A 144,179-nucleotide genomic window follows, 5' to 3' on the forward strand; every position below is an offset into this window, starting at 1 on the left:
CAGAAGAGAGCAGGGGCTTCCCTGGTGGCGCAGTGGTTGAGAGTCCGCCTGCCGATGCAGGGGACGCGGGTTCGTGACCTGGTCTGGGAAGATCCCACATACCGCAGAGCGGCTGGGCCTGTGAGCCATGGCCGCTGAGCCTGCGCGTCTGGAGCCTGTGCTCCGCAACGGGAGAGGCCACAACAGTGAGAGGTCCGCGTACCGCAAAAAAAAAAAAAGCAGCATCTCAGAAGAGAGCAGATGTTCTCTGCTCTCTTCCAGGGTCATCCAATGATTCTGGAGATGCTCATTTGGAAACTGAAAGCCTTTGATGTCTACAGGGTTGAAAGGATGATGCTCCAAGTGGGGACTAACCAGTGATCCCACCCGTTCCTTTTAGAAGCTTCAGAGGTCTATGGGACATATTGGGGGCTGCCTCTTATCTCCCCACTCTTGTCTCCTCAATTTACTCCTTTGGATCTTGCCAGAAACCATCTTTGGCAGTTCCGAAACAAAGGCCGTCTAGTGACCATAAAACAAAAACACTTTGAAATGATCATTTTACAGAAAGCCTTTCGACGTTACTGGAAAGCCTCCATGATTCATGGTTTTCCCCAAACGGCAACAATGAAAACAGCTAACCTGGAGCACATGCTCTTTCCAGCAGTGTTTCAATATCACCAACTGAATTTCCTTTATGTCAGTTCTTAGAGCGGGAACACAATGTGCTATGGGGAAGGCCCAGTGAAGAAACAGGGACACAGGGTCGAGGAAGCAACCAGGGTTATTCGTGTCTTCATCCTCCCGGTACCTGATCCTGAGTGGGAGCCCAGGGAGCACGTGCCCATTTGATTTCCCAGCTTATTCAGTCCTAGAACCCGCAGATGTTTACCTTTCCTGGGGTACTTGTACGGAGCAGTCACCCTTTTCACGTGCTCCTGGAGCTCCTGGGTTAGTTTCTCTGGATCATGCGAGGAATAGGCCGGAGAAAGGACTATAAATGCCTTTACCACCTCTTGGAAAAAACAAAAACGAACAAACAAACAAAAAACAAAGAATCAGGCCTCATGTAACAACTTTTTTCTCCCTAACCTAGCCTTGTGAATAAGTGCTCACATTTACCAGCCCAACGTGAAAGTTCTACCAGTGACTTGGACTCAGCCAGCAAATTGGATACCAATTTTTTTCTGTTGCCTGCCTTTCCAGGATCAACTATTGGGAGGTATGGCTTTTATGGAGCGATTTTAGAATCCTAGTTTCCAAACTCTTCCCCATACCTGAAATGACACTGTTAGAAGCCAACATGCTTCCCTTAAGATGCCAATACTTTGGAGAGAGGAGATTCACAAACTCCTTAGGGTTCATTACATATGGGTTTTCCTGACTAGGAAGGCAGCTAGGTACAGGTTTGGACAGGCAGGATTGGGGGAAAGTGTTTACCACTTGCAAGGGGGAGTGGGTCTTTCTGAGACTGCATGTATGAGTGTTTGCAATCAGCAAGGATTTTGCTGCACAGGTGTTTCAGGCATCCTGACAGACGTTCTGCACCTTGGCTCTCTCTGCCCACATCTTTCTTGTAGGTTGCCTCCTGCCAAGGAAGAGAAATAGTCCCAACCTCAGGTACAACAGAACATGGTTTCTGACAGGAATGGAAGAGTTCAAAGGCCAGCATACAACTCTGTCAGCAACACCTAAGTGGTGGTTCATTGTCTTTGCATACTTCCCAGTGGTGGGCGTCTCACTACCATTTCATGTTCAGATAGATCTGGTTTTTAGGAAGGGCTTTCTCTTACTGCTAAAACTACCAAGCATTTATCGAACACTTTCTACGTGCCAGGCTCTGTCCTGAGCATTATACTTGGCTTAACTTTCAGCACACAGCCATTTGTCATAGCCCCAGTTAATGTGAGGCACGCAGGACTAGGCATACTTTTCCAGGCACAATTTCTTTCCCCCATAGATGGGATTCTCACCCCGCTCACTCTATATTAGTGGCCTCAAATTTAGTGGGCGTTGGAATCACTTGGCTAGGGGCTTCTGGTCAAAGTGAAGATTCCTTAAGGCTGCATTCCCAGTCCCTTTGATTCAGCAAGTCTCACTTTAGGTCTAGAAATCTATATTTTAAACAAAAATCCCAGAAGATGCAGCTGTGAGCAGTCCAGGGCTCAGACTTTGCAAATCACTCCTCTGCCCTGAGGCTTCTGAAAATGCAGCTTGATCTTGCACTAACTTTCATAAGGTAACTATGTTATACTTCAGGATTATGTTGGATTTACAGCCAGTGAAAAGTTCATAGGTCTGCCTATGAGCTTATTTCTCTCATACTGTCTGTTCTTCTGGGACCCACGGGAAGGAATTTGCATTTCTCCTGAGAAAAGCCATCTTATTAAATTTTGTCCTTGTTTCTGACATATCAAGGTCACTTTAGATACTTATTTTGCCATCCCTCAAGTTAGTTATCCCTCCCAGGTTAGAGCCATCAGCAGCCATGTTTGGTGTGCTCACAATATCTTTATCTGCAAATGGAAAAGGACATTTTATTGGACAGGATGGATGACAAAGCCAGCACCTGCCACTAACATCTCCCACCTAATAGCCCCTCTTGGACACAGTTCCATGTCCACTTGACACCAAAGTGTTGATATCTTCTCATGGTGTCCCTCTAGAGCATATTTGTATCTCTAAAGATGTGAGGGCAATGCTTAACCAAAAGAAATGTGTGTCTGTCTGATGGTGGCATTTCAGACTTAGCGGTACCTGGATGGGGTGAGATATGGGGGAATCTGGGCCTTCCAGCTTACTCTGCTGGGTGCTAATAGGCACCCAGGTGCCTATTAAAACACACAGGTGGGGGCTTTCCTGGTGGCGCAGTGGTTGAGAGTCCGCCTGCCGATGCAGGGGACACGGGTTCCTGCCCCGGTCCGGGAAGATCCCACATGCCACGGAGCGGCTGGGCCCGTAGGCCATGGCCACTGAGCCTGCGCGTCCGGAGCCTGTGCTCCGCAGTGGGAGAGGCCACAACAGTGAGAGGCCCGCGTACAGCAAGAAAAACAAAAAACAAACAAACAAAAAAAACACACAGGTGTTTTCCCTCTCTTAACTGGAAAGAAGCTGCCAGGAAATGATTAAGGATAGCAGCCCACTGCCATCCGTAGAAGGGTCTAGGCAGCATACTTGCATGCAGGGGGGTGGGCACAAGGCTATTGGCTTTGTTTCTTAGGATAAAAGAGCACACTGATACTCTTTGTGCTCAGCAATCACTGAAGATAGAAAGGGAGTGGTTGGCCAAGAGCAAGGGTAGGGGAAAGAGCTACAACACCAAACTCTGATTCTCAAAGCTTTAAGTAAAGCTACTGCTCAGTAAGAAAAAGAAACAAATTACTGGCACAGGCAGCAACACACATGAATCTCAAGAATGTTACACTGAGTAAAAGAAAGCAGACACAAACAAATTAATACTTTGATTCCATTTACATGAAGTTCTTTTTTTAACAAAAGGAAAAATTAATCTTCAGTGACAACAAATAATTTAGCAATTGCCTGAGGCCTAGGGATTGACTGCAAAGGGGCACAAGGGAAGTTTTTGGGGGTGATAAAAGTTGTTCTATAACTTGATGTGGTGATGGTTACACAGGTATATACATTTGTCAAAAGTCATTGACCTGTACATTTAACATAAGGGCATTTCATTGCATGTAAATTATACTTTAATTTTAAAAACGCATTCTGAAAAATAAAGAAAAAAGCTAAGCTGTCAATACCTAAAAATAAATCTAACACAAAATCTGTAAGAAGCATACATAGAAAATGTAAAACTCTACAGCACATTAAAGAAGATATACATAAGTGAAAAGATACACTTAATATCATAAAGATGTTAATTTTCCCCAAATTGATCTATAAACAATGTATCTCCAACTAAAATGCTAACAGTTCCACAGAACTTGACAAATTGATTCTAAAGTGTATATGAAAGAACAGAGGACCAAGAATAGGTAAAACATTTCTAAAGAAGTTGAGTAAGAAGGAGAGACTTGCTCTACTAGATATTGAGACTTATGATAGTGTTTTTGTGGATAAGGCTCTAACTTTCTCAGGGTAATGACACTTGTTGTCAGGCTGGGCACTGGGAGATGTATTCAAAGTGCCCCCAGCAGAGCCAAGGCCCTCAGAAGGGAATGTGCTACACAAAGCTTAATAACCATATTCACCCCCAAATTGGGGGAACTCTAAGCAGCCGTAGAAAATGAATTTTTCTCAAAATGCTTAGTGCCACAAAAAAGACACATGACATAACTTAATGTTAAAAAGTGCATAGTACAAAGTTGTGGTGTGGTGCCAATTATGTATGAAACTATACTATACCTGAGGACCCTTTGCTTGCATAGATTTCATTTAAAAAATGTATCATTTCTGTATTATACAATTATATATCTCTTATAGAATAAATAGAAAATAAAGATAAGGATGACAAAAGATCAGTCTCACTACTCAGATAATCTGATTTGATCTGTGTATGGGATCTTTTCATGGCTTATCTGTGACTTTATGCATATACACATTTGTGTGAATACAAAATATTCTATACATGTATTTCAACAGTCCAATTTTACTTCAGTTAACAATCATGAACAATCATGAACATCTCCTCACAAGAATAAAAAAGTGTAATGAAATATAAAATATTTGCATAATATTACCCTGTGTGGCTATAATATTATTTATTTAAACACTTTCATGTTATTAGAAATTTGGATTCTTTTTCTTTTTAGTCCTTTCCCTTTCCTTTTCTTTTCTTTTCTTTTTCTCTCTTTCTCTCTCTTCTTTTTTTTTAATATACAATGCTGTAATATCATTTATATAACTAATTTCCCACTGTTAGAAATTCAGAGAGTACCTCCACCTTTTTCATCTGTTATAAACAACACTGTAATGAACATCTGTGCATTTGACAGTTTGTTTCCATAGGAAAATAAGTAGATTCCTTATACTGGGTATAAAGTTGAAATAGGCACATTACTTTAATTGACGTGTGCAATCTCAGCTATATGGAATGTATATGCTAATGAGGGGGGAATGAGCTTACCTGGTCAGTCTTACTGACCACTCAGCATTCACAGAGCAACTGTGGCCTGACAATCTCTATAATTTTCAATGTTCCATGATTCTCATGAAGAGATTTAATAGTTTTTTCTTAGTTAAAAATGACCCAGAAAGAAAACTAACAGCTGGTACTAGTGATGAAAAGAAAAAGTTGAAGGAAACAAAGGTTCTTTTTAGCAAATAACTTTACAACTTGACTCTCTCAATGGAATGATCACAGACCAGAGAGGTCCTGTATTTAAGCTCTATGAGGACAAGGGTCTTATCTTTCCTGTCCAGTGCTGTATACTTAGTGGCATGAAGTAGGCACTCAGTGAATAAGGAATAAATTCTTCAGGAAAGTCAAGGATTTACTTTCACCTACAAAAGTGATTAGAAGAAAATACATTTAAATTTTCACATTATCTCTGCTTGATGGAATTTCTATGTTGTTACTGTCATTGTTTTGTAGGTAAATTTCTATGACTTTCAATAAAATACCATGAAAGATTATTTCTGTTGTAATCACTGAAAAGCCACAAAATACATATACAGCATTTCAAAAACAAATGGACTGATTTTTATCTGCTCCTTCCAATATTGTTGCTGATTGATGGCTTAGTATATACAGCAGATGGAGTTTCTATAAAGCTCGGCTGCACGTTTGAATCACCTGGCGACCTGACACACATTCTCAGAAAGTTGGCTCTCACTGATGTGGAACTTGAGTATCAGGAATGTTTGAAGCTTCCAAGGTGCTACTAATGAGCATCCAGGACTGAGAACCATGTCAGCAGAGTTTTTATTTATTTATTTATTTATTTTGCAGTACGCGGGCCTCTCACTGTTGTGGCCTCTCCCGTTGCGGAGCACAGGCTCTGGACGCGCAGGTTCAGCGGCCATAGCTCACGGGCCCAGCCACTCCGTGGCATGTGGGATCTTCCCGGACCGGGGCACGAACCCGTGTCCCCTGCGTCGGCAGGCGGACTCTCAACCACTGTGCCACCAGGGAAGTCCAGGGCACTTTATTTACTTGATCAACATTTATTCAGCACTTATCGTTAGGGATATAGAAACAAATGATTAGTCTTGCTTGGAGGGGCTTATAGTTTAGTTAAGTATAAACATAAATTTGGCATCATCCTCGACTCTTTATCTCTCACCTCTCACCAAATCTTATTAGGTCTGCATTCAAAATACATTCAGCATCTCATCTCTTCTCACTCCTTCCACTGCTATTCCCCCAGGCAAGCCTCCACCCTTGCCTCTTAATGCACTGGTCTCTTAAGTGGTCCACTGCTTCATCCTTGCCTCCTACAGTTTATTCTCAACCCAATATTCTGAGTTATCCTTTAAAAAAAAATCAGATCATGTCACTCCTCTGCTCAGAATACTCCAATGTTCCTCAAAAAATTATGTAGAATCACCATATTATCCAGCAATTCTACTTCTGGTTACATACCCAGAAGAATTAAAAGCAGGGTCTTGAACAGATATTTGTACACCCACGTTCAATAGTAACATTACTGACAAGAGTCAAAAGGTGGTAGCAACCCAGGTGTCCATCAATGGATGAATGGATGAGCAAAATTGGTAGAGACACAATGGAATATTATTCAGTCCTAAAAAGGAAGGGAATTCTTACACAGGCTACAACATGGATGAACCTTGAAGGCATTATGCTAAGTAAAATAAACCAGACACAAAAGGAAAAATACTGTACAATTCTACTTGTATGAGGTTCCCAGAGTAGTCAAATTCATCAAGACAGAAACTAGAATGGCTATTATCAGGGCTGTGGGTAGGAGGCAATAGGGAGTCTTTGTATAATGGGTACAGAGTTTCTGAGTTGCAAGATGAAAAAGTTCTGCAGATGGATGGTGGGGACAACTGCACAACAATGTGAATGTACCTAATGACACTGAACTATACACTTTAAAATGGTAAATTTAATGGTATGTATAGTTTACCACACTTAAAATAACAACAACAACAACAAAAAAACCCCAAACCTCCAATGGCTTCTCACCTCACTTAGAGTAAAGCCCAAAGCCTTCAGATCCTAACATGATTTACCCCCTTGTTAGCTCTTAACTTCAAATCCTGCCACTTTCACCCTTACCCACACTCCTCCACCTCACCTACCTACTTTCTGTTCCTTGGACCCACTAGATGAGCTGTCCCCTGGTACCTTCCACTAGCCACAAAACTCAGTCCATAGTTGGCCTTGCCGTGCTCGACCATCTTGGGGCCCCAGTCGTGCCGCTTATGAAGTAGATGGCCGGTGGGTCTTGACTCCTGGTCCTCGCATAGTTGTGCTCTGTGGACACCTCCCTGTAAAATACAAAAATGGGTACTGCTAATAGTGAAGACACTCATAGTCACAGTAATATCTGTAACAACAATACTGGGTACATTTGGTAAATACCAAGTGTGAGGCACCTGCTGGAAGCTCCAGCCTGAGTCATCTCTAACCCCTACAATCACCTCACAGGGTAGGTATTATCATTATAACCCTTTGAAGATAAGGAAATTGAGGCTCAAAATGGTTAAATGACTCACTGCTGTCCGACACAAGCAGCTTGGCTGGGAGGGAGGGGCTGCTGGCCCTAATGGCATCCACCCGTGGAGCCAGGGAGTCACTGATGATAATGGACTTGGCCCTGGATGTCTGCAGCCAGAATTTGAGGTCCTTCTCTGTCAGCTGAGAGATGCCAGGAATCATGACGGCCCCTGATACCACACAGAGAGGGGATGTTGACTGGGCAACAGGGAAGACCCTTGTGAACAGGTCCAGACCAGATATCCCCAGATAGGAGCAAGAAGGGGCTGGAGAGAGTTGGAATGCTTGAACTGGAAAAGGCATTATTAATGACAAAATATTGAAATTCAGAAAATATTTCCTGAGCATTTACATGAGCTGAGAATTTTACATGCATTATTTCATTTAATTCTTACAATCCTGGAAAGTAGATGCTATTATTAATCCCACTTTGCAGATTCAAAAAAACTAAGACCTAGACCTTTGTGCCTTAAATAAATTAATAACTTGCCCAAGATCACAGAGCTAATATGTTGTAGAGCTGGAATTGTGAACTGAGGCAGGGGTAACCTTAAGAGTCCATGATCTTGAACATTTTATTATATTGCCCTAGAGATTACCTAGTTCAGTGGTTTTCCTTGCCTTTCAAACAAAAGGCTACAATGAATCTTAGTGTTGGGTGTGGGTCCCTTGGGGCAGGGGAGTGGGTATAGCAGCGGGAGCTCCAGGACCCCATATTACTTCAACCAAAGCCACTCTGAGGTAGCTGAGTTCATCTGCTCCCAAGGGGAAGCGATAAGGAAGCAGAAAGCAGGGACAAATTTTAATGACACTTGAAAAACCACTTCAGTATCTCAGAATGCAGGCTGTAAACACTCCACACTCCACTGAGTCCAGCATTCTCATTTCACAGGTGAGAAGAAAGAGATTCTAAAATAATCAGTCATCCAGCCACAGCCCAGCCACTCAGTTAGGACAGAAGACAGAGGAAAGAGCCAATCCCTGTGTGTCTGTTTCTTTTCCTCAGAGCTGGATACACTATAAGGGTGCTCACTTTTATATATTGTGCAAAATATGTAAAAATAAATGAACGTTTCTGCCTCCTTTTTGGAGAGACAATCTATTAACAAAATGGTCAGATTAAGCTTGTTCATACAGAAAGATTAATTTTCTGATGTGAGTGTGTATCCCTCTGTTTTGCAAACATTATTTGTGAAAACAAATTTCAGGTAGATTGTTCTACAGACACGACTGGAAGGGAGTGGACAACATTCTAACTGGTGCAAAGTTCCCAGGGGATGGAGAAACCAGCACTCCACCAAAAGTAGTTGTCTTGGTTTTTTTTTTTTTTTCTTCTGCGGTACACGGGCTTCTCACTGTTGTGGCCTCTCCCGTTGTGGAGCACAGGCTCTGGACACGCAGGCTCAGCGGCCATGGCCCATGGGCCCAGCCGCTCCGCGGCATGTGGGATCTTCCTGGACCGGGGCATGAACCCGTGTCCTCTGCATCAGCAGGCAGACTCTCAACCACTGTGCCACCAGGGAAGCCCTAGCGAACACGTTTTGTTTGTTTTTGTTTGTGTGTTTTATTTAGTTTATTTATTTTATTTAACACTTTCTTGTTTCTGTTTTGTTTTTGTTTTTAACTGTGTCACTCTGTGTGAAGTGGTGTCTCATTGTGGTTAGAATTTTATTCCCCTAATGAATAAAGACGTCGAGCATTTTGCCATGTGTATATTGGCCATTTGTTTATATTCTTTAGAGAAGTGCCTATTTGAATCCTTAGCCAATATTTTAATTGGGTTATTTATCTTTTTATTGTTGAGTTTGAATTCTTTATATATTGCAGATATGTGCAACATATATATAGGTGTGTACATATATATGATCTATATATGTATATCAGATATGTGATTTTCAAATATTTTCTCCCATTCTGTGGGCTATCTTTTCACTTTGATCTACAAATACTAGAAATTTTCATGAAGTTTGATTTATTTATTGTCTTTCATTGCTTATGCTTTAGAAACCATTACTTAATTCAGGATATGCACTTATATTTTCTTCTAAGAATTTTATAGTTTTTCCTCCTTCATTTAGGTCATTGATCCATTTTTGAGTTAATTCTTGTATGTGGTGTGAGGTAGGGACCACATTCATTTTTTGCATGTGAATATCCAGTTGTGCCAGAACCATTAATTGGAAGGACAATTCTTTCCCCATTGAATTTTCTTGGTACCTTTGTTGAAAACTGATTGACCATAGATTTATGGGTATATTTCTGAATTCTTAAGTCTATCCCATTCATCCATGCCAATCTTTATGCCAGTACCACATTGCCTTTTTTTTTCCCCACACAGTCTTGATTACTGTAACTTTGTAGTAGGTTTTGAAATGAAGAAATGTGTATACACCAGTTTTGTGTTCCTTTTTCAAGACTGTTTTGGTTATTATGGGTCCCTTGCATTTCCACATGACTCTATGGACAAGACTGTCTATTCTGCAAAGAAGTCTACTGGAATTTTTGTAAAGCTTACATTGAGTATGTAGATCACTTTGGGATTATTGTCATTTTGGGGCAACTTTATAATTTCTGCCTTAATGGCAATTAAGTTTTTAAAAGTGCAGTTCAACTTATTCATATTATTCCTTTATAAAAGGCAGACTTCAGTTAAGCTTTTAAATGCATGCATAATGTAGAGGCTATTATTTTCTGGCAGGTCTTTTTTCCTGAAAGGTAAACATCAGATGTGTTTTAAACTTTTGTCAGAATAGTCATGAAGGATATGTTATTTTTACATAATAAGGTAATATCTCAGGGGTGTGCTCACTGAGATACACCAAAATCGTAACAAGTTTTTCTTTAATAAATATTTCCTGGATTACTCTAGCCTTTGGCTAGTTTCTAGAGTTCTGAAAAGTTGATTATGACCACTTTTCTAAGGTTTTTGTTGCTGCTATTATGGAGAAAAAAATTTTAGAAAGTCCTTATTCCATCATTTTTTCTGACTTAACCCTATTTGTTTGATTTTTTCATTAGGAGAAGTCTTCTAAGGATGAGCCTAGTGTAAGCTCACTCTGCTTACACTCTGTAGACAGGAAAGGAGCACCCTGACTCCATCTCTTATTTCTCATTTAATTCACACAGCTCCAAGTGGCATATGAGTCCCTTTTTATAGGTTAGAAAACTGAGATCCAAGGAGCCTAGGGATTTGCTTATGGTCACACTTCAAGCAGATGAACCACATCTATTTGACAGCAAAGCTTGCGTTTACAACTCAGTCATTCTCACACCACCTCCATAAATTTTACCATATCCACTAACAGTAGACTGCTATTACATCTACTCACAGTAGTACTTGTCTCATCTTTTTTTTAAAATAAGCTCTTCTTAAAATTAACATAAATAAATTTCTTTGAGATAAAGTTTATATTCTCCTACTACAAATAAAAAGTACATTTAACATAGAATTCAGAGACAGGCACAACAGACACATAAGGAAGGGAAAATGAAGAAGGAAGCAAATGCACAGAGACACCCAAAGAAATAGAGATCATCTGAATTCAATTTTATGTATCTGCTGTGATCCGTGAAAAGTTTTGAGCCTGAGCCAAGCTCTCTCCTTATTTAAAAGGGATGTGCACGACGTGAGGAAGATACTAAAAACAGACTAAGAGTAATACAAAACTTTCTCCTTCACTTGCTCAGAATGATCGGAAGGGAATCAAAAGGGGCGTAACTCTCTCCCTGTGTGATTTGGGCTCAGGAATGTGAGACACACTAGAGACGGCAAGGGTGTCTAAGGCTCAAAGACTTGGTTGTAATTGTTTTTCTAAGGTTAAATGCTAACAGTTTAAATTTTAGGACTTGAGAAACTCCCAAGTCAAAATGTCCACGTCTTGTAGCCCTGAGTCTCACTGGGGTGCCCAAGGGCAGACGGAATCTGATGCTCAAGATGGACCCTGGGACACAGTGAGCTTCACCCTTTCCAGCTGACTCCACACGTCCAGCACACCATGGGCAAAATTGAAGTACTCAGGCACTGGCTGCCTGCCCAGGCTGATGACTTCCCAGGTGGCCACAATCTTCTGAGGGACAGGTAGAGGCGGCAGCTGCCCATGAGACGCACAGATGCCCCAGGCATTTCTCAGAGCCTGGAGGACCAGTCCTCTTAGCCATATCACCAAAGAGGAGAGAGAGCATCGTCATGAATTCTGGGCTTCAGGGACACTCTGAGGTTGGAGAGAAACCTGTGGTCAGCCTTAGGGTGGGCACAGCACATATGGCCTTGTAGAACAGAGTCCTGGGCTTTAGTCTGAGTTCCATGGTGTGATTTTGATCATTTCTCCTCCCTGGACATGAGGTCTAGCCCTTCCACCTCTCACTGTCCATGGATCTCTGTGGATCTGAGTGCAGGAACTCAGAGCCTGCTTCCCAAGGCTCAGTCCTTCAAAGCGAATCCCTCAAAAAGCCTTTGGCAAATCCTGAACTGGCCTGACAATGAGAAAGAAAACTCCAGGGCAGCACTCTCGGATAGAAATGTGATGTGAACCACACATACTCGTGTAATACACAATTCTCTAGTAGTTTCATTCAAAAAAGTAAAAAGAAACAGGTGAAACTGACTATAATACATTTTATTTAACTAGCTATATCCTGTAATTTCAACAGGTAATCAATATCAGAAATTATTAGAGAGATATTTTACATTTTTTTTTGTTGTTGTTCTTAATTCTTTGAAATCCAATGTGCATTTTACACTTCCAGGCACACTTCAGTTTAGACTAGCCACATTCAAATGCTCAAGAGCTACACGTGGCTAGTGGCTACTGTATTGGACAGAGAAGTTTTAGTGCCTGGCTATTCAGAGTGTGGCCTATGGACTAAGGACATCAGCATCACCTGGGAGCAGGTTACAAAGGCAGAACTTTAGACCCCACCCTCGACCTGTGGAATTAGAATCTGCATTTTAACAGGAAACCCAGGTGAGTCAAGCACATTAAAGTTTGAGAAGTGAAGCAGTGGCCTCAGGACTGTATCCCCAGTTTCTTTCTGCCAAGTTCCTCTTGGTAATAATAATAATAATAGAATATGGGAATAATAACTGCCATAGACTAAATGTGTTCCCCCCAAATTCATATGTTAAATCCTAACCCCCAATGCAATAGTGTGAGGAGGCTGGGCTGCTGGTGGGGGATTAGGTCATGAGGGTGGAATCCTTATAAAAGAGACCCCAGAGAGCTCCCTTTTCCTTTGCTTGCTGAGGATACAGCTATGAACCAGGAAGCAGGCCCTCACCAGACACCAATCTGCCCATGCTGCCTTGATCTGGCACTTCCCAGCCTCTAGAACTGTGAGAAACAAATGTTGTTTAAACCACCCAGTATACGGTATTTTTGTTATAGCAGCCCAAATGGACTAAGACAATAATCAACAATAATGATGTGTCATGGTAACAGAAAAAGCAATAATAACTGTCATCTACTGAAGGCTTACTGTGTATTAAGCGTTTGAAAAGTGCTTTATATTTCCTTAAATCTTCATAACAACTGTATGATGTGTTATATTCTCTATTTTACAGAAAAAAAAGTGAGGCTTGGAGGGGAAAAGTGACTTCCAGGTCTCACCTCCCAGAAAGTTAGACCCCAGCTTCTGCTGTGGCCACCAGCCTTGCAACAGAGGTCGGCTTGTGAGGCAGGACTTCCTTTCCCTCACCTCCCTCCCCAACCCCTCACCTCTCCTGAACTCTGCCCCAAGCCCTTTCCTCTGCCTTTCACTCCTGGATTCCGGGGACCCCTTGACAGCAGAATCCCAGGCCTCCTTCCCAAGTGCACAATGCCATTTCAGGCCCTGCCCTCTTTAGGCTTAATCAGTAAAGGCCTCAGGGGCAGCTGACACCCCCTGCTGAAGGATTTCTCTCCACAGTGCCTTGTTCTTGAACCCAGGAAGTGAGAAGACTTCTAGGTTTTGCTTCAGCTGAATGCAGGCCTTAATGCCTGTAAACATTCGGGTTCCTGGGAACGCCGGTAAAGACAATTTGCTGACTCAGCCTCCCTCGGGAACTTTGGCCCCAAACGCAGGCAAGAGAAGGCAGAGCCCGAAGCCAGCAGGGGACATGTGGCTTCAGCTGGTCAGCACACTTGAATCAGTGGGCACGGCCCCGCCATCTTTTCTCACAGCTGGGAGATGGTACTCCAGCCCCAGTGCCTGCTGGGTGTCTGGACCTAGGGGATATTTTCCCTGAAAATTCAGGTCATCATCTAATCCAAAAAGAGAACAGGAACTTTATTATATTGTAGCAGAAAGGAGACAACAGTGACAATAATATAAATCAAATCACGTCCCTTTTCTGCGCAAACCCCTCTAGAGACAGGAAGTAGATTAGCGGTTGCCTGGAGCAAATGGGCACAGGGATCTCTTTGTTGGAAATGTTCTAAATTTGGACTGTGGTCAGAGCTGCACAACTCTGTAAACTTACTAAAAGAAATTGATAGGGATACAAATAATTCCACACTTGAAATGAGTGAATTTTTGGTATGTAAATTATACTTAAATAAAGCTACTAAAAAGAACAAAGTCTCCTCTGGCTCCTGTGTCGCTCAAAGGCAAAGTCTGGAAAACAGCTCTCACCTGGCTCGCTGGACTTCAGCCACAGCAGTCTCCCTGTGGCTTTGAAGTCCTGGCTTGAGGTGGGGTTGTTGGTAAAGTGCCTCTCTGAGAACAAAAACTGCACAAGTGACTTGTAGTGTTTGCCAGTATCTATGGTTAAAAATTCCCACCATGGCCAGTTTTGATTCCCACCAGTTTCAACTTATCAAAGTTTAACAGCCGGCCTGCAAAGTTTCTGAATATTAAGAGGCTCCCAGGTGGCCCTGCAGGCCGACTGCAGCCAGCACTGATTCAGGCCTTCTTGCGGGCTCTTCCGCCAGGACGCTCCATCCACATGGCTCACTGCCTTGCCACCCACAGGGCTCAGCTCATGGACCTTCAACCAACTGCCTCATCGAAAGTGGAACCCTCCCCCATCTGACACTTCCTGACTGCCATTCTCTGCTTGATCTTCCTCCCCAGGATTTATTACTTTCTAACAGTCAGTATATTTTATTTTATTTTTTATAAATTTATTTTATTTGTTTATTTTGGCTGCGTGGGGTCTTCGCGTGGCTTTCTCCAGTTGCGGCGAGTGGGGACTACTCTTCCTCGTGGTGCGTGGGCTTCTCATTGCGGTGGCTTCTCTTGTTGCGGAGCACGGGCTCTAGGTGCATGGGCTTCAGTAGCTGTGGCTCGCGGGCTCTAGAGAGCAGGCTCAGTAGTTGTGGCGCGTGGGCTTAGTTGCTCCATGGCATGTGGAATCTGCCCGGACCAGGGCTCGAACCCATGTCCCCTACATTGGCAGGTAGATTCTTAACCACTGTGCCACCGGGGAAGCCCTCAGTATATTTTAAAATATGTTTTTATTTTTTCCAGCTTTATTGAGTGATGACTGACAAATGAAATTGTATATACTTAAGGTGTACGTTGTGCTGGTTTGATACATGTGTACATGGTGTAAATGATTACTGGGACAGGGCTTCCTGCCTTACAGGTACTATGCTGCTCACTTTGCCTGTATCATCTCATCTAACAATCCTCCTAGGTGTTGTATGCCATTTTACTGGTGAGGAAAATGAGCCTTAGAAAGCATAAGTGACATGCCTGAGACCACACAGCTGCTTAGGAACAGAGATGGCATCCAAATTCCAATCTATAGGCACCTTTGATGCCACACCCAGTACCCCATAGTGTGTTTTGTTTCTGGCCCTTCTTGTGACCTCCAGCCCTCCTCCCCCAACTCAGCATGGGCAGGGCAAGGCCCCCCCTTACTCAACAATGGCCTATTCTTCTCCAGGGCCAGAACCCCAGAACTCAGAACATTGCTGCTGAGGATGTTCTGGCCTCAGTGTGTTCAGGAAGGGACACCACTTCTCCCTCTGGATTTACACCCAGCTGCCTTCGGGTCCTGCTCTGGTCACAAAGGGAAGCCAGGAGCCTGCTCTTCAGGTGTGAACTTCCCTCCTAAAGGGCCACAGAGTGTGCTGCCCCGGCCAAGGCTTGGCCCCAGTGGGCCTGAGAAAAACCAGGCTTCCTGCAGGTATGAGCTTGAGTGAAAATGGCAATTCTGACTGAAGCGCCCTGCCCTGGCAGCCTTCCTTCGGCCAAGAAGGTTATAAATTTAAGTGTGAATTTCAGCATAAATGGCTACACATTAGGATCACCAAGGGGGCTTAAAAAAAAAAAAAAAAAAAAAAAGATGCCCAGACTCACCCGACCCCAGATCAATGAAATTGAATCCAATGTGTTTTGAGTTCAAGTTCTTTTTAAGCACCCGGGGAGATTGAAATGCACAATCATGATTGAGAACCACTGAAACAGACCATGGGGTTTGTGTGACAATTAAATTAGGTTATTTGTTCATTCATTAATTCGACATACATTGAGTTCCAGATCTGGGCCGGACACCATTCTAGGAGGATGGGAAACAGCTGTGAACAAAGGCCCTTATATTTAAAAGTTAAAGATATAAACAAGTGCACTCAGAAATAATAATACAAAATTTGAAGCAAGCAGGGGTAATGTGACTGAGAGTGCTCAAAGCTGAGGTTGGGGAGACAGAGTGGCCTGGAGAGACCCCTCTGAGTTGCTGGTGTTTGTACCAGGACACTTCAGAAAAGGCTGAATGAAGATGAGGGTAAGGGGCTCCAGGCAGAGGCAAAGGCCCTGAGGCAGGATGTGCTTGAGGAGAGGAAAGGAGACCAGCATGCCTGGTGCCCTGTGACTGGGGGGAGAGAATGGAGTGCCAGCGTCAGAGGGGAAAAGGGTTATGGAGGCCAGAGCTGGCCAGAGGGGCCTGAGAGAACAGACGCAGGGCTGGGTTGTCTGAGACGACAAGCCATGGACCTTTTAGTAAGACAGCAATGCGATCTACATTATGTTTAAAAGAAAATTGCTAACTGCTCTGTGGGGACTGGATTGGGGAAGCAAAGAGAATAAGCAGAGAGATCAGAAAGGAGGCCACTGCTCCAGCTGGGCGAGGGCCGGCGGTGCTGGGACAGGGGCCCTCTCTATGGAACGCTGGTGGAGACAGCACACACTCAGTGGTCAGTGTACTGGCTGGCGGGTAGGAAGCCCCTCCGTGTTAGCTCTTCTTCTTTTATTATTTTTTTTTTTTTGCAGTACGCGGGCCTCTCACTGTTGTGGCCTCTCCCGTTGCGGAGCGCAGGCTCCGGATGCACAGGCTCAGCAGCCATGGCTCACGGGCCCAGCCACTCCGCGGCATGTGGGATCTTCCCAGACCGGGGCACGAACCCATGTCCCCTGCATCGGCAGGCGGACTCTCAACCACTGTGCCACCAGGGAAGCCACCGTGTTAGCTCTTCTTATTCTCAGTCTTATTAATAAAAGTTTCCCATCACAGCACTCCCCTGGAGTATGTGGTGGGGGGAGGATGCTGGAATCTGTGGGACTGGGGCAGATGGTGCCTGAGGAGACACAGAGGGGCAGCAAGGGATGCCCGGCCAGAAGGGCAGGTACAGGGAGAACTGAGGTCCACAGGCCCAGAGAACAGAGGGGCCCAGGTGGGGCTGAGGGAACAGTGCCAGGGGGTGAGCCAGAACGTGGTCCAGAGTTTGACGGGAGCCCTGGGATGAGGTAGGACGGCGCTGTGGCCACAGTCAGTTTCAGGAGCGAGTGCAAGAGGGAGAGAGAGAGAGACAGAGACAGAGACAGAGAGATTACTCTCCCTGCCACCCCCCATATACAACCTGCTCCCAGAAAGGCAAATAGTTTACTTCTTTGCTTCCTTTAGTAAAATGTCAGCTTCTGAGTGAAGCTTTCTATGTGACCCTATTTAAAATGTCAATACCCCCTCACCTTATCCCTTTCAAATCTTCTCTGATTTACTTTTTCTCCTTAGCACTTACCAGCATGTGACATACTCGGTATTCTTTCTATCTCATTCACTTGTTCCGTCTTCTAGAATATAAGCTCCATGAATGCAGGAACTATTGTCTATTTTGTTCACTTCTGTACCTAGAATGGTACTTAGCCCACATGGAGACCTTAAAAAATATTTGATGAATGAACAAACAAATGAATGAGTGATTGAGTGGATGAATGAATGATCAGGAGTTGGGAAGACTGAAGTGGGCAAAGTCTGATGGTGGAGGTCTTTCTGCACAGCTCAAGGGGCTCAAGCTCCATCCCGTGAGACCTGGGGCTCTGAAAGCGTTTCCAGCCGGCAGGAAACCTGGCTCTTCCCTCTCGGGCGTCTCCCACCTCTCCCTCCCCATGAATTGACCAGGAGTCCCCGGGAATCCTGTGTCAAAGACCTGTGAGGGGAGAGCGTAGTAGGGCAGCCTCCACTGCCTCGGCTGCTCTCAGATGCTGGGTCACCCGCTGGGTTGTGCGGAGGGCACGGCAGCACAGGTCTCCCGAGTCCTGGTGCGGAGGTGAGGCCACAGGCCCAGGCTTCCCTTCCCTCTGACAAGTGTTACCCAGATCTCTCAGAGAGGGTCTAACAACCTCAAGTCTTGAGGTTTCTTTCCGGAAGGCCTGTTGGCACTTTTGCAAAACCCTCCCGCCCCTGCCAAACAAGAGATTCTGTGTGCCAAGGGGTTTGGAAGGGGTCGCCAATAGTCAGTTGCAGGAAGGTTCTGGGTGGCCCTCACTGCCTTATGTTTACATAACTGAGAAGTGGTTATTCTAGTGATTTTCTGTAAAATAAAATTAACTCTCTAGTACTTTGATGTCTCCATCTAGGCAAAGAACTGTTAGATGATACTTTCTTTTGCAAGTAAATGATTCAATGAACAAATAAGCAAACAGGTGCCAACTAGAGAATGATGCTCGCCACCCAGTTCCACAAGAATTACGTCATTAGTCACTGCAGTGGGGCGACCTTAAACTCACCCTGAAAGGAGTTCAGGGCAGAGATGAGGAATGAGGCACTCTGTGGTCTGGGCAGACTGGCAGAACAGGCCTTCAGATAGTTAGATATTTTCAGGAGAAATTTTTATGAACACAATTTCTTGCATCTTCCCATACTTAGAAAAGCACTAAAACCAATAACTAGGGCTTTGGTTCCTTGCTGAGATGTGTGTTTGATTGCACGTACTTCTTCACCAAAATTACGTATAGACTGACCTCCCCCCTTACATCTTCTGAGCAGTTTCTCAGAGCCATCTGAGAGGCTGTCTCCCTAGGCTATAGTCCTCAACTAGACACTGAATAAGCTCAACTCACAACTCTTATGCTGTGCGTTTTCTCCCAAGTCAACAAAGGTGAATTAATACTAGAAACAAAAGTTCCATCTAATAGTCATCAAACTGTACCAGATTACCCAGGGCTAATAAGTGTCATGTTACCTGGTGGGCCGTGGGACTCAGCAGTAGTGAGCCCTTTGGCTGAAATGCAGAGGTGAATCATATGCACCACTCGCCTTTCCAGAAACCCAGGCTCTCCACCGTGACTTCATCCTTATCTCAACTCTCTCTGTATTGATTTTATCTGACCATATGATTCTCAGCCTACAGGCTGCAGGACAGAACTACCTGGAAGGCTTAAGAGACATGACGATCAATGATAATACATGGATCTCAGTTGGATTCTGATTTAAACAAACTTAAAACTTATGAAATAATCAGAGTAGTTTACTGTCTGGATATTTGATGATATAGGAAATTGTAGTTAATTTTGTTAAGTGTGATAATGCTGTTGTGGTTATGTTTTATTATAAAATCTTCATCTTTTAGAGACTCATAATGAAATATTGATGGATGAAATAATATGATGCCTGGGACTGGCTTCAAAAATAATCCAGGGCAGGGAGTCGATGGGAGTATAAAAGAAATAAGATTGGTGATGACAGTAACAGAGGTTGAGTGATGAGCTACCTTGGGGGTATGTTATACCACACCATTCTATTTTTGTGTATGTTCAAAATTTTCCAAATAGAAAGTTAAAAAAAAAGAATCATCTGGAGAGCTTTAAAAACATACAGATAGGGCTTCCCTGGTGGCACAGTGGTTGAGAGTCTGCCTGCCGATGCAGGGGACACGGGTTCGTGCCCCAGTCCGGGAGGATCCCACGTGCCGTGGAGCGGCTGGGCCCGTGAGCCATGGCCGCTGAGCCTGCACGTCCAGAGCCTGTGCTCCGCAACGGGAGAGGCCACAACAGTGAGAGGCCCATGTACCGCAAAATAAATAAATAAATAAATAAATAAAATACAGATATCTAGACCCCACCTTGAGCAATTTTTAAAAAATAGATCTTTGTTAGAGTATAACTGCTTCACAATACTGCGTTAGTTTCTGTTGTACAACAAAGTGAATCAGCCATATGCACACACATGTCCCCGTATCCCCTCCCTCTTGAGCCTCCCTCCCACCCTCCCTATCTCACCCCTCTAGGTCATGGCAAAGCACGGAGCTGATCTCCTTGTGCTATGTGCTGCTTCCCACTAGCTATCTATTTTACATTCGGTAGTGTATATATGTCGATGCTACTCTCACTTTGCCCCAGTTTCCCCCTCCCACCATGTGTCCTTAAGTCCATTCTCTATGTCTATGTCTTTATTCCTGCCCTGCCACTAGGTTCATATATGTGTTAGCATACGGTATTTATTTTTCTCTTTCTGACTTACTTCACTCTTTATGACAGACTCTAGGTCCATCCACCTCACTACAAATAACTCAATTTTGTTTCTTTTTATGGCTGAGTAATATTCCATTGTATATATGTACCACATCTTCTTTATCCATTCATCTGTCAATGGACACTTAGGTTGATTCCATGTCTTGGCTATAGTAAATAGAGCTGCAATGAACATTGTGGTACATGACTCTTTTTGAATTATGGTTTTCTAAGGGTGTATGCCCAGTAGTGGGATACCGCTTGCTGGGTCATATGGTAATTCTATTTTTCACTTTTTAAGGAACCTCCATACTGTTCTCCATAGTGGCTGTATCAATTTACATTTCCACCAACAGTGCAGGAGGGTTCCCTTTTCACCACACCCTCTCCAGCATTTATTGTTGCTAGATTTTTTGATAATGGCCATTCTGACCAGTGTGATACCTCACTGTAGTTTTGATTTACATTTCTCTAATAATTAGTGATGTTGAGTGTCTTTTCATGTGCCTCTTGGCCATCTGTATGTCTTCTTTAATTTTGAATTAATAGTCTAGGGTGAGAGGAGCATCAGTATTGCCTTAAAATCTCCCCAGAGAATTTTAATGTGAATCCAAGTTAAAGAAGTGCTAATCAAGCACAAGTTCTTTATGAATCCTCACAGCTACTCTGGGATACAGGACTACTCACCCATTCTGCAGAGGGAAGTGCTGTGCTCTGATAGTAGACTTTGCCAATCTGAGGATCTGTGACCACTTCCAAAGTCCAGAATATGAGGTATGGGCATGAGGGCAGTGTGCTATTGTGATTTAGACCTGAGGGTAGCAAACTTCTCCTGCAGAGGGCCAGATAATACATATTTTTGGCTTTGCTGGCCACACAGGGTCTCTGCTGCAACTACTTCACCCAGCAGTTGTGGTAAATGCAGCCATAGACGATAGTGACAGAACGGGCGTGGCTGTGACCCTCTAACACTGTATTTATAAGAAGCAGCAGGCCATAGTTTGAGACCCCTGGTTTAGACCCATAGGCATGGGGCTCAGATATACCTGAGCTCAAGTCTCGCTCCTTCTTCTTGGATGGGTCTCCACCTTGTAAGGTGGGCATCATAATTGTACCTACCTCACAGACGTGCTGTGAGGGTTAATGAGGTGATGAGTGTAAAGCTCAAATACTAGCTTACTACGTAGTGATTGATTTATTACTGTGGGTGGGCATGGGACTGGGGACTGGGTCTGCAGTGGTGCGCAGAAAGACACAGGGTTGGGGTTTCAGCACAGAGAAGGCACAGAAGGTAGGACCCCTTTCTCAGGACCCCGGAAGCATCAAAGCTCTTGCCCCTCTTCCCCATTCTCCTCCCTCCTGTTAGGAAGGCACACTTTTATCTCCTTTGGGGAAGGTAACTGTTCCTTCTGTCAACATGTTCTTCCAAACCTAGAGTTTATAGCATAAACCTTTGAGTAGTCAAAAACCCTTTCCTTTCTGAAAAGCCCAGTTCTTGCAATTGGAGCTCTGGCTTGCAAGTGTCTTGTCCCTGCTGAGTTTCAGAGGCCTGTTTTGCAGCCCTAAACCAAAAATTCGATTCTGTTCTCTGTTGCCAGCCTCAGTCCTCCCCTCTGAGACAGGGTGTGATTGAATGGTGGATACCAGGGGTGGTGGTTGGGCAGAAGCCTCAGTTAGTGTCTCAAAACACTGTTCACTACATCAGTTTTGCAGGGGGACACTAGAGGGGCAGTACATTATGGTGGTTAAGGGAATGGATTCTGTAGCTGGATTGCCTTGTTTAAAATCCTGACTCTGGGGCTTCCCTGGTGGCACAGTGGTTGAGAGTCCGCCTGCCGATGCAGGGGACACGGGTTCGTGCCCTGGTCCGGGAAGATCCCACATGCCGCGGAGCGGCTGGGCCCGTGGGCCATGGCCGCTGGGCCTGCGCGTCCGGAGCCTGTGCTCCGCAACGGGAGAGGCCACAACAGTGAGAGGCCTGCGTACCGCAAAAAAAAAAAAAAAAAAAACCCTGACTCTGTCACTTATTAGCTGTGTGGCCTTGGGCAAATCACTTAACCTCTATGTGCCTCATTTTATACTCATTAAATGGGGATTATAGTACTATACTTACCTTATAGAGTCGTCATAAGAGAGGTGATGACATGGAATGCATTAAAACAGCACCTGGTACATGACAAGTATGTTTAGCTACAGGTATTTATAAAATTTAGCACTTGAGAATTGGTCACAATTCTTTATATATTAGACCAAAAAATTACATCAGAGGGTCTACTTTAAAAAAATCCTCAGATAGTGTGCCAAACATATTTCCCAGGGAAATATCAAGTATCTATTCATTCACGCTCATTTTCCTATCATAAATGCCAGGCGCTAGGAATACAGCACTCAACGAAGGAATTCAGGTCCTTATACGTTTAATCTGAACTTGCTATATGTCTTCTTATTTAAAACACTTGGGTAGTCTGTATGCTACACAGGAAAATGGCTCTATGCTTGTGGAGAACATGCAAAGATCTGTGACAGTGATCCTATGCTTTAAATTATTAGGGAAAACCTATGTTATCAGGGAGAGTGGAACTTACAGAGAGGCAGCTGCTGACCCAAACCATTCTAACAGATGAGAATTGTAAAAAAAGATAAATAAATAAAAATAGAAAAGAATAAGAAAAAAAGAGGAAAGGAAATCATGTCATAGATCTAATATGTACTCTTATCAGAAGGTATCTGGGGTATATTTCATCTCATTGAGTAAGACAATCAGAACAATGAACAGTATACATATCTAATTCCATTTATTTTTACATATGTACATTCAAATATACATTCATATGGGCATTTTCAACATCAGTAAAGATTCATTCCAAACTGTTAAGAGGCACTTTCTCAGGGGTGGTGTTATGGGAGAAATTTCTATTTTCTATTTAACATTTTTTTATTGTATTGCTTGGAATTTTTACAAGTGTGCATTATGGTGATTACTTTTTTTTTGCGATACGCGGGCCTCCCACCGTTGTGGCCTCTCCCATTGCGGAGCACAGGCTCCGGACGTGCAGGCTCAGTGGCCATGGCTCACGGGCCCAGCCGCTCCGCGGCATGTGGGATCCTCCCGGACCGGGGCACGAACCCGTGTCCCCTGCATCGGCAGGGGGACTCTCAACCACTGCGTGACCAGGGAAGTCCCTATGGTGATTACTTTTAAAAGAAATATTTACACTTGAGAAAATTTGCTCAAAAATCAAATGGGGTACACTGTCAAGTAGTGAGCTGCCCATCAAAAGAGGTATTCAAGCAGGAGCTGGAGGAGCATGAAGCAGAGGCTGTGATAGGGATTGGACCAGTCATCTCTGAGACCCAGAGGCTCACCCTGGGATTCTGGACTGGGTTTCATATCCGAAAAATTCTCACCTAGTGTCTGGGGAGCCAGTGGGCTTGAGTGGCTGGCATGTGATTTGGCTTTCTGCTGCTCCAAGTGGGACCGTGCTCCTCTGAACTAACCCTGCACCGTTTCCATGGGCCCTGAGGTTAGCATAACGCTTTGTCTCTCCTTTGCCAGCTTGCTTTGCTGAGCTGTGGGCACTGCTAGGGGGGCAGTGGGACATGCTCAGGCCATGTTCTCCACATCAGGACTGACCTGGCAGGGAAGGAGATGGGGAGGGAGTGATGACATGGGGTCCCACCACCTGTGTTGATAAGGGTTCTTGTTCTTGTTTCTGCACCTGCAGGACAGCAATGGAGCTGCTCTGGATGTCTCTGCTGCTGGTGGCCTCTTGTGTCGGCACTGTCCAGGGCTCACCAGAGGTGGATGTCAAGGAAGCCAGCATCAACATGTCCCAGCCCTTGCACATCCTGGTGGAGAAAAACTTGATGGTGCTAACACCTGCTGGCCTGACCCAGATGCTGAATGAGACCCGCTTCCTGATGGTGCTCTTCCGTGAGTGTCCCTCACTCCTGGGCAGTGGGTGATGGGTGGGCTGAGACCTGCCCCCTTTCTCCTGGCAGCGAGAGGAGTTTTATTTATTTATTTATTTTAAAATAAATTTATTTATTTATTTTATTTTTGGCTGCACTAGGTCTTCGTTGCTGTGCACGGACTTTAGTTGCGGCAAGCAGGGGCTACTCTTCGTTGTGGTGCGTGGGCTTCTCATTGTGGTGGCTTCTCATGTTGTGGAGCACGGGCTCTAGGCGCACGGGCTTCCGTCATTGTGGCACGTGGGCTCAGTAGTTGTGGCTCGGGGGCTCTAGAGCGCAGGCTCAGTAGTTGTGGCACACGGGCTTAGTTGCTCCAAGGCAGGTGGGATCTTCCCGGACCAGGGCTCGAACCCCTGTCCCCTGCACTGGCAGGCAGATTCTTAACCACTGTGCCACCAGGGAAGTCCCCAGAGGAGTTTTAAATATTGGTAAACACATGAGAACACATTTTAATAATAATTAAAAAAATAATATATATAACGTCATCCTCAATTTACAGATGAGAATACTGAGGTCCAGGGAAATTAAGCAACTTGCAAGATACTATGTTGCCACTCTTGTCTTGATTTGTATCTGGCTCCTCTGTCCCACTGAAGGCAAGAAGCCAGGATTTACCCTCAGGTGTCTTTACCATTCTGAACCTCAGTTTTCTCCTCTGTAAAATGGGCATGAACATAAGGGCCACACTGGATTATTGTGAAGACTAAATAAGATCGCGTGTTAAGTTGCTGCGACACAGTTATGGGCACGCTCTTGAGAAAGATTTTTAGATCATCACCTTTACTGTCTGAATTTTGCTTGCCCACGTTTATTCTTTAGGCTTTGCATCAGACCGCATTTTGATAGAGAGAACAGACTTCTTTTTCCTGAGACGTTGGCACAGACCTGTCTGTGCCTGGGGACAGGGTAGAAGGGATTTTCCTAACAGTCACATAGTGAGCACTTACTGTGGGCCAGGCACTGTCCCTATAGCCCAGTAAATGTCATATAATCCTCACAATGACCCAGTGTGGTGCCACTATTTGTCTCCCTATTTTGGGACATTTCACAATTGAAATTGAATTTACATCTGCTCTTGAAAAAACAAAAGTTCTGGAAGCACTGGTTTACATTCCTGCAATGTGATAGTTGGCTGGAGCTGAATAACGATTCCCCGTTTTGATCAGAAAACATACTTGTCAGTTTACCACATCCCTATCCAGCCAATCCCACACAGTCACACCCCTGCCTCACCCTTCTAGTATCTGAGTTTGTGTTCCCTGCCTGAAATTCAGGCCTCCCAGCTCCTTCCGCAATTTTTGTCTCTTCTCATTTGATACATTCTCTCTGAGTGATGCCCCTTCAGTGGGGGAGTGTCGGGTAAGTGACAGTATCAGCAGCTCAGTTACCATGGATCCCAGTGCTTCCTCAGCTGGCTTGTGCAGCTATTTCATAGCAACATAGAACAAAAACATTCTTTTTGTGCCCTTAACCTTGGTAGTTCACAGAAGGGAAAATCTAATTGGGTCATTTTGCCTCTATCCAATGTGGAGCATGGCTATTGTGTAAAGTTCCATCAAAATAGTTCCAAGCCTCTGACTTCCATCCAGCTCAGTCTGTTGATGGTTTGTTTCCTTCAAAGTGTCAGGATGCATGCCTAATTTTACTTCAAGCCCATGGAGCAAGACCTAGGAGAGATCCAGTTTGGGCCATTTTCTTTACATGAGCCTGTGAGCAGGACATGATTTCCACTTTGCTGAACTACTCCTCCAGCTGGTTCCCTGCATCCCTCATTCACACCAAGACTTGGGCCACTACTTGAACATTTGTTTTATGGCTCCTTTCTCAGAAGAACTGTGAACTCTGCAGCTGCTCTACCTGCTGTGGATTATGAGTTAATGGTTTGCACAGGTCAGACATCTAAGCCATCTTCTCTTTTTTGCTGCAGCCTTAAAAACCCTGAATCCTAGACCCTCAGTGGAGACATTGAAGGATTTAGAGCCACATACTTTGCATGACACAACACACATTGCGACACTCATTTACCCTTCCAGAATTGCACAGCAGGTAGCCAAGCCTGGATAACCTATCCTGTCTGTGTGAGAATGCAAGCTCTGTCCATGACTACTCTGTTTATTTTTAATGAACTTATTTATTTGTTTTTATTTTTGGCTGTGTTGGGTCTTCATTGCTGCACGTGGGCTTTCTCTAGTTGCGGTGAGCGGGGGCTACTCTTCATTGCGGGGTGCGGGCCTCTTACTATCGCGGCCTCTCTTGTTGCAGAGCACAGGCTCCAGACGCGCAGGCTCAGTAGTTGTGGCTCACGGGCTTAGATGCTCCGTGGCATGTGGGATCTTCCCAGACCAGGGCTCAAACCCGTGTCGCCTGCAATGGCAGGCGGATTCTTAACCACTCTTCAACCAGGGAAGCCCCTGATCATAGGTTTTTATCCTTCAGTTTGTTAATATGGTGTATCTCATTGATGGATTTGCATATATTGAAGAATTCTTGCATTCATCACAGTTTCACTTTCAGTGCTTGTGACTGGTCTGTTCATATTTTCTATTTCTTCCTGGTTCAGTCTTGGAAGGTTGTACTTTTCTAAGAATTTGTCCATTTCTTCCAGATTGTCCATTTTATTGGCATATAGTTGCTTGTTGTAATCTCTTATGATCCTTTGTATTTCTGCAGTGTCAGTTGTTACTTCTCCTTTTTCATTTCTAATTCTGTTGATCTGAGTCTTCTCCCTTTTTTTTTCTGGCTAATGGTTTATCAATTTTGTTTATCTTCTCAAAGAACCAGCTTTTAGTTTTATTGATCTTTACTATTGTTTTCTTCATTTCTTTTTCATTTCTTTCTGATCTGATCTTTATGATTTCTTTCCTTCTGCTAACTTTGGGGTTTTTTTGTTCTTTCTCTAATTGCTTTAGGTGTAAGTTTAGGTTGTTTATTTGAGATTTTTCTTGTTTCTTGAGGTAGGATTTTATTGCTGTAAAGTTCCCTCTTAGAACTGCTTTTGCTACATCCCATAGGTTTTGGGACATTGTGTTTTCATTGTCATTTGATCAGGTTCCAATGAATGTACAGCTGAATTGTCTCCATGCCTCATGAGACAGGCACCAAGACCTGAGGGGTGTATGCATCCATTTCACCTTTACACACTCAGGATTCAAGGCTCCAAAGCCCTAAAGACAAATTTTAAAAAGACAGAAACTAGTAAATAGGACTGTAAATTATAAAGGGTGGGTTTGGCTCTCCAGAGTCTATCTGCTTTGACTAGAACCACTCAGAGCAGGGGAGATGGGAAACCCACCCCTCCAGGAAAAAGGAACATTTTTCAGACCAGCTTACCTATAAGGTCAGTTAGAGCATGGGTCTTGGAGTCAGTCAGCCATGGAGCTGAACTCAGCCTAATGCTTACTAGCTGTGAAACCTCTGGGCTTCTGTTTCCTTGTCTAACATTCCTCACCTGTAATAGCAGATGACTCATAGGGTTGTTCTGAGGATTCACCAAGATAATGCGTGTAACACTTAGCAAAGCACTTGGCATAGTAAGTGTTCAATAAATGTTGTTATCTTGTTATCATTACTACCATCATCATCACCAGCATCATCACTATCATCATCCTTCTGGTTGCTCAGGTCAAAATGTCAGAGTCATCCTTGATTTCTTTCATTTACACTCCACCCCCAATCCATCAGTAAATCCTGTCAACTCTTCCAAGATCCCTCTAGGCTCTGACCATTTCTCACCGCTCGCCTGGTTCAAGCCATTACTATCTCTCACTTGGATTATTACAGTGGCTCCAGCTAGTCTCCTTTTTTCTCTTTGGTCTAATCTCCATATAACATTCAGAACAATCCAGTAAAAGAGGAAGTCATCACATCTAACTCTGCTCCAAACCCTCCAGTACATTTCCATAACCCTCGGAGGAAAGGCCAGTTTATTCAGTGGTCTACACGGCCTGTGTCACCTGACCTCACCCCAGCTCACTCTGTTCCAGACCCAGTGGATTTCTTGTCATCCCTCAAACATGTTGCATGTGCTCCCACCTCAGGGCCTTTGCATGTATGGCTCCTTTGTCTGGAACTCTCTCCCTCCTGTGAGCAAGCACACAGCTTGCTCCCTTATCTTCTTCGGTCTTTATTAAAATGTTCCTTCTCAGTGAGGCCTCCTTTCGCCTCTCTACTTAAACTCCATTCCCCTGACCCTCCCAACTTCCACCTCTGCTTCTTTTTCCTCCATACCACTTAGCATCTAACATAGAATATAGTCTGCTTCTTTATTTTGTTTATTTTCTGCCTTCTCCAGCGAGAGCAGTGATTTTTATCAATCTGTTTGTTGTTAAGTCCCCAGTACCTAAAACATTTCCTGGCACATGGAAGATTCTAAAAAAGGTTTGTCAGATGAATGAGTGAATGAATCCCATTACTGTTACTGTTAGGTCCCATCCATCCAGCTCTCAGAACCTAGCTGTCACAAGCTCTTCCTCTCACTTCCATTTTGGACACTGAAGAGCCCTGGGCTGTGTGTGGCACCTCAAAAACTCCACTGTTTAGACAAGTGTTTCTCTTGCCCCAAGTTCGTATCCTTAGAAACTCTGATTTGGATGCTATGTCAATTAGCAGCCCTGAGCCAGGCACTGCCGAATCCACGAGGGAGGCAGAGGAGAAGCCTGCAGGCCAGAGTGGCTGGCAGCAGGCCAGCACCTGCTGGTGGTGATTGATGGGGGTATCGAAGGCGATGATGGTGACAAAGCAGGCAGTGGAAAGGCATCGATCTACAAGAGACGCAAAAATTCCCACGTCCTGTCCACTGATTGGGAGTTTAATGAAAACGATCATTCACTTTCGGGTTCCATCACTGGAGCAGGTGTGCTAACTGGCAACAGGGCGTGTGCCAGTTGTCCCAGGCCTAGCCTTCTGGGTTTTGCTTTACAAAAGCCCTCTCTGTTGGACTTGGAACTTGCCCGTAGCGTTGGAAGGGATTTGCACTTTTTCCAAATGCTCCAGATGGACAAGGGAGTTTGAAAAAGATAAACTGTTCCGGCTTGAAAGGGAATTAATGACCCCCTGCCCTGGCTCGGCCCACCTGCTGCAGAGACACCAGTCGGTGAGGGACAAGTAAGGGGCCTGCAGTTTCACAATCCTCTCAGGAGGAAGGGAGGCAAAACTGCCTGCCTTTTAGCCACCCTCTCATTTAGACCAGAAAGACCTCTCCTGCTGCTGGGATCCCATGCCAGGCCCCTGAGGCTCTTTCCAGAAAAGGGCTCCTCACTCCAAATGCCACCCCGCTGCCCGGCAATATGATAGTGTCGGGTCTCTTCAACACCCCAGACCAAGGGGATGGGCTAAGAGATCGTCATGACCTCCCTCCATCCTTACCTTCCCACATCTGGCCTTGTTTCCATGAGAGAGTCCCCTGCCATATTACATGCAGATACAGAGCAACTGGAGGGGCCCAACTTGGCCTGTTAGGTCCAGGAATTTCCACCAGATGGCATCCTCTCTCCTCTCTCTCTCTCTCTCTCTCTCTCTCTCTCTCTCTCTCTCTCTCCTCTCTCTCTCTCTCTCTCTGCCCCTTCCTCTGTCCCTCCCTCCTTCTCCCTCCCTCCCTCCCTCCCTTCCTCATTCCCTCCCTCTTTCTCTCTCTCTCTTTCTCTCCTCTCACCTCCCTTCCTCCCTCTTTCTCTCCCCCTCACTATAATTTCTGATAGAAATTTTACAATAATAATGGTGCTAGTAAGAATGCATTACGTACTGACCAAGTTCTAGGCATTGTGCTAAGGGTTGGACACGCCCAGTGGAGGTTAGAGAGCAAGCACTCTGGAGCCAGAGTGAGTGAGTCCCATCCTGCTATACCTCCTGCTGCCACGTGGCCTTGGGCCAGCAGGTGTCATTTCAATTGTGCAACAGTTTCCTCATCTGTAACAGTGAGATAATAATAGCAGTACGTGTCCCATAGGGTACTAGGAGGATTAAATGGCTTAATCCATGTAAAACTCTTAGAAAGTAATAAGCACAATACAACTGATTGTAAAATAAATCTTTTGACAACTTCACAAGGTAGCCACTCTTTCCCCACTTTATCGATGAGGAAATTGGAGCTTCAAGAGATGAAGTTGCCCAAGGTTGTATTGTTTCCAGTGTTACCGAACCCAAAGAAACCTGATGTGTGTCTCCCAAACTGACCAGTTTCATGAACTGTGTGTCTCACATCCTGTCACATTTCTGAATCTACCCACTAGCAGTGGAGCACCAGAAAAGCCCAGGAGCTAAGCAGGCCAGACAAAACCTCCTCCTTGGGAGACAGGGATGGAGGAAAAGCTCTAGTGAGTTCTGTCTTCATACTGCCTCTTTCAGATGACCCATCCTCAAAACAATCCAGGAACTTAGCTGAGGAGCTGGGCAAAGCCGTGGAGATCATGGGCAAAGGGAAGAACGGGATTGGCTTTGGCAAAGTGGACATCATGATTGAGAAGGAACTTCGGAAGGAGTTTGACGTCAAGAAGGCCCCAGAGTTGAAGCTGTTTTTTGAGGGTAATAGATCGGAGCCCATCAGCTGCAAAGGTAATGGTACTTCTGTGTCAATCAAGGTAATGCTAACTATGGAAACACAAACATCTGCATTTCAGTGGCTTAGCAGATTCATTTCTTGCTTGCACTGAGCCCAGTGAGCAGCCAGAAGGTGGAGATGAGGGGACTCTGTTCCCCACAGTCTTTCAAGGACCCAGGCCCCTTCCGGCCTGTGACTTTGTCCTCCCCTAGGACCCCCGAGCTTCCTGCTCTTCCCTCTGTATCTGGCCAGCCATTGGTGCCGAGAGGCAAAGGGGCGCCACCGGTGGTATCCGTGGCCCAGGCCTGGAGATGGCGAATATCACTTCTATTCTCATCCCATTGGCCGGAATTCTGTCAGGTCGCTCCGCCCAACAGAAAGGCTGGGAAATATGGCCCTGCTCTATGTCTATAAGGAAATAAAAGATTTCGGTGGACATGTAGCTGCCTCCACCACAGCTTGCATCTCAGCTGGTGGGCTCTGGAGGCACCATGAGGTGGGATAGTGATGCACATGGTTTATAAACTATAAAGACCAGAGAGTGAGTTCCCCACTCACCTATCTCCCCACTCCCACCGCACTCTTCCACTTTAGAATGATTTTGACAGGGTCCCAGGCCGAGGAAGCACTGGTTGTTCAAAACGGAGACTGGGAGTTGCTAGAACAAGACGGGTTTGAGACAGGGTGACGACCAAACCCTTTCGTTTCTATCATCCTCCATTTAGTTAACTCATTCATCTACTTATTCTACACCCTTTTATTTAGAACCTACCATGTGTCAAGACCTATCCTGATGTTGTGGAAATTTGAAGAATTTTGTGCTTCAGTGTGGCACATAGCAGGTCCTAAGTTTAAAGAGTGTTAAATATATGGTTGCATAAATGTATGCACAATGGATGGATAGATGGATGGATGGAATAAAACTAATGAACACGGAAGTGCCCAGCACAGCCCTTACTGTGTTAGTAGAATGTTCGCATTGTGTATGTTGAATGATTGAATCTCAGAGCACTGAGTTTGTATTTTTCAGGGCCTGGCGTTTAGCAGGTTTGCAATAAGCCTGTTTGAGAGTTGTTACAAGAACCAAAGGGGCAGGGGGGAGAGGGCCACCATGTGCAGGGGCTGCAGGATGCCTTGCAGTTCTCAGAATGGACACAAAGGGGGTGTGAGACACACAGGCCAGACTTGCTGAAGAGCCAGCCTCAGGGCAGGTTGCATAAAAGACTTGGAGCCTTGAGGCTCCCAGCTGGTTTGTATGAGGCTGGTGTGTGCAAGGGGAAGAGAAAGAGATGGGGAGAGAGGGCAGGAGTGAGAGAAGGGACAAAGACTGCTGCTCCCTATGCACCGAGTGACAACCCTCAATGGCCACCCACTGACCCTAATCGAGGAGCCCTTTGTGATGTGTTGGTTTGGGGGAGGGCTGTGAAGAAACCAGAAGCCCCAGGTTACTTTGTCAAAGTCCATATCTCCTCATGGAGTGGCTCAGGCTCTGGGAGGCCTTCGCCTCCTGAAGGACAGGTGAGGTCCAACTCCACTTAGAGGTAAGAAGGTGACAGCGTAGCGACTTGCAGACTGTCTGAGCCCCCTTTTGTGCTGGGAGCCAGGCCTGGAACCTCCTCTGCCATTCAGGAAGCTTCACTATCACCTCCTCCAGGAAGTCTCCCCTGACTGCCTGGGTCGGGGTGCCTGCCCCGTTTCTGTGGTCCCACAGCACCTGTGCTTCCCCCACAAAGATCTCATCTCACAGAATTGTATCTCTTCCTCACTGTCTACTCAACTGAGAGCACAGGGCAGAGGCCAATCTCACCTCATTTTCTGGGGTCTCCTAAAAGGCTTCCAGAGCTGGTGGACACCTCGGCTTCAAATCCTCACTACATACCTGGGGAACAATCACTTCCTCCTGTTGAATTCTGATCTCCTCATCTGTAAAGTAGGGATGGTAAAGGCGTCTACCTCCAAGGGTTCCTAGGAAGAAAAAATAAGTCTGCACATGTCTGAAGCATTTACTGTGTTCCAGGCACTGTTCTAGTCCCTTCTCAGATGTCACAACACAGTATAGGAGGTGCTTTTACAGATGGGGAGACTGAGGTGCAGAGAGTGCAATAACTCTCAAGGCTCCCCAGCTAATTAGCAGTGGGATCCACAAACATTTTCTCTAAAGGACCAGAAAGTAAATATTTGAGGCCTGACAAGCCAATCTCTGTTGAAACTATTTAACTCTACTGATGCCAGGAGAAAGGAGCCATACACAAATAAATGGGCAAGGCTGTGTCCCTATAAAACTTTATTTATAAAATTAGTTGGCAGATCAGATTTGGCCCATGGGCTACAGTTGACTGATCCCTGCTGTACACTGTGCTGTCCTCTAAGTAAACGGCAGATGTGGTTATTATTATCCTCAAACTATTAGTTTCCTGACCCTAGTCTAGTGCCTGGAACACTTAGGTTTTTAATGCATATGTTGGGTTTGAATGGGGTGGAATTGCAAGGAGCCAGCCCATATTTGTACTGGGCTTGACCATCCCCTTCGTCCTCAGTATTACCCCCAACCATGGAAAGAGGCGGTGGGATGCTGGGATGGAGCCAGAGCCCAGAGTTTAGGACGAGAACTAGCTGTGAGAACTTGGAGCAGCCTCTATTTCTCACTTCCTAAAAAGAATGACTAGAGCCAATTCTGCCACTTGACAGGGCTTCCCTGAGCTAAGGGGGCGACGGTACGTTACTGGCCTCCTGCACTGTGACTTTTATGAAAACTTCCCTCAGAGGCAGGTGGGGTTTAGTCTTTGTTGTTTCAAGTCCAGGTTCTCCTCTGGCCTCCAAGGACTGAAGGTGGGAGACTTGGCCTTGGCCGTCTCCCTGGAGGGAGGGGGACTCAGGCTGCCTCCAGGCCTTCAATTAATGCTGCATTCACAGCTTGTGCCTGGAAATATGCAGCGGAGCTCTGGCCCCAGTCAATCATTGACACGGCATTCATACCTCGGTTGTCACTGTGCCCTCTGGCTCAGAGCCGAGCACCAGGAGAGGCACCTGCCTAGTGGGGACAGTGCCCGATTGGCAGGCACTCAGAAACAAACTGTTTGCCAAGTTCAGAGCTATCTCGGTCCTATGGGGTCCAGAAGGGCAAACGGAGCTCATCCATCCCAGAGAAGAGGGTCCAAGATCAAGTTCCCTCAAACCGAGTTATCTAATGATTCATTCACCTCATCCATTCATCCCATAATTATTTCCTGAGCACCTACTATGAGCCAGACACTATAGGATGTAGGGGAGGAAAATTTTTCCTTTCTGCCCTTCTAGGTTCTTTGGCTGGTCTAATAATTAAATTGACATAAGAATGAGTAAAAGAAGAAAAACAAATTTAATTTCATACGTACAGGAGTCCCAAAGATATGAGGCTCAAAAAAGTGACCAAAACAGGCAGCTTTTATACCTTTTAGACAAAGAAACAATAAAGTTGTGAAGAATTGACAAGGCAAAGGGGTTTGGGCTTGGGGTAGCAAATTAGTGAGGAAGTAACAAGGTTTTTTTATACAGCCTTCTTGACCTTAAATCCCTATGTCTGGTGATAAGGATGTAGTCTACCGTCCTGGTAAAGGGAGGCTACCTCTACATGGGAGATTTATTTCCTGCTTTCGAAGGACAAAGGAGAGTCAGACATCCTTCTTGCACAGGCTATTTCTCAAGTAACTTTAATTCAAAATAATATGCCAAAGTAGTAGAATTTAAGGTGGCATATTCTGTTCCCCCTCAGGAGCTACTGAGAAAGTTAGGAAAAAATCATGGCTTTGGAAACAGACTCAATGAAGAAAATACAACAGGTCATAAAATAGAGAATGATTGAGGGGAGAGTAAGAAAAGACCAAATTGAGAATTAAATAAGCAGCGTGAGATGCCCTTGAGAGCTGAGAGGCAAGGACAGCCCAGGCAGAGGGACTGGTGGATGCCAAGCCCAGTGTGCTGGATGATAAGGATATGGCTGGAGTGTGGACAGAGGGAGAGAGTTGCACAAAGGGAAATCAGAGCAATGGTTCTGAGGACCTGAAATTCAAACCCATTTGGAAGGGTTTTATTCACCTTTATTTTGGTATTTTCAGAATTTCTAAACCAATTCCTTTCAGGTCACTTAAGACATAATTTTTTCAGGCAAAGCCTTTAGGAGAAAGAGTTTGTTTTCATGATATGTGCCTCTTTCTTCCTAAAAGATGGCTTGGACCACTGTGAAAATAGAAACTCAGCCTTGGGGCTGGTGTCCAGGAGGAGGGGGTTACTTCAGTGGGTGGAGAGCCATGGTCTGAGGGTGGCATGAAGCCTCCCCGACCCCTTCTGTCCCTTGAGACCACCACACCATCCTCTTATGAACTTTTAGAGGCCTGATTCACTGTGGCTTTTTAAATGGTCTAATCTGTATCTACTAAAGCTGGACACAGCGTCCCCATGACCAGAAATTCTTCTCCTGGGCATGTACCCAACAGAAGTGCATACAATGTGCCCCTAGAGACATGCACAAGAATTAATTCTTAATAGCTCCAAACTATAAACAAACCAAATGCCCATTAACAGGGAATGGATAAATAAGTTGTGGAATATTCACACAATGGAATGCTACACAGCAGTGGGAACGAATCTACAGGTGCAACATGGAGGAATCTCACACGTATAGTGAAGCCAGATCCTAAACACATATTGTATGACTCTATATAAACTTCAAGAGCAGGTTGTTAGAAGTTAGGATAATGGTTACCTATAGGTGAGGGTTGGGTAGTGGCTGGGAGGGGGCACAATGGAAATTTCCGAGGGGCTGATAATGTTCTATTTCTTTATCTGGGTGATATTTATACATGTGTGTTAATTTTATGAAAATTCATCAAACTATACATTATAATTTGTATACCTTTATGCATGTAAACATACTGCATTATAAATTTTTAAAAGGCCTAATATTCTTAGAAAAAGTAAGCAAAGACACTGAAAATAGTGTCATTTCCAGTCGATTTAGCAACTCAGTGTGCATTCCTCAAGCCCCAGGCAGCAATTTGTCCTGCCACAGGGCTTTTGCACAGGCTGTTTTCTCTGCCTTTCCTTTTCCAGTTGCTTCCTGTTAACTCCTATGTATCCTTCAGTTTTCAGCTCATAAGTGATTTCCTCCAGGAAGCTCTCCTTGACTTCACAGTCTAGGTCATGTATCTTTTATACAGGTTCATAGAACTTTGCTTTTGAATACTTACTTTGGGTGTGATTATACACTTGTTTGTGCAGTTATTTGATAGTTGTCCTCCTCAACAGAATGAGAGCTGCATAGTCTTGTTTCTGCTCACCATTTTATCCCCAGGACCAAACACAGCATTCAGTAATGTAATAGGCACCCAATGCATATTTATCAAATGAATGAAGGAGTGAAGGAGTGAAGAATAAAGGCCTTTGTATTGGCCTTTTTGGCCAACCCAATATGTTGTCCAAAGCTACTCACAACAAACATTGCTTTAGCTCATAAACTCATTTTAAACGATCCATTGTATTCTATAGCAGGCCTTGACAGAAAATAATATTTTACATTACCTGCCACCATATGAAACTGATGATCCTAACAAACACAAGTCCATTTGTAGCCTTGAGTACATTCTGGCACACCATTATGTCTCCCCAGATATGGTAGATGTGTCCCAATTTTAGATGCTTTTTGTGTGCTTGGCACTTCCCATATGATAGCTGAGAAATGGAAGCCAGGGTATATGACCTCAGTGGACATCTAGGTCTCAGCTAAGGAACTGGAGACACAGGGAGATAATGGAATTCTCCCAAGGGTGCAGAGCTAGCTGGCCTTTTTATTTACATTTAAAAATTTTATGTTTTAAAAAAATAAATCCATCTTCCTGTCACTTTGAAGGGTGAATAAGAAAACACAGCTGGGCATGCTTCCTCCCGGGTTTGATTCCCAGCTTCACTAGCGGAGTGGCCAATGGCAAAGTTGAACCTCAATTTCCTCATCTGCAAGATTGGGAGAATATGTATCCCATAGGGTTATTGTGGGGATGTAATACATGCAAAATGCTCAGCCCAGTGCCTGGTCCTTGGTAAGTGCTCAGTCAAGTTTAGCTGCTGTTGTTAATGTTCACGTTTTGGGGCTCAGGTGGGGAGGAGAGGAGAAACTGACCTTGGTCTTCAAGGGGTGGGAATCCAAGACAAGAGGTTTCTACTCATTTAACTTGCGGAAGACAGGACTTGCTCCAGTTCAAGAGGAAACTTCTGTGGGATCCATTTAATTGTATGTCTCTCTCCAGGAGTGGTTGAATCTACTGCCTTGGTTGTTTGGTTGAGAAGACAAATTAGCCAGAAAGCATTTTTGTTCTCTGACACCAATGAGATAGCAGAGTTTGTGAATCCCAGGCCCTTGGTCATCATTGGCTTCTTCCAGGTACTGCATTCAAGAGGTGGGAGGTGGCTTCTCCACTGATGAGGAGTCCTGTGTCTGGGAGGGTGGGTAGGGTGAGGAGAGGTCTCCCATTTAGGTTAATTCCATGCCCATTCTTCCTTTTTCAATGAACTGGTTTTCTGGGGGAACTACAGGATTAAAAAATAAAGAAAAAACGGAAGCTGAAATGGTAAGAGAAGCTAACTACAAAGATGGACAGTAATGGGGAGAGAGGAGAGGAGATTGACATATATTGAACTGGTTTTGATAGTATAACTGATCTTTTTGGGGGTCCATTTAGAATATCACTGAATGATAAATGATTTGCAAATTGTTCTTGCTTTTGGAGAATGAGTTTCTTATACATCTTAACTCATTTCCTATAACTTTGATGACTCCTCCCCTTCTCTGAGTAGAAGTCAGACCTTTGGGATTATATTTATACAAGGGGAGAGTTTGTACCTTTTTCTCTCCCATCCTACATTTTGACACCGTTTTTGGTCCCAATTTTCTTTCAAGCTAAAGAAGAAGGTTGAAACTACAACCATATCGTGATATCAAGTTCATATTTGGTACCACATGTGGTCAAATCAATGGCCTCTTCTGAAAGCAATTAAGGAATAAATGTTAAAAAGTCTTCACATCTGTGTTAGAACAGCCTTCACTCTAATACTTGGGAAAGGTCAAGTTTATCAATTCTCTCCATTCATCTCTGTGGATTTGCCTATTTTGCCTTAGTCATAGCCATAGAAGTATTCTGGGTATGAAACATCCATGAAAGTGGATTTAGGTGGCCCAGCAAAACCACAGAACTTGGAAAGGTGAAGAGATGAATTAGTCACTATTTTCACCCTGTCCTTAAAAAATCCAGGCATTTTGCTTCCTACCAAAGCCTCATAAGACATCTCTCCCCAAACAGGATTTAGAGGAAGAAGTAGCAGAGTTGTTCTATGATGTGATCAAAGACTTCCCAGAACTAACGTTTGGAGTGATTTTGATTAGAAATGCCATTGGGCGTTTCCACGTCACCCTTGACAGTGTTCTGGTGTTCAGAAAGGTAGGACTTTGGTCTTATTGCTAGTGAGGGGGCTCTAGTTCAAAATAATGAACTATGTGTGTATGTATGGGTTTTGGGTATAAATTCTGGTTCTGCACTTGTGAACTAAGGGGCATTGGACTAGTCGGTTTCTGGGAAATCAGAGTCTCCTGTTGTCTCTCTGGCCTTTCTAGCCATTTTCCATTGGGAGTTCCTCCTTTCCTTAACCAGTAAATGACATTAATTAAGGCTCAACCTTCTGCCTCGAGTTTTCCTCTGGTCCATCTCCCTTTCCCCATCACCCATGACTTACAAATCTCCATCTCCAGCCAGACTTCTCTAATCTCCAGACCTTTATATCCGTCACTAGATGTCTCAACATGGCCATGCCTAAAGTCATAATCTCCCCTCCAGATCCTCTTCTAGTGTTTTTTTCTCTCAATGAATGGTGTCACCATCTATCCCAGCTCCTCTGTAAGCAAAGCCAGAACACCTAGGCATCATTCTAACACCTCCCTCTTCTCCATCCTTCAAAACCAATCCATCAGCCCAATCCCACTGATTTCTAAATCCAAAATATCCTGTGAATCTATCCATTTCTTTCTACTGCTACCATCCTAGATCAAGTGACCATTCATATTCCATAGCCTAATACAACATACATCCAACTGGTCTACCACATTTTATCTTGTCCTCTAAAGAAAAATCTTTCCAAAATTAAAATCTGATGGTCGCTTTCCTCCTTCCAATCGAAAGCCCTTTAACTGATTCCTATAAATTTTAGGATAAAGATAAGTCCCTGATGAGGCCCGCAAAGCCTTCCACAGTCTAACCTCTATTACAAACCTTCCTCCTCTCTCCCTCTGGGATCTAGATCTGAGCTGTCCAATATGGCAGCCACTAGTCACATGTGACTGTTTACATTAAAATTAAATTAAAATTTTAGTTCTTCAATCAAGCTAGCTATTAGTGGATTGTGGCTACTGTATTCAATAGCATTGATTTACAGAGCGTTTCCATCATCACAGAAAATTCTATTGAACGGTGTTACTCTAGACACTGTGGTCTGGTTCCTGGAACATGCATTACTCCCTCCCCACACAAAGCTAAATCCTTACAATAACCATGTTGCTTATAGACATGGCTCAGAGAGGTTAGGTTACTTGCCTAAGGCCACACAGGAAGTAGGTGGAGTGATATCCAGATGCTGGTTGACTCTCAGAGAGAAGTCTTCTCATAGAGAAGACTGTGAGCCATTGTGTTTTACTTAGGCCCATGGAAGTCATTGAAAGATTATAAGTTGGAGAATAAAATAAGCTGATTTGTGCTTTGAATGAACATAGAGTCCAGAAATAGATCCAAATGCATATGGAAATTTAGTATATGATAAAGATGATATTCTAGACCAGTAGGGAAAATAGCATATAATATGCTAGTCATGTTATTCAATGACTAGCATTGGGTAGCCATTTGAAAAAAGAAAACTAAAGCTAAATCTATATATCACTCCTTCCACCAAATTAAATTCCAGATTGATCCCTGATTTTAAAATATAACAATAAAACTGTAGAAAGACCAGAAGATGCCATGGGAGAGTCTGCTTTCTAACCTTGGAGGGAGGGGGAAAGCCCCTTTATAAAGCATGACAGAAACCCCAGAAAGTATGAAAAGAAATATTGATAAATTTGGATCATACAAAAATTTTAAAATTATGCAGAATAAACCCAATCACAAAATCAAAAACCAAATAACAAACTTGGAAATGCATTTAGGAGAGATTTGGTCTCTGTTAATGGTTAAGAACATGGGCACTAGAGTCAGATTGCCCGGCTTGGAATCTTGGCTCCACCTCTTACTACCTTAGCAACCCTGGGCAAGTCACTTCACTTCTCTGTGCCTCAATTTCCTCAACTGTAAAATGGGCAAAATAATAGTATATAGCACAATGAGATGTTATGAAGATTAAATGAGTTAATACATATAACATATTTAGAACTGTGGCTGGTACAACATGAGCTCTCCATAAGTCTAATTAGGATTATTAAACTATTGTTATGGCCAGGAAAGAGTATAGGCTTTATCTAGGGGACAATAGGGCCTATGAAGTGTTTAAGCAAGAGTTGCATTTTAACATCACTCTGGCTGAAGTGTGAGAGATAGATGGAAGGGAAGCAGGGGGATACATTGGAAGACCATTAGGAGACTTTTGCAGGAGTCCAAGGAATAGGTTTGGACTAGAGGGTGGGATTGGCATAGGTGAAGAGAAGGAGATGGAGTAGAGAGAAATAAGGAGATAGCTGCTTCTCTCTCCTTCCCCCACAGACTTTGATCCTGGGCTACAGAGAATTATGTCCTTTCCTGTGTTAATCCAGGTCCTTCTGAGAAGCAGTCATCAGGCAGGATTAATCATGCAAAAGATTAGGGGAAATGCCTTTGAAGGAAAATAGAGAGGGAGCTCGGGGGAAACTTATCAGGCCATGATGTATCAATAGATCTTTGGAAGGAAGGAAGGTGGGATGGAAGAGCCCTTGACTGCAGCGTAGTTCTAAGAAAGTTCATCAAAGTCCCCTATAAGAGAAGCCCTGTATCTCCCAGAAATGGGCTTGCCTTAGTATCCCTGACAAATTCATTGGTTAGGAGCAGCGTGTGAGAAACTGCTCAGCATCAGCACAAATATGTTGATGGATTTCAGAGCAAGGCAGCTGGTGCTGTCCGTCAAGTATACTCCCTGTGTCTGTAGGCTGGAGGTTTTCATGGCTTCCACATACCCATATTCCACCCTCAGGCTAATCTGCCCAACCACCCATATTTATTAAATAACTAGATTATGTATTACACCTGTTACCATGGTGTTTTCCTTTTATCCAAGGGGAAAATTGTGCTATTGTATTTATTAAGTGCCTACATCATGGATGCTACTTCCCTCTAATGTTTTTCTTCGTTTGTCCAAGGGAAAAATCGTGAACCGCCAGGAGCTTATCGATGACAGTACCAACAAACATATCCTCAATCAACTCATAAAACAGCACCTCACAGATTTTGTTATTGAATACAACACTGAGGTCAGTGAGCAAACGGTCCCCGGAGAAGGGTAGCTGGGGCAGCTGTGTGCAAGGAATGACCTGTTTTCCTTTTAATTTCAGAATAAGGATCTGATTTATGAATTGAACATCCTGAATCACATGTTGCTCTTCGTCTCCAAAAGCTCCAAGTCATTTCGTATGATAATGCAGCAGTATAAATTGGCATCGAAGAAATTCCAAAACAAGGTTTGTGGAAGTTGCCACTGCTCCTTAGGGCTCTTTATTTAGGAATCCAAGACCTGTAGACCCTTATGCGATCCATCTGCCTTACCGATTATAAATTAATCCAGGAAGGATTGGTGTATACATTTGCATACCAATCTCCTGATTTGCATTCTTCTGCCTGCCCAGTGTCTCTTTCTTTCTCACCTAACCTTTGCTCCTTCTTCCCTCAACTTTTTGAGAAGTCTACTATGGGAACATGATTGGTCTGGCTGCTTTTTCAATGGACCATGCTCCACTAAGAGTGGGTGACTGCAGTGTGGCTAGCATTTGGCTTGGAGGTGAGGGGAAGGAAAGACCACTCCTGCCTGAGGTCAAGGAGTGTGAAAAGCCTGAAGGTGTGAAGCAGTACAGACAAGCAGTCGCTGAAGTTCAGGCTTCAGCATCAACAGACCTGGATTCAAATTCTCTTCCTCTTACAAGTGATTTTGTCTTAGATGAGTTTAACCCCTCAGTCTCAGTCACCTCCCGTGTAAAATGGGGAGTTATAGCAAGAATTAGAAGTGCTATATGTAAAGCAATGAGCAAATGTACAATAAAGAGTGCTTTTTTTTTTTGTTGTTATTATTATCATTAGAAACACTTCAGGGGACTTCCCTGGCAGTCCAGTGGTTAAGATTTCGCCTTCCAGTGCAGGGGGTGCGGGTTTGATCCCTGGTCGGGGAGCTAAGATCCCACATGCCTCTGGGTCAAAAAAACAAAACATAAAACAGAAGCAATATTGTAACAGATTCAATAAAGACTTTAAAAATGGTCCACATCAAAAAAAATCTTAAAAAAAAAAAAAGAAACACATCAGTTTTTCCTAAGTATTATACCTATATTTATAGAGTTAGCACCATCTGGACTCTGGGGGCTATTTACTTCACTTTTCTCTTTATTTTTATAAGAAGTAAGGTAATGGTAGGTTCTCTTTCTCTTGAAAAAAATTATTCTGAAATTTAAGCAAAACAATTAAAAACGTTGAAACCCCAAATAAATACAGAATAAAGCCACTAGGCATGAGCATATTTAATGTCTGCTACGTCCCACCTCATTTTTCTCCAGGAAAGTTATTCTAATTACAGAAACACCTCTTGTAAATAAGTTTCCTGGTTTATTCAATTTTAAACTTTAAGAATTTTGATGTAATTCAATTGATTACAATCTGACTGCTTCCACGCTATTTCTATTATAATAGTCAATGCTTAGCCGTAATTCTTCTAGATTATTTTTTTTAATTTAACTCTTTAATCTAGGTGGAACTTATTTTGGCATATATCATGGGTTTAGGTTGTAGATTGCCTTTACCCCAGTTGGTAAACTTCTAGAATGCCATTTATTGATTGTGCTCCATTTTCGTGCCAAAGATAAACAGTTGGATGAATATTATTCCAACAGGTCATAAAGCCACATCTTATCTTGTTCACCTCTAACAAATGTTTGTTGAAAGTATACATGGTTGGTTTTAATATGTCTGCTTTGTTTTTCACAATCTCCCTAGCACCTGGGAGAGTGTCTGGCACATAGTAGGGCTCTTAATATTTTGATAGATGAATGACCGGAGAGTATCCAAATCCAGGGTCTGCAGGAGACACTGACCGGTCTCCTTCTTCCATGCTTGTTTCTTCTCTACAACCAGAGTGGTCTTTTAAAAATTATCACTATGTCACACTCTGGCTTATTGTCCTCAGTGACCTCCCGTCTCATTCAGATTAACGCCTGGCTCCTTGCTGGAGCTCTGAGCTCATCTCTCACCATCTTCCATGACTCCCTCTGGTACTGCAGCCACACTGGCCTTGTCTCTCTATTCTATAACATTCTATGTGTCCCCCCTCCCCACACCCAGGCCTTTTCAGTGGCAGTTTCCACTGCCTAAATAAATGTTCCCCTGACTTGTTACTCATCACCCAGGTCCCACCTCAAATGTCACCTCCTCAGATACTCCTCCTGGCCTTCCTACCTAATACTGAGCCTCTATCTCACCCCATCTGTACAGCTACTCTCTCACAGTGCTCTGTTCTATCATCTGGTTGGCACTCACTCATTGCTATCTGATTGACTAATTTCTTTAGTCATTTCTTGCCTGTCTTCTCCACTAGAATGTGAGTTCCATGAGGGCATGGATTTTGTCTGCCTTGTATCCCCAGTGCTTAGCAAAATGCCTAGTAGCCACTCCACAAATAGGTGTTGAATGCATGATTGAATGAGGTTGTGAGTTTCCTAGATAGAAGAATAATTTAGGATAATAATGAGGTGAAATGTTCTGACCATTTTATACCTCCCAGTCACTGAACTAAGCCTTTTATACACAGTGTCCTGTTTCATTCTCACAGCAACCCTATAATGTGGGTACTATTATAATCACCACTTTACAGATAATGCAACTGAGGCACAGAGAGGGGAAGTTACTGTTTTGCCCAAGGAACTGGGATGAAAGCTCAGGACCTCCTGACTTCCTGCGGTTGTGTGAATGGTGTCCTGCACAAGGATGGTGAAACCAGGATGACAGCTGATGCCTGTCTGTGCAGTGAAGCACAGGGCTGCACCTGCCTGATGAAAAGGAGCTTTTGTCCTGGCTTTCAGAAATGCTCCATAGACTCTGCTATTTGCTTTCCATTAGCGTCACCCCCAACAGATTCTCCCTCAGTAAGGGGGTCGTTACCTTTTTCATGCCTCCAATCCAGAGAGACACAGGTTTCGTTTGGTTTGGCAGATCCTTTTCATCCTTGTGGATGCAGACGAGCCCAGAAATGGACGTGTCTTCGAATACTTCCGGATCGCAGAGGCCGATATCCCATGTGTCCAAATTCTAAACTTAAGCTCTGATGCAAGGTACAAAATGCCTTTCGAGGAAATAACCTATGAAAACCTCAAGAAATTCGGCCAGAACTTCCTGAATAGAAAGGCCAAGGTAAGCTCATCCTTGGACAAGGTTTATCCAGAGCCTCAAAATAATTCTTTTTCTGTAATTCTGATGGCTTTAGTCATCTGAATGGGGAGGCAGAATAAAGGTCCACCTCATGGTTCTTGTGAGGAAATACCCCCATCTCCCTACCTCGAATCAATTTAACTTTTGATCTGTCCTGACCTTATAATTCCACCATTAATTCTTTATTCTTAAAGTAAAGGCATTTTCTTTGTAGGAATCTCCAAATGAAATGCAGGCACTCCCAGGGCTGGCATCCTCTGAAAGTAGGTTCTTATCCTTCTTTCAGACTCTAATGTGAAAGATTTACTTGGCCCCAGGGTAGATGCTTGCTTGGGGGAGAAGATGGGGTGGCATATATGAAGCAATCAGGATTTAACCTCAAAGGCTTTAGGGACCAGGGAGGAGAGGCTGCAAAGGGATGGCTACATAACACTATGTAGCCCTATAACATAACCACCTGCTGTTTATTTAGCTCTTGCTATATCCTCAACCATCCTGCTGAGTTATGTCCTTCTGAGTTAGGTGACCATATTATTTATTTTCCAAATGGGGCCACTTTTGAGAGTAATGGAAGCAATTTTAAAAAGTGTTCTGAAATGGCAGAAATAAATTGGGACTCTCCAGGCAAACCGGAATGTATGGTCACCTTACCTTGGAGGGCTCCCACTACCTTCTGTCCATCCCCCCACGGACACTGCTTCCCCCTCAGCCTTCTCAAATGAAAGCTGGATTTTGTCTAATGGACAACATTATCACAGGCCAGTTGGTAAGGTTGGTGTCCTTCAGGCCACTTCCAAACCATTTCTCCTCCTCTGCCTTCAGAAAGTCCAGATTCTTTGGATTCCACACCTTTGGACTTTAGGTCACCTGCTCCTGATTCCCATTTCTGTTCTGATCACTTCCCTTTCACTCTCTGAGGACTTCAGCTCCTCGTCACAGACCTGCCCTCCACCCCTACTCTGCCCTCATTTACAGAGATGTCAATATCCAAAACCCTGGTCTTTTCTCCAGTAATGGTGTATCCATGCCCTCTCAGCCACCTGCTCTTATGGCCATACTCTAGAGATGGCAGCCCCTCTGAAAGCCTGATTTCACACTTCCTGTCCTCTTAGTTCCTTTCTCTAGTAGCCACATTGCTACAATCCCTAACCCTTTTCATGGCCTCCAATCTCCTGATCCTGTTTCACCATCCCTTTATTGTCCTCCTTCATGAACTTGGATTCCACGGTTCATCACTCTGATGATGATTCCCTTAACTCTTCGATCCCTTCCACCTTCCACCTCCTCTACACCCTGTAGTATTTACCAGGCAAAATCACCCCTCCTGTTGAACCCACACTTAACTTCCCTACTGCTTCCAGACCAATCCTGGAGAAAAAGGACCTCGCCGCGAGGCAGGCTGGCTTCATGGAATCACAAACCCAATATCCTGTGGGCTCTTAGAAATGCCCTGACATTTCTATATAAATTTCTCTTAGTGTGTTCATTCTCTTAATCTTGGAGTCTATTTCTCCTCCCACCCCATTCCTACTTGCAGTCTGAACTGAGTACTCTAACCATATAACATTAAGAAGAGAGAAGGCTTCAGACAGGAACCCCTCCTTTTCTATCACCACATCTACAAACCTCCCTGGAGCTCTGCCTGTCCTCTTTCTCTCCCTCTGGTTATATCTCAGGAGGTGTCTATCTTCCTCTCAAGGGCCAGCAAATCCTCTTGTGTTCTTGGAATGAAGATGAGCATCCTTTGCATGACCTATGTCACGTGCCTGATCTGGCCCATTTCTAAGTCTCCATTCCCCATCTCTCATATCCAGTCCCCACACTTTTTATGCTCCCTCACAAAGAATTTTCAGGTCCTTTCCAGAGATTGGGGTGGGGATGAGGGAAGCTATAGTGGGAGACAAGGCTGGTGAGCTGGGCAAAGGCCAGACAGCAAGGACTTGCAAGCATATTAAGGATTTGGTACCCTAAGAGCAGTGGGAAGCCAGATTTGTCGGGTGAAGGTAGAATCTGCTTATAGGAGAATAAAGGTGTGGTGAGGGTTAGGACAAAATGCAGAGAGAACACTAGGAGGCTATTACAGTGACCTAGACGAGAGATGAAAGCTACCTGGCCAAGGGTAGCAGCAGAGCAGACAGAGAGGAGGGTGTGAATTCAAGAGATATTCAGAAAATAATGGTTGCAGAGAAAAATATATGTTCTGAGATTTTCACCACTTCCTTCAAAGAGAAGCAAGAGCTGGGTTCATTCTTTCATTCGTTCACAAAACATTGACTGAGGTCTCATGATGTGCCAGTACTCCATTGTACTTAATGATGGGGGAAGAAAAAGTCCCTTGTGACATTCCATTCATTGAGATAGTGATACATTAATCAAATAACCACAAAAATAAATATAAATGTTAAATAAGTGATGCAGGAAAAGTACCAAGCATTATGAGAATTTATGAAAGCAGGGCCTGACTTTGTCTGGGGTAGAGTCAGGGAAGTCCTCCTCTGAGATCATTCGGAAAGATAAATCTGAGGTAGAGATAAATCTGATAGAGAAGGGAATGTGGGAATGAGGAAGTGGGTGGAAGGCTAGCCCTTTGGGTAAACAAACCAGCGTGGCTGAAGAAAGCAAGCAAGGGAAGAATGGTGATGAGCTTGGAGAAGGTGTCAAGAAACGAAGTGTGATAAATATTTTATAGGTCACGTAAAATGATCTGAGTTTGATTCTTGGGGTAGCTGAGGATGGTTATATTTTTGGGAGAAGGGACACAAACTAGTTTAGATGTTAATGATGTGGAACGCACTCTCATCTAAGAATTCGAACCATCATGTATTTGAAATGCTAGAATCCACCCCGGTTTGGAGCCCTGCCTCCTCATCAGCCCTCTGATTCCAGTGCCCCGGACAATCTAGGCTGCACATCTAGCTCATGATCTATCTCAGCATTTCCAACTCTTTCTCAAGGCTGTTGTAAGAACAGGAGAAAGTCTTCCATTGTTTCCAGTCAGGGTGGGGAGCCCCAAATGCCAATCCCTTTCTGGAGACCGTTAAACTCTCTCGAATTTGCTTTCCAGAAACATCTATCCAGTGAAGAAATTCCAAATTATTGGAACCAGGGGCCGGTTAAGCAGCTTGTTGGGAAGAACTTCAACGCCATTGTCTTTGACAAGGAAAGGGACGTATTTGTGATGTTCTGTAAGTATCTCTGCAGAGGCCATTGGAGGCAGTGGCTTCAACATTACTTTTCAGTGTAGCTCCTGAATTCTTGGGTACCAGAATCTCCAAAATCTATCAAAGCACCATGCCAAGAATGGTCTTCAGACATCCAAAGAGTTTGGATCAAGATGCTATCAGTGTCTTTATTCCTGTCCTGCCCCTAGGTTCTTCAAAACCTTTTTTTTTTTTTTTTTTTTAGATTCCATGGGAAACAGCCACATAGCACAGGGAGATCAGCTCGGTACTTTGGGTTCCCCTAGAGTGCTGGGATAGGGAGACACAAGAGGGAGGAGATATGGGTATATATGTGTATGTATAGCTGATTCACTTTGTTATAAAGCAGAAACTAACACTCCATTTTAAAGCAATTATACTCCAATAAAGAAGTTAAAAAAAAAAAAAGATGCTATCAGCTACAAAGCAACTCTCCCCCCAAATCAAATTCTTGGAATGTGTGGAATACCTTCTCATAATCAGGCCTGCGACTATTTGTAACAACAGTAATGCTGATGGCTAACGCTGATTGAATGCTAGATAAACCAGGCCTGTGTATCTCATTTAACCCTCACACCTTACTTTTGAAAGTGGCTACTACTCCCACCTTACAGATGAGTAAACAGAGTCCCAGGGAAGTAAAGAAACTTTACTAGAGTCAGGCAGCTAGTATGTGAACTTAATTAAGTAAGGGATTGGAACTTAGTCAGCCTGAATCCAGTGCCTACTCTAGTAACTGCTGTACCAGTGACCAGTGTAAGTTAAGTAACTTATCAAATGGCCCATACTTAACATACCTGAGTTGGTGCAGCCAAACTGAAGACCCACATCATGCATGTAAAAGACTTGCAACACTGTCTGGCCTCTTGTAAGCATTTGATAAATGACAGGTATTGTTGCTCTTATTTTCCCTGTTGTTGAAATTATTTCCAGTGCTCACCCAGGAACTACTGACCCTCCCTCACTGTTTCTGATTTGCATGTGAGAACCGAAGGCAGGGACTTTCTCTTCCACCCTGAGACACAGAGAAGGGTGGTAATGCAGTGACTTCAGACATCTCTTTTACTTAACAGGAGGAGTTACCATTTATTGTGCACTTATGAGTTTGTAGTTTATACACCTGCTCTCATTTCCTCCTCTAAACAGGCCTCTTAGGAAGGTCCAGTGGATTTCCCCATGATACAGATCAGGGAACCAAGCCTCAGAGAAGTTAATTACCTCACCCCAGGTCACATAGTAAGTAAATTGCAAGGCAAAAAGTTCAAATCCAGTTCCCATGCCATCATCGCCTGGAGGGTGAAACAAGGGCTGGATTACATCATGCAGGCCTTTAAAAATCTCATTAAAATGGATGCTCATCCACAGAGCCAGGGGTTTAAAGTCTGCACGGCTGAATAACCATGATCTGCTGCCTTTAAGTGAGAGGCTAGGGAGGCCTTTCTGTACTCGCTGACACTGGGAGTCACGAGAATGCCCACTTAGTTCTGGTAAAAAGCAAAAGCAGCTTCATTTTCTTGGAAGCAGGGCTGTCAGATTGGCTCCCTGGGACCGCCGCCATTAGGCCCCCTCGTGTTCCAACCCAGGGCCCATTGGGCTCCAAGGGAGATTCGGGGATTCAGCTGGGAGAGCAGATGGTCACAGAAGCACTTGGTTTGTAAATGGAGGGATGATCATCCAAATGTAATAACCAGGGCCTTTGACGCCACTCCTCCCACAGAGCCAGAAATTTTAATGGAACAAGCAGGCAAGGTTGTTTCCCTTCCATGTTGGAGCTGGTCTCAGATTTTTCTCCATAGGTCCCGGTGACTGGGCCACACACAAGAGCTCAAGGGGGAAGTCCAGTGTCCCCTTCCCCGGGGGTAGTTGTACCTGTCACAACCTCATGTTCACTTCCTGGGTGCGTTCTCCTCCACGGGACTGAAAGGCAGTGTGATACCATGGTCACAGCTCAAAACAACCTGTCTGCAAATCCCACTTCCTCTGCTTAATTAACTAAATGACCTTGAGCTGTGAGCTTAACCTCTGCTGGAAAGCTCTCATGCTATCTCACACACACACACACACACACGCACACGCACACACACACACTTTCTGGCAGAACATGAGGAATCATCTATCATAAATATTTTTCTTGGTTTTCCTCTTCACCTGGAGGTGAACAGAAGAACAGAAGAAAATGTCCCAACATGTAAAAAGCTTTAGTGTCTGAGTGGAAGGGGGCTAGGTTAGTATGTTTTTTCTAATTTAGTTAATGATGATCAGGTACTATGGTTGAAAGGTAAAAGAACCTAACATACTATTAGAAGAGAGGGGGGCTGCAATTTGCACGGCAACAGACCATTAGTGGAACACAGTGACTGTGTCTACGTGGGAATGTGGCTTTCAGGGTCTTTATTAGTGTAAGCTTGAGTGACGGCCCTTCTCTTCCAGATGCACCCTGGTCCCAAAAGTGCAGGGCGCTGTTCCCAGTATTGGAAGAGTTGGGTAGAAAGTATCAAAACCACTCCACAGTCACCATCGCCAAGATCGACATCACAGCAAATGACCTTCAGCTGACGTACCTGGACCGGTACCCCGTCTTCAGGCTCTTCCCCACTGGCTCTCAACAAGTGAGGGGCTCTTGGGAGTCACATAACTGGACATGTTACATTATTGTCATGGACTCAGTCTCTCCCTGTCTCCAGCTCTGCCTTTTACCAAATCAACTTCGTTCTCAGCTCCAGCCCTTATTATCTTCTCATATTCAAATTAGAGAGTGTTTTCCATTAGCTTTCACAAAAGTCCCAAGACTCTGTCTGATTGGGTCCCCCCTGACCCAGTCATTGTGGTCAAGGCGATGTGGGTGTTTTGATGGTCAGGTCTAGGTCAAATGGTTCCCTCTGGTATTAGAGCTGAGCCTGATTCAGACTATATGGAATAAGGTCGGGGGAGTCACCGTGTGAGTGTTGGGGGTGGAGTGCTATCAGAAGAAGAAAGAATGCATAATAGAGACAATTCAGTATTTTACACTTTGGTATTAGAGTCATCGAACATCACCAGTGTTCATGCAACCCATTCTTCATGCCACTTTGGCATGTGGGGAAGAATGTCAATCAAAGAATCACAAGCCAAAGTCCCTGCTCCTAAGAAGAGTATGACTGAGTGTGGAGGAAAAGTCACGATATGGGCTCATCTCCAAATGCAACTGGACTTGGATAGGGCAGATACTGGAGGACAGATATGGCTGGAAGTCTTCAGGCAGACATGAGACTTTGAAGAACGGTGGGGATTTAAATCAGAAGGGTGTGAAGTATAGGTAGGAAGTATAACATGAACAAGGGCATAGGCAGACGGCTGCCCACAGGAAGGTGAAAGAGGTGTCATCCTCCTGGTGCAAAAGATGCACGTGCCTAGATTGAAAGGGTGGACCTGGCACAGATCTTCAGTTATCTGAAAAGGAGTTTGGACAGCCAGAGGGCAGCAAGCAGTTTCCTAATCTTCTTAAAGACTGAAAGAGGAAAGGAAGCTAGTGATGGCTGAGCAAGAACATAGGCCAGACACTTTGTAAAATAACTATTCTTATTCTTTAGTAATAATAATAGTAATAGCAAATATATATAGTGCAGACTATGAGTAGGGCATTGTTTTAAGTGCTTTTCGTATAGTAACTCATTAAATCCTTATAACACCACCATGAGGTAGGGACTGTTATTATCTTCATATTACAGTTAAGGAAACTGAGTCATAGCGAGGTTAAGCAACCAGACTACACTGCTAAGTGATGAAGCCAGGGGTTGAGCCCCAATAGTGTGGCTCCAAAATTCTTGCTCTGAACCACTACGTCACAGCCCTATGATGGAGGACGTTTCATTATGCTTCTGTTAGAACCATGGTAATGGAGGCTCAGAGCAGTTAAGGAACTTGCTTACTGCACTTAGGTTGTTAGGAATTTGACTCTGGATTTCCCTGTGGAGCAACCCCTGAGTATTTTGCAAGAAGGGGCTACCATTTTGACCCTGCTCCATTTTCTTCCTAGGCTGTACTATATAAGGGCGAACATACCCTGAAGGGCTTTTCTGACTTCCTGGAAAGTCAAATCGAGATCCAGACTGAGGACGAAGATGAGGTAAGGCGAAACAGCAGTACCCTGGATTATTCTGTCCCACACAGAACCATCAGGAACTCAATAGACTAGGCACGAGGGTACCAAGATTTCCATAATCTTGTGCACTTTGGAGAGAATGGAGGATGAATCCAGTTTGGATGACTTTATTTCAAGGACACATACTACCAGAAAGGTGGAGTTGAGAAACACTGAGAAGGGCAAACGCTCTGAAGTCTCACACAGCTCCTAAGGCTGCTTCCCTGGGTCCACTCTTCCTGACTGGGAAACCACATGTCTTGATGGGCTCTTGCCCTCCGGCATCATTCTACAATCTCCATTCTCTCCTAATTCTGTTCATGCCTCTGTGAGGCCATCTGCTGGAAGGTGTCATCTGTATTAGTTAGGACCCTTTCAGTTGCAAGTGTCAGAAACCACAGTACTCTTTGGCTTAAGCAGCAATGGGAATTTATCCCCTGTAACTGGGAGAACGTCAGATGTGGGTGGATCCTGAAGCTCAAAGTTGTTTCTGTCTCCCCATCTCTGTTTTCCTCTGTGTTGGCTTCATTCCCAAGTAGGCATTTCCCCACAGAGGGGCAATGACTGCTCCACAGTTCTCAGCTAACACCCTCTCAGCTTGGAAAGAAAGTACCTACTCTTTAGTCCTAGCAAATATCCGGGAATGGATCTCAGTAGCCAGGCCTGGGGCAGCCGCAACTGTGGGCATAGAGCAGAGAAAGGCAGCTTGGCAATTACAATAATTATCGTGTAATTCTTGCCTCTGTTTCTTTCTCCACCTTCTTCCCTCTATCCCTCCCACTCTTCTTTTCTTGAATAGCTACTGTCTGTTGAGCAAAGTGAAGTGACAGAAAAGGAGGTATTAGTTGAGGAAAAGGAGGTACATTTTACGAAGAAAGAGCTACCAGAACAGAAGTTGCCTGAGCTGGAGAACTTGACCAAGCTGGAAGGGCCAGCTGGGCAGATAGAAATGGCTGAGGAGGAGGAGAAGGTAGCTGAGCCAAAGGGACCTCCAGGACAGGAGAAGAAGCCAAGAGTGAAGGAAGAACTGTAGCCTCTCCAAAACCGGGAGAGAGGGTGCCCATTTTCCAGGTCCTGGCATCATTTTCTGAGTGGATCTACTCCAAATAAAATTATATATAATTGTGGTAGGTGGGTGGAGGCTGGATAATAAAAGCCCGTGAATGTCTTTGGCCCTGTTTTATTCATTACCTCTTTTTCCTGGCTGGTGCTGCCTTAGAAGAGTTGTTTGGCCTGGAATTCACATAGGGCTGCAAGGGAAGCCATAAGAGCAACATTTAATGAGTGTTTACAACATGGTGGGCATTTGCTTAGTTCTCACAACCTCACTGGGAGCTAGGTTTCATCATCCCCATTTTACAGATGAGGAAACCGAGGCAAAGACAAGTTAAGCAACCAGACAGGATCACACAGCTAGAAAGCCCTTGAAATATGATCCTAGGCAATTTCACTCCACAGACCATGCATTTAACCACTATATACACACTACCACCATCAGGTTGGGGTCCCCAGAGGGTGGCTGATGCTTTCAAAGACGTGGATTGATTTTTTTACGTTTCATTTTAGCACAGTAAGAAAGAGATTCAACTCCAAATCTGTCCCCAGTCTTTCACATCTCAAAAATGACCCACTCTCTTAAGCAGCCATATCCTGGGCTAACCCTCAAGGTCCCTCTTTCCTTTTATTACCATAAAAGTAACTCTACCCAAACACATGACTCCACCCACTGCCCTCCATCTCCACCCACCAGTCTCAGCCACAGAAGTCTTCTAACTGGTCCCTCTACTGCCACTCTGCACCTCCATGCCCCACACACATACACAAAATCCATATTCCTTAAAGCTGCTAAAGTGATCTTTTAAAAAACCATAGCCGTGAGCGCTCGCAGTACTACCTTGTTTTTCTAGCTTCTAGTGGCTGCCTGCATTCATGGTTCCTTCTTCAAAGACCTCTGACCTTTTGTTTCCATCCTCACTGCTCCTACTTCCTCTAATTCTTCTTGCATCTCTCTCCTAAGTGCCACTGAGATAGCACTGGGCTTGCCCAGATAACCTCATCTCAAGATACTCAACTTAATCATACCCACAAAGTCCTTTTTGCCATGTAAGCTAACATTCACAGGTTCTGGGGATTAGGACGTAGACATATTAGGAGGTCATTCAGACTCACGCCGCTGGTTTGTGACATTCATTTCAGTCAGGTGATAATAAACCTTCTCTTGGGAAAAGGAGGGCATAATATTTTAGGGACCAAGGTCTGCACAAACCATCTGGGCCTCTCCACACTCTACCCGTCATGTAACACAAAGGCTGATTGTGCTTTATCAGGCCTCCGGAGCCGGTGTCCCTGTCTCTCTTCCCCCAGACCTGGCCTGTCCACATCCAGACCAAGCAGGGAACACAGCCTGGGGCCCTGGAACTCACCTGAACCAGTTGCCCCGACAGGGGCAGGTATTAGTATGCAGGACACGATTCGAGGCTCACATGCTTCAGTCTTAAAGCCACGTGGCTGCCAGTGGCTTTAAGAAGGAGGGGTCCACGGGGACTGCTAGAACTAAACCACATGGAACAGAGCCTCTGACTGGCCACAAGCCAGAAAACGGGTGTGCTACCTGCAGGTCCCCCAGATGCAACTGGGACCTTAGGAAGTAGGGGCTCAGATTGGGGTAAACAGAATAGGTAGGTGGTGCAGGTGATGACCCTCTGTTGGGAGGTCATCAGAGCATACAGGGAGAGAAAGGCCTTTTGCAGAAAGATATTATCTCCATCATGACAGGAGAGGGGATGTGGGAGATGAGTCCAGAGGCAGGTAGATGGAGAAGATGTAGGAGGCATGGCTTAGTTACTCCAATGAAGTATGCCATGATGTCATTAAGTGTGTGGGACTGGGGAGAGGGTAGGAAGAAGAAAGAGTGGGAAAATAGCCAATTAGAGAAATATCACAAGATGATCCAGCTGTGTTGAGTGAGGATGATGCTTATTGTTTTAAAATGTAGGTTTGATTATAATTCAGGTATGGCAAGGCCAACAGAGGAGGAGATAACTGTCATCCAAAAGACAGTTTATTATACTCACAGATCCCAAGAGGAAGATACACACCACGCCATGGGTGGGGCACACAGGGAAGTGCCAAGGTTGGTCAGGAGGCAGAGAAAGCAAAGGGAACATTTAGCTATAATTTGAAACTGTAGCCTTCATTGTGGTTTCCATAGGAAGGAACAGAAGAGGCAAGGTAAGCAGGTTTAGGATTGGCTAGTTTGAATAGTTTCAGCAGGCTCTGGGACTTGGGAGTTGTCCCTAGTTGTCTGGTATCTGGCCCTGGGGTGATTAAGGCAGGGAAAATGTGGCCCTGAGTGTGAGCTTGAGAGAAGAGGGGTTGGGGGATGGGCTCTGGACTGGCAGTTGTGCACATGGAAGTCATGCTCTCAGGAATATGATATTCCTAGAGATGGCAAGGATATATATCGTGAGCTATTCCTTGCTATCTCTAGGCATTAGTTTACCTTCAGTGGGATAGTCCCTCCAGAGTCAGCAAAGTCTCAAGGTGTAAAAGCATCAAATACAGAAACTAGAATAATGCGGTTATTAGACTTATGAATAGTCTCCAGCCCAAACTCCCCATTTTCCTGCCCAGGATCTCTGCCCAGACAACTCCAAGAGCCACCTGGAGCTCCATCTTTAATCCTTTAGAGACACCCAAACTCGGATTTTGACAGAGCCTCATGTGCACCAACCAGAAATGATATTCACCATCCAGGATGGAGAAAAAGAATATTAAGAACTTTTAGTTTCTTCTTAAGCTATAGAAAAGAGAGGGAAAAAAGACATATTCTTATAGGGGAAAAAAAAAAGAAAAGGATACAAACAGCCAGTTCAGAAAAGAATAATAGTAAACAAATGAAAAGATAATTACGTCCCTTTTCATCGAAGAATTGCCGAAGTAAATACCAATGAGATATTTCTCACTTTGCGACAAAGATGAAAGCTAAGGCTCAGGGTTGGTGAGTACTGTGGTGGGATTGTAAACGAATTTTTAAAGATCTCTCTGGGGTGTTTTTTGGGAAGAGTTATCAAAATTCTTAAAACTGTGCCACCTCTTTGACCCAGTAATCTCACACCTATGAAATTCCCCTGAGGAGGTGAGTGTGACACTGCCAATGGTCACCCGACCACTAAACCAGGAGGAAGAAGAAAGCCCTGAAAACGTAAGTGCCAGGGGTCCTTGTCATCTTTCCTGCGCAGCCTGAGTTCACACACATCTGATTTTTCTCAGCATGGGATTTCCGTCGACAAGGAATTAGGTCAGGAGACATGGGGCTGAACCCAGCCAGGCTCTGTCATTTTCTACCCCGTGACTGTACATCAGCAAAGCAGCACTTGCAGTGACTTCCACAGATGGTATCATTGCTACATGCCTTTACTTGCATCATCTCCCTTAATCACCGTAACAACTCTAGGAGATGGGTATTGTCATTTTATAGATGACGAAAAGGACCTCAAGAAGGAAAGAAATGAGCCTACTGGCACACAGCAATGGCTGATGAGGATCCAGATGGACTGACTCCAAAGTTAGTTTGTTCAATCACAAAGTTATCCACCTCCCAAGGGACCTTCCTTCATGGGAATTCAGATTTCTTGGTTCATAAAGTGAGTCTGGTCCAACGATGTCTGAGTTATCTTCTGGCTCTGACCTTCAGCCATTCTCAGCTCCTTTCCTTTTCCCATCTGGACCCCAGGGGAGCTGGCTTAGCCCATGAGGATGGAGTGTGCTTTGGAACCCGAGTGACCACAGGTACATGTCCCAGTATGGACAATGAACACCCTTTTCTCCTGGAGCAGCCTGGCTTCAGATTCTGACCTCTGCCTGGCTCCACCTCGTCCTTTTCAATGACCAAGAAAAAGCCCAGTAACTTGGCACTGTTTTCCCAGTTAATTTCTAACTAAGGAATCTCTTGATCCCAAAAGGTGCAAAACAGAGGGCTTGTAACTGTGGGCACAAGTGTGACCCCCAATGTCAATCATTTGGGGTCTCCACCAATTAGGAAAAAGAATAACAACCACCTCACAGCCTAGGAAAGGAAAACACTGTGCCAGAGGGAGAAAATATTCCACCCCCGGGAAAACAATCAAGAAATAGAACCAGAGAATAACTGGAGGAGAGAGTGCCAGTGGGGGGCAGATGTGTGTGTGTATATATATATATATATATATATATATATGAGGCACACACTTGTAAACGGATTAATTCTACCTTTCTGGCTTCAGGTAAGGCTATCTGCAGCTCTCACTTCTCCTAGCCACTTCTCCCCATCTGGTCTTCTGCTGATTTCCATTCTGTTTGAGGGAGGGGGGAGCAGAAATGAAGAGATTGGACACTTGGGTCAGACCTAGGTTGAGTCATCACTCTGCTGACCATTGGCTTCCTGAGCTGTGGTAAGTCAATCCCCTGCTCTTTCAGCCTGTGCTTCCCTAACAACAATTTTTTCATTCATTCAATTCATATTAGTGAAGTGGCTACTATGTACCAGGCAGTGGGGTATACAGCAGTGAACAAGAGTATCTGCTCTGAGCCTGCTTTGCACATATCATCTCAGTTAATCCCTGGACCACAGTATGCAGTCGGTTATTAGCCAAACTATAGGTCACAACCTATTAGTGGATCATGAAATCATTTGTGGATTACATTCAGAATTTTATTTTAATTAAATACAATAGAATATGTCATCAAAGAATGCACACCATAATGGTAAGAATTGTTTTATAAAATATTCATTTCGTGTGTGCATGTGTGTGTGTGTGTGTGTGTGTGTGTACAAGCAGCTGTACTGGGTCATGGCATAAACTAATTTTCTTATAGCAGATCATTGTCTCAAAGGCTTGCAAAACACTTTTCTAGGACACAGGTTCTTTGATGACAGGGGACTTCTTCACAGTGAGGCTGATGCATTGTAGTCACTCAATTTGTGCAAGCACTGATCTCTATTTCATAGATGAGGAAACTAAGTCTTAGCGAACTGAAACACATTGCCCAGTGTTACACTATGAGTTTACCAATCATAGTGATTGGTAAAATAGGGATTTGAATCCTGGTTGCAGGCTCCAGGTCCCACATATTTAACCACCATGCTACGTTATTTTGCTGCTGTAAAAATTGGGGTAATAGTAGATTACTTTGCCAGGTGGGTGAAATAATAAGTGAGCACTCTGGAAACATTAAAATACATTACGAAGGTTAATCACCTCTCAAGTTGCTTATCTCAAGCCACTTCTTTACAATATGTGAGTTGCATGAAGTCAGGGACTTTGTCTGTCACCTTGGTGCATAGCTCCCTGTTTGGCACATAGTTAACTACTCAATAAATGTTTGTTGAATGAATAAATGTATCTGGGCAAGTTCAAAGTTTCCCATCAGGGGATCAGGAGTTGGCTGTTAAAACCCAAAGCTGCCTCCAGTAAGATGGTGAGTCCAGAACACTCCCCCATCTTGCTGGTTCCTGCTCCAGATGAGAGATTCAGTTCTTCCAAATGCGCTGAAACTGGGGAAGCTGATGCTGGGATGTGAGTGGGAGTTAAGAGTAGGGCCATAGAGGGGAAAACGCCACCAAAGCAAGGGCCACAATAATACACACTTTTTGTGGTTCACATAAATGGCATCTCCTGGACTTACGCAGTGCACAACCAAAGTACTCCTCCCAACCGTGGGGCTGGGAGTTAGATCATGTGTTTATCCCATCCGTCTCTGTTCACAGGACTTCAGGTGTCAAGGACAAGTTGGAAACCCCAAGAGGCCAGCTTTTCCTTGTCTTTGGGAAAGTCTCCCCAGACCAGAAGTAGCTGTGAAGAGCAGAAAAGATGAAGTGGCTCTTCTCTTCGACCTTAACGTGGATGGTAGTGGTGGTGACCTCTTGGGTCGTCATAGCTGCAGCCTCTGACACCTCGGCAGCGAGTAAGTGCTGTGTGCGTATAGTGAGCAGTGCCCACATTAGCAGAGGCGGTCTCGCTCCCTCTCCTATTATGCTTGGGATTTGCACAGTTTTTATTCTAAATTCATTTCTTACTCTATAAGGTACATAGGACTCACCCAGGAATTTTACTAAAATGCAGATTCTGATTCAGTAAGTCTGGAGTGGGGCTTGAGACTCTGCATTCTAACAAGCTCCCAGATAATGCTGATGCTGTGGTCCTTGGATCACATATTGAGAGACAAAAGTCTAGAACATCACTATGGTCCCCTGGCACGTCACTGGAAGGTCAAGAACATATTCAACCACACAGGAGATTTGAACACACCCAGGTGGCTCTCAAATACCTCCCGTTTAACACTTAAGTGGCCATTCCATTGGGTTGCCCATTGCTTCAGCTTTTCCTTTGGAGAAGGGAGCTGGCCACCACCTCACAATCTCCAGCTGGGGTACTTTGGGACAGAGAGTAAATACCATCGTGTTGTCGTGGTTAAGAGCACACACTCTATGGTCCTGCCACCTTGGCTTGTGTCCTAGCTCTGTTGCTTACCAGTGGAGCAAGTGGCTTAAAACTTCTGAATCTTGTTTCCTCATCTTTAAAATAAGGGCAAATACAAAAGTCATTCCCCAGGGCCATTGGAGCGGATTCAATGAGATAATGAATAGAAAGCGCCTATCCCAGTGTCTGGCATATACTAAGTGCTTAATAAACAACAGCTCACTATCTTTACTGTTATCGGGTTGGCCAGAAGGTTCGTTTGGATTTCTCCATACGATCTTATTACTATTGTCACAGAGGCACAAAGTGTGACTGCCACCGCCAGAGAGAGAGAGGAAGCAGGGAAGGAGATCTGAGCAAAAGGCATAGAATGTACCAAGTCGGGGAAGGGGTGACAGGGTCACCTAAGCCCTACCAGGGTGTCAAGAACTCTGCATTATTCCTCTGGAGGTGGAAAGGTGGACATTTGAAAAGAAGACACAGCTTGAAGGCAATGCTTAGACACCATCAGGGGAGTTTGGTTTCTTTCTTTCGAAGGTGGTCGTCTATGGACTAAGTCTTAAAGAACGTGGGTACCCTAAGGGACACAGGAAGAGTCTCTGGGTGACCAGTGGCCTAGCGGCCTCCACGCTGAGTCTGGTCTCTTCTGTCCGCAGGAAGTTGCTCTGAATGTCACAGCAATGCCACCTGCACGGAGGATGGGGCTGCCACTACGTGCTCCTGCCAGGCGGGCTTCACTGGCGATGGCCTCGAGTGCGAGGACCTGGACGAATGCGCTACTCCCAGGACGCACAACTGCTCCGCCCCCAGCAGCTGCGTGAACACGCCAGGTTCCTACACGTGCGTCTGCCCCGAAGGCTTCCGCCTGAGCTCCGAGCTCGGCTGCACAGACGTGGACGAGTGTGCTGAGCCAGGGCTCAGCCACTGCCACACCCTGGCCACCTGCGTCAACAGCGAGGGCAACTACTCGTGCGTGTGCCCCGCAGGCTACTGGGGGGACGGGAGGCGCTGTGAATGCTCCCCGGGCTCCTGCGGGCCTGGCCTGGACTGCGTGCACGAGGGCGACATGCTTGTGTGCGCCGACCCGTGCCAGGCCCACCGCATCCTGGACGAGTACTGGCGTAGCGCCCAGTACGGAGCGGGCTACGCCTGCGACTCCGACGTGGCCGGCTGGTACCGCTTCGTGGGCCAGGGCGGCGTGCGCCTGGCCGAGACCTGTGTGCCTGTCCTGCGCTGCAACACGGCCGCCCCCATGTGGCTCAATGGCACGCACCCGTCGAGCAGCGAGGGCATCGTGAGCCGCAGGGCCTGCGCGCATTGGAGCGGCCACTGCTGCCTGTGGGACACGCTTGTCCAGGTGAAGGCCTGTGCAGGCGGCTACTATGTCTACAACCTGACGGCGCCCCCCGAGTGCCATCTGGCTTACTGCACAGGTGAGTGGGTGACTCCCCGCCATCGCAACCGGGCCGCGTGGGCGCCTCGAGGGACTGGAGCGCATCCTTGTTGATTGTCTGTCTGTAACCCTGCAGACCCCGCTTCCGTGGAGGGGACGTGTGAGGAGTGCAGTGTAGACGAGGACTGCAAATCGGATAATGGCAGATGGCACTGCCAGTGCAAACAGGACTTCAGCATCACTGGTGAGGCCAGTGGGGAGGAGGGGAGGTGCTGAGAAATGTCAGCGACCAGGGGAGGGACACATTCCTGTGTGGGAATTGGGGGCCTGTGGGGATGACCCAGGGAATGCTTTTTATCCAATCTGAGTGGAAAGTCGGTCCGGTAATATCCATTTAATCCAGCAAGAAGCTCTCTGGGCTCCCAGAGCTTGGGGAACAACCTCACCCCCAGCCTTCTTTCTGAGGCCCCCTGCACCACAGTGGATATGCAGGTGGCTGCCACCTGTTGGCCCGAGGCTACCTGAACTATATCCCTGCAGCACAAGAACGCAGGCGTGGCCCGCAGTCTGCACTTCCTTGGGCTGGGCCCTCCACTGACCAGCTGAGGACCCTGAGCAGGGCCCTGGCCGTCTCTAAACCTGTTTCCCCATATGTATAATGACTGAAGCAGGCTAGTATTTCCCAAATTCCAGTCCTGATTTTAGTCACATCCTTCTCTTAAGTAAACCTGGGACATTGAAGTTCACTGCTGTGTCTGTCTGTGGGAAGTAACACTTACCCTGTGTAGATGGTAACAGTAAAAATGAATACAATGAAAGAAAGTTATTCAATTTCAGCAGCTGTGTAATACTTCAACTTAAAAAGTCCAACCGTACTTTGTTATGTGCTGCAAATACTTAGCCAGAGGTCTGCGCTCTGTTGTTTCAAAGGAAAATTAGCAAGTGTAGGGCACTGAAAACATTAGCAGCTATTGAGGACTGTCTCCTTGATGTAGAAAGGGTGGAAAGAAATTGCAGTTCACTTATTCGCTTTTTTTGTTTGCTTGTTGTTTTGTTTTGTTTTACTGGGATTCGATGTTATTTAATGCCGGGGCAGTGAACGACCCAAAGATAATACTGTTCTTTGTATACAACCTACTCTTAGGGTAACATGGTCTGGTGGTTGGTCACGCGGATCCATCCAGTGAGCTGGGAATCCAGTCTCATGTCTCCATCTCTCTCAGAAGGGAGACCACAGCGGGAGACCGAAGCGACTCTGAGTACCCCCAGCTGGTGGCCAACCTGGCTAGCTGGGCCTGGGCCCTGGGGGTGTGCTGTACCCTGAATTGTGGTCCCAGGCCTCCCTCCAATCCTGCCTTCCCTAATCATTTCAGATCTCTCCCTCGTGGAGCGCAGGCTGGAATGTGGGGTCAATGATATTAAGCTGTCCCTGGGCAAGTGCCAGCTCAAGAACCTGGGCTTTGAGAAGGTCTTCATGTACCTGCGGGACAGCCAGTGCTCGGGCTTCACTGAGAGGGGCGACCGGGACTGGATGTCCGTGGTGACCCCAGCCAGGGATGGGCCCTGTGGGACGGTGATGACGGTACGTTCTGGCCATTGTGGGACAGGGTCAGAGCACTGCCTGGTTCAAGCCTAGCCCTACCACTTGCTAGCTGTGTGAGCTTGGGTGACTTATTTAACCTAGCTGTGCCTCAGCTTCCTCAGCTGTAAAAGGGAGTAATAATAGTACCTACTGCATAGGGTTAAGTGGGTTAAAGGAGTTAATGTGTGTGAAATGATTAGGACAGTGACTGGCACATAGTAAGTGCTCGGTAAATGTTAGCTGCAAATAAGAGGACGATCCATAGTGATAGTTCCCCATTTTACAGATGGGAAAGTTAGGGCCCAGACAGTGCAATGACTATTCTAAGCCAGTAGGTATCAGCGCTGAGTTCAGAAGCAGATCTGTTTGTCTCTGGCCATCCTGGGAGGCAGGGTCTGCATCACTGATGTTTGTAGACCTAGGACCTCAGCTATAGAAGCCTCCTCCAAAGGGACCCAGAGGTAAACACTTGTGTGAGTGGGCTCTGCTTCCTCCCATCTCCCTCATCCCCCAAAAGAAAAAGAAAGAGGACAAAAGAAACAAGGAAAAAATTGTCATTTGCCAGATATGGCTTTTTGAAGTTCCACCATTAATGATGATGCGGTATGTGGTTTTCAGTCTTTGTAGTGTTTGCAAGAGGAAGCATGGGGTGATGGGAAGAGTCCAGGCTTGTTAGAGCCCCTGTACCAGGGGCAAGTCACTCAGTTCCCATGAACTTCTGTCTCCTTTCAAGAGGCAGGGAGGTGCTTGCCTTGCCTCTTAGGGTCATTGGAGGGCCAGTGCAATGATGCAGTATGAGCATTTAGCTGGGGTGAGGGAAGGGGGCTAGCACATGAGTCGTGCTCACGGAAACTGGGAGGGCAGTTTCAACACCTTTGGCTTTGAGTCTTACTCAGATTCTATGCCCCTTTTTCCACCCTCCCTCCCCCCACCTCCCCACCCTAACACAGAGGAATGAAACTCATGCCACATACAGCAACACTCTCTACCTGGCAGATGAGCTCATCATCCGTGACCTCAACATCAAAATCAACTTTGCATGCTCCTATCCGCTGGACATGAAAGTCAGCCTGAAGACCTCCCTGCAGCCAATGGTCAGGTGCGGCCAGAGAGGGTCCCCAACATCCCTGGCCGGCTCTACCCCACAACCCCTTAGGCACCAGGCCCTTAGCTTCCCTGTCAACTGCTGCCCACAAGGAGCTGGGTGGAGGGAGGTGGCTGGGAGGTAGTGTTGGACTCCATAAGGAGCCCCTAAGGAGCCCAGCTAGGAAGTCTGGAGGCTGCCTTCAAACCCCGGCTCCATCACACAGATGGCTCTGGGAAGTGGATGGCCCACTCTGAGTGTCAGTCTTCTCATATGTGAAATGGGTTTGGCAACGCTGGACTGTCTTTCTTAGAAGCACAAACGTGCTCTGCAGTGGTGAACCCAATATTAGGGTCCCTGGCTTATCAGAGGGGTAGGGTGGTTTGACCAGAGGAAAGGAGGGAGAGGTCTCAGTTCAGACCTGCTGTGGGACTGGGCAAATTGTACCCCATATCTGGACCTCCGTTTCTTTCTCTGTAAATAGAAGGGGTTTGAATAAAGAGGGGTTTACAATTTATGCTTCTTGGAGTGTGAGGGTCTTTAACGAGGTGATTTAGGGGTGGGAACCAGAAAACTTCCACCCACATTGAGTGCCACATGAGGTTTTATTTTTTTTTCCTATTTTTTAAATTGAAGTATAGTTGATTCACAATGTTGTGTTAATTTCTACATACCGCAAAGGGATTCAGGTATATATATATATATACACACACACATTCTTTTTTCATATTCTTTTCCATTATGGTTTATCATAGGATATGACTACAGTTCCCTGTGCTGTACAGTAGGACCTTGTTGTTTATCCATTCTGTATATAAAGCTTACATCTGCTAACCCCAACCTCCCACTCCATCCCTCCCCAACCCCCTCCCCCTTGGCAACCACAAGTCTGTTCTCTATGTCCGTGAGTCTGTTTCTGTTTCATAGATAGCTTCATTTGTGTCCTATTTTAGATTCCACATATAAGTGATATCATAAGGTATTTGTCCTTCTCTTTCTGACTTACTTCACTTAGGATGATAATCTCTAGTTGCATCCATATTGCTGCAAATGGCATTATTTCATTCTTTTTTATAGCTGAGTAGTATTCCTTTGTATATATATGTACCACATCTTCTTTATCAGTTTTATTACTTAAAAAAATAAAAGGATCCTGTTGCTGAATAAACTTGAAAATCTCTGAATAGGTCAATGAAGCTGATACTGGAATAAATAATAGTTGTAATAATAACAAGTGTTTATCGAGAGCTGACCATATGTCAGGCATTGTGCTAAATGCTCTACATGGAACATCCCATTGAAAGCTTAGCACACCCCAGGAGGTGTAAGTATTATTATTATTCCCATTATACAGATATGGAAATGGAAGGTCAAAGAAAGTTTAGTAACTTGTCCAAAGTTGTAGAGGCTAGTAAGTGACAGAGCTGGGATTCAAACCCAGGCCACCAGGCATAGAGTCCCCACTCTACCATGACCTTTTCTTTGAAGCTTGCCCATGGTCACATGTTCCCTGGGCCAACCAGACATGGGGAAGGGCACTGGGCACTGATGAGGGTGCTTGGCTGACTTGAAGGAAGACAGTTACTCATTGTCTGCCTTTGTGTGGAGCATCACCTGGCCAAGCAGTGCCCTGGAGCAATGTGGCCATGTCCCAGGCCTGGTAGGTTCCAGGGAACAAAACATCTGTATGCAGATCTCTCTCTGGCTTGAGCTAGAAATCTCATTCCAGTCTAACCAAGTCCAAACCAATAACCCCATTCTCACCTCTGAAATGGACTTCCACATTACCATTTCTCACGTACCCCATTTCCTCAGGCATCAGTCTTCCAGTGTCCTTTGTAGGATAATCCCATGGAGTCTACATCAGTGTGGCTGTTTTTAATGTGACTTAAAATAACCCATTTTAAAAACCCCAATCTTCTGCTGTAGGTGGAGCCAGAACTCTGACTAAGGCCTGTAGGACTCATAACCCATCTTTTAAAACTGTTCTAGATTAAGACCAAAAAAGGAATCTAGGTGATTCCCTAGAGAAAGTGCTTGCTGCACTTCTTGAATGCAGGGCCCACCAGCCGAGGGGGTGGACATGTTACAGAAAATATGGTCTATGGATCAGAAGCAGCAGCATCACCTGGGATCTCTTTAGAAAAGCAGAACCCTGAGCCCCACCCCAAACCTACAGAACCAGAACCCGCATTTCACCAAGATCCCTAAGTGACCTGTGTGTGCTCATTGTAGTTTGCAGAGCAATGGTTGGTGGGTTCCAGTCCTATTGCTGGATAAAAATGCAAATAACTGTCAGGAACTGCTTAGGAATGCAGACCAGAAAGGATGACCTATCTGTTGCTATTCTCAGCTCTGGTTCTCTCACCAGCCCCTCTCCTCTTGCAGTGCCCTAAACATCAGCATGGGTGGGACCGGAACGTTCACCGTGTGGATGGCGCTCTTCCAGAGCCCTGCCTACATACAGCCCTACCAAGGCTCCTCCGTGGCCCTGTCTGCCGAGGCCTTTCTCTATGTGGGCACCATGCTGGATGGGGGCGACCTGTCCCGATTTGCACTGCTGATGACCAACTGCTATGCCACACCCAGCAGCAATGCCACAGACCCCTTGAAGTACTTCATCATCCAGGACAGGTAAGGCCCATGGATGGAATTTGGGAGCAGGGAGGGTCTTTGGACTTGGATGGGTACAAAGTACATTTTTATATTCATTCACCTCTAGCTGAAATTTAGCATTGCCATTCATTATGATATAGGCAAGAAACCACAGAAATATTAGCAGGACATATGAAAACATTTGCACACATCAATACTTTTTCGTTACTATAGTATTTGAATTTCTACTAGATATTATTTGCTGTAATATCAAATCCATGTACTTGTAAATATATATATACATTTATATAATAGATACGTAAATATATAATGCATGTATCAAAAGTTTTAATATTTTAAGAGCTATGTTTAATTGGTTTTCTTTATAATCTTATGTAATTTAGTTTATGCATTTAAGGCATTATTTTTGAGGAGGGAAGCATGAGCTTCACCAGATGGTGGAGGGGGTCCAGGACTCAGAAAAGGATGAGAAACCTGATGGAGAGGCAGGCCCTGGGCAGAAGCAGGCTGGCACTTGGCTGGGAGGAGTGCAGTGGAGGTATGGTTAGCCAAGGGCCAACTGAAACAGGGGGGACACAGATGGGCTGCTTTTGACCCAAGTGCATTAGAGAACCATGAACCACACTGTGAGAAAGTAGTTCACAGTTTCATTCATAAATTGAACAGATATTTTTGGAAGTTTACGTGTGCCAGGCTGTGTGAATAACAATGAATAGAAGGGGCAAAAATCTCTGCCCCCATATAGCTGATATTCTAAGCAGGGAGACCAACAATTAAACAAAAGTGACATCCATGGCATATTAATGATGAAGGGGCTATGGGAAAAAACCTAAGCAGGAAAAGGGGAGGGCATTTGCAATTTTAATAGTGTCATCAGAGAAAGCACTCCCAGGAGACACTGACCTATTTCTGTTTCAGTTCTCTTAGAATCTGCATGGTCAAATCAAGGGGGAAAGTCTCTACTGGGTGCTCATCTGATGCTCACACTTCTGTTATTTGCTAATCTCCCTTTGCAACAAAAAGAAAGGAGAGCAGAAGTCTGTTTGGGGCCTTTTACAGCCAACAGTGTCTAAGTAAAATGTAATAGCACTGTTTTACTTTATATTTATTAGTATGGTCATGTTTTATATATGGCAGCTAATACTGGTTTGCTATTTGTGGTCACACTCTTCTAAAAAATAGATGTATTTCAGTAAAAAGGTGTGCAGATTTAAAGAAAAATAGTAATAATAATATAATAATGTAAAATAATAATATAAATATTGGGAAACAGGAAAACATTCATGGAGACAGTTTCTGGATAAGGCAAAAAAAGAACTGAAATTTGGAAAATGCTGGCATGACCTCGATTGGGGCATCATGGAGACTGGGGTTCATATCTTGGTTTTGCTATTTCGTAGTTTGAGACACAAATCAGCTCATCTCTCTGGATATTCATGTTCTCATATGTGAAATAGGCATAAATAAAACCTATCTATGCAGGGATTTTTTAAGCATTTGTTTTGTCTGAGTATAAAGGTAGAGCATGTACCTTGTGGAAAGCTTGGAAAGTTTTGAAAAAGAAGCATGAAGAAATGCTGGCTGTGGCCCTGTGTTTCTGCCGTGGCATGGGTGGGAGCTGGGCTGAGGACCACCAGTCTGTGAGAGGCTCAGAATATCACGGGGCGTGTAAAGAGGAGACAAGTTGGGGAGTCCATGGCAGCTAGAGGAGACACGTAGGTGCCTTGCTTGGGTTGAGTGCCTGGGGCTGCCGAGGGCAGTGCTGGATGCCACTCTCTCTGCCTTTCATGAGGTGGGTCCCCTTAACCTCAGGGCTTTTATTTTGCCAAGCGAAGTCAGATCTGAATCATAAGGGACACAGAGCAGAGTGAACCCCAACCCCAGAAGTTCCTTTCTCGGTTCTCCTGTGCAATCAGCCTTCAGCCCCTTTTCTAAATCCATTTTGAGCAGATCATGTGAAAGAGCAGACAGGGTACCTGATTTGCCTGCTGAGAGTACTGCTCCAGCCCAGCACCCGTGTGAGTCTCCGAACGTGCAGTTTTGAGTTTCTATGCATGTGTTTGGGTGCGTTGTGTATGTGTGTCGATGAGCACACACAGTCCAATTTGGTCAATGGCCCTCAGTGCTCAGACGTTTCCATTGTTAAAATTAACACCAGGCACTAGTGGACAGCCAATAAATGGTAGGTAATGATTCCTGAATGCCATTTCCTGGGAAATCAGGAAGTGCTGACTTTAGGATGGTTGCAGCTCTGTACCGATGACATTTTTACTTTAGAATCATATATATGTATCACCTATTGTGCGTCACATACTGTAATAAGTACTTTGTAATTTTAACTCATTTACTCGTTGCAACTATCTTATGGTGTGGGCTACAATTATTATTCCTCCTACGTAGATAGGGAAACAGGCTCGGAAAGGTTAAGTAAATGGCCCACGGTCACACAGCTAATAAGTGGTGGAGTGAGATTTAAATCCAGGAAGTCTGGCCCCAGGGTGTTTGTTTAACCAACCATGTTATATGACATAACTTTCCCAGATGTCCACGCACGGAGGACTCAACCATCCAAGTGGAGGAGAATGGGGAGTCCCCTCAGGGCCGCTTTTCTGTCCAGATGTTCCGTTTCGCTGGAAACCATGACCTGGTCTACCTGCACTGTGAAGTGTACCTCTGCGACACCGTGAATGAAAAGTGCAAACCTGTGAGTCACCTCCCCTCCCTCAGCCTGCCGAAGACATTTGGCCACAGGTTCAAAGAAAACATATAAACATGTCTGCCATGTTTCTGTTTTAGTACAGGGGTAGACAGAGCGATAAGATGAGGCTGCTGTGTCCGGGCAGGAGACCTAGGCTGTGGGGAAGTCAGGTGGGGTCAGGGCAGTGCAGCAGAACCTCTGGCTTATCTGCAAGCTTGTGTTCTAATAACAGAAACTGACATTTTTAAGCACCGAGTGTGACTTATGTGTGTTAACTTTTTAATACACAGCAGCTCTGGGAGGGAGGTATTTTACCAGTCCCTTTTTCTATATGGGGAGAGAGGCGCAGAGGCTCAGTGACTCTCCTAAGATCATACATCTAACATATGGTAGAGCTGGGACATGAGCCCACGTATACCGATCTCCTAACAACCCCTGCCTCTACCATCCTCAAGTCCCAGCCTGAGGCAGGAGGTTGCTCCTGTGAAGGGTGTAGCCCACTCCCCCTGGCAGGACCACATTCAGTCTCCCTTGTGGAAAGATTTCTTTGTCACCCTCTCCCTGCAGGCCTGCTCCGAGACCAGATTCCGCAGGGGGGGCATCATAGACCAAACCCATGTCCTAAACTTGGGTCCCATCACACGGAAAGGTAAGAGGGACCCTCCCTTCCCCACATTCCTGGTGAGAAATGTTCTCTGGAGATGAGGAGGGGTGACAGAGCCTGGCACTTGGGGTCTTACTGGGGTCTGAAGAACTGGAGCAAGTAAATCCTGCGAGGCGAGGTAGACTATAAGCTGCCTTCCTCTTGCCGGTTCTCATTCACTCATTCATTGCACAGCTGTCTTCTCATGCCTGCCTTGTGCCAGGCCTTGTGCTAGTGGCTAGGGTCTCAGGATGAGCAGCAACAGGTACAAGCCTGGCTCATGTGGCACTTATGGACCAGTAGGGGAGAAGTCATTCAAATAATCATGTATCTCTGCAGTTACGATAAGTGCAGTCACGAAAATGGATCAGAACTCTGAGCTCTTACAGCAGGGGAAGCAGACTTAGTGAGGAGGATTGGGGAAGAATGGAGCTGAGGTTTGGAAATTGAGAAGGGATTAACTAAGAGGGGTCAGGAGAAGCAGAGGAGAGGGAGGAATCCCAGGGAGAGAGGAGAGCATGGGCAAAGGGCCTGTGGCAGGAGGGAGCCGACCGTGCTAGAGTAACTGGGATAAGGTCAGGCAGGCTGGAAGGAGGAGGGTGAGCTGATGCAGGCTGGGGACCAGACCATGTGAGGCCTTATAGTACCTCTTCTCTTTCTTCTCCTCCCCTCCCCTCCCCTCCCCTCCCCTCCCCCTCCCCTCCCCTCCCCTCCCCTCCCCTCCCCTCCCCTCCCCTCCTTCCCCTCCCCTCCCCTCCCCCTCCTCCCCTCCCCCTCCTCTCCTTCCCCTCCCCTTCCCCCTCCTCCTCCCCTCCCCCTCCCCTCCTTCCCCTCCCCTTCCCCCTCCTCCCCCTCCTCCCCCTCCCTCTCCCCCTCCTCCCCCTCCTCCCCCTTCCCCTCCTTTTAATTGAAATATAATTGACATGTGGTTCTTGCTAAGGTTTTGGGCCTTTCTCTTGAAAGTAGCTGGCAGCCCCTGAGGGGTCCAAAGCAGGAGAGTGACATGATCAGATTGGGGTTTCAAAAAGACCACTCTGGCTGCAAGGAAGAGCAGATGGAAGGGGCTTCACCCAGGCTTCCCCATGCACTGATCCTTCTGTTTCCTCCCACAGGGAGCCAGGCCGCAGTCTCAAGGGCTGCTCCCAGTAGCTCGGGTAAGTTCAGGTCCTCTTTGCACAGGGATTTGCACCAGAACTTTCCTCTGGGGCTTTTATCTGTGGGCCCAGGGTATGCTGGAGTACCTGGCCTGCTTGAGCTGGGCTCTGAAGAGGTGACGGCACTTACGGAAAGTCTTGGACCTGGGGCTGCACACACAGCCATGCTGTCCCACAGCAGCGCACATGGATGCAGGCAGGCACAGACAGGTGCACAAGAACAGACATCACCCAGACATTCACACACACACACACACACACACGGGGTCACGTGCACATATTCACATTCACACACAAAGGTGCATGACAGCTGCAGCTGCATGTGTGCATATCTGTATATACAGACATAGACTCACTTGTTACACACCTGTACACAGTGAACAAGCACACATTCTAGATCTGAACCTTGGGCACTTCCTGAAGCTTCAAGGCTCATCTCTGACACCTTTTTCAGGATGCTTAGTGCCGGGATGAACACAGCAGAAAACCAAGAAACGCTGTTTTTCTGCTTCTCTGCTCCTCTGACCACAAAGGCCGGGGACCGGCAGCATTTTCATGGCCCTTGATTTTTATGGGCACTGAACTGACTGAAAATCTGGACGAAAAGTGAATCCGTGTAGCTCTTGTCCTGCTTGGCTCCAGGCACCTAGATCCGAGCAGGTTGTTACACCAGCCTAGTGTTTGACCTGAGCTAGTTCATCCCAGTATCAGTGAGCTCAGAGCTGGAGAGCCAAGGTATCCCCAAGAGGCTTGCCCTTTGTGAATATCCCTCAAGGTCACCAAGGTTGAGTAAGTTGGTCCCTGCACAAGAGTGCCCTTTTGAGGGGATACCAAGGCTAGTGCCTGCGGAAAGCCTGCCTTTTTCAGATTGGCCCACCTGGGAGGGCACCTTTATCTAATTGGTTTTCAGGGCAGATAAAGAGAAAGCTTCCTTTTTCTAACTGATCAGCCCAGAGAGGGTGTCCTTTCCTATTGGTCAGTTTAGAGGAAGCAGTTTATGTTAGTTTTGCACATAAAATGTGCACATCAGTGCTAGCAGCAGCCCTGTGATCACTTTCCTTTCAGGGCTCCTGAAGGTCTGGCTGCCTCTGCTCCTGTCGGCCACCTTGACCCTGATGTCTCAGTGATCAGTGGCTGGAAACCCTGTGCTCTGTGGCTACCGACTCACTTCCTACTGACTGGTGAGGCGATGCAGGCTAGCACTCTACCCACAGAGAAAGGAGCCCACATTTCAGTCACTCTGCTCCTGTTTTCTCCCCTTTAATCCTTGCTACCAAAAAACAGCCTGTGTCTTTAAATGCTGCCTTCTCTCAAAATGGGACTTGTGATATGTCTGCACATGAGGCCCCTATCTCCTTAAATAGTGTTGCAAAATAATAATTTTGAAAAGCTCAGTCTGTGAGTCATTTATTCACTCAATAAGTATTTATTGGGCCCCTGCTCTATGTAGGCACTGTCCGTGGTGCTACGGATCTGATGATGAGAAAAACCAGACTCCATCCCTGCTGTCATGGACTTCATGGTCTGGTCACTGAGACTGGGTTCAACTCTAGTTCTGTGGACTTAAATAAAATACACAATGTCTCTGAGCTTCATCCATCTATCTATCCGTTCAGTCAGTCAGTCAAGAAATATTTGCTGATCACTTACTATGCGCCAGGCACTGTGCTAGCTGCTGGGGATACAGCAGAGAAAAATCTCTGCCCTCCTGGAGCTTAAGGTTTGGCAGGGGAAAAAGAACTTGAACAAGTAATGATAAGTGTGTCAGGCATTGCAGAAATGGAGGGTATAACAGGGGGCTGCTGCTTCTGCATAATGGGGAGAATAATGATACTCTCACAAGGTTCATTCAGTTTTCCAGAAAAAATTTTTTGAGCACCTAATATATGCCAGGCACTGTGCTAGGTGCTGGGAAAAGACAGACGTGAATAAGATAGACACAGCCCCTGCCTTCCGGAGTCTCACAATCCTTATAGGTGACGTACCTGGCACGTCCTAGGGACTCCTCCATCCTTTGCACTTCTCCCTCCCAATGTAGAAGATGTAGACCTGTTTACAGGGACTTGGCAGCGGAAGCAGAAAGCAGACCATTAATCCCATTGAGAGGGGATGCTTTGCAAGGGGGGCCTTCTGGAGGCTCCTTGCACGCACAACCAGAGGCTGCCCAGGAGACCTGGATATCCCAAGGGGCTCTAGACTTCTTTGACCAGTGGACCAAAGGAAGCTGATGCCGATGGGAAATGTCCACCTTGATGCCAGCTGCTTCCCTGGATGGACCCCAGCCGTGGCATTCAGGAGAGACCAAGGCCCTGACCCATTATTAGAACCTCTGATCCCAGGGAAAACCACACGTGTGTATCAGCAAACTGGGGGCTGTCGGGACAGCATATCTCAAGTTAAGGAACCTCTTATCACACGCAGGCACGCACCAAATCCTCATGCCTGCTGCCTTTACATAAGAGCTTTACGTGGGAGGACGTCCATGGTCAGATGGGCCTGGCTAGACATGTGCAGAATCATGTATACTTTGATTCAGGTACAAGAGAACATAAAGAAAAACAAAAACAAGGGCCAAAGGCAAGAGCCAGGAGGAAAAAAAACATCAGGATTTATCCTTTTGTCCCTGTGTTCCTTTACTTTTCCTTTCCTTTATTTTTCTTTCCTTTTTTGTTTGCTATCAGATAGTTATTCAACTCAATATTCAACAGAGATTTTGAGCATAAATTCAAGGCCGGACGCTTTTATAGGCAGCAGGGAAACTGACAGTGACCAAAACAGAGCCCTTGCTGGTAAGGAGCTTATGTTTAAAAGGGGGATACATGTAAACAATAGCTATGTGATATGTCAGGTGGTAACAAACACTCAGAAGGGAGGGGTGGGAAACAAGGGTAATAAGGCAATGAGGGTGTTATTTTACATAGCATGCTTGGGGAAGATCTCTCTGATGCGCAGAAACTGAGAGAAGTAAGAAAATGAACCAGGGAGATATCTGAGGAAGAACATTACAGGCAGTGGGCCAGCAAGTGCAGAGGTCCTGAGGCAGGAACTTGTGTCTTTCCACCAATCTCTCAGTAAGACTTGGGCACCATAAGTTTGAGGCATTACACACAGGAAAGGGTCTTGAGCATACATACTGTGATTTCTGTCCATTTGTTTACCCAACAAGTACTTACTAGGTGCTGATTAGAACTGCAAAGACAGGATCCACGTCCACAAAGATCTTAGGGCCTTCAGAGGGAGACAGATACGTTAGTGGGTAATCGAGTGTGACCGTAATCAGCCTAGAGAGGCATAGTAGCACAGAAGAGCAGCACAAGCAAGTCTGTGGAATTTAAGAAGGACTTCCTGGAAGAGGCAAACCTGAATGCTGAGCAGTAGGAGGCTGGGCACAGAGTAATCCAGGCAGAGGGAATAGTGCATGGAAAGGTGTGGCGGGGGAAGAGTTCAGAGAACCACAGATAGGCTGGAGCATAGAGTGTGTGGGGAAAATCTGTACATGAGCTGGGAGCTGTGAACAGGGATCAGATCCCAGGAAGCCTAGTGTGTGTGGGGTGGGTAGGGCATATTGCTGAGAGATGACACCGTGGCCTCTGGCTGCAGGGAGATAACAGAATCAAAGGGGACAAGAACGAAAGCAGGGAGACCCATTAGGCAGCTTTTAAAATCACCCTCCTAAGAGATGATGGTGGCCTGAATTAAGGCTGATGACGTGGGGATGAGGAAGGAAGGACAGGTTCAAGAATATTTGAAAGATTGATGGTATTGGAAACATGAGGCTGAGGGAGAAAGGAAGGAGCCAGGTCTCCAGCTCGGGTGACCAGGTGAGCAGTGGTACCATTGGTTAAGATAGGTTTTACAACGAGTAGGGAGAGATCTAGGGGAATTGATGAGTTAGGATTTGGACCTGCTAAGGTTCACGGTGCCTCGAGCATCTCAGTCCAAGTGGAGCAGTCCAGCAAGCATCTGGGTGGGCGGATCTGAAGTTCAAGGGAGTAGTCAGGGAGGGAGATACAGATTTGGAACTCACCAGCCTGTGGATGGTACTTGAAACCATGAGATAACTTGACACCTCCCAGGGAAAGTCCGTGGAGTGACAAGAAAAACGGGACCTACCAGCATTCTCAAGGACAGCTGGAGGAAGAGGATAATGATGATGACAATGATAATGATAAGGATAGAGCACGAGTATCCAGAGAGGTAGAGGAGAATCCAGAAAACAATTGGCACAGGGGAGTCAAGGAAATACAGAGCGCCTGAAGAAAGCACCGAAAAATCCATTGACAAGAGGCCAGAAAAAATGCCCAGTGGACTTGCTTAAGAGGTGACCTTAGCAGGGCAATCTTAGCCATATGCCTCAGATTGAAATGGAGAAGTCAGAGAGGGATGGAGGAAGTGACTTTGAAAAGAAGAAAGATCACCTTATCAGTAGTTGGGGAGGGACTAGAAAATGGGGGTAGATATTTATATGTTTCTAGGGGAAGGAGACACAAAGTTGAGTGAGGTCAAGTGTGATGACTTAAATTTTCTTGAGGTAGAATGCAAGACACCTGCTGAGAATGGAGTAAGTGGGGAGAGTAAGTGAGTAGTGATGGCTGCAAAGACTGTTTAAAAGGATGGAGAAAGTTGAGAGTGGCCATAGGGGAGACTAGGGTGGGTACCTGGCTAAAATGAATGGATCAGTGGGCTATTTTGTGGGCTCAGATGAATTTCTGAATCCAGCATTTGTAGTTGTTATAAGTTTCACATTTAGGGGATTCTTCTCCAAATGCACTAGGAGTAGAGAAGGTGGCTTGTACCCTCTCTTCCTTGTCCGTGTTGAGGTTTTCCTGGAAGGTGTTACCAACGCCAAGACCCCCATGCTCCCCAACCCTGTAGCCTTGGCTCCTTAAAGAGTCCCAGAGTAACACAGAAAAGGCAATGGCCATTTATTCTGCTAAAGCTTTGACTCTTTTGTTAATTCTGTAATATCTACCTTGCCACAAAAGCCAGGTCCAAGCCTGGAATTTAAAAGTCCAAGATCTTCAGCTTCCTCTCAGTTTTATACCTTCCAATCTCTAGGGTATCGCACAGACCAAAAGGCTCTTCTGATGCTTATTTTGTCCAAGGTCATGGGCTATCCTTTGCTAGTCCATGATTCACACATCCCCAGATTGGCCCTTCCCAGACTCCTCAGCATTGAGCATCTGAAGTTGGGTAGATTCTATGGACTCCAAATCAGAAATACCCATCCCCCCCTTCCTTACTTTGTCCCTTGCTCTAACTGACTTCAAGCTGAGTGGCATCCAGACAAAAGCAGTAGTGTTTTAAGGTGATTAGCTAGGAACACAAGGTACGTTGGAAATCTGTTGCGCAAACAAGCGTGTGTTTGATTTCTCTCCACCTCCCTTTGGATATTATCCTTTAATATCCACATCCTTCCCTTTGATTAGCGTTTGGTTTCTGGTAATAAATATGGTACCAGCTTCACTGGTTTATTGTGAGGATTAAATGTGAGAAGTAATGGGTGCAAAGCACTCAGCGGTGCCCAGTGTGTTCAGCATTCAGTAGTGCTGCTCTTGTTTATAGAGAAACATTTGCATGAAGGAGGGGCTGCTGGAAGGGTTTACATGCAGGGGGATGGGGGGAGAACAAAGGGGCCTTCCTTCACCATCCTTTGTGGTAAATTGCTTATCTTACCTGCACCCAACCAGCCCAGTGTATGCCTGGCAGGCTAACTCCAGTCACACCTCTGCACCAATCGTGGAGAGCCACGTGGGTGGGAAACTGCAATAAAAGGATGGTCCACAGCAGGCTTGCATTCCCATGGCCAGAGGAGGAGGAGGAATGCTCTGTGTTCTCACCTCCAGGTAAGTCCTTCTTCAAGCCCCAGCAGTCTTTCTCCTGATCCTGGGGGCCTCCCCCAACCCTTGACTCACTGGAATTGCTAGGGCTGTTTGTTTCTGGAAGCTTTCAGAACCCAGCAAGGAGTTTGCACCCTGGCCCTTGTCGAGGGCTCCAGATATCCCTCTATGTCCAGCTCAGCCATGACTGCAGGCACCTGCTGGCTGCTCCAGGCCTAAAGATGCCCCTCACCCTTGTCCCTGGACACCCCACCGAGAAGACAGGCCTCTACTTGGGGTTTTATCTCTAAGAATGACCAGTCCTGGGCGCTCTCTCATAGCGTATTCACGCTGTCCCTTCCAGAAACAGACCTCTATCTTCAACTGAAGCCTTCCAGAGGCTATACGAAGTTATCCAAAGATTTTTCCATTTGAGGAGACTTTCCCAGAAGAGGAAGTGTTATTTATTTGAGTGTTGACAGGCTCTTCACAGCTCTTTGTTTCTATCCACCCCCTCCCCGTTTATTATTCATTCATCCCTCAAACCCCTATTGAGCAACTCTTCTGCGTCAGACACTGTGCAAGGAGCGAGCACTGGGCTCAGTCTGACATGGTCTCACCCTCACAGACATCTACACACGTAGAGGACACTTCGGGCTCTCTTAGCACAGCGCCTGATGCACAGAACTGAGAAAGGGAAGCCGTTACTTTTGTCTGTAGGTATTCATAGCACCGTCACCCGCCCCCCTCCATCCAGTCTCCAAGAGCCACTACCTTGACCTGAGTAGGAGCTACCCTGAGACCTTCTAGGACATTCTGCAGTCCTGGCTGGCTCTAAGCTTGCCTTTGGTTCTCTTGCTGTCCATCTCACTCACTTGGCAAGTCTCCTGTTCCTGTTATACCACCTCCTTTCTTCAAGTCACACCTGCTTTAAAGCAATACAGCCCTTCACGAAGGAAACCATCGGTCCATTTCTAAGAATATGGCCTAAGCAAGCTATTTCACTTCCAGCACAGTGCTTACACATAGGAGGGGCTCAATAAATCTTTCTGGGATTAAATTACTCTGAGTCTCAGCTTCTTCATCTGTAAAATGGGAGGAATAATAATACCTTCCCTGGAGGGTGGTTCGGTGCCTTAAATGAGCTAAGGTATGCAAGGGGCTTAGTACACGTGCTAACTGATGTGAGTTCCCTTCTTACCCTTGCATGCACCCAAGGGAACAACCTCTGTCTCCTTGATCGTATCTGGGTCTCTCCCTCCCGCACCGCCCCCCGCTGCATGGATAATCTGCAGGCCACTGAGTGACCGCATGCCTCAGCTCCTGGAAAGGATGGCTCCTGCCCTGTGGCTGGCCCTGGCTTCCTGCACTCTGACCCTGGCATCTACAGAGCAGCAAGGTGAGTGTCCTGCTCACTTGGCATCTCAGATGCCCTGAAATTCCTGGAGAGCGAGCAGGGAAGTGCAGAGAAGGTGCTTCAGGGTCAGTGAGGAGACAGGGGCATGACTAAAGCAAAGGCTCAGAAGCCAAAAGTCGAGGGAAACAAGATGAGAGAAGCTGGAATCCAGTCACCGTCTCTCAAAGAGCCAAATCAGAAACTCCCCCTCAAGGACAGTGGGAGCCAGTTAACATAACTTCCCGTGCCCGGATATGGGGGCGATCAGAGAGCCCGGGGTTCATGAGGATATGAATCACCCAGTCACTCTGTGCCTTGTTTTGGCAAGTGCCTCTCCTTCTTCCGAGGCACTTGGAAGGACTAGGCTTAGTGATCTCTCTGTGGTCCTTCCAAAGATCCATGGATTGGGCATCTTAGATGCTTGTAGGAAGGGTTCTCAGGCTCAACACAAGGGTGAAAATTTCTGCCCGTGTGACCTGTGGAGGGGGCTAGAGGGACTCAGCTCATGGCCTCCCTTGGGAAAATACAGTGTGTGCAGGAAATAATCCAAGAATAACAAGTGCAGTGACTCCTTTCCTTAAAACAAGCATGTGCATAAGCAAGGCTTGAAAATCTCTTTTCTAAAAATTCCCTCTAATGTGATCCCAGCTTTGTGGGGATGGACAGAGCCCTAGCGATCAGCGCATCGGTGCTGGGCACACAGTCACCCATTAAGTAGCTTGTGCATCAGGGAAAAAAAAAAGAGGGATGTGATGTGACCCTGGTAGGATATACTTAATTCGTCATTAAGGCACTCACACTATTCAACATATCAGAACTAGAGGAGAGAACTAGCTTAAACTACTAGGCCCCAGGTGCTGTGCATGGCATTTTGCACCTACTATCTCATTTAACCAGCCAACAATCTTTTAAAGCTTTATTTTCCCAAATGGGGCGTGCATATCCCAAAATGACTGTGAGGGCGCAGAAATTCTTAGAGAATTTTTGGGGGACTTCCCTGGTGATCCAGTAATTAAAATTCTGAGTTTCCACTGCAGGGGGCACGGGTTTGATCCCTGGTCAGGGAACTAAGATCCTGCATGTCGAGGGGCACAGCCCCCCCAAAATTTTTTTGATAGCTATATATACTTTTCTTCATGGGTGTTAAACAAAATAACCAGTACATCATACCTATGGTATCACGGCTATTATTCCTTAGGATGAAACGAATTTATAAAGAGAGTCATTGAAAGAAACACATGAAATAAATAATAGGACAGGTGGACACATGTGTGGCAAACGTCATGACCTGAGGCATGGGAATGGATGAAGTTTGGGCGCCGTTAGCTCACAGGTGTTGTTTTGCAGAAGAGTCTCAGGGGAGTTAAACCATCTGCCAAGGTCACCCAGTCAGCAGGCACAGAGCTGGGTTTAAACCCAGACTGAGCAGCCTGTGGCTTCCTCCGCCCTCTACCCCACCCCTGCTTTACTTGTCTGCCTCTTCACGCATCACAGTCCCTGAATCTGTTAAAAGCCATGAGATCAGCAATCAGAAATGGTCCTGTTAGACCAGTGGGGGGTAATTTTGCTTCTCAGGGGACAATTGGCAATGTCTGAAGACAGCTTCGGGGAGGAGTGCTCCTGGCAGCTAGTAAGAAAATCTCAGGGATGCTGCTAAACATCCTACAGTGCCCAGGACAGCCCCCAACACAGAATTATCCAGCCCAAACATCAACTGTGCTGAGGTTAAGAAACCTTGTGTTAGATCTTCATCTACTGATAATGGACAAATGTCTATGATATATTAAGTAAAAAATGCAAGTGGAAATGGACATATATACACTATCAAATGTAAAATAGATAGCTAGTGGGAAGCAGCTGCACAGCACAGGGAGATCAGCTCGGTGCTTTGTGACCACCTAGAAGGGTGGGATAGGGAGGGGGGGAGGGAGACGCAAGAGGGAGGGGATATGAGGATATATGTGTATGTATAGCTGATTCACTTTGTTATAAAGCAGAAACTAACACACCATTGTAAAGCAATTATACTCCAATAAAGACGTTAAAGAAAGAAAGAAAGAAAGAAAGAAAGAAAGATGCAAGTGGAAAAAAACAAGCTCTACAGCATTAAGCCCATTTTTATTTAAAAAACACTGTATTTTAAACATATGCATAGAAAGGGTCTAAAGACTGTACAACAAATTTATGGTTACTTCTGGGAATGGAATGGGCTCTGACAAGTCTCATTTCTACTTTATTCATTTTAATGACCCTGATGTTTGTTTGTTTTTTTTTTTGCGGTACACGGGCCTCTCACTGTTGTGGCCTCTCCCGCTGTGGAGCACAGGCTCCGGACACTCAGGCTCAGCTGCCATGGCTCATGGGCCCAGCCGCTCCGGGCATGTGGGATCTTCCTGGACCAGGGCACGAACCCGTGTCCCCTGCATCGGCAGGCGGACTCTCAAACACTGCGCCACCAGGGAAGCCCGACCCTGATGTTCTTAATGCCTGTAATATACTACACAAAGGCCTCATTATTATTCTGACCCCAAGGTGATGAAGGCTGGTGTTCAATGAATGGATCATGTTCTGTTTGTCCTCACTGGGGCCCCTAACATTTCCGAAACAGAGTGTGTCGGGGATAAAAACCCTGTAGGCTCTGGGGTTTCTCTGTAAACCTAAGCATACTGTTACTCTCCAGGTTACAGAAACCCCACCAGTGCCAGTTCCTATGAGCAGGACTTGGAGTGTGGAGCCCCTGGCACCCCAGAGGCCCAGCTCTGTTTTGACCCCTGCCAGAATTACACCCTACTGGATGAACCCTCCCGAAGCACAGAGGATGCGGGAAAAGTCGAGAACTGTGATAATGACAAGCACGGCTGGTACCGATTTGTGGGAGATGGAGGAGTGAGGATGCCGGAGGACTGCGTCCCCGTGTACCACTGCCAGACGGCTGCTCCCATGTGGCTGAATGGCACCCACCCCACCCTCGGGGAGGGCATCGTCAACCGAACCGCCTGTGCCCACTGGAGTGGCAACTGCTGCCTCTGGAAGACGGAGGTGCAGGTGAAGGCCTGCCCGGGCCAGTACTACGTGTACCGGTTGGAGGGCGTCCCGCAGTGTAGTCTGAGATATTGCACAGGTGAGGGGAGCAGGGCTACCCGGTGAAGTGCCCAGGGTCAGTTGAGCGAGGGGAGCGGGTCAGGAGGAGACTCAGCAGAACAGCCTCGACTCAGTGCCTGTCAGTTATTGCCCAGTGGGAACGTTGCCCAAGGGCTGCCAGACTTTCCAGCATTTCAAGTAAAGCCAGAAATTCGGATTTGAAGGTGAAATCTCCTGGTACATCTATCCACGTGTGTGGCATAATATCAAGAACTCAGACTCACTGAGATTTAGATTTCACTTGGGCAGTTTAATTTAACTCTCTGAGTTTTGGTTTTCTGATCTGAAAAAAACGGACAGTGGCAAAAATCACAGCAACATAGCATGCATTACAGTGCCTTTGCTCCTGTTCTAAACACTTTAAACCATGAATTCCTTTAGTCCTCTCCTCAACTTCATGAGACATGCACTATATAGTTAGTTCAGATGCGGGGTCTGGGGCACAGAGGGGCTCAGCAGTTCTCCCGACATCACAGAGCAGGAATTGTGGCCAAGCCAGATTTGAACCTAGCACCCCAGCTGCACGATCCAAATGCTTAACTGCTATGCTACCCCCACCCCCATGTGGTCCCCATGTGAAATGAACAAGCTAATGCGTGGAAAGTACTGGGAACAGCGTCTGCCTTGTAGTAAAAGCACTAGGATGGCACCTCCAAGGTTCTCCCCTCACTGCATTAGGAGTCAGGAAATTCGAGTTTGAGGCTTGACCCTTCCACCAAGCGTGGCACAAGTCTTCCGTGCCCTGTAGAATGACAAGGTTGGCCTTGGTGGCCTCAGGTCCACCCTGCTCTGCATCTGGATCCTCTTCCTCTACACCTTACCCCAGACCCCGCCACCACGGAGGACAAATGTGAGAGGACCTGCCGCTCCAAGGAGGAGTGTCGCTTCGCCAACGACACCTGGAACTGCTTCTGCAGACAGGATCTCAATATCTCCGGTGAGCACTGGGATTGGGCTGGCCTAGTGGGCAGGGCAGGAGGGAGGGAACTTCAGAGGGTCTGGACAAGGTGTGGACCAGAGTCAGTAGGGATGGAACTGAGGGCAGGGGATGAGAGTGCACTAAGCCAGTGAGTTTGCAAGGATGCGGGGGCAGGGATGGAGCACATTTCCAGGTCAGCCACTGGACCATGGCCTCAGGAATGAGTGTGCTTGACCCATGAGCGACAAAGGTATTGAGGATGAGCACTCTGCAGGTGTGGAAGTTGTGTTCAAATATCTGCAGAGTCTATACATGAGGAACAGGAGCAAACTCCTGTGCCAGTCCTGGATTGGCCAGGTGGGGCCTGGGGCCTGGGACAAGCCACCTACACTCTCTGAGCCTTAATGTCCTCATCTGTGAAATGGGGATGAGATAATAATAAAAACTACCCACAATGCAGGGTTTTTATGAGAATTCAATCAGAGCAGTCCAAATGGGCAGGCTCTGGAGGTGATGTTCTTCTCATCCCAGTAGGTAAGCAAACACGGTCAGGTGACCCATGGGTAGACATGCCACAGATGAGCCCTAAGCCCTGGGTGGGGATTGGATGAGCTTCCCACTGAGATGATCTCTTTCCCTCCGAGACTCTAACAAGGGCCTCTGACTCTTGCTTTGGGCACAGGCCTGCTTTCCTGTGAGCACACTCCCAGTCGCTGTAGAGGAGAGAGTGTTCTAAGCAGTGGGGCAAGAAGGAGCCTGAGTTCCTCATCTCTGGCGACAAGGGTTTCCTTCTACCTCCAGATGCAGGGAGGGCACCTTTCACAGGGGAGACTTATTTCCTGCCTTCAGGGAGACAGAGAGGAGGGTCAGAGTGTCACTCTTGCATCAGCTGTACCTTAAGTAACTTTAATTCAAAATAATCAATGTACCATTAGGCATATTTTGGGGCGACCTGCTCTGGGGCTCAACAGGAACCAGACACGAGAACCTTCACCAAGCCTGCACACAAAATGCTTGGAAATCTTGGACCAGGGGCATCTTTGCCAACCTCGCCTACCACAAGCCTGGGTGTGAATCCCACGTGGGTCCCAGGCCCCCTCCAGTCTCCCCAGCCTCCCGGTGGCCAAGGTGGCTTTGCCAAAGGGCAGAAAGTGTGAGCTCTGCCCGCTACTTCCAGACTTCTGGTCACTCTACCTACCTTCCTCTCCCAACTTTCCAGATGTGCACAGTTTGCAGCCCCAGCTGGACTGTGAGGCCAAGGAGATCAAAGTGTCCCTGGACAGGTGTCTGCTGGAAGGCCTGGGTTTTGGGGACGAGGTCCATGCCTACCTTCAGGACCCGAACTGGAACTGCAGCAGCATGATGCAAGGAGAGGAGAACAACTGGATATCGGTGACCAGCCCCGTCCAGGCTGGTGCCTGTGGAAACATTCTGGAGGTGAGTGGTGTTTATCCCATTGCTGCCAGAGTGCGGGGGCTGGGCTGGTGGGGCCTGTCTCAGTAACTGTGAGCCCTTGGACAAGTCACTTAGCCTCCATGGGCCTCTAGACGTATGTGAGCTTACACATGTTTGTCCAGGAGGGAGCTGAGAATAGGTTTGATGCTTAAGCTCAGTAAATGTAAGCTATGATTATGACTATTTCACTTAGGGATGAGGTGGGAAAGGTTCACAGAGGACCAGGCATGGTGGCTCCTGACTGTTCCCAAGGGTCAACAATTTATTGTTCTAGTTTTTGATCTGGGGTCCTCGGTCCCCTTCCCGTAAAGTGTCAGTGCCACTGCGGGAGGAGGCCCATTGCCTCCTTGAGGTCAGAGGGCAGGGTGTCAGCTTGACTGACAGCATCAACTCTGGAGTCACACAGACCTGAATCCCAGATACACTTGTACCCTCATCCACATAAACATATATGTGGTCTTGTTTTTATGCCAAAGAGAAACCAAACCCATGCCATCTACAAAAACACCCTCTCCTTGGTCAACAATTTCATCATCAGAGACACCATCCTCAGCATCAACTTCCAGTGCGCCTACCCGCTGGACATGAAAGTCAGCCTCCAAACTGCCCTGAAGCCCATCGTAAGGTATGGCACTGACCCTTACTTACCCTTTGACCCGTAACCCTGACTGACTTCACGACATCTTAGGATGTCCACAGGATCCGCCCACCTCCTTCAGGAGCTTCCGTTCATTCGTTCGTTCATTCCACAAATATTTGTTGATTATGTATGAGGATGTCCAGCCTGAACAAGGCAGGCATAGAATATTTTGTGGATATTAAAGATTATTACTATGAAACAATACAACAACATGAAACAGTGTTAATTAAATACGCTAAGGAAGGGCTTCCCTGGTGGCGCAGTGGTTGAGAGTCCACCTGCCGATGCCGGGGACACGGGTTCGTGCCCCGGTCCAGGAAGATCCCACATGCCGCGGAGTGGCTGGGCCCGTGAGCCATGGCCGCTGAGCCTGCGCGTCCGGAGCCTGTGCTCCGCAACGGGAGAGGCCACAACAGTGAGAAGCCTGCGTACCGCAAAAAAACAAAAAAAAAAAACAAAAAAAACCGCTAAGGAACAAAAATGCACAACAATTTCATTTATCTTGAGGAGGAAAGGCATTAACAACTAACTATATCAAAAATTATTTACAAGTGAGATGCACGCAGTGTGGGGTAGGCTCGGAGTGCTGTGGGATCAGGGAGCAAGGGTCCCTGACCTAATCTTGGTTGGGGAGGACAGCTGGGGACAGGAGGGCCTCCCTGCAAATGTGGGATTTAAGCCAGATCAGCTCTGATTGGATAAACAGCGCCCGTAACTCACCAGAAATAGAACCAAATACCAATTTGGATGGAATTCAATTTGGGCAGGGGCTTTTGTCTTTTGTTCACTGCTGTATCGCTGTGCCTGGAATGGGCCCTGTTGAAGGAATTCCTCAGCATTCCTAGACTTGCTGGGGGACCTTCTGGGGGTATCAGAAACCCAAGGTGCCCTTCCCATTCCCTTATTGCCTCCTGGGCTCACAGAATGGCAGGGTTAGGATTAGAAATCTTCTGGTCAATTTCTAGGTTTCAGTCTGTAACGTGTTGGGGCCCAAGGTTCATAAAAAATAAATACTAAAGCCATTTTATTTATCTTGTTAAAATTGGTGTTTCATTGAAGATTATGGGGTGGAGGGAAGAGGTCTGCTGCTAAAAACTGTGAGCCCACAGAACTGGTCCCAAGCCCTATTCTACAGGTTAGAAGATGGAGGTGTTCTTTGAGTGAAGGAGGTATGTATGCTCTCTGATGCAGGGAGAATTTGTAGGAATCCTGGAGCCAGACTCATGTGTTTGTCAAGTTTAGTGCCTAGAGGGTAGTAAATGCTTGATTTAAATAAGTGATTGAATAGTTCATTTAGGAATCAAAGATATGCCTCTGCCTTCATAACCTGACACAAGTGTGGGACTTGATTGATTTTGTTCTCACTGGTCAAAACCTGAAGTTTCCATCCTTGTGGTTTCTCTGTTCTCAGTTCCCTGAACGTCAGTGTGGATGGGGAGGGAGAGTTCACTGTCATGATGGCCCTCTTCCAAGACCAGAACTACACATCTCCTTATGAAGGGGCTACAGTCGTGCTGTCTGTTGAATCCATGCTCTATGTGGGTGCCATCTTGGAGAGAGGGGACACGTCCCAATTCAACCTGGTGTTGAAGAACTGCTATGCCACGCCCACTGGAGACATGAATGACCCTGTGAAATATTTCATCATCAGAAACAGGTACCGGACAATCTGGGGTTATCTTTTGGCCTAAATGAGGTTTGGGGTGGAGAAGAATGATCACCTCATCCCTGCCTGGCAGTTGGGTAACTTGGCTTGGCTCTTTTGGAAAATAATTTGGTATTACATATCATGACCATACCCTGTGACCCAGAAATATCACTCCTGAAATTGTAGCCTTAAAGGATTAATACAAAATAGGTGGGCAGGGTAAAGAAATGCCAATTATTTTTCATTTCAGTATCTTTTATAACGTTGACAATAGGTTCATAGTTCAAAAACAGGGGACTTTTATACAGATGTTAACACTAACTGAACAACATGAAAATAGCATAAGTGTTATGGGACAAAATATTATTGAATATTGTTAACTAGCAAAAACAAAGGGAAATGCATATCTATAGATCATGATTCAAACCGTGGTAATAATACTAGTTAATATTTACCATAGAGTTTAGCTGTATGCCAAGCTCTGTACTAAGCAGAATATAAGGATTATCTCATTAAATGCTCACATCAACCCTAGGAAGAGCATATTCCTGTCCCTACTTTACAGATAAGAAAAGTGAGGTTCAGTAAAGTAATCGGCTCACGATCGCTTAGCTAGAAAGTGGGTTGGATTGGAATTTGAAATCAGTCTGTCTCGTTCCAGGGACTGTGCCCCCCAAAACTTAAACCGTGTGGGCTTATGTGAACATTGTGGAGGAAACCTGGAGGAATAAAAGTCTATGTTATAGGTTGGAGAAAACACTTGGCGGGAGGTGGGGAGGCTCTTTAATTCTCTCCGATGCTATTTTTATACTGGATACAAATTAAAGATGCAGCCAAGGGCCTCAGGCCCCCTGAGTTGCTCTAGAAGTTAAATCCCTGTCCCTGTCACCCTCCCAGCTGCCCAAATCAATATGATTCCACTATCAACGTGGAAGAGAATGGGGTGTCATCGGAAAGCCGGTTCTCAGTTCAGATGTTCATGTTTGCTGGAAATTATGACCTAGTTTTCCTGCATTGTGAGATTTCTCTCTGCAATTCCCATAAAGAACAATGCCAGCCGGTGAGTATCTCTTTGGACTGAACAACTATTCAGTGCCTGACATGGGGCCTGGTACCTCCATATATATTTATTGGAATTATGGATGGATTGAAAGAAGGAAGGGAGGAAAGGAGAGAGGAAGGGAGGAGGGAAGGGAGAAAGAGAAAGGAAGTTAGATGGATGAAGAGATGGAAAGATGGATGGGTGGGTGGGTGGATGGATGGAAGGGAGGGAAGGAGAAAAAGAGGAAGAGAGGGACAAAAGAAGGATGAATGGATGTACTTTAAGCCTCCAAAAGCCCACATGTAAGCAATCCTTGTGTCCCCAGGAAGTATATCAGATGAAAGAGCCTGTCCTCTAGGTTTCCTTGGCCCAGGACATTTTAAATGATTTTAATAATAGTTGATTTTTCTTAGTGCTCACTCTGTGTCAAGCACTGTACTAAAACTTTTATATGCCTTATCTAATTTAATTCTCACAGCAACCCTTTAAGTAGATTCTTTTAGCAACCCCATTGTACAGATGAGGAAACTGAGCTCAGAGAGGTCCCTTGCCCAAGGGCCACACAGCTAGAAAGTATCAGAGCTGGGGGTATGCCCTGGCTGAGGTGTAACTACAGTGCCCATGCTCTTAACCCAGATTTAGCACTGCCTGCTAAGAGTTGGCATTTCTTGAGTGCTTACTATGCGCCTGTGTGTTGCAGACATACTTCCTTTTAACCTTCACAACCAAGAAGATACTATTTAATAATAGCAGACAGGTATAGTCATTTGTCCCAAACTAAACAGCTAAAAGAGAGGAGAAGAGATTCAAACCCAGGTTCATTTGACATGACAGTGAGAATTCTCTAGATTGAGAAAACCAAACATCAGAATTAGGATCTTATAGTGGGTGAGGCTCCATTCTTGGGCCGGAGCTGCCCATTGCAGGAATAGTCTGGAGAGGAACATGCCTTTACATTTTGACATAATGAGAATTCTCCATCCCCACAGTCTTGCTCAAGAAGTCAACTCCGCAGTGAAGGAGTGGCTATTGACCCAGCCCGTGTTTTAGATCTGGGACCCATCACTCGCAGAGGTAAGAAGTGGCCACGTCCTAGTGATAACACCAGCTGGCCAAGTGCTGACAGTACATTGCAGATGCCTGGGGTCACCAACCTAACAACCCAGGGCTTTTTCTGCTTCCTCAGTGCCCCCCACTGGTGAATGCATCTTTCCAGGAGATGCTTTGGGTAATGATAATCGCTTTTGCCACATGTGCTGTGGGCTAGAGATCAGGCTAAGCTCTCAGCATGCACTGACTCATTTAATCCTCCCCAGATGCATCCATTTTACAGGTGAGAAACTGAAGCTCAGAGAGATTAAGTGAGTCACCCAAGATCACCCACTCATCAGCAGCTGGAGTTAGCACTGAACCCAGCTTGGTCTGATTCCAAAGCGTGTGTCCTTTGCCTTTTCCCTCCTGCCAGGTCCCCATAACTCAGTCTAAGTCCTAAACCAACTTTGTTTTCTGGGGAATGACTGTGTTTCTCAAAATCCAGTTACAGTGTTCTGGGGCATGACATAAGAGAAGCTTTCCAGGTGCTCCTCAAATTTTCATCCCTCCATCCCACGGGTTAGCAGTACCTGTGGTAGTTAGTCATGGTTTTTATTCGCACTGGAATGGCAGAATCAAGAAATCCAAAAAAATGAAAACATTTTTTTTTGTCCTAGAGAAATTAGGATGCAGTAACATTAATAACAGTAATAATAATACTTTGTGCCTGGCACCACACCAAACACATTTATATGCATTATCACATGAAATGTTCACAACAGTCTAAGGACGTAAGCACTATTACCACTTCCATTCTCCAGCTGAGTAAACAGGCTGTCTCCTGAAGAAGGCTCTGCCTGGAATTGTCCTGTCCTTTTATTGCCTCATGTGTTGTCACAGGGTAGCTAGGGGAGGGGGGAGGAGGTGCTAGGAACTTCCACTTTGCAATCAGACAGACTGGGGTTCAAATCCAAGCTCTTCCACTTACTGGCAGACATTGCTGAGCCTCAGTCTTCTCATTTGTCAAATGGGGATGAGAACAGTTTCCTCACAAATCTGTCAGGAGGATTAAGCTTCATATGCATGATAATAGCTGCTTCCACAATGTGGATTGTCCGTGACTGTGATGGCCAGGTCCAGGAGGTCTTGGAGCAACTGTGGCTAAAGTGCCACAGTCAGTGGAGCATGACTATGGAAACCCTCACCTTCTGCTCTTGTCTCCAGGTGCCCAGTCTCTTGGTGTCATGAGTGGAGCCGCCAGCACTGCAGGTACATCATTTTCTCCTGCCTTTCCCACAGTCCTCCCTTCCAACTCTCCCTCTTTTTAATTCAGTGCATATTTAGTTATAGCCTCTTCTACGTGCCAGGCCCTGTGCCAAGAACTGTGGACCCTGAAATGAATCAGACCCTAGACTGGCTCTAGAGATGAGCTCTCACAGTGCAGCAGGAGAGCCAGTCATTAGACAGGAAATGTTTATTGAGCACCTACTGTGTGCTAGGCTTTGTTCTAGGCACTGAAGTTATAATGGTGAATGATACAGGCCAGATGCCTGTCCTCACGGAGTTTGTGTTCCAGTTGAGAAACAGATAACAAAAAGTTAACAACGTAGTTTAGAAATAGAGGAGAGTGATGTGATAGAAAATTACCAGCATGGGTTCGGGTTAAATAACCACCTTAAATAACACAGAAGTTTATTTCTCTCACACATAAATGAAGTCCACAAGGCAAGCAATCCAGGGCTAACAGGGCAGCACCATGAGGTCATCAAGAATCCAGACTCACTTCATGGATAGGGGAAGGCTAGCTCCTAATAAAGAGAGGCAGGCTCTGAGGGCATTGGTTCCAGGCTATCAGAAGAATCACAATCCTTAGGAGCCTCTATCCAGATGATCTCATCCCATGTTCCTCAGTCCCCAGGTTTTTCCAGCCAGAGCTCTGACATCGTAGCAAAGCTGCCTAGACAGACCATTCAACCATCTTTTAAGCTTGGCAACTATACTGAGTCCAAATTTGCTCCTCAGCTGTATCCACTCTCCTATTTGCAGTAGATAAGGGCTTCTTACAAGCTAACTAACTACCAAAGAGACCCTCTGGCTCCCTCACTTGGCCCTAACAATTAACCACCCCCCCCCCCCAGTTACTCATCCTTCTGCAGTAGGGCATTACTATAAAGCAGTAATAATTAACCAATTCCATTTCCCCTGTACTTAAAGGCCTGAATCATTGTACTGGCCAGAGAATTCCCCCCTCAACAGGAACTTTCTCTTGAGTCACTAATTGGTGACCATTTTAGCAATTATTTTGCTACCTTATGATGGGAACTACTCATGCCACACATATTAGTTGGGATTGGGTTCTATAAAAAAAAAAAGAATCCAGCCTCCTTCCATCTCACCCCTCTACCATCTTTAGGGTGTGGCCATCACCTTCATGGTCCAAGATGGCAGCCATAGCACCAATCTTTATATCTAGGCCAGGATTGTGGGAACTTGGAAGAAGTCAATGACTTTTAAGGAACAGTCCTGGAAGCTGACACCTTATACCTCCACTTACATCTCATTGGCCAGTGCTTAGTCACATGGCCACACCTAGCTGCAAAGGAAGTTGGGAAATGTAGTCTTTATCCTGGGTGGCCATGTGCCCAACCAATGTGTGATGATTCTATTACCAAGATAGGAAGGAAAATGAATATCAGAATGGATAAATGGTCAGAAAATTTTTCAGAGGAGGTGATATTTGAACTAAATGAGAAAAAGGAGACAGGTGTGCAAATATTAGCAGAATAAGCCCTGTAGGCAAAATGAATGCCAGTTGCAAAAATGAGTTAGGCATATAAGCAAATAAATCACAAGCAAGTAGGTAGTGCAGAAGGGGCACACAGAAGAGTAATTAACTGTATTGGATAAGGTCAGGGGAGAATTTCAGCATGTGTTAACATCTGAAAGGGCTTTTGATGGATGAATTGGAGCTCAATAGGAAGACAAATCTAAGAAATGTATTTTGGCCCAAAGGGAAAGCAATGCTATTAAGATTTCACTATCCCCCAAAATGGCCTATGCTGGTGAACCCAGACATGAAAAAGTTCTACCCATCCTCAAATCTCCAACTAGATAACAGTCTAAAAGTTTCCAGATAATCTCAAGTTGTCCTCTCCATGCTCAGTGCTAACATTCAGACAACACTCAGAAAAGCAGTGCTCATTGGAGAGGGGGGTTAGAGCTCAGAGCAAAAGCAGCTTGGGAGCAGGGACCTCAATCTCATTCATTTCTTCCAGTCCTTCAGGTTAGCACAGTGCCGGGAGCAGCCTGGCTTCCCAGTAGACTTTGCCAAATTGGCTAATTTCTTGGTGGGTAGTGGATTCTGGAGCCTTCTGAAAATGGAGGGAATCACTCTGACCTGGTAGCAGAGTACCACAAGAGGGCACCTATGGTTTCATTGCTTGCTATCTCCCACAAGCATTTTTGATGTTTTAGAATGAATTAAACATCAAGCTATGTTTCATAATTATAAGCTGGTTGTCATATAGTAATATGTTTCTGAAAATTATGATATTCTTCTCCCCCTCCCTCCTAAGGACATCAGCAAGTTACTCTGAAATTTAGGGGACAGAGAGCCGTTATAATCTGGTATTGGGTGGAAGGGGCGGGGCATGCCTCTCCCAGGTCCTCCAATATGAGGCAGCTATGATCCAGGATCCAAGCCCTTCTTTAACCCTGAGTATACAGTAATATTTAGAAGAGACATGATTCCAACCTCCCAGATCTTAGAGTCTAATTTTCAGAATCAATACTTACATGGTGTTTACCATGTGCCAGGCACTGTTCTAAATGCTGGCTATGAGTTCGCTCACTTGCCTTACAAAAATCTCATGCAGTAATAGCTGCTAGTGATGTTTCTATTTTGCATACAGGGAAATTCAGGCGCAGAGAGCTTCAATGACTTGCATGGGTCTGCACAGCTAGTTGCAGAGCTAGGATTCTAAGCTAAGTAGTCAAGCAACAGAAGTAGTGCTTTTTTTTTTTTTTTTTTTTTTTTTTTTTTGAGGTAAGCGGGCCTCTCACTGCCGTGGCCTCTCCCCCTGCGGAGCACAGGCTCTGGACATGCAGGCTCAGCAGCCATGGCTCACGGGCCCAGCCGCTCCGTGGCATGTGGGATCCTCCTGGACCGGGGCACGAACCCGCGTCCCCTGCATCGGCAGGCAGACTCCCAACCAGTGCACCACCAGGGAAGCCCAGAAGTAGTGCTTTTTAACCTCCCTGTCCTTCTGCTACTTCAGTATTAGTCATAGTAAGTAATGCTAGCTGCTGTAACAAACAATCCCCATCTTTCTGTGCTTTTATACAACAGTTTATTTCCCATTAAATCACTGGAGGATGCAGTTCAGTGCCTTTGCAGTCATTAGGAACTCAGGTTCTTACCTTCTGGTAACTTCTGGCAACTCTATTGTCCCCTGCAAGTCCTCTCCTGGATCCTCTGCATATGGTCCCTAGATGATAGATGAGAGAGCAGGGAGAATTATGTAGGAGGTTTTAAGGACCAGGCCTAGAAGCAGCTTCTACCCACATTCCACTGGCCAGATTCAGCCATATGGGTCCCACCTACCTGCAAAGGAAGTGGGGGAAAGTGCCTTCCAGCATGCTCAGAGGAAAATGAAGTTTGTTTGGTGGTGGTGAGACAGCTTTGCGTCTACCACATGGCCCTGTGCCACCTCCCAGGGGCTGTAACCCAAAATAAATATTAAGGATACTCTGCCTTTGTCATCCTTTGTAAGACAGAAGATAGGGATGCCACCTCATTTTGGCTGCTGAATTCCAAAGCCCAGCACCTGACAGTCCTCTCTTGCGTTTCAGCGTTCCTGGTGGCCTGGCCCATGCTTCTCCTGCCTGTCCTCCTGGTTGGGCTGTTCTGAGAGCTCAGCTGGGCATCTGGCCTTGAAGCTCGTGTTCTTCCCTCTGGCGATGGCTTCCAGTCACCCTTCAGCTTTGCTGATTCTCTCTCCAAATCACATAGACAGTCTCCAGGCCTGACTAGGTTTGGAGAAAAAGAAGAGCTTTCCCTTGTTTAACACTCTCAGTGCCCTCGTATTCCTCTTTTTCTCACGGTGGGTGCCCTGCCACCTGGCCTGGCCTGACTTCCTCATTCATTAGCAGGATCCTGAAAGCAAATTTGAGACGTGCTTCTGTGGCTACAAGTACAGCACACGTTCATAACTTCAGGGAAGAGGGGTTGTGTCAATGGGGGGAAGGGGCGGGGGAATTGCTTGTAAAAATATACCTCCCACAGACTTCCCAAACACCCCCTGTTCTGACTGCCAGTGAATTGAACAGACGAATGTTTGCTTTCACCCCGTTTCCTCTGGTGTACTTCCATCATGGTTTCAACAATATGCATGGGAACATGTTGTAAAGGGGCCACTTTGGGAGACCTTGTTCTGAGGAAGACTGGTGCCCATTGCTCCCCTGTCCCCCACCACACTGCAGACATGCTTTGACATGCCTAAAACTACACAAACCCCTACCCCTGGGACCTGGATGCTAGAGGAAATGCTCAGTTTGGGTGCAGAGATGCTGTCACCCCAGAGCACACCTCTAGCTGTAAATAGTGATGCCCTGACTCTGAAGGGTTAAGCAGGGAGTCCCAGTATAAAATGATGCATCAATTCTGCCATGGGGATGTAGCAGCAGAGCCTGGGGGATGGGTGGAGTCCCTTTCTGGAAATCTTGAATGAACCCTCACAAAGACTCCATGAAGATGCCGCAGATAGAGAAGGCTGTGCATGAGGCCTCTCCAAGCCAGCCTCAGGGAAAGTGACAGAATCAGGGCTAGGCAACCAGAGGCAGAGCCTATTCATCTGCCAGGAGGAGACTTTCCAAAGTGCCACGTTGTTCAGAGATGGTACGGTTGCAAGAAAGAGAAACCCACTTCAGTGGACTCAGGCCAAAGGGGAATTAATTATAAGGATACAGGAGCACCAAGTCCAAGGACAGAAGATACAGCCTGACGGCACAAGGAGAACCACGAGAAACTGAAGTTTGTCTGTCTTTCCACCTGTCACTCTTCCTAGAACCTTGCAGCCTTTACATCTGCTTATCTTGTGTGTTCCCTTTATTTCCCCCCTCTCTCTGTGAAACTAGCTTTACCCGTTCATTCATCATCCTTGATTAAATATAGACATTGCAGCTTCATATCACTTCTTAATTCAAGGACCACAGAGACCAACTGGCATCTTGGTATTCCACATCCAAATTGCACCCGGGGAATCTGATTTCCCTGTGGGTATGAGTGCTTCCCCTGGTCCAATCATTGAGAGCAGGCGAGCGGGCTCATCTAGCACAGAGCTAGTGGGGCCGACCTGAGGGGGCAGGTCTCAGATAACTGGGGGTGTTCCTTGGACAGATATCCCAAAAGACCACTATGATAGTGGCTTCTTTGAAAGGGAGGTTCCCAGGAGGAATTGCTTTCTGTTTCCCAGTAAGTTAGAGGATTCACAATTCTATATTCCAAGGGAGGTGGCATGCTAGGAATGGACCTGAAAGGAGGTCAGAGGTCCTCATATTTCCCCTCTCTGAGGTTCATCTTCTTCCTTCTGTAGAAAAAAAGGGGCTTGGCTAGAGCAAGATTCACAACATTTATAGTGAAGCTATTTCTTTAAATACAAGTCTACATGAACATCCAATATATAGAGATTAAAAGCAAATAGACTCCTGTTGATGTCAGGTAGGGGGCTTACCTCTTCCGTTCTGTGCTTCCCTCCTCAAACCCCCAAAGAAACTCCATGATAACCCACAGGGTTACCAAGGGCAAAATTTTGGAATTCCCTGGAACATACAACCTCTAATATCTCTTCCGGTGTAAAGCACATGGGATTCCACTTAACTAGACTGACGCCCTTTGTCTGTCTATCTGTCTGTCTAACATCTATTTATATATCATCTATCTATCTATCTACCCATCTAGCTTGTAGTCTCTCTTTCCCTCTCCATCTGTCTGCCTATCATCAAGGTAGTTACAGCTTTTTGTCTTCTATGAATGGGCATCCCTACAAGTAAGAGCCACTGAATATTCAGTCTACTTCGTTCATTCAATCAACACTAATCTGCTGAGCAGTTGTTATGTCCCAGGTCCAAGGGCCTGGGTAAAATAATGAAGGAAACACAGTCCCTGCCCCCAAGACGTTCACAATCTGGTGGAACACAAAACATGCACAGAGGCATGCACAGGCAGATCACATTCACACACACTTTCCCACTGACCCTCAGGCCCAGAACTCACACCCATACCAACATACACTTGCAACAGATATACATGTCAACTTCACATGCTCAAAGATACATGTCACACACAGAGATCCTCACCTGGGCCCTCAAGCTCAGTCACCTACATATTTATTGCCATGAATAACTTAGTAACAGCTAACATTTTAACATGTCCTGTGCATCATTCTAGATGCACTGTGGACACTGTATCATTCCACCCTCACATTAGGTACTGAAGATATGTATTTTTATTGCCCCCAGTTTAGAGATGAGTAAACCAAGGCTTAAAGAACTACTTGCCCAAGAGCTTATAGCTTTCAAATTCTGTATTCAGGGTTTAAACCCAGGTAGCCTGAATTTGGGGCATTTGTTCTTGACTGGACACTCTATGCTGCCTCTGTTTATATACAAAGCACACACACACACACACACAGAGGTACTCATATATTCACACATGTACCACTATATATACATGCATCCACTCATGTGCCTACAGGCACATGGGAACATGTGGACACATTTGCCTACACAGAGACCCTCACACATACACAGGCATGAACATTAATGGACACACAGATGCTAATGTGCACACTGACTTATGCATGGTCATGTAGATGCAGACACATACACCTTAGTACAGAAAAAAATAAAATAAGAAACACATCTTATGCTATACACACACACAAGCACACATAGATACATATACATATGCACACATACCTCTAAGACACAGGACCTGGATCCAACTCCCCAGGAGCCAGGGCTCCAACCATGTCTCCTCTCTCATTAATTTTCCTCTCCTCCATCCCCAGTCCTGCCCAGCTGGGCACTGAGACAAGAAGTCCAACCTGGGTCACAGTGAAAAGAGGCTCTAGACTCAGCATCTGGAAGTTCTGGAGTAGAAAGATGATGGAGACAGTGAGAAGGAACATGACCCGTATCAGGAACACTAACGTCTCTGTCCTGGCGGGGCGTGGGGTACCTCCTCATAGCAGTGGTGGAGGATGCAGAGAGGGGGATGCAGAGAAGAACTGGGCAGCCCTGCCCTCTAGGACCTTAGAGTCGACTTGGGAAAGCAGAGCAGACAAACTCCATGCAGCCAAAGCCAAGCAGTGTAAGATGGACACAGACACTGCTGCAAGATGGGGGAAAAAGGAGAACTCAGCTCAGCCTGGGAGAAGAAGGAAGTAACCCAGCCCAGAGCGTTTAGTCCCTTCATTTTCCAGTTGGAAACTGAGGTTCGCAAAAGAGAAGTCACATGTCCATTCTTAATCCTCTAAGGGACACTAGGAGACGTGTTGTGACCAGCTGGTCATGAGGGGCAGGGGGAAAGTGGTCCCCTGAAGGAAATTGGAATGAGGACCCTAAAGGATAAATTCCACCCAACCTAAGTCATTTCATAATCTCTCCTCATCCCCTCCTTCTTCCACCTCTTTCTCTTACAAAGGGCTGGAAATCACCCTTTTCTTTTCCTTCCTCATCACAGTAGATTCTCCCTTCTAAAACTCTATGAAATCCATCCACCTTTCTTCAATTCCATTGACCCTGATCTTTTCTAAGTCACTGTCCTCTCATACCTCTATAATAGCTTCCCAACTGGTCTGTCTCTAGTCTCACCCTTCCCAGTCCACTCTCTACACTGCAGCTAGTCAACATATAAAGCAATTCACTTCTCTCTTGAAACCCCTTCAGCAGCTCTTTACCTTCTATGGGATGAGATCAGCTTACTAGCTGGCAGACAAAGTCCCCACCGTCTGAGCCCTGCCTGTCTCTTCAGCCTCAGATCTCATACGTATCCCCTTTATACCCCTGTTCTGGGTTCTCTGAATTTTCCACAGTTCCTTGACCTGTTCCATTTCACCTGTGCTGCTTTTTTCATGTGCTGGTCTTGCTGCCTGGAAGGCCCCTCCCATTCTGGGGATGTGACCCTAATTAACTTTAGGGTCATTTCTCCTGGAAAGCCTTCCTGACCCTGCTCCCCAGTCTAGAGCTGATTACACTCCCGTTCTGTGAGCCCTTCTCTACAGACCTCATTCTCATGTGCATTATCTGCATCTGAAATGATCTGTTTATACTCATCCCACATCCTCCACCCTAGACTGTTGGTTCCTCAAGGACAGGGGGTTTGCCATATTCACACATTACTGGCTGGATAAATGAAGACACAGGCTGCAGCATGCTATCATCTTCCAGGAGAGGAAGAAAGAGCTTAATATCAAAAATAAAGAAGAATTTCTCACTTGGATAATTATGTTTTTTTTGTGTTTTTTCTGCGGTACGCAGGCCTCTCACTGTTGTGGCCTCTCCCGTTGCAGAGCACAGGCTCCGGACGCACAGGCTCAGCGGCCATGGCTCACGGGTCCAGCCGCTCCGCGGCATGTGGGATCTTCCCAGACCAGGGCACGAACCCGTGTCCCCTGCATCGGCAGGCGGACTCTCAACCACTGCGCCACCAGGGAGGCCCTCACTTGGGTAATTATGAAAGCGCCAACTCAGAATGGGAACAGGAATTCTGGGCTCGACCCCAAATGTGTGCTCCATCCCAGTGTCAGTCAATCTTAGCAAGGGTCGCTTTTCTTTCCCTTTAGTTCCCATCTTCTGTGACTTCAGGGGAGGTTGATTGGAAATCTGAGTATTTTTTTCTTTTTTTTTTCTCATCGAGGAGGGCTCTTAGGAAACTGATAGAGCGGTTATTAGTGGAGAGCAAATTGAGAGAGCTGAAGAGTGATTATTACTTAACAGCAGGGGGGAAAACACACACACAAAACCCCCATAAAAACCAAGCATGTAAGAGATTGGGAGACTAAGTCCAGAACTGAACACACATAGCAGCTGGAAGGGTGGAAAAATAATTTTCCCTCTACGCTTATAGGTAGAGGCTGAGACACCCCCCCCCACCCCAGATACACACACACACACCATAATAAAAGATTAACAGGAGAAAAACAAACATAAGTTTAATAACATGTCTACCTCCTGTATACATGGGAGATGCCCAGGAAAACTGAGTAACTCCCTGAAATGGCCCAAGCCATCATCTTTTTTTTTTTTTTTTTTTTTTTTTTTTTTTGCGGTACGAAGGCCTCTCAGTGTTGTAGCCTCTCCTGTTGTGGATCAAAGGCTCCGGACACGCAGGCTCAGCGGCCGCTCTGCAGCATGCAGGATCCTCCCAGACCGGGGCACGAACCCGTGTCCCCTGCATCCGCAGGCGGACTCTCAACCACTGCGCCACCAGGGAAGCCCCCAAGCCATCATCTTAAATACCATCTCTAGCTAAAGACAAAAGAAGGTTGGCGGAGGGAGGGCTGGATGGGGGGGAGGTCAGTGATGGGAGGTTACCAGGTAAACTAGGGTAAGGTTGTTTTGCAGAGTCTTGTTGTTGTTGTGCAGATTTAAGTCTTTGCCTCTCCTTTGATAGAGGTTTAGAGTCATCCTTCTCTTCCTGGTACAGAGAGGGAAACACCCTTACAGGTGGAGGTTTCCCTCATAAATGTAAATGTCTCTTACAAAATGTAACTTCTACTCAGTTTTCAGAGCTTCTCCGGTGTCTGTGTTTTCTTAAAAATAACCAGCTCAAAATGATTCTTATGCCCAGGATGCATATTTTGGGGTGGCGAATTCTGTACCCCGTCACAGCCAATCAGCAATCAAATCTTAGAAAGTCACAGAGAAGGACCTTCAGACAGGCAAGTCTCAGAGAAAGTGTTTGTTGTGGAGTCCAGACAAAATGCTGGATTCTGGGAGCCCCTGTCTTAGAGAGGAATTAGCTTTGTTTCATAGAATACTTTGCCATTAAGTGAATTGAGTTGGCAGGGAGGGAGAGGGGCCCGGTTGTACATATCTTATTTCAGTACCTAAACCTGGCTCCAAATTCACTGAGAAGAGCTACAGTTTTAAAGGGCAGAACACTTGGACTCTGGGTCCCAAGCTACCCGTGTAAGTGCTCCCACTCCTTAAATGTAAACATGGGAGTTGCAGAGTTGCCAGAGAAAAAAAGAAGATACAGGACATGAAGTCACTTTACAACCACACAGATGATGACGGCAGTATTACCATCACAATCCATCGTCAGCACCAGGGCTATTTCCCCATTGTAATGCATTAAGCTGCCCTCTTACCTCCTAGAGGGGACCAAAAGGAGACCGTTTATAAGAACCTTTGTGTTTGCCAGAAATAGGAATCTCCAGAGCATGTGGAAGGGAGTCCCCCTCCCTCAGACATGAAATAATACTTTATGAATACTTAATACGTACAAACCAGTGTGCCACACATTTTACATTTCTTATCTAATTTAACCCTCACAACAATCCTTTGAGATAGGTGCTATTATTTCCACTTAACAGAGGAAGAAACTGAGGCATAGGGAGATTTAAGGGACTCATCATCACACAGATAGCACATACCTGTCATTTATTTAGTGCGCTAAATGGGTCAGCACTTCAAATTTCACATTTTACAGAGGAGGAAGCTGAGATTCAGAAACATCGGTAACTTGTTCAAGGTTGCACAGTGAGGAGGTGACAGACTCCAAGACTGGAGCTCAGGGTTGCTTAAATTTAAAATATGTGCTCTTCCTTCCATGCTACACTGGCCTCCCTTCATGACCCTCAACGCTCTGCAATGACGACTAAAAACCTACCTGGTGGGCTCTCCTGGTGGCGCGGTGGTTGAGAGTCCTCCTGCCGATGCAGGGGACACGGGTTCGTGCCCCGGTCCGGGAAGATCCCGCATGCCTCGGAGCGGCTGGGCCCGTGAGCCATGGCCGCTGAGCCTGCGCGTCCGGAGCCTGTGCTCCGCAACGGGAGAGGCCACAACAATGAGAGGCCCGCGTACAGCAAAAAAAAAAAAAAAAAAAAAAAAAAAAAAAAACCAACCTACCTGGCTAGTGTGCTGGCACCTCACTACAACCTTATGAGGCAGGTATACTCACCACTTCATGCATAGCATCTAGCCCAGCCTGGTAAATAGCCAGCACTAAACAAATGTTAGTTCATATTGCTGTTGTTGCAATAAATAGTCTCATTCCAAAAAGAAAAAACAACCACAACAAAAAGAGTTTCTCTTTCCCAAATTCTATGATTCCGGGAAGTCAGATTTCCTGACTCATTCTGCTGTGTGCTGATCCGTATGTTACCCCCAAGGGTTCTAAATCTCCCCAGGGGAGAGGGGCCGTTAGCAGGTGGGGTCTCCCCAGGCCCCCAGGGGAGCAGCGATCTCCCCGGGGCTGCGCAGTCCCTGCTCTCTACAGAATGGCCAATAGAGGGCACTGTGGGAACATAACCAAAAGAAGGAGGGAGGCTGTGGTTAGAATGAGAAAGACAGAGCCGGAAGGGACCTTCATTTTGCAGACCCAAACCTTCATTTTACAGATGAGCAAACAGATGCCCAGACAGGAGACGTGACTCGCCCAAGGTCACACTGGTACTGCTCGGCGAGCGGAGATGACTCTTCACCCCTTGGCGTTCTCCGCTCTGCGTGGGAGCTGCCAGCCCCGAAGGAGCCGGTTGCCCGCGGGCGCTGCAGCCTTGAGCCGCCAAGTCCGCCGTTTGCCAAGCCCCTCACCGCCCCTAGTTTTCTCCTTCTTTGTTCCTGTTCCATCGGAGAAAGGATCTAGATTTTGGAGGTAGGGCAAAGCACACAATGCCCCTTTGATTGCACAATGATCTCTGAGGAAGTATTCTACTTTTCTTAATAATAGCTACCAATTATTGGGAACTCCTTGGTGCCAAGTATTATGCATTACCAGATTTAATCCTCAAACCAGGAATGCTTTGAGGGTTCAGTTTTTCCCTCCCTTCTGGGAGTCCTTTCCTGATCATCACCCCATTGAAAGAGACCTTCCCCCTCACCCATTGCCTCTCTATCACAGCACATGGTTTATTCCTTCACAGCTCTTATAATTATGTTTATAACAATTTGGGCTATTTACCTGTCTGCTTATTTATCGTCTGCATCAACTCCTCTCCTCCTCCCAGTAGACTCTGAACTCAGTGAAAGAAAAATTCCGGAGCTAGACAGACCTGAGTTCAAGTCTCAGCTCGTCCATTTACTAGCGTTATGACAATCTTGTGTTAGTCACTAAAACTGCCTGAGGCTGCATTTCCCTTTGTAAAATAGGGATTCATGCTTGTATTTTACAGGTATATGGATGGCTGTGCCAGTCATTTGTTGATGAGATCTCCTCTCCAATATCATCGCTGTGGTCATCCACCCTATATTTGATTACCCTCCGTGATGGAGAACTCACTATAAGGCGGCCCAGATAAGGCAGCATATCTGGGCATTCCAAGGTCAGTCATAAGATATGTGACTTTGGAAAAGTCAGAAATCTTTTCTGAGCCTCAGTTTCTTATTCTGTAAAGCGGGGATGGTGATGATAAAACCCATTTCCCAGGGATGCTATGAGGATGCAATGAGATTGTGTGTTGTGTATAAGGGTCTGGCATATGGTAGGTGCTTACTAAATGTTAGTTTCCTCACCTTGTTTCTTAGAAAGGGGGAAATGACTCTAAAAAGCACATGTTATGATATCTGAAGTTGTTATAATTGATGGTATGACATAGTTTGGAGGCACCGTTCTTTTATTCTTGGTGATACATATAATGATGTGTTTTATAATCAAAGTCATCTTAGATTCAATGAGATGTGACAGTAGGTTCCAGGGACAATATTCAAATTCAGGTTTGCCTCACTCCCAAGGCCCATTTCTGGGGAGAAGAGTCAGGTAATGGTGGACACAGTTGAGAAGAGAACAGACAGTAGAAGTGTGTTCCAACTAAGACTTATCTGAGCCTGGCTGTCCAGAACGCCACCGCTGCTCAGCTGGTAATTGAATTTGGAAATGTTTTACCATGTAGGTCTGTCTGAATAAGACTCTTCATAACCACTGGTGAACTGGCTCCCCTGCAACTCCAGCCCCATCCCCAGCCAAGCCAAACAAAAACTTAAAAACTGCTCGGGGTCATATTAATATGCTGCGCTTATGTGTGTGGGGCAAGGAGAATATGGGGTTGAATTAAACAAAGATGTCCATCATCTGCTACTGTCAATAGATAAGTCTGGAGATTGTACCTGTGGCTGTTTGAAAGGACACAACATTTGTTGAGTTTCTACTGATTTCAAGGCCTTGGGCTAGGCATTTTGACAAAGGCAAACAAATTAGCTCCTCACTACAACCTGATGAGGCAGGTGTTATTTGTTTAGCTCATTTGCATACAAGGAAAATATAGACAAGGTTAAGGAACTTGTCCAAGATCAGGCAGCTAACAAGAGGTAGAGCAGGGACTGGAATCCAGGGTTACTTGGGCTCAGAACAGCAAGGAAATTGGTTGAAATTGCTAGTTATAAACCTTGAATGAGCCAACTCTCATCCTTTTTCTTGGTTCACAGGGATCCCCAAATTCTGACTTTGTTATCTTTGCAACATGTACTCTGTATTCAAGAAAAATCAGACAAAGGGATATGAACTCCAATATACAAGCATTCATCTACCTTGCACTCTTCCAAGAGTGGTCTCTTTGTTGGGTGGACTCTGTAGCAGAATGCACCAGCGTGGCCTGAGTTCCTTATTCTTTTGGGCCCCAGTTACCACATCTAAGGGAGGATGATAACCCTTCCTCTGTTGGAGACAAGAGCCTGATAAGATGCTCTCAAGGCCAGGAGCAATGGTCAAAGGAGAACGTGTCGGCATTGCCCCAGCTGGGGAGCCAAAATTTGGGGCACGTGGATTTCCAGGCTCAAATGGAACAGAAAAGAAGTGAAAATTGGAATATTTGAACCCAAGGAGGTAATATTCCAGGGTCCACACTGTCAGTCATTATGTTATTTGCCTTTCTGACCCTCATTGCTTCTGTTCCCTCAGTTTCTCTGCTCCACTAACTATGGGCCAGTCACTGAACTTAGACTTCAACTACTTTATTCCAGCATTTCTCAAGCTCAGTACTCTTTACCATTTTGAAGTTAAACCAACTGGAGTTCAGAGAGGTTAAATTACTTGCACAGAGCTGAGCAGTTTGAAACAAGTCTGACTCCCAAACCCAAGTTTGTTCTACTACAGTATACTTTTCTACCCACTGGAGCACGGGGCAGGCAGATGGACAGTCGTGGGCATGAGTGACAAGCTGTTAAGAACAAGAAGTAAGGTCACTGGGACAACCATTTCGAAGAGCCTTGGTTAATGGAACCAAGATTTCCCCCAGACACCACACCTGATATCAGCACATTCCATGGTTACTTCCTGGTATGCAGTTCCCAGGTCTCAGCCCCTGGGAGCCAGAGGGCACATGGTCTAACCCTGACCTGAACAGAAGAACTAAGACAGGGACAATCCTGTTAACAACAAACACATAGTGTTTATCACGTTGCAGGCACTGCCCTAAGCACCACAGCAATATTAAGTCTTTTAATCCTAGCAAGGGAAGTACAATTGCATTCTCCTGTAAGATGGGAAACTAAGTCACAGAGACGTTAAACAACTGCCAAGTCACACAGTTAGCAGACAGCAGAAGTAGGATTTGAATCCAGGCAGTTGGGTGGTAGAGCCTGCCTCATTTGACCATTGTGTCTGTCTGAGCCCATCTGCTTTTGGCTCCATGGCTTCTCTGCTCCCAGAGCCTTGGCATCCTGGTTTGAGGGATTTGTTTTGTGCCTGGAGCAGAGACAGCCAGTCCTGCTCTCACTGATAGCCACTGGAGTCCAGCCGATAAACTACCAATGGGCTGTCAGCAAGGAGGCTTTAAACTCATGCCGAAAAACCCTGTAGGATAGATTCATGGGATGGCTCCATACATTCTGGGTGGGTCTACTTCCTAGTAGCCTCTGGGATTTCTGTCTATCCCCCAAACTTCCCCTTGTCTTGCTGTTACCCTCAAATGTGTTTATTTCACTGTGGCCTAGAAAAGTCCTCACCCTCTGCAGCCAGAGCGGTGAATCATATTGTGGCTTTTCACCTCCCATTGGCACTAGACAAACAGATCACCACTGACAAGAGCCTCTTCCTACACCTCTTGGAACTCACTGCTCTTATGGCCTGTTCCGAACTATGATGATTTATGTGTCTCTCTCTACTTCTCTAACTTGTGAACTCCTAGAGAGAATGAACCATCTTATTCACCCAACACACCTAGTGTAGAACCTGGCACTTAAAGATACTTTATAAATATTTGTTGAATGCATAGGTGGGTGGATGGGTGGATGGATGGATGGATGGATGGATAGATGGATGACTATACAAGGTAACTCTCAGAGAGACCACTTTTCATCACCACCCCCATCAGCTCCTATTCAGACAGATGTAATAGCTTCCTAAAGGGCTCTTCACCTCCACTTTGGCCCCCCCTAAAATCTGTTATTCATAGTGCAGCCAAAGGAATGCTGTAAAGATGCAGATCTGATCAGCCTTGACTCACCTCTGTCTAAAATAGGCCAATGACTTCCCACTGCTCTTAGAATAAAATCCAAATTCCTTCCCAGCACCTGTGTCGACCAACAAGCTGTGGTATCTGCTGACCACTCCATCCTCATTCCGTGTCAGCCTCCGCCTCACTGACGATGTTTGGACACCCTAGCCATCTTTCATTTCCTAGAATGAGCCCAACTCTTTCCTGCCTCAGGGCCTGTGTCTGAACTTGCTGTTCTCTGTGTCTGGAATGCACTTCCTCTGACTTTTTGCATAACTGGCGCCTTTTCTTTAAGGTCTCAGCTTCAAAATAAATTCTTGGGGAAATTTTCTCTGCCTCCCCCATCTAAGTTACACCCCCTATATCTCCTTTATGGCACTCATGTGGTAGATCCACTTTCATTATAGTACTTTGTTGAACATTTTCAGCATTATTTGTTAATGTCTATCTTCTTAGCTAAACTGTAAGCTCTAAGAGGGCAAGGAGATAGGGACCACACCTGTCTTATTCACTACTCTACCCTTAGTACTTAGCAGATTGTAGGTACCCAAACTATTTTTAATAGGTGTTGTGGGTGAATGGATAGACAGGCACAGGATATGTTCTGACATTTCATCAGATTGAGGACACTTGGCGGACTGAATGAGGGTAATAACCAGGCCTCTTTCCTTTTCCCTGAATATAACTGATAAGTAAGTTTAGGTTCAGAATCATGAAATCCGATAACCTTGGAGCTGAATGGGATCTCTTTGATCATTGAGAATCATTAAGCTGAAAAATGGAATATCAACTTCATTTTAAATTTGCAGAGATAGAGCCCAAAAGTGAGTCATCTGCCGGAAGTTACTGTAGTTGGGTGGGACTGCTAGTTACCTGAGCAGTAGCATTCTTTCTTCATCCTTATAAGCAGAACCCAGATTTTGTTGTTGGTGGTGGTAAGCCCAGCTTAAAAATAAATAAAGAAAGAAAGAATAAATACTACATTTATCAGCCTCATTTTCATAGAGGGATGGTCGTGTGACTGTTCTGGCCAATGATGTAAGTAGACATTGTTAGATGCGGTTTCTAGAAAATCTTCTTAAAAGAGGGCTTGACTTAGCAGGCATACCCTTTGCCTTTTCCCCCTTCCTTCTTCTGGAACACAAGCATGAAGGCCAGCGCTGAGGGGACTATTCTGTGCCCAGGAGGCAATCTCGATGATAGAAGCCACAAGTTAAAGAGAGTAGAACAGAAAGTTAGGAGTCTGGAATATTGATGACATCCAGAACCTACCACATTAGCCCTGGATCACTGACCTCTGTGTTTTATGTCACGAGACAAAAATAGACGCTTATTTTGTATGAGCCATTGTTATCTGGATTTTCCATTATATGCAGCCAACTTAATCCATAACTGATATGGTTACTGATAGAGCTAGTGGCACAGCCAGGATTTGAAACCAGGGATCCTGACTCCATGCCAAACGCCACTTACATAAGGATAGTAAGTAACCCAGTGCATCTAACCACATGGGCATGATAAGAAAATGCTGTCCTAGAGATACTGCTGTAATACAGCCATTCTCAAACTGTGGCCCTTAGACCAGCAGCATCACCTGGGAACTTGATTGAAGTGCAAATTCTCAGGCCCCACCCCAGACCTACTGAATCAGAAACTCTGGGATGAGGCCCAGTGAGCTGCATTTTCACAAGCCTTCCAAATGCATTCTAATGCATGCTAAAGTTTGGGAACCACTACTGGGCTAATACTGTGTGTTACCTATGGGAAGCATGAATAAAGCAAGTCATTTGGTGCAGAAGTCACTCCTAGCGCAGAAAGAAGGGAGCTGTCTCCAAGTTCAGGGATACACGGGCTCTCACAGACAGAATAGGCAGTTATTATTGTGTTTTTTTTTTTTTTTCTTTTTTGCGGTACGCGGGCCTCTCACTGTTGTGGCCTCTCCCGTTGCGGAGCACAGGCTCCGGACGCACAGGCTCAGCGGCCATGGCTCACAGGCCCAGCTGCTCTGCGGCATGTGGGATCTTCCCAGATCAGGGCACGAACCCGTGTCCCCTGCATCAGCAGGCGGACTCTCAACCACTGCGCCACCAGGGAAGCCCCATCACCTGAGGAGCTTTAAAAACATGCTGATGGCTGCGCACCCTAGACCAAGTAACTAAGAATCTTCAGGGAAAAGGGCCCATCATTCACATCAAAACAGATGAAGAACAAGCCTCCGCAGGTTTTTCTAATGTGCAGCCAGGAGGGAGAACCACTGACCTAAAGCAGCACCGGGCACACAGCAAATACTCCATAAATGCCGCTGTTGCTATTCACACCGTGCGCCCTTCCTCACCCACCCCCAGACTGTCTTCACCCCAAAGTTTAATCCTTTGCCTCAAATGACCTGCCCCTCCTGGACTGCCTGGCACACAGTGTTCCTCCAAGATTCTGCAAGAGTCTCACCACCTTCAGGAAGCCTTTCCTGATTCCTCCAAAGGGTATGGACCACTTTCTCCCCCCGGCTCCAGTGTAACCAAGTTGATAATAAAAATATGGACTTAACCCTTTTATAGGGTATTAATTTATCCTGGGCATTGTGTTGGGTCTTGCGTACATTCTCTTAGTCACTTCTCACAACTCTAGGAAGGTTCTGTTGAAAGCCCCAGTATGTGGATGAGGAGACAAGGATCCAGAAAGGTACAGTCACAAGCCTAGGAGTGCCTGCTGGTACCTTGGGCAGGTGGTATTTGCACTCAGGTGTGGGCTCAAACCCCTACACCACACTGCCCGTATCTGCCTGTCTGTCTCCTGTTACAGCCTCTTAAACTTTTCAAGGACAAGGATTGTGTGCAATTTATCATTGTATTTCTAACACCTGGGATATGTTAGGCACATAATAAATGATTTAATTAATTAACTGTCAGGGTAGGGTGTGATATATATCTGCCACCTGCTTGCTGCTTTACCAATATCGGAGAAAAGAAAGTATAGAGTTTGAACCCAAGAACCCTGATTGTGGTCTCACTGGGATCAAAGACTGCCTACAGCTCTCCACCTTGGTGACCTTGGTGAGTCACCTCATCTCTCTAAGCACTAGCTCCTCATCTGTTGGTGGAGACAGCGAATGTGGCCTCTTCACGTGACTGAGTTACGTGAGGTGCCTAGCACGATGCCTGGTATCCAGCCAGGGCTCAATCAGCGTGAGCAGCTATTGGCATCTCCTTTTATCCTCACAACAACTGGTTTAGGTGGATAGTGTTACCATGTTTTTATTTTCTTCTTTAGCTGAGGAAGCTGAGTGTCAGAGAAGTTGCCACTTGCCAGAAGTTGCCAAGAAAGTAAGTGGCAAAGCAGGGGCTAGAACCCAGACGGGCCTGACAGTAAGTCTGAGCTCCTTTCTAGGCTCGCTCAGGCAGACAAAATGGTCTAGTGGCCTTGAGCTCTCCCCTGGAGGAGGCTGCAGGCTGGGGAGCAGCAGGGAGAAGAGCTTGCACGAGGAAGAGGCTGCCTCAAGCATCATGGCTCAGAGGTTTCATCCTCTCCTGTCCCTGCACCTCTGTATGTGCCCAGAAGAGAGGTGGCCCCAAGGCCTGCAGGGGTGACGGCTGGTGGGCAGAGAGCAGGGAGCGGCCAATGGGGGTTGGGCCAAGTGCAGGGAGAGGACAGATGGCGAGGACAGGACGAGAGGAGGGGGAAGGGTGGGGGAGCATGGTGGAGGGGAGAGGGACGGTGGCAGCACAGGACGATTGTCAAGAGCAGATGGAAAGGTGACTAGGACAGTGTGGGGGGCGGGGAGGTATGGGGGCTGAGGAGAGGGAGGGGTGGCCTGGGAAGGGGAGGGGAGGAGGCTAGAGAAGGTCTCCTTGTGCTGGTGAGCTGATCTCTCCTGAGTGGAAGAGCTGTTGCCATGGCAATGCTGAGAGCCAGATCGATGCTCTGGATGGAGCTCTCAGTCACTGCCAACTCCCTCCCCCTCTTTCACCCCTGAAGTGGGGAGTGTGGGGAGAGGGTGGAGGATCGTTCCTCACTCCCCAGAGCTTCCTGGAGTGATGACAGGGGTCCCCAGAGACCCCCAGCTGAGTACTGCACATCCTGCCCCAGAGATTGGGCCAAGTGCGGGATAGGAGGGGCTCCTGCCTCCCTCCCAGCTCCTTTGCTGATGGGGTGAGAAGGGAGCACAGGGTTCCCTGAGAGCTGGGGGAACCTCCTGGCTGCTGTCATTAGGGATCAAGGGTACAGAAGCCAAGTGTCACCTCCTCCCCTCCATCTTGCCAAGAAACCTGCAGAGGGAATCCCGAGGCATGGGTTCAAATTCCTTTCCAGGCCTCCTCTTCAAAATGTGGCAGAGACTAGATTTTCTCTGAGGCTCCTTCCAGCTCTAAAAGCCAGGACTTTTTTCTTGTTGGCTTTCTGGGGTGGGGTCACCTTCTGGTATGACTGAAGAACCCCATGGGATCCCCTCCTGCCTCTCAAAACAGGCCTTTCCACTGAGCAGTCAAGAAGGTCTGAAAGGCCATGAGAGGGTCCACTTCTTTGAACTGTTACAAAAATGCAAGTTCTCCGTGGCAGGGCCATGTGTTGGCTTCTTACCAGGCTCAAGCCTGGAGCTCCCAGATCTTAGGTGAAACGCTCAGTCCCCACTCACTGGCTCTTTGATCCTGTGTGTAAAAGAAAGCGTGGGTAAGATCGAGGGAAAAAATAGAGGGATGGGAGAAGAGACCCAGAGAATCAAGAAGCGACCTCAGCCTCGTCCCTGGGTCTCTTGGCATCGCAGCCATGAAATCTGCTGAAAAATTTAAAAGCCTCCAAGGACGTGCTTCTCAAAACAGAGTGTGCCGTGTGGGTGATAGAAGCCACAGGAGGAAGATGCTTGTCTTCCCGGAAAGTCAATTTACCGGAAGATGTTTTAGGGGAAAAAAAGTTACATTATTTCATCAATGAGTAACTGAAAACATGACTATTAGATTTAAGCAAACAGATATATTATGGTACAGAATACACTTCTAAGATAAAAGAAAAGCTCAAAGACATTTTGCACTTGCATTTGGGAGCTTCAGACCCCAGTCTCAGACCCTAGGAGGTCAGTTCTCTTTTCCTTGCCCTTTGGACAACTGCGGTAGAAAACAGCCATTAATGAATGAATTCATGGATTGACTGATTAGACAAATGATTGAGACCCTACCTTGTCCCAAGCACTCTACTAGACACCAGGGGTGTACCAGTAACAAAAATAGGCAGAGTTTCTGTCCTGGAAAAGCTTATGTGTAATGAGGGTGGGAGAGGTGGACAGACTCCAACAATAATCCAATTATCACACAAATAGATACATAATTACAAACTGTGATAAATGTTTTGAGCAAAATAAAAAAGAGGCAAAGGCAAAGGGAGCGTGTGACAAGGGAGCAAAGCTACAGTGAGGTCAGGAAAGACTTCTCCCAGGAAGTAACACTGGACCAGAGCCCTGGAACCAAGAGTGGGAAAGGAAACACCAAGAGATGTTTCCAGGAGGTCTGGAAACAGCACACCAAGTCTTTGGCTTCCCCACCTGGAACTTTCTCCTTCATCTATTTAACCCCTAGATCAAGCCCAGCCCCCTCCAGGAAACATTTCCTGACCCTGACCAACTCTGACCACTCTGGCCATGCTCTGAATTTCTATGCCCCATTCTTCCAGCACCGACTGTGATCTTATTTGCTGTCATTCAGATCCCACTTTCATGATCTTCTCTATACCCAGGTAATACCCATCTAGAGTTGCCTTAAATAAAAGGTAAATAAAAGTAATCGCTATGACTCTTCCTTTGTGATAAAGGGAGACTGGCGAATTTTAGAAGGATGTTAAAGACATATCAGCACTAACTGAGACATCCTTCTTGGTAGATCAGAAAGACCAACGAAGATATGTGAGGGGAAATATGGTCACTCTGTGATTCACTAGTTGTCCACGTAACTCTCGAGATAACTTCCTGTCCCATTAACGGTACAAACATTGCATATATGTTTTGTTTGTATTTTTCATGTTTTGTTTTCAGGAGGATATTAGGTATCTCTAACAAAACTGTGAAATCCTCAAGGATAAGGTCTCTCTTACATATCCATAGCACCTGCAGTTAGTGTTCAAATGCTTCTTGATTCAGAGGAAACTTTTTTGACTTGTCATGACCCAGAAGAGCTGAGATTTGTTGTGTCCTTAATGTCCTCCGTGAACTGTGCGAAATGCTTTACATCTCTTGCCTCTTTTTATTCTCACAGTAACCCTGGGAGAGAGGTCGTGCTTTCATCTCAATTTTACAGAAGAAACTGAGGTTCAAGAGATGGAAGGAAATGACTTGATTGGCCTCATCCACGAAGGGGCAGAGCTCAGTCTGGGCCCAGGCCTGGCCTGAAGTGCCCCGGGCCACGCCAGTCAGCTAGACCATGTGCACACAACGGGGTTGTTCAGGCCTGAATCACAGACACATGTTCTGATTAACAGTCTCACTTTTGCAGAGGGCCCCCTTCCCATAGGATTCTTATGAAAATACAATGAGAACACAGATGTGTAAAAGGGTGAAAGGAAAGACATGATGCCAAGTACTGTAGACAACTGGTTAACATAGTAGATCCACGTGAAGCTCTCCTTAGCTGCCCTGCTCTTCCCTGCTTCTCCATTGCCGGCACGCAGGTCTCAGACTCACGCCTTTCATGTACTGCCATGATAATCTTCACCATATAGATGACCTGTACTCATCAATATTAAATAATTGAACTTTACTTAGAACGCATTTATGTTGTTCAAAATGCAGAAGTTATAAAAGGGTATACAGCAAAAACTCTCCCAACCACCCTGTCAATCAGGTCCCTTTCCCAGAGATGGCCACCATTGCTACAGTCTGTATGTTTGTGTCCTCCTAAAATTCATATGTTGGAATCCTAACCCCCATGTCATGGGTTAAAAGGGGGGGCCTTCAGGAGGTAATTAGGTTGTGAGGGTGGAGCCCCCATGGATGGGATTAGTGCCCTTATAAAACAGACCCCAGAGAGTTCTGTTCCCCCCTCCATCATATGAAGACACATGGAAAAGGCTTCAACTGTGAACCATGAAGAGGGTTTTCTCCAGAATGTGGCCATGCCGGTACTTTGATCTTGGACTTCTCAACCTCCAGAACTGTGAGAAATAAATTTCTGTTGTTTGTAAGCCACCCAGTCTATGGTATTCTGTTACAGCAGTCTGAGCAGACTAAGACAACCGTTATTAGCTGCTTGTGTCCTTCCAGAGAAAGTGTACTCATATATAAGCAAACACACACACACACACACACACACACACACACACACACACACACACACACCCTTTTAAACACAAAGAAAACATATCAGACATAACGTTGTGCCACTTGCCTTTATGACTTAACAATACACCTTAGAGCTCATTCTATATCAGAATATAAAATCTTCTTCATTTTTAAAGGCTGCTTTGTATTCACTTGCCCCATTCTTCAACCAATTGAGGGACATTTAGGTGGTTCCTATTCTTTTTATATTGCAAACAATACAGCATGAATAATCCTCCAGTTATACTATTAGTGAAATAATATCTTTCTCTCAATCAACTGTTTTTTAAAACTTTGTTTCTGTACTAAGTGATATCTATGAAATCACAGATTTGATGGACTAAATGTATATTTTTCAAATTCACATTAATATAAATAGATAAGAAATCCATAACTGTTTAAATGAAAATGCTTGCCTGTGTATCACCTATATTCATTTTGCTTAGCCCTTGTACCGTGCATTTGCTATTTAGGGAAACACCAGCTTCCAGACATTCCAAACTCCTTGGCCAAGATCTACCCTCTGCCTCCCTCTCCACATTCATTTCTCTGATATCCTACACTCCAGGCTTCTGGACTCAGGTGCTCTTTTAGGCTTGTGCCTAGGTTGATCATGCCCCAGTGACTGTACATGCTCCCCGGTACATGTACCACTGCCTGGAATAATATCTGCACCCTGCCCCTGGAGAACTCCCATTCTTCCTTCAAGTCACAGTCCAAGTCTTCCCCCTCCAAGAAGCTCTCTCTGCCTTCTTCATCCAAAACTTGCATCCACACATCTTGTGCATGCTTCTACTCTAGCACTCAGTGCACATAGCTAGCATGGCAGAGTAATTAAGAAAGTAGGGCCTGAATTGTGTAGCTCTGGGTTCAAATCCCAGCTCTACCACTTACTATCTCTTGGGGGAGGGGCTCAATTTTCCCATCTGTAAAATGGTGATAATCCTAACATCTACCTCTTTGTTATAGTGAAGATTAAAAGTTGTGTTTAGCGGGTTAGGTGTTCACTATAGCTCTTGCCTTTACAGCTGTTTCCCCCACTACATTACTAGCTCCTTTGAGCTTCTGAGCTCTCTATTTGCAATACTGTCAGTCTTACCTTCAAAACAGACTTCATTTCCGAGCACATTGCAACTCATCCACAGTGCCAGCTGAGCAACCATCCTCTCCCACCTGGACATTAGCCTCCTACCGGCCTCCGTGTTCTGTGCCCAATCCCTTCAATTTGTGCTTTACAGCCGCCAGAGGGATCCTTCAAGACAGAAGTCAGATTGGCTCTTATCCTGCTCTCAACCGTCTAGTGGTTTCCAATCACTGTTAATGTAAAATCCACAGTACTTTACTATGACAAAAGTGGCCCACGTGAACTGGCCCTGCCTTCCTCTTCCTCTCGCCCCCTCCTCTGGCCACACTGGCCTCCTTGCTCCTCTGGCTCACGGACCAAGAGCTTTGCACTGGCCAGTTGGGCCTGCGGTCTGCTCTTCCTGCAGGGAGCCACATGGCTGGCTCCTTCCTGTCATTCAGGCTGCTGCCTTCCCGGCCCCCATCCAAAATGACCGTCACCATCCCTCTCTAGTCCTCTGTTCAAAGCCTCATGGCTTCCTAATGTGATGTCTAAATTTGTCAGTCTGTCTGTCCCACTGAATGCATGTTCTGTAAGTTCAGGGGATTGATTTTATTCACTGCTCTCTCCACAGTCCCCATGCCAGTGCCTGGCACATAGTAGATGCTCAATAAATATCTGCAGAATGAGTGGATGAATGAAGGACTGCAGTGCCTAGTACTGGGCCAGGGACATTTTTGAGCAAATGCTTAGGGAGGAACAGAGAGAGGGAGAGAGAGAAGAAAGCAAGGAATGAAGGAAGGACAGAAGGAAGTCCAGAGCATTCTTTTTAGTTGCCGTGTCTCTTTAGTGAGGTATAATTTACATACCATAAGATTTACCCATTGCAAGTGTACAGTTCAGTAAGTTTTAGTAAATTTCCACAGTTAGGAAACCATCCCCACAATCCAGTTTTAGAATTCTTTTATCACTCTCCTTGCCCATTTGCTGCCAGTCCCTACTCACAGCTCCAGTCCCAAGCGACCACTGAACAGCTTCCTCACTCTCTAATTTTGCCTTTTCTAGAAATTTCATATAAATGGAATCATACATTATGTAGTCTTTTCTGTCTGGCTTTTTCCACAATGTTTCGTAATTATTTTTAGGTTCACCCATGTCAGGCACGCATCAGTAGTTTTTTCCTTTTCATTCTGGAGTAGCATTCTAGCATTCTAGTTCACCCATGTCAGGCACGCATCAGTAGTTTTTTCCTTTTCATTCTGGAGTAGCATTTTAGCGCACGTTTGTGCCACATTTTATGTATCCATTTGCCAGTTGATGGATGTTTGTAGGGTTTCCAGTTTTAGGCTGTTATGAAGAATGTGGTCCTGATTTTCATGCACAGGTTTTGGTGTGGACATCTATTTCCAAATGTCTGGGGTAGACACCTAAAAGTGAAATTGCTGAGCCATACAATAAGCATGTGAGTCCAAAAGATTTTGATGCCCTAAGACACGGCTTACTTTTGGAGTCTCCACCTAGGCTTGTATGAAAATGCCCCAAACATGATAGAGAAAAATGCATATAAAACTCAGTTTGAGTTGCAAGCTCAGCTCCAAGTCCTAAGTGCATGGCCAATTCATTGCGCCTGTGTTTGAGTCCCATTTGTAGCTGCGTTTGATGTATTGTCTGTGGGGACATGGTGAAATTTGCCAGCCTTCAGACTAACAACTGAGCCTCATTTTTCACCCAGTGATTCTAAAGAATTCTTTTCTTGGCAAGGTTTGAGAGAAGAACAGTTGATGAAATTGATTGTGGCAGAATCACGTGGGAAGAAGTCACACTTTCTTTACCACTGAGAGGCCCAAGCAAGAGGTGAAGTGATCACAGGCAATCACAGTTGTGCAGAAGTATCTCTGGCCCCTGTGAGATTTTGGCCCCTTCCAAGTGTCCTGGACACCCTGTCACCATTCCCAGCTGCAGAGGCCTTGAAACCTGGGCTCCAGCACCAAGATCTCAGGTCCTGCCAGGTGCATCCTGCCAGATCCTTGCTTCAGGTTTTAAACTTCATAACTACGATGATGAGGCTGCAGGTGGAATTTACAGGAAGCTAGGAGGCTTTCACCTCCTGCCTTGCCACCTGACGCTGTGCTTTGCTCTGTTGTGCTTCAGTTTCAAAGACTTCACCCAGTGAGGGAGTTAACCTTCAGGTGGAAACCTCAGGGACTGGACCATGTCAGCTTCCATCCCACCCATGAGAAAATGAAAAGCTCCCTGCTCCTCTCCTTAGAGATCTTTTGTAGCATAAAATCAGAGTTCATCCTAGGATATAATTTTGGCTTCATAAGTCAATTTCTGATGTTCCCAATTGAACAATGCCCATTCAAAAGAAGAAGAAGAAAAAAAAGCAGACTAAAAGCAGAGGTTCACAGAGCTTTGGATAAGTAAATATCCTTTCTGATGGGTTCCAGTCTCCTTGCAAAGAGAGGGCACTGAGAAAAATGATAAGTCAAGGGAGTCAAGATTTCATAGGAATTTTTGTTGTTTGTTTGTTTGATGTAACAGAGATTCTGTCTGAGAAAAAGAGAATTCAGGCTATCTTGCAGGGCAGATAGGTTGGGAGGTCAGCAACCCCAAGGTAATCCACGTGCAGGAGTTGATTAACGTGGAAGAAAGATGTGGGGATCTCACTGGCCTCAAGGCTGGGGTCTGAGCCCTGAGGAGAGAGATGCCGAAGGAGCATCTCTGAGCCTCAAGCGGCCCTGACATAACAGCTTTGGAGACCAGGGGACAAAGTGGGGCACGTGCAGGGGGAGGGCAGCATTTGACTCATGTCAGCACAGCACACAGTGTGGCTTCTGCTCAGGAAAGACTGGGAATGTGGCCCTTCCCAGTGGGGCAGACTGCAGGCTCTGGGCTGGCCACCCGGGTTCACACCCTGGCTCTGCTTCTTTCTAACAAACTTTGGGCAAGTTGCTTTTCCTGTGAGAGCCTTGTTTTTCTCATCTGTAAAATGGGTATATTAATAATGAAAAACCTCCTAAGTCTGCCATCAGAAATAAGTAAGTTCTCACATGCAGAGTGCTTATCTGGGTATACAGAGAATGTTTGCTCAATGCTGGCTGGTTTTTTGATGTTGCTGTTGTTAAAGAATTCCAGCTTTCAGGAGCACTTGGCGACAAAACCCTAACACATACATCAATGCTGTCAAGGTGATTCCAGCAGGAGCTGGTGAGAGGTGGCCACTAGAGAGGGGCCGGGGCAAACACACCCTGAGCAAATCATTTCAGAGCTCATGTGAAACCCCTTTGGGACTCGTAGCAAAACCTGAGTGAGACCTCATCTGGAACAGGAGAGCCCAAAGGCCTTTATTACACAGAAGGTGTATCAGCCAGTGAAATAGATGTCACCACTGTCAGTAATGACCTTGTTAAACCCTCAGCTTCGGGAACCTGGGACTCTCCAGGTTACCCAAAGAAGAGACTGGCAGAAACACAGAGGAAATAGCTGCTGAGTAGCTAACAACTGAGAGCACAGCCATCCACACTCCCTGGGTTCCAATTCTAGATCTGCCACTTCCTAACTATGTGTTTTCAACAAGTTAAATTTCTCTGTGCCTCAGTTTCCTCAACTGCAAAGTGGGAATAAAAATAATAGTCCAGGGCTTCCGTGGTGGTGCAGTGGTTGAGAGTCCGCCTGCTGATGCAGGGGACACAGGTTCGTGCCCCGGTCCAGGAAGATCCCACGTGCCGTGGAGCGGCTGGGCCCATGAGCCATGGCCGCTGAGCCTGCGCGTCTGGAGCCTGTGCTCCGCAACGGGAGAGGTCACAGCAGTGAGAGGCCCGCGTACGGCAAAAAAAAAAAAAAAAAAAAAAAAAAAAAAAAAAAAGTCCATATTTCATAAGGTGTTTGTTGGGCTTTAAAGTGATCATTAAAATAAAGCACTTAACATGGTACGGTGCCCAGTAAACATTAGTGAGCCAAGCTAGCAGATTAGAAGGAAGAGGGTCGCATGTGCAAAAGTCCAGAGGTGCAGAGAGAACAGAGCTGCAGGAGACAAGGTCTGAGCCTGTCCTAGGCTCACAGGGACAAGGGAAGTAATGATGAGTAGGAGAAGAATTTGGGGGGCATCGGTCAATGACCTTGTTTGTGTCTGCGTCTCACCATCTAAACTAAGCCCTCTGAGGGCAGGGACCTTGTTTCCTCATCTTTGTTCCCATAGCACCTACCACCACACCCAGCATGCAGTGAGTGCTAAGTTGGCATTCTCAGGATGTTGAAAGCACTGGATAAAGCTCCAGATCAGGATTCTGGTCCCACGTTGGCCTTTACTGATTTTCTCCGGGACTGTGGCCAGGTCATACCATTGATGTCCAGGTTTTACTGGACAAACAGAGATCATGGAAGGGATTTTATTTTATTTAAAAAAAATTTTTATCATCCAAAAATAGTTTATTATTCACTTGATCAACTCTTCCTGCCAAATATAGGACCCCAAAGCATTAAGGGTTAACTGCAAAGAAGTTAAGTGAGGCTCGTCTTCTCTCCTGGAAGGGATTTTAGAGATGAGGAAGCGAAGGCCCAGAGGACGGGAAGAACACAGTTAATGTCGAACACTGAGCAATAGAGCCAGGCCTGGAAACCATTCCCTCTGCTAAGTCCAGTGCCCATTCCCACCTGATTTCTCACAGGGCAGATCAATGACAGATTTTGCTGTGCAGCTGAACTTCATATCTTCTATCGAGCTTGCATATTTATTTTCAGTGGGCTGATCAATTCATCCTGAGACTATTCTTCCAAACCAAGCTGGAGGTTAATAATAAGCACTTACAACCGTGATGTGAATAAGATATGAATCCTATGTTACAAGTGAAGACAGCCTCCAAAAAGCTGAATTTACTTGTCTAGGTTCTCACACCTGGTAGGGAATTTGCAGAGTACAAATTCTTCTCAGTTCTCCCTGAATCCAAAACCCATGTACTAATCTACTGAGAGGGAATTCTGGGTGTAGTTAAGGAGCTTTGCCTGGGGTTCAAGGATTCTACTGGAAGTCTGGGGTTCTGCCCACCCCACCAAGAAAGACCTCTAGGACAGAAGGCTATAGTATGGGATGATGGCTCAGCCATTCAGGAGGTTCAGTGCCATCTTGGTGTGCTTGACTATTTGGGTAAATCAGTGAAAATCTCAAATCCCTACCTAATCCTCTCCCTCTCTCCTTCCCTGAGGGTCATTGAGCCTATAAGAAAAGTCTTAGCTCTCACCATGACTATTTCCCAGACTGATAAACAGGTCAAACAGAAATGTAGAAAGCAGGGCATGCTCTGGGCTATGGTGTGAGATGCAGCACAAAGGATGCTGATCACCTTCAAGTTAAACAGCCTCCCGAGACTCCACAATTTCCTCCCTCCCAGCCCCAATCCCCTTCAAGAGAATCAATGCTATCACTTTGTTTTAGCTGAAATTCACATTTAAATCCCCATTACCTCATAAAATATGTCTCATGCATTCACACAGATTTATCAAATGTATTACTGTCTTTTGCATTTTTTTTCTGTAAAGATCTATCTTAATCCAATATTGCTCCATCACCATTAAGGTACCTCCTTTAAAGGTTATCCCCATAAGAACATTCCTAAGTGCCTGCAATTTCATCCCCACTGTCATCTGGAGAACTCTAAAAATAAATGATAGCTACAATTTAGTGAGCACCTACTATGTGCCATACATCTCACACAATGATAAATTATATAATTAAGTTATAAGTTTGGTTGCTAAAACAGAGTCCCCCATTCCTCTCTCATTTAACGGTCGAGGAGTAGGCTGTCCAGGGTTGGGATGGGGGCTCCAGGATGTCAGAATTCCCAGGTTCCTTCTATCTTGTTGCTCTGCCATCTTTAGGTGTTGCTCTCATTCACCTCGTCCAAGATGGTGCATTGCTACATTCCAGCCAGCTAGGAAGAGGACTAGAGAAAAAGAATGCCCCTTTCCTTTAAGGACATGAACTTATAGATGGCATGGCTACACATTTCCCATTAGCCAGAACTTAGTCAGTGACTACGCCCAATTGCAAGGGAGGCTGGAAACTGTAATCTTTAATCCAGGTGGGTTAGACCCAATGAGAAATCGGAGGTTCTAATTCCATCGAAGAAGATAACGAATGGTGGTACTGGGTACCACCAGTAATATGTGTCATATCAGGTGATTCTAAATGAAACCAGGCCCCAAGATTTTTGAACCTATGATAAGAAAAGGCTGAAAATGAAATGCTCTGAGAGAGGTACAGTCTCACCTGGACTGGGATGTGCATGCGTCATTTTCAACTTCTTTATATAAAATAACCCAAAGGACAGGATGTAGGATAGTACCACCTGTGTGGCAGGGACAGGTCACAGCCCTGGGGGTGGGGAGGCACTGTGGAGTTTCCCCTGAAAAGAAGGGGTGCTCCTGCAGTCAGCCCTCCTGGAGGGCGGCCAGCCCTGGAGCAGAAAACGAGGATTCTGAAAACAGAGCTTAAATGAGACGGATGGAAAGTGGTCTCTCCTCTGTGAACTGGGGGTCACCTGGGTCTGGACCACACCGTGTAGAGATGCCTGGAGTATTTCTGGTGAGGGAAGGGGGGGACTTGGGCCCAGTCATGGTGAAGCAATACTGAGAGGGACACCCAGAGCCAGGCAGTCCAGAGAAGCTGAGGACACATCTGGACCTGTTCGGTCATAATTATTCTCTATTTTGCTTTCTTCTCAGCTAGCCCCAAGCTGTCATAAAAGCTTGTGAATAGCTAATCCTGGTCTCTCTTCTATTGGGGAAATGAAGGCAAAGTGCCTGCTCCACACTTAGGAAGAAGTAGACATGTCACTCTGGCCTTCCTTCAGACCCTCAAATATGCCACATTCCTTCCTGCCCCAAGGCTTTGCACACACCTTCTCTCGGCCTGGAATGCCTGCCTCTGCCCCTTTTGCCTGTACACTCCTGCTCACTCTGACCTATCATCTAGAATATCACTTCCTCAAGAAAACCCTCCCAGACTCTCCTAACCCTCACCCCCCAGACCCAGTAGATTCTTCCTATGCTTTCTCATAATCCCTGAATTATCATATGCATGGTTTGTAATTACATATTTATTCATGGGATTGTTTGATCAGAATCTTTCTCCTCTACTAGACAATAAGTACCACAAGGGCAGGAACCATGTTCAATTTTTCTCACTCTTCAATTTCGAGCATCTAGGACAGTACCTGGAACGTAGTAGGTGCTCAATAAATATGTGTTGAATGAATGAACGAGAATGGTGTCCCATCGCTGAGGCCAGAGTACACGGGGCTCAGCGACAGAGGACAGTTTTGGCCACCAGAGTATTGACCCTTAAGGGGCTTTGGCATGCCAACATGAGGGGGAGACAGGAGAAACCCTGCTGGTTCAGAGGGTCCCCTAAGAGCTTCTCACAAATATCTGAGGAGACACATTTGGGGCATAAGGGGCTTAACCTGGTTCAGAAATGTTTGAAAACCACTCAAGGACATACAGTAAGTAAATGCAGTCTGGATTCAAACTCATGTCTGGGCATCTCCAAAGATCACCCTCATTCTACAAGTCCAGTTTGTTGCCCAGAGAAACAAAAGAAAATGGGAAAAAAAATACAAAGTCAACTCATGAAATGACTCAATGACAAATGTTTTCAGCTCATGGCTGCTCCAGGAGGCCTTTTCTTCTGCAGGAATGTCTCTGTGGCTGAGTACTCCCAGCCTAGTCTCCCAGACCCTCTACCATTTAAGCTTGACACTGACTACTTTTCATAAAGTTTGGTTTCCATTATGCCCTTAACATGGCAAGCATACTTTGGGATCCTGTTCTCTGAATACACAGTAGTTTACACCTATGCCCCTTAAGGGTAGCATCCCAAACAGAACATGCTGAAATAGACCCAGCCTTTCCAAAGGGCAGTTTGGGTTTGTGTATGCAAACTTCTGAAATGTGCATCTACTTCATCCAGCATTTCTGCTTCAGGGGGTTTATCTCAAGAACTAAATCAGACAGATGTGTAAAGATGTCAGGTCAAGGATTTTTTATTGGCAGAGATATTTGCAATAGCAAAAATATGGAAACAACCAAATATCCAATAATAGGGATTGGTAAAATAAATGGAGATACATCTATACAATGATATACAATGTAGTCATTAAAAATGACATGAAGATTTTTACTGATGATAAAAAACATTCACAATGAGAAAAAGTAGGTTCAGAAGCAATTTGTATAGTACAATTTCATTTCTGTTAAAATATAGGTTTATTTGTTCATTCAACAAAATGTATTGATTGGTTGCTATTTATCAGGTGCTAAGAGCTGGGGATATAGCAGTGAACAAAATAAAGACTGTCTATCAGGAAATCACCAATCCATTGACCATTCTCTGCTGGTGATCACTGAGGTCAAACTCTGAGCCTGCATTTCCTCATCTATCAAGAAAGAATAATAATAGTTATCTACAGAGATGTGGGAAGGTTAAACATGTATGAATATAAGGGCTCAATAAATATAAGACAGTGTATTTATCACGCCAAAATCTACTACTCACTACTACTCCCATTTACCAGGGATTATTTTGATGTTATGTAAAACCCTGTGGCTGCATCTCAAGTTCTAGTCTCAACACAACTATCAAATATCTGTACAGCCCAGGATAAATTGCTACATTCAATCACTTCAGTCAGTTGGTTAGTCTGTCATTCAGCAAACACTTATTTAGCACCTACTATGTGTCCTCCTATAGCTTATAAGTTTGTACACCCTCTGGTTCCATACCCACCCCTCTGCCCTCTGTTCCTACCACTGGCCTCCCAACACTGGCCTTCTTGAAGTTCTTCAAACATGCCAAGTTTGTTCCCATTTCAGGGCCTGCTGTTTCCTCTGCCTGGAATGTTCTTCCTTCTATATGTCATGACTGACTCCTTCTATCTTCCCAGTCTCAGTTTGAAAATCTCCTCTTAGAAGAGTCCTCAGCATCCTAGGGCATCCTAGACCCCCTGCTCACTACTCGACTCTATTGTCTTCATAGCATTTACCACTATCTTATGATCAAATTTATTTTCTTGTTTATTATCTGTCTTCCTCAATACAATGTAAGCTCCAGGAAAGCAGACACCTACTTTGTCTAGTTCATTGCTATACTCCAACTCTTAAAACTGTACCTGTCACATAGTAGATGTTTAATAAATTATGTCAGAGGAAAAAATGAAAGGATGGACCTGGCCCCTTGCTAAGGCAGAGGACACAACAGTGAACAAGGCACATGTAATCTCTTAAGTTATCACCTTGTGATGCCTCATTTCTCAGTCCTCCAAAAGGGAACTCTTCTTGCCCCTTTCTTACCTGAGAATCCTTTATAGTTATGAAACCAGCATTCATTTTAATATGCACAACCCCCATCCGATTCTTTCTCCAAGACTATCCTCTGCCAAAGTGCTGAGTAATTATCCTTTAGGAGCTACAATGGCTCCAAATGTTGATTAAACATTTTCCTGGCTTTTAAAATTCCAGGCCAGACTATTAGGCTGTGTTCTGCTATGGCATTACCCAGTGCAGTGATCGACTGAGGCAGACTTTGTCCCCCTCTTACTTTGCAGTTATTTCCTGGAGTATTTTGATCTGGATGAGAAGTATGACATTATTGATTTGCTCTCTTCCACACACCAACTGCCTCATCTGCAAGAGTAGGAATCTTTATGGCTTCAATAATTTCCCGGAGTGCAGAGAACAAGAACTCTTTATACTTTTGCTTGGCACTTTGCGATTCTGTAAATTTTTTATGGACTCTGAGGTTAAGTTTTGTCCTTTGTTCTCGGGCTCATTGGGATGTCTGCTCGTGCTCTAGGAAAGAACCTGACCCTTTTGTACCCAGTCATGTCGCACCTCATCTTTATCATCAGAGAGGGAAGGAGAGAAGAAGAGAGAAAGAGAAATAGAATAGAATTCTAGAGCTCTTTAAGTTCTATACTTCTTTTTACTTAAAAAAAAAAAAAAGCAGCTCAGAAAGGTTTAGTGACTTACCTAAAATAACCCTTATTTGTAGGAAATAATAAGTGGGAAGCACTCTTCTGCTTCTGGGGCCATCTTTGGTGCTTTTCACCAGTATTTTGTTTCTCTTCCCCCTGAGCACAAAATAGCGTTCTGCTTCTCTGTCTCCATAAGGCCCTTTGACATGCAGAGGCCAATACAATGCATGTGGAAGTGAGCTGTGCCACTTCAGGTGGACGCCGTCAAGAGCATCAAGAGCCATGACCCATTGTGGCTTCCCCACCTCCAGATGGTGGAGGCTCCATCTACCTGCATCCCTAAATGAGCTCAAGCTCATCAAACAAGGAAAAGTCCAATTCATTAGGAAAATACTTAGATCTCTTCACAACTTGACCCTAAGCTTCCTTTCTAGCCTCAAATCTCCAAACCCTTTCCAGAGACACTCTTCTTCCACGTCATTAACTGCTTTCCCTGCACACATTTATTAATTCTTTGTTTGCACAGTCATGCATTCAGCAAATGCTTATTGGGTTTCTGGAATGTTCAAAACATGCTGTGGACTTCAGTGTATCAAACTATTGCATGTACTTCTTTATTCTTTTTTCAAGATCCAGATCAAAATCCTTTCCACTAGGAAGACTTGTCTGACACCACTTTTTTCCAAAGCTATGTAGCCTCCTCTTTCTCTGGGTGTTGATGACATTTTGTAGGTCTTTCTTTTACCTACTGTGCATGTGGTACTACAATTACTGGTTTACATATTTATCTCCCTCACTAGACTGTGAACTCTTTGAGGGCAGGGATCACACCGCAGTCATCTCTGGAGTTCTAATGCCTGGCTCATAGTCTATGCTCAATAAATATCTAATGAGAGGAGGGATGGATGGTGATTCAATCTCACTATTCTGATTCTGCTTCCAACATCCCAGCATCTTTGCTCTCCAAGGGGGAAAATGGCACCCAGAGTCCCAGAAATCTGGTTGAGCTGGAAATTGGGGTGAGTGTTGGATTTATAAACATACTGGGTGGGTTGGTGAGGATGCAGAGCTGTTTAACACCTCTGCACCTACCTGGATGAGAAGCAGAAGAGAGAGACCCCAAGGATGTGCTAATATGTCTGCATGGTAGAGGGCCACCCAAGACTGGCTTGTTTAGGGGACCAAATGCCACTTAATGAGCAGGAATCACTCTCTTAGAGGCCCCAGAACATAATTATGCTAGTGGGGATGTCCTCCTTCTCTGCTTGTATTTCAAACATAATAAATCATGAACTACCCTCCTGAGCCCAAAGCTTGGATCCCAATGGTGGAGCATAATAAGACTCAGGCTGTACAGCAAGGCTTGTCATTTCTGCAACAACATCAGCACCATTGATCTTTGGAAGTAACCCCAAGTCAGCTGAGCCTTCAGACAGCCAACGTCCCTCACTTACCCTCCTCCCCACGCTTGTGTCTGCACAGATCCTGGGCCTTCTGTGATGGTTTCCTCAACCACATTTGATATAATCCATATTTTCCACTTTAAATATTTATAGCAAACTTGGAGGGAAAACATTCTCTTTTCAACAGGCCTTCTAATTTCATTCAACAGTGAAGGTCAGAGCAATGAATGCTCTGCAAAGGAATTTCTCTCCTGATTTTCAATCTACGGCAAGCAGAATGGAGAGCAGGAAACTGAGAATTCTTTTACCCAGTTTCACCCTCCATGCTCTCCACTACCAACCATCTGAAGGCTCCTGTTAAGCAGAAAAACAGCTGAGAAATCACCTTTTCATAGATTTATAGTATTTTTCAGATTATAAAAATGCATATCCCTTGCAACAATTTCAGGATATAGAAAAAGTATATAGAAGAAAATAAAGGCCACCTTTAATCCACCACACAGAAATAATCATTATTAACAATTTGATGTCAAATCTTTTAGATCTTCTTCCAAAAAAAGGATTATATTACTTCTTACTAAAATGGGATTGTATTATGCAAACTATTTTGCAAACTTATTTTTTCTAATTATAATTATAGTGTGGAGATCTTTCTTGTGTGGGAGTGTGTGTATGTGTTTGTCTAATGCACATAAATTTTTTTTTTATTTTACAAATTTAATCAGTTATACATATACATATGTTCCCATATCCCCTCCCTTTTGCGTCTCCCTCCCACCCTCCCTATCCCACCCCTCCAGGCGGTCACAAAGAACCGAGCTGATCTCCCTGTAATGCACATAAATTTTAATGGCTGTATAATATTCCATTGTAAAAAAGTACCAGAAATAAGTAATTAAGCAATCCCCTATCACTGGGCACTTAGGTTGTTTCCACTTATTCATTATTATTTAAAAAATAATTTAAAGATGTGGTGATTATCCCTCCACAGAAAGATGAGTGTTCTCCTCTTACAATTTCTTCCATATAAATTTCTTGATGTGAAACTGTTGTTTCAGGGGATATGGGTCTTTTAAAGACTTTGACTCACATTACCAAAAAAAAAAAAAAAAAAGGAAAAGAAAGGACAAATTTGCTTTCACAAGCAGTGCATGACCCTGCCTATTTCCTTACAAACTTATCAGTTTTGTGTATGAGCCATCTTTATATTTTTGACAATCTGATGGCAGAAAAAAATGGTGATCACATTACTGTCATTTTTAATACATTTCATTTATATTAAGTTTAAATGTTCATTAAACACATTTTTTATGAATTTGTATTTAGGTATCTTGCTCATTTTTTCCCATTGGAGTAACTTGAAATACTGCCATTTTAAATGTTAAAGATTGTATGCTGAAGGACTCTTCTTAATGTGTCTTTTGTCCTTTAACTTTGTTCTCCTTTGCTGTGCAGATTTTAACTTGTGTGTAATAAAGTCCATCAGCGTTTTTTCTTTCTTTCTTTTTTTTTTTTTTGCGGTACGCGGGCCTCTCACTGTTGTGGCCTCTCCCATTGCAGAGCACAGGCTCCGGACGTGCAGGCTCAGCGGCCATGGCTCACGGGCCCAGCCGCTCCGCGGCATGTGGGATCTTCCCGAACCGGGTCACGAACCCGCATCCCCTGCATCGGCAGGCGGACTCTCAACCACTGCGCCACTAGGGAAGCCTTTTTCTTTTTTTAAAAATTTATTTTATTCAAGTATACTTGATTCACCTCTTCCGCTGTACAGCAAAGTGATTCAGTTATACATACATATACATTCTTTTTCATATTCTTTTCCATTATGGTTTATCACAAGATATTAAATATAGTTCCCTGTGCTATACAGCAGGACCTTGTTGTTTATCCACTCTATGTATAACACTATGCATCTGCTAATCCCAAACTCCCAATCCATCCTTCTCCCACTCCTCTTCCCTCCTGGCAACCACAGGTTTGTTCTCTGCGTCTGTGAGTCTGTTTCATAGATAAGTTCATTTGTGTAATATTTTAGATTCCACAAATAAGTGATATCATATGGTATTTGTCTTTTCTTTCTGACTTACTTCACTTAGTATGATAATCTCTAGTTGCATCCACATTACGCAAATGGCATTATTTCATTCTTTTTTATGGCTGAGTAGTAGTCCATTGTATATATGCACCACATCGTCTTTATCCATTCATCTGTTGATGGACATATCAGTGGTTTTTTCTTGATGGCTTCTGGCGTTGATTTCAAACTTTAAAAGGCCTTCCCAGCTCCCAAGACAATAGAACATACACCTATATATTTCTATGGGAATTTTGTGGTTATTTGCTTATTTTTATATAAGTATTTAAACAATGTGAAATTTATTTTGGTATAAGGTATGAGGTAGGGATCTAACTTATTTTTTCCCATAAAGTTAATTCATTTTACAATTAACTCTTCCCTCTGATTTGAAATACTGATTTGAAATACTGATTTGAAATACAAATACTTACGTATTTGTGTTAGGTAGACACAATTTGTTAGAAGAAATCCTTTCACTGCTCTTCTTTTTTCAGAAAATCCTTGAATTGTTTTCAGTTTTTTATTCTTCCAGGTGAGCTTATTATTTTGTCAAGTAATAATAAAAATTCTGCTAATATTTTAATTAATATCACATAATGTTTATATAATTTGGGCTAAATTGGCACGTATCCAATACTGAAAACATAGATTCCATTTATTTATCTCTTATACCCTTCAATAAAGATTTGCAGTTTCACACAACATAGAATAACACATTTCTTATTAAATTTATATCTAGATATTTTATGTTTGTGCTCAGAATTTTATTATTAATTTTACTGATCTATAGAAAAGCTACTGGGGATTTTAGAGTATATTTTATACCTGTAATTGTTTTTGAAGGTGGTTATTTGGTGGTTAAAACCATGTCATTGTACTTCATAGTTGCAATTGTATTACAAATAGACATAAATCATGCCAAGTCTTCTGGAAACCCCATTGGTATAAGAATGGTTGTGTGGCTTGGAAAGTTCACCAAGGATAGTTGTATTAATCATGGTTTTTATTTTCTGTATTTTATTATGCGTTGACATTTAGAGGGCTTGTTGACTTGGGAAAGACTGCCCCTCCCAGAGCTAGCTGATTCCTGGAGACAGCAAGCTGCTTTCCTGCGAGCACTTCTCATACGCAAACTACCCACCCTCCAACCGCCTCCTTTATTGCATTCTTATACTTATGCCCATATTCTCCTGTCCTAATCACCCCACAGCCAGGTACTGGACAACTCAGGCCATGCTTTCCTCCTGCTCCGCTGCCTCCCGACCAACCCTGGTGCTACCCCATGTGGCCCTGCATAGGGTGGCAGACCCCCTGCTCTCGGGGACTGTGAGTAACAAACTATCTTTTCAATCTGTTCCATATGTTTCAATCTGTTCAATCTCCTGATATGTTGGCCTTGCCATACTTGAATAGTAAAAGATTTTACTGAATAGTCTGATACTGGAGCAAGATGCTAGGTTTTAGAGTCACACAGTCCTAGGGCTGAATTAAACTTCCTGGCTTGCTAGTGGGGTGACTTTAGACAAGTATCTCACTCCTCCAATACTCCAACTCTCTCCACAAGATGGAGGTTCTTGGAAACGGAATGACTCACTGAAGTTCACCCAGGCAGTTGGTGGCTGAACTGGGACTCAAACCCACTTGAGTTGGAACCCAGACCCATGCCCCTCTCACTAGGTTACATTGTACTTCATCTCACTGTGATGTGTGAGGGTCTTGCAGGGCTCAGCCACCTTTCTGAGTCCTTGATACCATCATCCACATCTAAGACAAGAGTCTAAGACGCAGAAGAGAAGGAGAAAATGCAGGGGCGTCTTTCCACTAGCTGAAGCCTACCATGCCCATTAATAGAGGGCCCTGGTAAGTTGGGGTCTTACTGATTGAGTGGGGCTACTCTGAGGTCAAGACATGCTTTACACGCCCAACACATCATGAGACACACCAGCAGCACCTTGAACAAGCAGGGAGGCAACAGCAAGAGAGGTAGCCTGGATAAAACATTCACTCTATGGTAAAGGAGCACCTCCAAGGACCCAGAGCCTCGCCTCAGCTCTTGTGAAATGTACACAAAAGGAAGAACTGTTCAGGTTCTTCTTCTTTTTATGCACTTACTACTTATTCAGAGCTTACTTTCTGCTGAGACAATGCTAAGGAATTCATAATCACAAATTCACATAAACCTCACAACAGTCCTGTGAGGAAGAAACAGTCATCATCTCCATTTTACAGATTAGGAAACTAGGATTCAGAGAACAGAGTCTAACTCAAGTCATATATCTCAGAAGTGGCAGAGTCAGGATTTGAACCTAAGCTTGCCTGGCTTTTAAACACTTTGCTCTACTGTCTTTCTTCTGATGTTCTGGGTGCCCATTCACATCCTGGCACTGATATGTCAGCATGTGAATTGGCTATTTGTTGGTGATCTTATTGCTCCAATAATGAGTCGCTAATGAACATTCGTAACAGTGCGGGTGGCATGATCAGAAGTTTTACAGAGACTTCATGTTGCATGCATTTTATGCTTTAACTGTTACTGTCAGTTGCCTTCCTGCTTGTCAGGGTGGCTGCTGAGGTCTTGTGGTGTGTCCCATGATGCCCTGGGTAGGTAAAGCATGCCTTGACCTCCGAGCTGCCCCACTCCAATACATAAGAGCTGATGTTGCTTTTAAGGAGACATCTAACAACGTCCAATGAGTTCTGCAGATGAAATCCTCCCACACTCACACACCCCCTATAAAATAACTGAGAGAGGACACACACTGGATGTTGGCCAGTGAGGGAAAGACATGTTTGTGCAGAAATATGTTGGCAGACGATGTACAACTGAGTGTTCCTCTTTGGTATTTAGGCAGCAGGTGTTCACTGGGGTTCAGCTGGGGCCTTTCACTAGAAGAGCAACTCTCATCAGCCAGCTCAGTGCTGCCTCAGTTTACCCACTCACAGCCATTGTCTGTGGGAGGTGCTGAGGTCAGAAGAGCCGTCATGGGTCCAGATATTCCCAAATGCCAGCCCTACGAAGCTCCACTTCCCAAGCACTGAGTCGGCTGCCCCTACATGTCTAGAGCACATGGTCCTCCCTGGGAGGCTGCAGGAGTGGTACCTGGGACTAAGCAGGAACAGAAAATCCCTCTTCTGAAATGTTATGCATTAATGTGAGAACGACATCTGGCCTGGAAGCCAAGGACCCAAAGCCTTTGGTTGGTGTGTGACCTCAGGGAGCCCAGGACTGCTTGGGGTGGGTGAGGCTTACTCATCATAGACATGGCCACAAAATCACATCCAAAAGGACATCGTTCTCTGCTACGAACACCAGGTCACGGAGCCTGCAGAGCATATGGTGAAACAGATTAAGAGGGCAAGAAAGATTTTCTGTGCCAAGACATCAGCCTAATTTACATGGGTTAGCACCTATGAATGAAGTCATTTCCTCTCAGTCAAAGGCTGAGGAGCTTGAAGATCAGAGCAGGAACCAGGGCAAGATATCAGGAGAAGGGGCAAGTTACATCTCCCAGTGGGAGATCCCCTCCCCTGGGCTTGAGCCTTGGGGCTTCTGTTCTCTGCAGCCCTGAATTTCTGCCTAGTGACTGAAGTTTCCCTTAATCTTTCCCACACTTTTGTCTTTCCCAGCTAAGACTCGAGCAACCTAATAGAGTGTGACTGGGTCTTTCCCCTCTTTTTTTTATACCAGGAAGAGGTTTATAGAACTAGCTGGAGGAGACCTGATGAGAGTTTGGGGATTCACCTGTGGGGTCACTGAGCTATGTGCTAGCATAACTTAAGGCATTTTGCATATATTTTCTCACTTCTTTCTCACAGCAAACCTGTGAAGGAGGTATCATCCCCGTTTTCTAGCTCCAGGTCCTTTCAACTATGCTGAAGATGAGGATGATGCTAATAACAGTGGCAACTGGCACTGACCCCTGACGTTACGGCAGACACTATTGTACAAGCTCTTCCTACTTTGATTCATTTAATCCTCACAACAACCTCATGAGTGTTAAAATTATGATGATTATTATGAGGTATCACTAATGCCACTTTACCGATGAGGAAACCGAGGCACAGATGGGTTAAATACGGTCACACAGCTGGTAACTGGAAAAGGCAGGAGTCAAACTCAGGTGATTTACTTCAGGGATTTGCTAATTATTGCATACCGGCTGGCCACCTGTTTTTATAAATAAAGTTGACTGGGACACAGCCATGCCCATTTGTTTACTTACTGTCTGTGACTACTTTCCTGTTATAACAGCAGAGTTGAGTAGTTGAAACAGAGATCATATGGCCTGCAAAACCTAAATACGTATCACATGGCCCTTTACAGAAAGTTTGCTGACCCCTGGTCTAGCACCAGAAGGAGATGGCACCTGGCACTCTCTGAGCAAGACGAATGCCACCTCCACCAGCATGTCTTTCCAAAGCCCAGGTGGGGTAACGGAAAACCTTCAGGCCTTGGTATCAAATACATCTGTGCCGAAATCCCCACTCTGATGTATTGTCTCGCAGCACCTTGAGTTCATCTGTAAACTTAAGGATGACCATTTTTTTCCTGGGGTTGGGGGGTGTCCCTGTGTGTGGAGGCCATTATACAAAATACCATAAAACAGTAGGTACACAACAAGTGCCCAGAAATCATCAATGGCGCAGGTGAAGTGGGAGACTCCCTTCACCTCCTCTGCATCCCAGAAGAATTGTCAGCTCCATCCTCCGCCATCCGTGGAGGAATAACACCTGTTATGCCACTGAAGCGCAAAACACTTCCTATCTATTTCACATTTGCAAGCTATCATCAATATGCTGCTTCAGCTTGGCAGATGCAAAGAGAATGCTCAGATCTCCAGCTCAGCCAGCTGCCCCCTGGTGGGCAAGGAGGAGGGGGTTAAGGAGAGTGAGGAGGGGGAGGGGGAGGGGGAGTCAGAGGAGGAAGAGTGAGGAAAGGACATGGAGCCAAGGCTCGGGGCCTCTGTCACCCCACTGACTTCCTCAGTGTCCTAGTGGCCCCACTTCCAACTTGAACAAAGGGCCTTTTAGAACATGAAGGTGGAGTTCCAAGACTCCCAGAGCTGATTGCTTCCAGAGAATGCTTTAATAATGGAAGCTCTGTACAGAAGAAAAAGACTGGAATCTGCCTTCAGCAAACTCTCTCTGGAACTGTTGGCGTGAGAGAAAACTGGGGGTGCCTTATCAGACTGACTTCCCTGAACAACTTCCCAGGGGCGCCCCCAGGAGCCCAGCACCACCAAATAGTAGTAGCCACCATTCATTGAGCACTTACCATTTAATACCACAATAACTCCATGATGAAGGTACTGCAATCTCTGCTTTACAAATGAGGATGCTGAGGCATGAAACATAGAAGATCCAGCACTGTGAGAGAACACAGTTCCATTGTTTCCAGTCCCCCAGTCTGGCAATTTGTTATAGCAGCCACAGAAAACTAACACAAGGGCTTCACACATGATCTGGCATGTGGTAGGCAAGGCCATTAAATCTCACCACACCCAACCAACTCAGATCAATTGGTAATGCCTGAAAGTACTGAGTCTGGACTCCTCAGGAAAGAAGAGTACAATTGATTAGTGATATCTGCCATAGGTAAGGAAACAAGGACCGTTGGCATGAATACTATGTATTTCTATTTCTTATAAGGATGCACAATAGGGCTCCCCTGGTGGCTCAGTGGTTTAGAGTCCGCCTGCTGATGCAGGGGACGTGGGTCCGTGCCCCGGTCCGGGAGGATCCCACATGCCGCGGAGCGGCTGGGCCCATGAGCCATGACCGCTGAGCCTGCACGTCCAGAGCCTGTGCTCCGCAGTGGGAGAGGCCACAACAGTGAGAGGACCGCGTACCGCAAAAAAAAAAAAAAAAAAAAAGTTGAGAGTTATATTTTATTCCACGGGAATTTTTAGGACTTCAAGCCTGGGAGGCAGGGTTTCAGAAAACTCTGAGAAACTGCTCTGAGGAGGTGAGGGGGGAGCCAGGTTATATAGACGTTTTGCAACAAAGGGCAGGTAGTCGAGAACATCAAAAGATTATTGTTAATTAAAGAAAACCAGATATCCCAAGTTAAAGAATTTAACACTTTCCTATCAATGGGAAGATGTAAGACTCTGGGCTCACTGAAATCATGCCTTTGATATGCATCTCAGCTATCTGGGGTCAGTATCCTGTATTTTCACATCCTGAGTTTCTTTTTTTTTTTTAAATAAATTTATTTATTTTTGGCTGTGTTGGGTCTTTGTTGCTGCTTGTGGGCTTTCTCTAGTTGCGGTGAGCAGGGGCTACTCTTCGTTGTGGTGTGCGGGCTTCTCATTGCAGTGGCGTCTCTTGTTGCAGAGCACAGGCTCTAGGCGTGCGGGCTTCAGTAGTTGTGGCTCACGGGCTCAGTAGTTGTGGCTCACGAGCTCTAGAGTGCAGGCTCAGTAATCGTGGCACACAGGCTTAGTTGCTCTGCGGCATGTGGGATCTTCCCAGACCAGGGCTCGAACCCGTGTCCTCTGCATTGGTAGGCGGATTCTTAACCACTGCACCACCAGGGAAGCCCACATCCTGAGTTTCTTCAGGGCTCACCATAGGGAGTGGCTACCATCTGATGGCTGCTAGATGGCAGGTATTCTTTCCTTCCTGAGTTCCCTCAGGACTCACCAGCTCACACTGGAGGGCTGCAATTGCTGATGACTGTGACATCCTTTGTTTACTGATATGGCAGGAAATATTCCATTTCTCAAATGTAATGTTTCGTGTCCAGACTTAGCTTCTTCTGGTATTTGTTCTCAGAATACTCATTCTTTCGTCACATTGATCACAAATGTAATTATAATGCTTTTTGTATAATTAACTGATTGACATTACATCCCCTTGCTAAATTGTAACCATCATGAAGGCAGGGACAAAGTTTATTTCCTCCTTTGCTGTATCCTCCAGAATCCAGCATGCAGATGTTCAATAAATAGTGGAATTATTTAGGACTCTTGGGGTTGCAAGCAACAGAAACTCACTATATTATTTAGAATATAACTTCGGCTGCTGTACCAGAGAGCCAGAGTACCAGAACCTCAATAAAACAAAAATTTCTTTCTCTGACATGTAATAGTCTTGGTGTAAGCCTTCCTGGGCTGACATGGCAGATCCATGATGTTACACACCCAGGCTCTTTTGGTCTTGTTGCTCTACCAACCCCTTGAGTGCTGCCCTCATCTTTACGATGCAAGGGAGCTTATGGCCACATCAACATTCCTGTAAGCAGGAAGGGAGAAAAGCAAAATGGGCAGGCAAAGATTTATCCCTTTTGTTCAGGGATACAACCCAGAAGTTACAAGCTTTCTGCTTGCATCCATTGGCCAGAGCGTTGTCATGTCATCACCCAGTTGTAAGGAGGCAGGCAGAAATATGGTCTTTAATTTGGGAGGCCACATGGACAGCCAAAAATCAGGGGTCATAAAGAGTAAGGACAGAATGAATATTAGGAGAAAATTATCACTACCTTGAACAAGGGTGGGCAATTTATTGCTTCACATAATCCCTAAAACATGGTTAATAATCAAACCTCATGAAAGGCAAGGACACTCCGGGCCTCAGAACAAGGAGAACTAGGACAGATTCTCCCTCTATCTTCAATTCAGCTCTCTTTGCCCGTCACCTCTTTCTCAATGTGATAGCTCCTGAATTATACATCTTAACAATGCTCACAGTTGGAAAGAGACTGGTTCTCTATATCAACTCCTGGGGAAGTCCAGTGCCCACTTTGTTTTGTTTTTTTTTTCGCGGTACGCGGGCCTCTCACTGTTGTGGCCTCTCCCGTTGCAGAGCACGGGCTCCGGACACACAGGCTCAGCGGCCATGGCTCACAGGCCCAGCCGCAACGCGGCATGTGGGATCTTCCTGGACTGGGGCACGAGCCCGTGTCCCCTGCATCGGCAGGCGGACTCTCAACCACTGCACCACCAGGGAAGCCCCCAATGCCCACTTTGAATTAAGCAATTGTGGTCAAGGAGACAGGGTGCTGTAAGAACATTCTACTAAAACTAAGTGGGTAAACATAGATGCCTCCTACATGACGTAAAGACAGATAAAGTAAATGAATAAGTGACTTTGCACGTCCTTACCTATCATCTTGTATTTCTGGCTGATAATCATGTGTCAATACCTTGAAGGCTAAAGCCTCCATGTGATACCATTCCTATTTCCCCAATGCTGAAATCATTCCGTGAACATTTGCTGAAGCAGAGTCAAAGAATCAACACTTGACATTAACGTCAGACAATACTGTAAAAATGATCAGTGGACTAAATACATAGTGAGGCACAAGAGTGGGAAAACTTAGCAACTGTGCAATGGAAAAGGTAACAGTGCACTTGGAAAAGCCCCAAGGCTGTGGTTGCTGAGTTTGTTCTTTGTGTCCAGCTGATAGGAGGTCCTCGGGGTACAATAAGGGCAGCACGCGCTAATTGAGGCCAGAAATCATGTTCATCACCAGAATGTTTCTGTTATCCTTTAAATCTAAATGAGACCCAGTGGGGTAAGTTTGGAACATGATTATCAGGGATTTTGCAAGGTGGCTTATTAACATAATTCTCCTAATTAGGAACCAAAGAAGCTCTTGTTGAAAAATTTCCACTAAATATTACAGGGCCATAATTCCTGCATCATTAGGTGCCTAGCTCTGAATTCTAATTGTAAACCTTCCCCTATGATCTGTGAAGGGCTCAGTTCTAGACGGATTTCTTTCATTTAATAAACAGTTATTGAGCTCCTACCTGTTTAGTACTGGGTTAGGTGTTGAACATACAGAGACAAGAGATAGTCCCTGACCTCAGGAAGCTCACAATCTAATAGGTGGGACAGAGAAAATAGACAGGTAATTGCAATTCAAAGGATATATGGTGTGTGTGCATGTAAGGGGATGGGGGGAGAGAGAGAGGGAGGGAGGGAGGGAAAGAGAGAGAGAATATGAATATGAAAAAGATATTTTGGAAAAACCTGACAGCTTCTCAGCTTGGTGGAGGGAACTGAGGTGGGGAACAAGGGTCAGGGAAAGCTTTCTGAACTAGGCAATCCATTAGCTATTTTGACGATCATTATGTGCAAATAAGAAGAAAGGTATTTCTGGTTGGGGAACAACACATACAAAGGCCTAGAGACATGAAGGACAATATCAGGTCCAGGGATTTGCAGGTAGGCAGTTCAGCAAGTCCAGAACTTAGAGCAAAACAAGAAGTGGAGACAGACATGTCTGTATTGGTGGGTGAGGGTCAGATCACTATGCACCTTGGAAATCATGGTAAGGAAGTGTTTTCAAGGGCTAAGAGAGAGAGTGAGAGGCGGATAATGAGCAAAAACACTTTATGTATGATGCCTAGAGGGTTATCCTCCCAGCAAAGCCCCTTCCTCTCACTCTGAAAACCTGTCAATCCTCCCTCCCATCCCCACCATCCTAACATGGCTGTAGTCCACAGCACTGGTTACAATTTGGCCTCACAGTTGGTTGGTTTGGAAGAAGATCACCTGATTCAAGCCAGACCAATCCGGCATCAGAAATGTTCTAAAGTTGGGTGTAAAATGCTATATACATTTTAGGGGAACCAAACAGTCCTTAACTTTTCTCAGGTTATCAGAGGATTCCTCCAACCTCTCATTTACTGAGGCCCAAACTAGGGGGTGGGGGTGGGGGTGGGAGTAGGGGTGGGGAGCCACACAGCAAGGCACCCAGGCCCGCCATTTTGCAACTTGCTTGAGCAAAAAGGAGAATGGTTTTATAAAGCATAAACTACTCCCATGCCCTCTGTTCCAAATTTTTCTTCTGGCCTTTTCATTATTTCAGACCCAAGCCCACCTCACTTATTTCTGTCTGACATGATACAGTGCCTATCTTGTGAGACATGGTGAAATGGACTATAATAAATACATTGCTTAAACAAGGAAAGTTGACAGGAATATAAATACAGGGCATGATACATAAAGCCCCACACATCCCAATGGCCTCATTTATTAAAATATTGCCATGCTAAATTTACAAAGAGTGCTGTGCTCGTCTCTACATGCGTTCTCATAAAATACCACTTACTCTATAGCTCACGTCCAAACCCTCCCCAGTTTCACTATGGGAGGGGGACATTTCTCTATGTAAACCTCAAGGTCTCACTAGAATCCACCAGGGACTCAGCATTTAGATGTGTTCAGGGTAGGCTTTAGATTTGGATTAAAGTGAAGATATGAAGCTCTGGTCAAGGTTAGAATGAAAGTTAAATGGGAATTTCTGGAGGAATCGTGGTCTCTGGGTCATTCCCATCACTAGCCACTCATCTAATCAATCCTGAGCCAGACCCCAAATCAACAACGTTCACTTATCTAATTAATATTTAATGAACATCTGCTATGTTCTGAGTATGGCAGGACAGAATGAATTGGCCACAGCCCTTGCCTTTTAAGAACTCACACTAGAATGAAGGAACTAAATACACAAATATATAGTTTTGACATGTTGTGATAAGTGGTGTAAGTGATTGGAAAGGCAAATAACCATAACATTTGAGAGTCTATGATGAGCCAGGCACGGTGCTGTCTTTATGCTACCATCTTGTATTTACATATGTATCTCCACTTTACAATTATGGAAAATGAAGCTCACAGAGGGGAAGGGACTTGCCTGAGTCAAACAGTGAGAGATATTTTTAATTGAAAGATAGTTGATTTACAATGTGTTAATTTCTGCTGTACAGCAACATGATTCAGTTTTATGTGTGTATATATATATTCTTTTTCATATTCTTTTCCATTATGGTTTATCACCGTATATTGAGTATAGTTCTCTGCTACATAGTAGGACCTTATTGTTTATCCATTCTATATGTAATAGTTTACATCTGCTAACCCCAAACTCCCAATCCATCCCTCCCCCCACTGCCCCTCCCCCTTAGCAACAATAAGTTTGTTCTCTATATCTCTGAGTTTGTTTCTGTTTCATAGATAGTTTCACTTGTGTCATATTTTAGATTCCACATATGTGATATCACATATTTGTCTTTCTCTTTCTGACTTACTTCACTTAGTATGATAATCTCTAGTTCCATCCATGCTGCTGCAAATGGCATGATTTCATTCTTTTTTATGGCTGAGTAGTATTCCATTGTATATATGTACCACATTTCCTTTACCCATTCATCTGTCGATGGACATTTAGGTTGTTTCTATGTCTTGGCTATTGTAAATAGTGCTGCTGTGAACATAGGGGTGCACGTATCATTTTGAATTACAGTTTTGTCTGGATATATGCCCAGGAGTGGGATTGCTGGATCATATGGTAATTCTGTTTTTAGTTTTTTGAGGAACTTCCATAGTGTTCTCCATAGTAGCTGCACCAACTTACATTCCCACCAACAGTGTAGGAGGGTTCCCTTTTCTCCACACCCTCTCCAACATTTGTTATTTGTAGACTTTTTAATGATGGCCATTCTGGCTGGTGTGAGGTGATACCTCATTGTAGGTTTTTTTTTTTTTTTTTTTTTGCGGTACGCGGGCCTCTTACTGTTGTGGCCTCTCCCGTTGCGGAGTACAGGCTCCGGATGCATAGGCTCAGCGGCCATGGCTCACGGGCCCAGCCGCTCCACGGCATGTGGGATCTTCCCAGACCGGGTCACGAACCCGTGTCCCCTGCATCGGCAGGCAGACTCTCAACCACTGCGCCACCAGGGAAGCCCTAGAATTAAAAATTCTTAACCAAAACAAACAAAAACCCTCATGTCATATGTCAGTTATCATTGAACTCTGTTGCTACTCTTGTTCTCTCCCTCTCTTCCTGCTTGGAATACGGGATTTACCTGTGCCGGAAATGGCTGTTGGAAATCTTCACTGTATACCGTGTCCCCCTCCCTCCATGCACATAATCAATGAATCAAGTTTCCTCTTCCTAGCAGCCCTCATTTACTCACCCTAATTGATCATTAAAAGGCATGCTCCGGGGGTCCCTGGGCTCATATGTTCATTGACTGCACACCCACTTCATGGGGAAGTCCCCAGTTCCCCAAGTGCAAGCAGACTCTGCGCCCTCCTGCGCCCACAGTGCATTCTGGGAGCCTTCAGAGGAGAGAAGGTTGGCAGGTGGTGCATCTGATCAATTAATTAGGAGCATATTGAGAGGTTTGACTCCAAGCCTAGCTAATCGCATAATTAAATCTCCACCCATCCTTCATCCCAGTTCCCATTTCAAAAGGCTCTCCCGGCCTGCCATCCTGCCTGTTGCTGGGGAGATATGAGCCCTGCTCTGGTCTGTCCACGGCCGGGGCAGCCCCTCCCCCTCCGCCTGCTGCTCGTTTCTGAGACTGAAAAAATGGACTAGGAAAATGTTTTTGAGCACCTGGGAATGAAAGTGGACCAACTTCCTCAAAAGGTTGTGTGAGGATTGCAGAAAATAATAGTGAAAAGGAGCTTTTGCAAGGGGAAAGACCTCAACCTGTTTCAATAAGCAAAGCCTGTTGATCTAGTCCTCGGAGGTCGTTGTGCCAGACATGGCTTGTTCTCCCTCTCCTGCCCACATCTGTTCTCCTCCACTTTACATAGAAACCCTGCTTTTGTTCATGGCATCCACGCGTGCAACCAAAATAAAATGTCTTTCCCAGGCTCTCTTGAGTGAGGAGCGGCCCCAGAACAGTGAGATGTTGGGAGTAGACATCAGAGAGAGTGACCCTGTACAAATAATAAGGGGAAGCCATAGAGGAGGGAGCTTTTGCCTCAGGTCCTTCACCTCCTTTTTGCTCTCTTGATGATAGATGCAATGCTTGGCAGTGGAGCAACCATTTTGCAGCCACGAAGAAAAAATGCCGACCTCTAAGGACGACTGAGATGAAAAATGGAAGGAGTCTGGGTGTCTAATGGTGCTGTAAACAGCCATAACAGCCGGGGCTGCCTCTCAGGATTTGTTGCTATGTGAGACTATAAAGTTCTATTTGGTAAAAAACCACTGTGGGCAGCTATTACCTGCATCTGAACAAACTCCTGACTGATTCAGATGCTGACATTAGCCTAATGTATAGTAGTAACAGTAGCGAGAATAACAAAATACAATGAGCATATACTATAGACAGGATTGTCAGGAGGACTGAATGAGATAAAGTGGTTAAAACTCTTAGTACAATGACAGGCACATGGCAAACATTCATGTACTTTGGTTTTTATTAGAATTTGAGGTTGAGGGTTTATAAGACTTATCAAGAAGTCTTTGATAAGACTTACCAAGAAGTTGGAAGAGAAACCAATACCAAGAGTTGGGAACCACAAAAGAAGTGATTACACTGATCTCATGCTCAGGAACTTTCCCCATTAGCCAGTGTCCTGGACCTGCCTCTGACAAGATGCGTGAGCTCAGGCAAATTACTTAAGCTCTTGGAATCTCAGTTTCCTCTTCTGCAAAATGGGGAAATTATGAGGATTAAATAAGATATGCCCGTTGGTTAGCACTTGTGGTTAATTCCATCTGGAGGTGGGCAGGAATCTCAAAGGAAGAGAATCTCTCAGGGCATTGAGGAAGGTAGCAAGACAACCACCCAGTCTTCAGCAAAGGTGTTTTCCAGCAGACCCCATGAAAAGCAAGAGGAGGCGCTCAACATTTTCCTCGCTTTGATAAAAATCTCTCAGAGAGGCAGTAAATTACCGAATCCTTGTTTCAGCTAAATCAAACATACTGCAGATTCCACTGGCATTTAATACTGATATTATAGCCCCCAGGAATAACAAGTGAAAGTAATTAAGTTTAATGATTGCAACGAACCCAATACGCTTGATTGCAGTGTGTTTGCCTAATTATCTTCCTTTTGTTGTGTGTGCACGGTATAACTAAGGCCTATTTGTTAAAAAAAAAAAAAGGCACTAATTTTAACATGCAATAGGAAAAGTTGCATCTGCAGCACCTTTCTGAAGGGCTCACTCAAAACCCTAAGTGAGGAGAAAGTAGCTTGGTTTGTCAAAGTGGCAAAGGAGGGATGATGTAATGCTCAGGTCTCTAAACTGCAGGACAAAACCAACTTTCCCAGCAGCAGAGGAGGAAGCCAAGGAGGCCCAAGCTTCTAGGGGCCCCCATCTTCTCCTCACCAAGGTAAAGGAAAAACAGAGGTGTGTAGAGGCTAGAGGCATACCCTGGGGGAAGAAATGGTAAGGTCTGATTGTGGTCCTCAGGCACTGAGTCTGCTCTGCTCACCTGGAGAGATGCCCCAGTGGTAGATGAAACATTGGCCTCAATGCCCCAGCACCTCGCTGTATCCAGGCTCTTTGCCATATGACTTTCACTTCTTTCCATTAAAAAGACAGAATATATTTCCCTACCCCTTGACTTTGAGTCCAACACGTGACTTGCTTTGGCTAACAGAATAATGTGGAAGTGACAGGCTGCCAGCTACAAGCCTAGGGCTTAAGAGACCTTAAACATTTCTATTTACCATCTTGTGTTTCTGCCATTGCCATGTGACCATGCTTGGATGAGCCTGCTGGTCCCAGGTGGAGAAGGAGAGACACATGGCAGACGCACTGAGTCAAGCCCAGCCTAGATCAGCTGGACCCCAGCCAAGCCACAAATATGAAAGCTAAATAAATGCTTAGTGCTGATTTATTTATTAAGTGCCACTGGGATTTTGGTTTTTTTTAAATGGAGTATAAGGGCTTTGGTGTAACAATGAAAACCTTGAAATGCTTTGAGAATTTTGTGACAATAAGCAATTTTCTGGGAAACAGTTTCCCGGGTTTCAGGGGATTCTGAAAACTGTGTCCGATTCAAGGGAAATTAGAAACCACCTGAAACAGTTAACCACACCTCCCTGTACCCAACCACAAGCTGAAAACACCCAAGGCCTTCTTGGCTCTTCTTCTCTCTAACAGCCACTGTCTTCTCCCAGCTCCACATTCGGTGACATCACATTAGTAACTTCAAATTGGCCATGGTGGGAGTATTTATACCATATACATTGGTGAAAGCTACCAACCAGGGGTTTTCCCCCCAGAGAGCCAGCTTAGCATACCCGGCCCTCAGGCAATCTGTTGATCATGTCATCTTGCTGCTTTGGCAGCAGCAGTGTCTCTTGGAAGTAGCCCCTTCCTCCTCATCCTTGATTCCACTGTCCTTGCACCAGGGGTAGCCTGGAGCTGCAGAGCATATGTCAGAGTCAAATGACCTGTGTTCAAATCCCAGCTCTGCTACTTAGCTGTTGTCTGATCCTAGTTAGTTCCTGAAACATTTAATCCTCATTCTCCACATGTGTAAAATGGAAATAAGCAAACAGTATTTAACTCTTAGGGTTACTAGGAGAGTTCAGTGAGATAATTCAGGCAAAGCAGGCAGCACTGCTTACGACACCTCCTAACCACATAAGAAGTGACAGCTATCATTACTTGGTTCATGCTCACACTGTCTTTTGCCGTGTTTATTTGCAACGCCTTCCAAGTGACTTCTCACTTGTTGGTCTTGCCCTCTTTCACTCCATTCTCCCCAAAGCAGACAGAGAAAACTTTCAAAAATACAAATATGATTGTGTCACTCCTTGCTCAAAATCTTCCAGTCACTCCCCTTTGCCTTCAGGAGACAGCCCCAATTAACAAACAGGGAACTTGGAGCTTGGGGAGGTTAAGAAATTTGTTCAAGGTCATAGAAGCAGTAAATAACATGGGATTGGAATCCAGGCTCTGGATCTCCACGTTCTGCCCTCTTAACCACTATGCTATACTGAGGATGAAAGGATAGTGGTTAGGAGGGATAGTTGGATGAACAGATGGAATAACAAAAGGAGAGAAAGATTGGGGGATGGATGGAAGTCTAGAAAGGATGGCAGATTCTGGAATGAAAGGATGGATGGATGGATGGATGGATGGATGGATGGAAGAGTAGAAGATAGAAGGATAAAGATAGAAGGATGAATGGACTGAAGGATGGAATAATGTAGGGATTCTCCTAAGTTGCTTTCTCTCCTTCCCTCTGGCCTGGCCTTTCCTAGCAGGGCCTTCTCTCCACGGACACCTACCTGGGACATCTACTGAGAATGTAGCAAGTCCTGTGAACCCTTCCACTTCCTGGCTCCTAGTTCTCTTTTCCTCCTGCCAGCTCAATTCATGCCTAAACAAGTCTCCCTTGGTGATCAGTTTCCAGTGAACTAACCACTTCTGTCTTCTTCCAGAAGCTCAGGCTTTCCCATGACCAGGGACCAAATTTATCTTAGTAGTTAATATACACTAGGCACTTACTGTATGCTAGATATGTAACTATCTCATTTAATCTTCACGATTCCCTTACAAGGTAGGTACTGTTATTTTCTCCATTCCATGAAGATTAAGAAACAGAGTCACAGAGATCTTAAATAATTTGCCTAAAGTTGCACCACTACAAAGTGGTGGATCCAGGATTAAACTCAGGCAATTAGACCCCAGGGCCCATACTCATAATGACTGCACTATGCTGCTATGTCTCCTTAGCTACCTCAGCTGTTAGCTCCATTCTCCATATTTGGATGGACAAGCTCTTATCAGTCCATGAGGGCAAGATTCACATTGTCTCTTGTGACCTCACCTAAGGCATTTCTCAGACATCTGCCAATTTACACAGTCATAAACAGCTACTGAGTACAGGTTACAGAATATACCACCATTACCAAACCAGAGCAATATGGGCCAAAGACACCTCCCATATGGGATTAAAGGGCCTCTGACATCTTGCCTGAGAAAAACACTCCTGTAGGAGGCATGGCCTAGGTGGGACAAAAGACCCATAGTGGTTTCAGAATCTGACAAGCCTGGATTCTAGCCCCTACCTGCCATTCAGTTAAACTGTGTGACCTTGGGCAGCTTACATTTCTGAGTGTTCATTTTCTTACCTGCAAAACAGGGAAAATAATAGCAGCTAGTATGAATAGTTGTAAGAATTAAATAAGTTAACGTGTACAAAAGGCTTGACATGATAAAAAATACACAAATGACAGCTCTCGTGCTGGTGGTTGTCATATTCTGACTGCAACTTCTCTCTGGGCAGATAATCTGCCTGGAAATTTTCTAAACTGTGGTAGATTGTAGAATAATACCTCTCTACCACTAAGACACATGATACAGTATAAACACTACCTGCGAAGAAAGGCTTTGTTTCTTCAATGTGTGTTTTTTAAACAAAGTGAAAAAGCTCAATCAACTTTGACCAAAGGCCCAAGGCCCTCACGTCCCTGCTCGTTTTCTCATCCCCAAAGGCCTCACCTCTTGGCAGAGAATCTGTTGGATGAGCTCCTCTTCTGGCTTGATTATCTTTCCCTGGTTCACTGACAGGGTTCAATGCAATTTAATTTCATTGGGAGGAAGTGGTTCAGAAATCAAGGTCATTTAATTTCTGAAAGGCAAGTAAAGGGTTGCCTTTCCTAGGTGATCTTTCTGCCATTTTCCCCCTTAAAACGAAAAGTACAGTGGTTAATACAGTGGCTTCAAGGTCATGTTAGAGCACCTTTGCAAATAAGGGAAGAATTCTTCCTACAGGATTTTAATTAGGTCGAGTACAACTAATTCTTCCTTTGCTACTTATTCCATTTCCTTTCCTTTCTGTAATTACTGCCAGTGTAACGCTCCTCACACACACAAATGGAGCTGAGGAAAGCCATGCGATTATCCTTTATTTCTCCTTCATGCAAGAAGGGTGGGTTTTATCCACTGCCTTCAGTCTTTGTAAATCTGAGGACTATAGTCCTAACAGCCTTATACACGTGAGTGTCAGCATCATTATAAGAAGAGAGGGGGTTTCAAATGTGATGCTAACACCGTGACACACAGGTCTCCCCTCCACCTGGTCTACAGAAAATGATTAGGCATCAGCACAAAGAAAATGAAGGCGTGTGCATGTTGTCAATCCATAAACATGTATCCCCTGCCTGTCAAGGGCTTAGAAGGGTGTTAGTACATGGGATTCAGGGTTGTAAAGGAGACTAAGGAGCTTAGTCAGGTTTGGTGAGACTGTCAATTGGCAGGTACAATAAATCAGCAATACACTGCTTGGTTCTAGAATGGCAAAGGCACTGTGTGCAGCAGTGGTGATAGGGGTGCAGGGAGGCAACCAGAAGGCTCCACAGAGGAGGTGAGGCTTGAGTTGATGGCACAAATAGGATTCAGATCATTCACTCATTTATATATTTTCTGAGTGCCTAATATATGCCAGGCATTGTATAAGTACTGTCCTCACTTCAGTCCTGAGGAGCAGGTGCTATCCTTACACCCATTTTACAGATAAGG

At 45.4% G+C, this 144,179-nt stretch overlaps 3 protein-coding genes across 6 annotated transcripts; all 3 read left to right on the top strand.

Annotated features, from left to right (window-relative positions):
- Positions 1-24,004: 24,004 nt before the first annotated feature.
- On the top strand, positions 24,005-52,793 carry PDILT (protein disulfide isomerase like, testis expressed). Its single transcript, XM_060079324.1, has 11 exons — positions 24,005-24,206; positions 30,587-30,793; positions 37,058-37,191; positions 38,108-38,245; positions 41,176-41,286; positions 41,368-41,493; positions 44,225-44,422; positions 47,505-47,625; positions 50,071-50,249; positions 51,656-51,745; positions 52,560-52,793. The coding sequence occupies exons 1-11, from the start codon at positions 24,005-24,007 to the stop codon at positions 52,791-52,793; spliced, it is 1,740 nt and encodes a 579-aa protein (XP_059935307.1).
- Positions 52,794-58,611: 5,818 nt separating this feature from the next.
- UMOD (uromodulin) lies at positions 58,612-71,517 on the top strand. The gene is made up of 10 exons (XM_060078161.1): positions 58,612-58,705; positions 59,877-60,653; positions 60,750-60,857; positions 61,987-62,195; positions 63,146-63,294; positions 65,668-65,913; positions 68,437-68,599; positions 69,161-69,242; positions 70,349-70,390; positions 71,456-71,517. Exons 1-10 carry the CDS (start codon positions 58,612-58,614, stop codon positions 71,515-71,517), a joined length of 1,932 nt encoding a protein of 643 aa, XP_059934144.1.
- Positions 71,518-76,080: 4,563 nt separating this feature from the next.
- GP2 (glycoprotein 2) lies at positions 76,081-92,392 on the top strand. 4 transcript variants are annotated; one of them, XM_060077991.1, is made up of 11 exons: positions 76,081-76,258; positions 77,514-77,608; positions 80,821-80,829; positions 81,573-81,683; positions 82,885-83,102; positions 83,597-83,745; positions 85,172-85,417; positions 86,306-86,468; positions 87,440-87,524; positions 88,707-88,751; positions 92,334-92,392. In XM_060077991.1, exons 1-11 carry the CDS (start codon positions 76,089-76,091, stop codon positions 92,390-92,392), a joined length of 1,350 nt encoding a protein of 449 aa, XP_059933974.1. In that variant the 5' UTR covers positions 76,081-76,088. The 4 variants fall into 4 exon arrangements, with proteins under 4 accessions (XP_059933974.1, XP_059933971.1, XP_059933972.1 ...); XM_060077988.1 differs by lacking the exon at positions 76,081-76,258 and adding an exon at positions 80,286-80,726 and having other exon boundaries at positions 77,521-77,608; XM_060077989.1 differs by lacking the exons at positions 76,081-76,258; positions 80,821-80,829 and adding an exon at positions 80,286-80,726 and having other exon boundaries at positions 77,521-77,608.
- The last annotated feature ends 51,787 nt before the right edge of the window (positions 92,393-144,179 follow it).

This window comes from Mesoplodon densirostris, chromosome 16, assembly GCF_025265405.1.
Source record: "Mesoplodon densirostris isolate mMesDen1 chromosome 16, mMesDen1 primary haplotype, whole genome shotgun sequence".
Taxonomy (NCBI): domain Eukaryota; kingdom Metazoa; phylum Chordata; class Mammalia; order Artiodactyla; family Ziphiidae; genus Mesoplodon; species Mesoplodon densirostris.

Excerpts from the sequence above, each read along its gene's own strand:
- PDILT (XM_060079324.1), top strand. The coding sequence starts at position 24,005 with ATGGAGCTGCTCTGGATGTCTCTGCTGCTGGTGGCCTCTTGTGTCGGC. Across the intron at positions 38,246-41,175 it reads GTGTTCTGGTGTTCAGAAAG|GGAAAAATCGTGAACCGCCA; the intron begins GTAGGACTTTGG and ends CGTTTGTCCAAG. Across the intron at positions 51,746-52,559 it reads AGACTGAGGACGAAGATGAG|CTACTGTCTGTTGAGCAAAG; the intron begins GTAAGGCGAAAC and ends TTTCTTGAATAG.
- UMOD (XM_060078161.1), top strand. The coding sequence starts at position 58,612 with ATGAAGTGGCTCTTCTCTTCGACCTTAACGTGGATGGTAGTGGTGGTG. Across the intron at positions 58,706-59,876 it reads CTCTGACACCTCGGCAGCGA|GAAGTTGCTCTGAATGTCAC; the intron begins GTAAGTGCTGTG and ends TTCTGTCCGCAG. Across the intron at positions 68,600-69,160 it reads TGAATGAAAAGTGCAAACCT|GCCTGCTCCGAGACCAGATT; the intron begins GTGAGTCACCTC and ends CTCTCCCTGCAG.
- GP2 (XM_060077988.1), top strand. The coding sequence starts at position 77,521 with ATGCCTCAGCTCCTGGAAAGGATGGCTCCTGCCCTGTGGCTGGCCCTG. Across the intron at positions 77,609-80,285 it reads GGCATCTACAGAGCAGCAAG|GTTACAGAAACCCCACCAGT; the intron begins GTGAGTGTCCTG and ends GTTACTCTCCAG. Across the intron at positions 81,684-82,884 it reads ACAGGATCTCAATATCTCCG|ATGTGCACAGTTTGCAGCCC; the intron begins GTGAGCACTGGG and ends CCAACTTTCCAG.